The sequence below is a fragment of the Scatophagus argus genome, chromosome 18, assembly GCF_020382885.2.
Source record: "Scatophagus argus isolate fScaArg1 chromosome 18, fScaArg1.pri, whole genome shotgun sequence".
Lineage (NCBI taxonomy): Eukaryota > Metazoa > Chordata > Actinopteri > Scatophagidae > Scatophagus > Scatophagus argus.
Window position 1 is genome coordinate 17,524,067 of NC_058510.1, and position 144,179 is coordinate 17,668,245.

The following is a 144,179-nucleotide window of genomic DNA, read 5'->3' on the forward strand; positions in this document are numbered from 1 at the left end:
TCTCTCAAAAGATTCGTAAATCTAATATCCATAATATCAGTGTTGAGAAACTTTAAATTAAGTTTATTTTTTTTATACTTGTAGTACATTTGGACTTTGGGGCTAATTAAAATATACGCAATATAACATAATACGTATTATATTATCCTATGCACTAAGAAATCTAAATAATTTAATAAGTGAAAAGAGTGATTTATAGAACTGATTTTGTTGCTGACAACACATCTTTTGAAACAAAAATATGCGCGAAAACAAAAGTAATACACGGCAAATATTGAGATAAACATTTTAGACTTCATCTAGAAAATGTCAGCATTACTTTGCATTTTCTGGCTGTAAATGTTGAGTAGTCACCCGATTCCAAGGTGACTCTTAAAGTGCCCTCATTGCCTCTGACCATAAGGAGGAACTACGGGCTATCAGATGTCAACATCTGATGTCTCTGCTCAGATGACTTTGACATGACAAAAAGCTGAAGCTGACCACAGCGATGCTTTCGCTTACACACACACAGCTCACAATTCGACTAAGATTTAAAGGGGAGACTGAATAGTTTGGGGATTTTTTAAGGGCTAAAACCCCTTAAAACAGACCAAATATCATAGATAATTTATATCTTTAAAGGATATTTAATTTTATAGTTAAGGAGGACAACCAGATGTTTCTACTCCTTGAAGCTATTTGACCTAATGCTTCAATGACAATTAATTTACATAATATATTTGTAATTACTTTATGAAATAAAAATCAAACTACTGCTACTACATATTTGTACATTCAAAAGAATCAGTGAAGAGTGTTAATGTTACTTTCTGACTATGACAATCTGTGTGGATCAGTAGTCAATTATCAGTTAAGAGTAGAATAAATAATGAAACAGTTAAGGGTTTTTTTAAGGGATTACTGATTCAAACTGACTCCATAGGAATGCTTTTTGAAGATCAATATATTACCTTGTTCTATGGACCAGAATCTCTGTTGAGGGACTTGCACTGAAGAGTACTTTTGATTGCAGTATCTACAACCAGCAGTTACGAGACACATGTTTATGGTTTTTGACATCCTCAACAGGTGGAAATCTGTTTCTTGTCTCACGCGCGTTGCATCGGTGTAGCAAACGTGAAGCCATGTTTGGAAAGGCCCCAGTGTTCGTGTGCCACTGCAGCGTCCCGCCACACAGCTCTGCTGCAGCACAGATGGGGGAGAGACGCAGCCAAACACGTGCTCGCACTCAGCAGTCTCAAGGTGTAATTAGTAAAAAGCAGCTCGCTAATCAAGTGTATTCCATCTTAAAAGAGTGCTGCGGTGATGATTTATTTTTGAATGACAACACTGACAGTGCTGTTGGTACGTATTCCTACTGAAATGTGATGCTTTAGCCTGTTCAGTTCAGGTCAGTTAGGTTGATCTGAATTGAATTTGGATTCACAAGTTTACAAGTACTTTAGGATAGTTTTTTTTTCCAAGTCCTAGCTTATGATTTTGGTTCATTTTTATAAAACCTTAAGATACATAAATTTCTTGTCTTTTAACTTTCAAAATGGTACACCACTGCATTTTTGAAAAGCTTTGACCCTTTAGAAACAAACCCAATGTTTTTTTCACTGAGAAGCCAATAATGTTGTTGAGAAGAACTTAAGATTTCAAAGCAAGTCTTCAGGGGCTTTTCAAAAGTAAGTTTGCAGGGTGAGCAATTTCAGGACCATGGACAGCTGCTGCAGCAGTCTTCATCTGACCAGCACTTGAGAACTTCACGCACATTTTTCTTCCTTACAGAATATCCATGTGAGTGTTTGTGTTTTGCTGACATTTTTTTTTAATGTGTCACTGGGTGTAATTTAAACAAATCCAGCTTGTGAGTGTGTCGTGAAGCGGATGACAGCGGGGACCAGTGATTATCCAGCTGACTTTAGACCAGTCACTTTAATACCTCTGCCCACAGACACTTGAGCTGATGGAAGAGAAAAGTGCTTGTCCCAAAAGGATGATCCCTGATTGGCCTCTGAATCAATTAGGAGCAAATATTAGAAGTGGCACAATTTGTGCCCATTGCAACAAAAGGGCAAAGTGTTCTCAGTCTGCCCAGGAGACTGATAATATTCCAGCAGGATCTCTTCTATCTTAATGACTCAGGACATGCTGTGTTCGCCCTGTGCTGGGTCCACCCCCACTCCACCCGCACCCCCCAACCCTGTTTGCTCCCATCTAACGCTATAATATCGTTTTATAGCCTCTAAGACGGGAGTGTCTCCCGACTGCATAAAATTGGACACACCCACACTAAATACGCACACTTCTTATATGTTATGCAATATCTTTTTTTGTTGTGTGTGTGTGTGTGTGTGTGGGGAGGGGGCAAGTTTTCTATATGTTTATGTTGTTTTGTTAGTAAGTGTTGAGTCCCTTATTAAAACAAAGTACACGGCATATAACAAAAAGCAAAACTCCACATCATTTGGCGCTCCCCATACAGAAATTTCCAAATGAAGACCTCGCCGTCCTAAAGATGCTGAAATGTACAGCGCATTTTCAATTCAAGCGGTCAAGGTGACAGTGAGGGGCCGGATGAGGACTAGATTTTGCAGAGGTGTGGAGTGTGTGGATGCCACAGTGATCCACTAGACTGACGTCTCTCCGGTAGCGCAGACGAAGACCGCAACCCGGTTATTTCACAGACTTCAGTGCAGCCAGGCAGTCGACAGGCTCTCCTGCAGAGAGACGGAGTGGGGAATAAAAGAACTTCCGCGACGACGAGCTGTAGTTTTGCAGCATGTTCCACCTTCGGCAATCTCCGTTTAAACACACTCGCCCAGCAACTGTTTGATTTTGCTGGCGTGTCGGCTGTTATTCTCTTTTTTTTTTTTTTGGAGGGGGAGAGATTCGTTTTTACCCCCTTCGGCTGATGTAAAAAAAAAAATCAACCCCTCTGTATCAAAATGATGTGGACCTCTCATGATACTGTTGGATTTGTTTTCTTAGCCGGATTTTGTGTGCAATTCGGATTCTCCTTTGAAGGTAAGAATTGCGTGTTTTCCTCACAAACAATCGATCTCAGTGTCATCGTGTCGGGCCCATCGAGTCCCTGCATGGTGGGAGCTGCTCGGTGGGAGAAAGTGTTAAAAGTGCGCAGCCTTTCTGGAAGAGCAAAGAAGGCTGTTTGGAGGAGAGGAAAACTGGAAATATTTTAAGTGACTGCACTAAACCCAGAAAGGCAAAAGCGAGCTCACCGTGAAAGAAGAACGTTGCGTTTTGTTTTTTTAACACCGTGATGAGGAAAAAAAATGCAACTGGTGATTGTTTGAAATCAAGTGGAGAAGAGAAGGCGGATTTTTCTCTTTCTCGCACTATGTTTCATGCTAGAAATAATAGTAAAAAGATATTGTCTTTAAGAAATAAGGAACTTCTTTTAAGGGGAACCCCGCATTAAAAAAAAAAAAGTGAGCTGCAGATTTCAGCACCGCGAACAGCCGCATGCAGCAGCTGTCCGCGTCCTCGGAGCGGCCATCCAGCTGCTTCCTCTGACCGACATTCCACTTTCAAACTGCCCCTGTGCTCTTAATGCCTCCTTGCAGCTACATGCAAAACGCACGCAAGCCCATAAACATGGCTGTGGTGTCTTAATGCGGAACTGAAATGCTTTGGTATGAAAGTTTGCGTGCTCGAATATCCTCACTCTTTTTCTTTTTCCTGTATCGTCGCCACCACTCTTCCTTTAGGCTATATTCCCCTTTTAGCCTCCCTAAAACCAAACTCATCTATTATTTCTTATGCTTTCTTGTGTTTGTCCTCATTCTGGTAAAGAAGCAGTTTATTTAGTATTGAATCGTGCTCACAAAGAGTCCTACAGTGGCCACAGGATGACACAATGTGGAACGTGGACTTGGGGGGGAAATAAAATAAAAAAAACTCCCATAAAAACCTCAACCTGTTCGCAATTAAATATGTGAATAATTTAACCATAGTGCGCGACTGTGCGTTATGTAAATTCCCCGTGAAGACGCGTCAGTGTCTGTGACGAGTGTGTGTGTGTGTGTGTGTGTGTGTGTGTGGGGAGCCCCCGCCATCTCCTTCAATTAAAACTAGAACGCACCTTTATCAAGCGCTTGCTTTTAGTAACACAGCTGCCTTCACACTCATGACTGCAACCACATGCAGAACATTTAACTCATTAATTCAAGGATATTTCTTTGCGTGCAGAAATCACACAACTGTCTCCATCATATGCCCACCCACGTCCCTCACCCTTCCCTCTCTCATCTGCAGGTCGCTTCACGGATCTGCCCTCCAACATGACGGTTAAAGAGGGACAAAACATAGAAATGGCGTGCGCTTTCCAGAGTGGAACCGCGTCTGTGTATTTGGAGATCCAGTGGTGGTTCGTGAAAGCGCCGGAACCCACTGACAGCGAAGAGGACGTCAATGCTGAAGAGGTACAAGGAACCCCTTTCCCCTTTTCTTTTTATCCCCTTCCCTATCAAGAGCTGTGCGCGTTATGTTTGAAGCACGCCCACTCATCAAGGGAATAAGGGCATCCAACAAGTACCCGCGCAATTACGCACAAGCGCCTTAAGTCATCAGCGTCGTGTTTGGGCAGCAGCCCTGGAGATGTCAGCCACTCGCGGTCGAACTTTTTATTGACATATTTTCTTACAAGGAACAACGTGTTGTGACCTTCAAAAACATCTAGCTGCTACCTTGAAGAGATCAAAAACTTAAAAGTTCTTTATTTCGAACTAGATTCTCTTCAAATAATTAGGAACCACTGTTTTCATCGGCACGAGGGCTGACTCATTTAAATAAAAGAAAAATAATTCATTATTAAAGCTTTTAATATCCGTCGGTTCTCTCTTAAATGTGGATGTCCAGCGTACTTTTTTCATATTTGACCTGATATTTGTTGCTTGAATATCCCTTCTTTCCTTCAAAGAGTTAAAATGATCAGTTCACACAGTGAGCAGGGTGCAGTCTTATGAAGGACTGTTATGGGGGGGGGGGGGGGGGGGTCATTCGGGATATTAATTACATAATAAATGAAGTAAATGAGCCTGACTATTCATGAATGGATAAAAACTAGCCAAATCCATACAGTCAGAGCATACTCTTGTATATAGCCTAATCAAACAGTGCAATGGAAGTGCTTTGACATTTTGTTATGTACTGCTGTTGCATTACTGCTGGCTATGACAGCTTCTCTCGCATCCTAATAATGATCGGCTGCTGAGTGGATGAGAGCGTCTCAGTGTGTTTGCTGCATTCAAATGGATGGAAATGACTTGCTTACGTATTGTATAGCAGGTAGCTGCTTGTCAAGATTTGGAAGGGTTGGTGTATTGTCATGACAGACATCAAACGGTGCTCTTTCTATTTCTGTGACAAAAAGGAAGAAAGAGTGTGTGTGTGTGTGTATGTGTGTGTTTGACAGTATCCATGTGGCTTTAATTATTGTTCCATTGTTGCTGGGCTCTCATGGTGGCGTTGGCCAGGCTTTGATGTGGGTTTGATCCCACGTGACTCTTGGATGTTGGGCTGAAGTGGCCTATTGATGCAGACATCACATTGTTCGTCACATTTCTTATCAGGGTAGGCTGTTTGAAATGAAAGCCGCTGCGTGTGCGTTTGCCCTACAGTGTTGCAGTTTGAATGGGAACAGAGTCATGACTGTGTGAGAGAGATGCTGCTCGGGAAGCAGCTGGTCTCCTGGAAATTTAGAAGAAATGAGCAGGGCGACTTAGAATACAGATATGAATGCAAATACATATAAGCTGCATGCACGAGAAGTAAGAGCTGTCGGATCTTTGATACGATGACTTGAAAGGAGGAACAACGAGAAAACAGACGGCAGTTTCACACAAAAATAGTACAGCAGAAGGAAAGTAAGTGTCAGGTGAATGGATACTTTAGCTTCAACTAACAGCAAGCCTGGATCCGTTCTCAGCTTAACAAATGAATATTCCACTGTGTGATTTCATTTAAAGCTTTTGTGTTATATCATAAAGAATGCTACTACTAAACCCTACATCCTGACATCAACCTATGTCTACCTATGTCCACACCTAAACAGAAAACAGCAATATACAGGACAAATGGTCTGATCTTTCTCCTTTCACTTGAGTCCATTTTCTTCTCCGTCGGATGTCTTGACACAACAGCCTGTATGATGGAATTTATATGGCTAACCGGTACTCCGACAGTATTCTATGGAGTATAAACCAGATTCAGACACAACACACACAGACAACAACAACAAAAGAAAAAATTTAATTTATTTATTTACCAGATTATATGTCAGGGAACATGTATAATAAAGACAAGTCTCATGCATAGATATATAGATATAAATTGGGTGATGTGGGTCTTCCTCAAACTCGGGTCCTCTACCAGAGACCTGGGAGTTTGAGGGTTCTGCGTAGTATCTTAGCTGTTTCTTCTTGACTGCGTTCTTCTGGACAGAGACCACCGATGTTGTACCTGGAATCTGTTGTCTGCTGGAGCCATTCTGTTGTCTGCTGGAGTCATTCTTGCCATTCTTCCAGTTTGGGGATCACAGTCGCCAATTCCCCTGATTACCACCCACTGGCACCAGTGCTTTGCTTTCACTGTTGTTGTGTGTGTGTGTGTACATGTCCAATCAGACATTGTGGTGGTCAACAAACCATGGAAGAAGGCAGTGGTGATAGATGTAGCAATCCCTACATCGGTGGTCTGGTTTAGTAGGGCCCAGTCCTAGGACCAGCTTAGATACTGCACAGAACCCTCAGACACTCATGGTAGCTCTATATCTTAGTGATATAGTATGTGAATCACTTGTATTAATTAACAGAGGTGTTATATATATATATATATATCTACAGAAAAAGAAGACCCTGGTGAGCATTAGTCCAAATATCCTGGAGATTAATACGATTTTTTTTCTCAACCCTCTTTGAGATACTTTGTGGATGGAGCATTCATTAGTTGTAAGGTAATTCTTAATTTAGCAAAAAGAGTGTGTGTGTGTATTGGGGGGGGGGGGGGGGGGGGGGGCTGTATCTAAATTAATGTCTGAGAAGAGGGAATAAGGTGATAACATTATTAATATATAAATCATCGTTCATAGTTACAGTTGCTTGTTTCTTCATAATAAAATAGCATTGAACCAAAAAGTTCTTTAAGGGGCTGAAAGGTGAGAAAATCCTCTAATCCCACTCAGACAGAATCACAGATACATATATTCTGTCTCTCAGTGGTTTAAATAACAACAAAGATGCGAACAATGAATGATATTCGAAAGGATTTAGAACCATTTACTTCTACATCCTGTATGCGTATACACACTCTCACATCTGTGTGTCAGTGAAAACACACATATGTACACAGTTTGTTTGTTTTTTTATATTGGTTGTACTGTTTTTATCCCTGATCTCTTTTATGAATTTGTGTATTTCATGGCTTTAACCAGAATTCATCAACCTGAGCGAAACACCTTATGCACATCAAATCTCTTGCGTTGCATCTCCTTATGTATCTGTACTGTCCAACATATTTTTTTTTATAAACATTCCATCAAATGGAACCATTTTAGATGTCTTGTACATCATTTTATGCAAGTTTCCCCAAACTCTGCAGTTAGATGTCTACGAAGACACCGAGATCTCCATGATTAACTTGTTTATTCATTTATAAGACACATTTATCAACCTGACTTATCTAAAAGTGTTACAAAGGTGGGAAATCTTAAATCATGTGCCACCACTGTAAAAATAAGGCCGCTTTGCTCTGTCACATCAGATTTGATTAGGTTTAAGTACCACCCAGGAGTTACGTTAGAATGAAATGATGCAAACAAGGTAATGTATTTTTTTATTTTTTTGTTATTTAACTCAAACAGGAGGAAATGGTGCATTTTTGGAGGACTATTTTAAGTTGTAGATTAATCTACATTTTGTGCTCCAGTGACTTGAGAGGGATTAAGAATTCTCAGATTTCACTTAGTTTACAATACCAAACAGTTAGCTATATGATTTTCAAGTGATCAACAGAATGTATAATTTATATTATGCCAAAAAAAAAATGGGTGGTGGAGGAAAAGAACATTCATAAGATTCATGCTGCGGTGTTTGTGCTCGCTTCATGAAGTTTTATGAGAGCGTACTGGACATGGATTTGAGAAAGGATGAAACAAAAACAAATGTGTCAATAGAGAAAGCTGCTGTTTGGCTCCAGCTTCCACAAGTGGTAAATAATTCTCCTCTCAGATCATAAATGACATGCTGCCAGTTCATAATTAGGCACAAACACAGAAATACAGAAACAAAATATTCATACCTCCATGACAAAGAGGATTCATGCTGCTGACGGGATTTGCTACGCTTGTAATGTTGTTGATTCAAGTCAAAGAGTAAAGATACAAAGAGGAGGAGATTGATGGCGGACCATGAGTGTGAGCTTAACATTTGCTTTTACAGAACATGAGCAGATTGCTGTGGAAGCAACAGGTCGTCACTCGATATGACATTTTGGCTGCACTTTTTCTTTACTACAAATTGAGGCATGTGGGGAGTAATCAAAGCTTACATAAAACATCTTTGTTACATTACATTCAAATGTAACAGCAAAGTCATTTTGTTTAATTTTTAAATGCTGGTCACATGTTTAGAATCAAGTGTCCAACACGATGGTAATGAGTTTAGTGTGCCATGCTGATCAAACAGTCTTGAGTCTTGTCTCTTTAGATCCAGTATCAAGTCCACTTCTGTGGGATGCTAGAGCTCCATTTTAGGTGACTTCCCGAAAACAGCGACTGGGGTGCAGTCATGCACCACACTTCTTGTTCAGTAACCCTTTATGCATATTGCTTTGCTATTATTGTCAATTTTACCATCATGAAGCTGGTATATTAAGCTGTAGTACTGATAGGAAGATGTTGGTAGTAATATGCAACAGTATGTTCTTTCGTTGACGTGATAGTCACATAACATCATTATAGCAGAATGGAGCTTACTCAGGGTCTCAGATTGCTCTGACTGTACATTTTACAATGAAATCCAACCTTTTCCTGAGTCTGGAAGGATTGCCCCCCCGTCCCGTCCCCTCGAGGATACAACGGAGATACAGGAAATAGAGGTACAACAGAGCAGGACTACGAGCTAAGCTTCACTCTAACACCCAACCCAGCCTTCCCAATTCTCTGCCCCTATCTCACGGTCACTTACAGACCAGATTGGTGAGATAAGATTGTCGATCATTTAACACATCCTGGCCAACTGTTGGCTGATAATAACAATTCCTAGCTGCACTTAGACACTCTAAGTGCTAAGCAGGCAGGCCTGTTGAAGTCAACCCTGTCCAGATTCAACAAAAACATAAACCTTCCCACGTGATAGAAAAACACCATTGATGACATACACCAACATCACAAATGCTTACAAAGCTGACCATCTTGACCTTTCAGACCATGTAACTCACTTTCTTGCCTCTGCATATAAAATCCTAATCTGCAAACAGAAACCAACAGTTAAAACAATCCAGATGTGGACTGAGGAGGCCCACACAGCAGTGCAGGACTGCTTTAACATCATTGGTTGGAATATATTTGCTGAGGATGCAGAACTGGAGGGACACACATCAGCAGTTCTCTCATACATAAACTTTAGTGTTACAAATGTGACTGGAACAGAGACAGAAGGCTCTACTCAAAGCGTATCTAACTCCCTTTTGAGAGTTAAACAACACATAACATGGGTGCAAAGTAGCACAAGTCACAACAGGGCTGTATTTAGTCTTGGGTGTGTTCTAGGGGGCCCCTGAATTAAACCAATCACAGTGTCACCTTTCATTCTCAAAACATCGACACTCATCTTTGCTGAGGCACAGGTTATGTGGCTCTTGGCTGAAGGCCCTCTGCTTCTGCTGTCTCCCAGTTCCCTGTCCACCAACAACTGCATTTGACTGCATACGATCAAATGCGACAATATTTAAGGAGAAGTGCTGCTGCGTATCCCCGTGTGTGTTAAAGGCCTGGCGATGTAAGAGGACTGTGGTGCGTGAATCGGACGTGCCAGATCATAAAAATGATTATTGTGATTAATAGTGGATGCAGTGTGGGTGGGTGAAGAAATATATCTTTAATGAGAAAAATATTAATTACATTACCTGCAGCGATCCCTACAGCAGCAGAAAAAATAAGTGCGTCTGCTGTCACTACTATTTACGCAAGGGGTACGGCAGCTTAACTTCTTGATTATTTAAATCTCTTGACATGCTGGCAAGAACTTATGTTAATTAATTTTCTGTATTCTTGTACATATCCATAAGGTCACGCACACAATCCAGCTTCATTAAGTCAAACTGTTTGGAGCATAGCAGCCGTCCTCCTGATAAATCCTGAGGCTCTGGTAGAGATGGGAATCTGTAAAATCAGAGACAATAATTAGTTTAGGTGAATGACAACTGGATGAACATGTACGTGCAGATTCGGATGATGTCAGAACTGACCCGTGCATCGCTAGTGTGTAACAAGCAGAGTGTGCATCCATTGTGAAGCCACGTATGCAGGTGCGTCTTACCGTCTAAATAACGCACCCATTAAATAGGAGGACAAAACTGTGCCGCTGACTTCAGAGCAGATTTTCATTTGTCAGGGGGCTCAACCGCTTTCTGCTGCAATGTGCCAAGATAACAACAACAGCAGTGGACCCCACACTTCATCTTAAGACCAACACATGGGAAGCACAGATAGGTGCAAGTGCATTTGCTATTTACACAGCATAGGCGCTGTTTGGGAAAATAGCAATTGCATTGGTCAGATGCTAGTAATGACACTTGTGCTGTGCTGTGGCCCACTTTGTGTGGACCAGAATGTTCTTTTTTCAAGAACTAAGCCTTGTAAGCTTTGTTCACCCTGCACTGCCGCAAAGTCCCACACGTGCACACACAAACACACTTATTACATACAATTTTTGCACATCCCAAACTATATGCTTCTATCTAACCACAACTGTACCGTTTTGATCACCTTGTCTTGTTTTTAATGTTTGTCTTGCTTTCATTTTTACTGGATATTATTTGAATTTACTTACTAAACTTTGTTTCCATACATTGCTGAAGAGCTGCTAAACAGAGTTTAATTGTTCCGAGCACAATGAAAATAAAGATCTATTTTATCTATTCTATTCTATTTTATTCATTTATTTGTTTATTTAATTTTGTTGACTCATCTCCTCCATGACTCAATACTCATGGATAAAATCAAACAAAGTCAATTCAAGTTACAGGTGAGAATGGAACGCCAATGTAGAATACACACATTATTGATATTTAGCGTCCAGGGGCCAAAGGGACCACCAAGCACAGCAAGGATTGGTGAGTGATGAGAATGACCTCACAGTCTACAGGCAGATGCAGGGCTGGAGGTGGGGGTTATTATATTTGTTTTATATTTGTTCATGCAAATCTCATATAGAACAAAAATATTAAAATATTTAAAAATATTTAAAATTTCTATTTATATGTTGACATATTTTGTCAACTTCATTAAAATTCATTGCTACTTTTCTACATACTGAGTTATAGTAAGGTCAGAAGAAAAAGGAAAAGAACTATTGTTTTTACAAACAGACCAGTTGGGTATGTTTGACCCCCAAAACACTGAATACAAGGTCACAAAGTCGGTGTAGCAGAAACATCAAGTTAGCTGTCTGAACTAATTCTAGCAGGTTCTGTTTATTCATTAAGTTTATTCATTGTGACTGAACAAACAGATAAACAAATAAATAAATAAAAATGACTTGAAAGCCCAAGCAAAATTCTTAAAACCATATGCAAGTATTTCTACTTTTGGTTTTATTTATTTATTTTTTGCAGTTGCATCTATCTTATTGGTTATCATTAATCTTCTCTGTTGGCTGGCTTGAAGCCTGTGATGATAAACTGAGCAGTTATGACCAAAAAATTGTAAATCACATCATGCTGGACATCCATATCAACACCATCTATTCATCTAATCCTCAGGCCACTGCCTAACCACCACATATCTATCAAGATAAGATCTGTAGTTACTCTTATGATGTCATACATAAAAGTCAGAGGTGAAAACATGGTAATAAATATACAAACATGAAATAAGTACACCCCGAGGCTGTGAATTTCTGCCATGCTGCTTTAACCTCCATCATAGAATCAGAAAGCATAGAGAGAACAGAATGCAGCCTCCTGGGTAATGCTATTAGCTGAAGGCTATGACACAAATGATGGACAAAGGGTTTCGAAGGCATTTCAATTTAAAAATATATTAGTGAATTCCCTTTTTAGTTTCAAACCCTAAATCCCTCTTCTTCTGAAGAGGTGGATTCGATTCTTCTCGGGGTTTGATCTCTCTTTTTTATCCTGCTAATCCGACTGCTATTGTTTGCCATAAGATCAATTTATTGAGTAAATCTTTACAACCCTGTCCACTCGTAATTCTATTTGGTGTCGGATTATGTTTGGATATAAGGGGGAAAAAAAGGAGAAAAGCCGAGTTACATCTGTAAAGGTAACTCAGCTGATCCTTTCAGCCACTGCTCGGCGAGTTTGCAGTTAAGTATTTATATTTCTGCCTAGGATGAGAATAAATACATGAAAAATAATAACAGCTTAGAATCAATTTACTTCTCTCTGTAGCTGGGGTGGGGGTGGGGTTGGGTTGCGTTGGCGATCACTTTAAATCTGGAATATCAGAAAGCTTGACAGTATGAATTCTGAAGCTGGATCAAGCGAAGGCACAAAGAATCCGAGATGATGGAGACTCAACGCAGATGTGTGCTGTTTAAAAATTCATACTGCACTTCATTCCTCAAATACCGCCCAGAGTGCTTGAATGGCTAGACTGCTGCTTGATTCAAACCTGGATTTATCTGACCCAGGATATACTAAAAATTGCCATGATGTATCTGTAAAAGTGAGGTGAATTTAAAAAAAGATAAGCGGACATGATGCGAGGCTGCCCTCAGATGAAAAATAGGGATCAACTGATGCCTGCAGTCAGAATACAAATGTCCATTTACATAAAAATCCACCTGGGAACTTTGACCAAGATACACTTAGTCCACAACAAGCTTTACCCCTCCTAACAAGTGAGTTTATAAATCCGGTGGGTGTAACAGCAAGGAAGCATAAAATCCATTGGCTGCCGCACTCTCTGAGTGACCTTACTGTCTGCCTCTCCGCCCCTCCATCACTGCTTGACTGCAGCTCGTGCAGCTTCTTCCAGCAACACTCTTGCCGAGATAACTGCACCAGGAATCAGTACGATGCACCAGGCGTAGTCCCGGTAACCGCTCTCATCAGCCCCGACGCCTGCCTATGCACACACAAGTATGCAGTGGTTTTCCAAATGGTTTGCTGTGAATAGGAGTTCTTCACAGAAGGATGATGTTGGTGCTGCAAGCATGTACAGACACATGAAAGATCCTACTGCTTTCATTTTCAACTAGTGGTCTATAGACCACTTGCCTCAATGCTCTACTGCTGTCATCAGTCTTGGAAAGAAAAGTATCCTTTTAAAACCATAAAAGGCTGCTGCATCACCGCATTGTGCTGCTGGAAAACTGGCCTTATGTTAGTAGTGTCACATCCTTACAGCTTCTGTCGATGCTATGCTATCTAATGTTCATAATCTAAAATAAAGATAACAAATAAAGATAATAATGTAATGTACAATCATACAGCCTTTGTTTTCTTTTGGTTTCAGAGCCCCAATACAGTCAAATGGTTTAAAGTCACTAGACATATGTTAAAACTGATTTCTGTTTGATCAATCAAACTGTTTCAAAATGCAAGACCATAACAATTATGGATAAAAGTCTGGGTTTCACTTACTCTTCATTTATCTGGATGCCACTGAATTGCATGAAAACGACAAATGATTGGTTTCAGCCTCAAGTTGACTGGTTCATTCTGAGTTTGACATCCAACTGAAATTGCAATTAGTCTTCCAACTTTGTGTCAAAGTGACTTCTAAATTATTTTTTTTTTTAATACTGAAGGAAAGAAAAAGGTCTGAGTTGTGAGATTAATCAGAAGTGTCCTTCTCGCCTCTTAGTAGATGTACGTGTCTGATTGAAGCCTGACAAGGGCATGGCGCGACACTGCAGACAAACTGGTCCTGGGAACAATGAAACAGACAGTGTTTAATCAGCAGCGGTACTGAAGAATAACATTTACAAAAAATGACCTAAACTGACATTTGACAGGTTGTTATGCTGTTACAACTGACTAGCTAATTAGCTCGCCAGCCTTTAAACACAGAAGTAGTTAGTAGTTATATCTGGCTTTATACCTCACTGCTTTGTGCAAAAGCAGTTTGAAAAGAAATTATTTTATCAGCTACATGAGAATCAAGCATTCTATTCATGAAAATGTTAAAATTCCCATTTAATTTTGTTATATAATACCAGTGTCAAGGGTTGTTTTATTATGTTGAGTCAGTTTCAATAAATTAAATAGCTTGCTCTGATTAAATTAAATTAGTGCAAACATTTATACAAACCTTATGTGTTTGTTTAGTTAGTACATATAAAGTTAAGGGGGACTTCTACATGAACATGATGTGTTCATTCAAATGTTTATTATTTACATATTACATGAAAGTAAGGCATTTCAAATGGATTACTCTGTCTCCTGTAATACATCACACCCCAGTTGTTTAATTTATACACGCTGACTCAATATAAATATCATACTAACTCTGCATTAAATGCAACCCTTTACAGGGAACTTTATAAAATAATAAGCTTTGCTAAAATAAAAGAAAACAAATCTCAGTGAGGACACAAAATGTCATTTACAGAGCATAGCACACTCAAAATAAACAAGTACTTAAACTCATTTAATTGTGTTACAGATCTTTACTTTCATTTTAATAAAGGCTCAGCACATTATTAAAACAGCTGCTCAGTGTCATTTTTTAGGAAGCGTTACTCAAACAGGACAAAACAGTGCATTTCTCAGGGACTATTCTCAGCGGAGGATGAATCTACATTTTGCTCTCGAGTGAGTATTTGGGGCAGCAGGACAGTGTACGTGGGATCAAAGCAAACTACAATGTGTGTGTTCATGGTAATGAAGGAGCATGTCATCCAGTGCAATAGTGTGGATTACTCATATGTTTTTAACATTTTTTGGACAACAATGCAGCTCTATGGCACAGAGAAAGAAGATGTACCAGGCTTTTTACTAGTTACGTTTATTGTTGGTTTGTGTGTTTTTGTTATCAATATGTGACATAAATCAAATAAATAAATAAATAAAAATATAGAATATTGCCAGTCTTATGCATGCAGAATAACTGAACTGTTAAAAGTATTGCTTGGTGACTTGTGACTAATGGACAAAGGCATTGCTGGAGAAAGGTTATGCCAGAGTTTTCTTGTTAGAGGGCATTTATTCTCTCGTGATGGCAATGGAGTGTGTTATGGAAGATGATTGACTGCTCTGGTTTCACAGAAAATGACAGACGGGGCTCTGTCAGCCAACTCTGCCAATGCTATACTTCTCCATATTGATAAATCAGATTCAGATGCCTGTCCGCTTTTCTCTTCTTTGAAAATCAAAGCGCTGGAATGACTCATTGGACTGTCACGCAATACAAACATAATGTGTTTTGAAATTTGAAGGTCACAGAGAAGATTTTTTACTCTTTCAAGGATTTCATTTGTGTTTGGATTTGCACATTTTTAATTTGCTCTGCCTTTTATGGTATTACGGCACATCTCCTCCAGCCCTGCAATTTCTGTGCCATTTTTTTGGTCTGCAACACGACTTGATCTCACATGAAGATGTAATATTCACTGTTGTCAAATAGGTTAAAAAAGTAAAACATATTTGGAAAATGTGCATGTGCACACATTCAAATCAGTAAATAAGTTTAATAGATAAGGTTCCTTCTTTTCCTTTCCCTATTTCTGCAAAACAAACCAATCTTTTCCTCTGAAGTCTGCTTTCTCACATGCCAGGAAATGATGTGCAACTTTAAACGGCTCTGTTGTTGGGTGCGGGGCAGCTTCAAGCTCACTCGCTGTAGAGGAATGAGATGAGGGAGGGAGGGATGAAGGAACAGGCAGATGGAAAAAACATATGGGAGGTGTGATGCAATAAGGATACAGGAAGCCTCTGGGGAAATATCTGGAAAGGATTCATACATGCATGCAAAGCCAACCATCATTCACTGCCCCATGTGTGTCTGCACAGTTCTGTGTAGTGGCCGGACTGTATGACACAGCACAGTAGATTAACAAAGGTAGTTAGCTTAGTGACTCATTTCACACTGTTTGTAGCTTCTTTCCATCTCAACATTATTTTCTAAAAGGTTTTTATGCTTTGGGTAGAGATAAGAATTATTGGATTCTGTGATTGTATTCTTGTGTTTCAGGAATAAGTACTCTTTTCCCAATTATTATAATATATATATAATTATTTTATTCCAAGGTATTTGCACACTTAACTCTGCAGTGAGAGACAGCATGGTTTAACTGGCATTGCAGTGCTCTTTGAACATCAGCTATGAGCATTCAGCCTCATTTCATCAGCCTCCAAAAACAGTAAATGGACTGTGCACTTTGTGTTTAACATATAACTGTAATCATATCACGTTGCTTGTCTGCCTTCCGGCACTGAATCTAATGTCTGCTATCCTATATTTTAAGCCAAACACATTTCTTTTTAATACATTATTAATGAAGTACGTTCAGTTATAATAGCTTTTTAAAACAGTTTGTTTGGTTGAAATGCATCATTCAGAATAAAAACAATCCAGCAGCATCAGGCAGGAGCATTTTAAACACACAAAGTGAAAGTAAATTTCCTATTGTTTTACGTGATCCTGTCCTCGGCTCATCTGCAGAGATTCATTTCCTCGGTACAGGTTCACTATGAACAGTTTTCCTCAAAGCGAGAAAAAAACTTACATAGCACTTTCCAGTTAAAGAAGAAGTCACAGATGCATTCGAATGAATACATATAGAAAAAACAAGCAAAAATTGGTAAAGAGCAAAGAACAAATCAGCGCAAGGGAGCGTCAAGAAAATGCTTTGGGAAACAGTTTTCTGATCAGACTGTTCCATAGGAGTAGGAGCAAAAAATGCTCTGTCACCACAAGTGATTAATGATGACTGGGGCAGTAGAGACCTGGAAGAAGACCTGAAAGGGTTCACATGGCACTGTTTAAGAAATTCAAGCCTAAATAGTGTAGCAAAGCCAGCACTGGGAGAACATGAGAACCCAATTTCTTATTGCGCAGCAGAATTTGGAGCTAAATGCAGAAGTAGTTTTGCTCCTTGGCCTAAACAGTAATAAACTGCATTACTATAGTCAAGACATGAGATGTAGTTTGGCAGCATTTCTTAAATGAGCTTAACACAACTGAATATCTGACTAGACATGTCTCTCAAAGCTCAACTAGGAGTCAAAATGGTTTGTGGAAACTGTCCTTGAGTTCGCAGCCAAGGAACCTAAGTGCTGTTAAGAAATCTGTTCTGTTCTTTGCTGCAAAGGTCCCATTTGGTGCAAAGTCCTTTACAGATAAACAGAGACATTTGACATTCATTCAAGCAATTTTGTAAAATGAAACTGAGAGATGACAAAAAAATCCAGTGAAATCAGGTGAAATGTGTTCTTTCTTCCAAGTCTTAGAAACTAGAAATCAGAATAATGGGATTGACTTGCACAACTTTGTGTAACTTTTCCCCTTGGACTTTTCGCGTGGATTCAATAAACTAACACTACCATAAAAAAACACACTGATTGATCTAAGCTTGACAAGAAGCCTTGAGAAGACGTAAACTAGACTGATTTAATCCTGTCTTGACTTAGGCTTCTGTATATCTGTAGTAGTTGAGTAGCTGAGAAAAGATTACTTTATTAATCAGATCGTGACTCCTCGAATTCAGCTTTCACCACATTGAAAGAAGCTTGTTGAATGTAATGCAAATAATTGGCTGTACAGTATAGAATTTATTAGGATCCAGCTTTTGATTACCCAGTGAACACCAGTATTCACTCTCCTTTTAGCTTTTTTTTGTTTTCCATAAATTCTGAGAAAAAGATCTGGCTCTTTAACTGCTAAGTGCTCCACCATGTTCACCTTCACAAGCTAGCTGCTATCTGTATCTGCCTGCTTTGGTGCATTGTGGGCTTTGGAAACCAAGAGAATGTGCTAAAAACAACAGCTGCAGAGTTGGTGATGATTCACTGTGGGTTCATCACTACAAACGACACCTTTCAAAATACACGTGGTGATTTGATCCATTATAAAAATTAAGTTATGAATTGTTGCAGCTTTAAATATCATCAGAAAAAAAAAAATTAAGAAACTCTTTTCAATTTTTCATTTTATCTCCATACCTAGTTATAAGTACTTTTGTTTATTTTACAAAAATTATATTTTTAAAAGAACTTTTAATTTAATTTTTTTTTTTTTCCCTGAAAATGATGTGCCAGACATCAGATTAGGACATAAAATGTGAAAGCTTTCATGAGTACAAAAATACCAACATGGACATTTATTTTGGCCCAATTTGTCACGAACTTCAAACAAAAAAAACAGCCTCACTTTAAAGCAGTCGGCCACAACACATATGCTCAATTCTTAAAAATCAAACAAATGTCTATAGAGTGCACATCAATCACTGATCTCACATGTCTATATATTTAATGTAACCAATATATTTACCAACAGCTTTTCTATAATCCGCCATATTCCTTTTGGTGCTTTAATCAGCAGCAGTTAATGACCAGTGATGGCAGAAAAAGGGTTTACACACATCACAGAGGGACAGGAAATTAAAGATGGATTAGGGAGATGGTTTATCCTTGCTGTTTGATAGCAGAAGCAGATTATAATACATGCCTAATGATGGAGGTGTTAAGGTTGTGACTGTGACTTTAACACCATGGAAATCAGCTTATGTACACTATTTTCTTCACATTGATCTGAATGCGCAAGCTGCATTTTATATCCTTTATTGCTGATATGGCCATGAGGATTACACTGGAAATAGGACTTGCTTCTAATGCCTAATGTGATGCTTGTATTCATTTAAAACATCAGTGCTTCACTTGTACACTGGGTGATGGTTTATCATAGGTGGGTTTTAAACTCCACTTTGGCTCAAAAGCAATCAGTGAACCTCCTTCAGTTTCAATATTCATTAAAAGTTTTTCTATCCTGCTAGTGGGAAACCTGAGCACACTGAACATCACAGACTTCTACTCAACAAACGGCTCGTTGTTCATTTATTTGTTCTGATTAAGCATGGCATTGTACTTATTTTCCTTGTACACAAGGCTGGAGAGCCCACTGTCACAGATACATGATTGCAAACAGCAAAGTCAGTTTACTGGTTTTGATATCAGCACTGGTAACCACCAAGCATCTGATCCTCCACCAGACGGAGTGGGGTGAGGGCTGGGGGTGGGGTTGGTGGGGGGGGGGTGGTCTCATATCTGCCACTGCAGATAATTCAATCAATGGATCCTTTGCTGTCACTGTTCCTCTTGACCCCTTCGTTACACTGTCACCAAAGGGAAACAGAATCCATTTGGTGTCACAAAAGCAGTTGTCAGGCTCAAAGAAGTACTTTTCAAATTGAATCAGAGGCTTCTCTAAATGCCTACAGATGATGCCTTTGATGTCAGCTCCGTTGGAACGCTCATCCATTGTTGGAAACATTGCCAAGTTGCAGCCCTTTGCTCGCTCTGTCACTCTTTACTATGATATCTGAAGCAGGGATTTATTATTTATTTATTTACTCAGTCTTTGATGACTACGCTTTGCACTTGTACATTTTTTTAACTTTAACTTTAAGGACATTTTGGGAGGATGAAGAGGTCTACCTTACATTTCAATTACCTGTGTAATAGGTTAAGGCCTCTGTATACTTAGCGTTTTGTTTTATATGCAGTCACCTAGAGAAAAAGCTTTCAGAGCAGAGCTTGATCCTTGGGGTTCAAGCTGAAATTAGCTGAACTTTTCAGAAAGGTGCTGGGGACGTCACTGTCGCTCTTTTTCAGACAGCCAATCATATATCAAATAGAAATGGGTTCAGAGTCTGTCTATCCTGAGCTTTATCACATAGAAAATGACCATATCAGAGACAGGAAAGCTCATTTGTGGGAGCAGGTTGGGCTGAGCGTCGGACGCTGAGTGTTGCTGATGAGCTTTTATGGCCCTACGAGCTGTGAGCTTGTTGTTCTGTGTAGTCAACCCTCTGCAAACATAGAGCTGAGTTAGCAACCCAGCTCATGTCAATCAAAACCAACATGTAGAATTTTTTATTTTTTTTGTATTACCTCACATGTGCTCTCCAGTACCCTGCCAGCACTTTTAAGCAAAAAAAAAACAAAAAAACAAAACAAACAGTTCTATGTGGACATAGGACCTTACATCTTATAATAGTCCATTCTTTCCAGTGTCTCACATTTTTTTATATTATAGTTTTAATGTAAAGGTCCATTTCTCCATATAATTTATTTCATTAACATATGTAGTCCAGTCTTCATTGGAGGGTTTGGCTGTAGTCATTTGCATGTGATGGCTTTCTTGCTAACAGCCAAGAGTATTTTAAAGAGGTAGTCATCCTGAGGTATGAGTTTGTCTGGCATTATGCCCAGCTATAATGTGACAAAAGGACAATCAACTTCTATTCCAAAAAAAAGTTATTTCTTTTGCAGTTTTTTGCCAAGACCATCAATTTATGAAGTGTTTAATTGCTTCATGTAAGGTATGCATCGGACTCTTACATATCTGTAAACTCACAATGTGATGCAGATTATCCATTTCGATTCAACAGTTGTTAAATATCAGTATTTAATTTTCGTTACCACAACTTCAGGAATAATTGTCCACACACACACACACACACACACACACACTCATCAGGCCCTTAGTATTGTGTTAAAGACATCTTTCTGAACTTGGAAGGCCTCCTTTTAGATTGTTGTTCCTTCTTATCTCCAACAGATCTTGCAGTCCTCATTAAGACAGTCATTAATCTTAGCTATACACAGTACGATATACTGCCAATGTTCTTGATTAATATATTGATGCTTTGAATAAATATTGGCTTAGCTGATGTATTTATTGCCTGTAGGTGTGAATGTGAGTGTGAATGGCTGTTTGTCCATATGTCAGCCCTGTGATAAATTGGCATCCTGTCCATGGCGATCCCACCTCTCACCTAGTGTCATCTGGGATCAGCTCCAGTACCCTGCGATCCTGCAAAGGATAAGTGCTCATCGATAATGGGTGGATGGATGGACAGATGGATGGGTCATTGCTTGCATTTATGTGTGCCGGCAGAGGCAAGGAGGAAAAAGACAATGCGGGTTTCAAAACAAAGGAATGCATTCAGCACTTTTGTTACTCCTCAAGGAATTGATATCATTTTAAGCTGCATTAATGACACCCGATTAGCTCATGAAAACACGAATGTGCGTATTTGCTTTCAGATTTTCTCTCACTGCACCTAGACAAGTGAAAACAGTTGAAAGAAGCAACAATGAAATTTCTTATTCTACAGCAGCAACTCATTGATCCTCACCACATGACATTAGGTCTGGTTTCTTCATAAATGATTGAGTTATATGACACTCCACTACATTTTAGGGTAATAGTATTAATAATAATTCACGTTGTTGTAGGCAGATATAAAGACATTCTTAGGCTTTATTATATATATCTCTACAGTTAGCGACTTGTTCTTTGAAGACATATTACATGTTATTACAGCTGTGATGGGTGCTTCTGATGTAGAGTTACATTAATAAGTTGTATAAACACAACAAGACTCCTATGATCATATTTTAAACATCTTATATTCATCCTACTGGTTCAGGAAACTTCATAACAAGACCTATAAGAAATATAACAGTGAAAGTGAGCGGCAAGACCTTGGGAGTACAGCAGAGTATGCTGTCTGACCCGTTTAACAGACAGGTAGGGAGGAAGGCTAAAGCTATCCTATCTGACAGCTCCCATCCCCTATACTCTGAATTTCAGATCTTGCCCTCTGGCTCTCAGTTCAGATTCTGCCCTGTTAAGAGTAACAGGTATAAACACTCCTTGATCCCCACAGTCTTTTCTCTTCTGAATGCAGGCCAGGGGAAGAGACAGTGAGTCTTTAGGCTGCTCTCTCAGGCTGCACGTGTAGTGAAGTTGTAATTAAGAGGTTTGTTAGAATGATAACGCCTGACTATATTGCAACTATGATGATGATGATGATGTCTATTTTATGACGCTGATTGTGATATGACAGCAGGGATGCTGATTTTGTTACAAATATGCCTGGTCACAATGCATTTAAATTTATTTTTCTTGTTGTTTTATGGTTATATTCTATGACTATTTATTCAATTATGCCTAATAATTATGCCTATTATGCTGTGACTTAGTACACTATGACACCTGGACACCAGTGGACAAGACCATTGCCGTAAAACCAATTGCCCTCCTGGGGACAGAATTAAAATTAAAAATGAAGTAGAAGTCAAAATGTCCTTATTTATATCTGCTTACAAGTACATGATCATGTGCTGTAAACCATTCATTAAATATTTACTGTATGTATTCTTCTAAACACTAATCACATGATACAAGACTAAAATGGTCAATGAAATTTACAAATTATATAATTTCAGTCTGTCAAATAGCACTTCCAAATTCTATTTACAGAGACATCCTCTTCATTTTTCCACATTATTGTCAGCGAAAACAGCAACAACCTAAGAATAAGCTAAATGAAATAAATGTCTTTGTGTTCCACGTGCTCTGACTTTTCCAAGAACTTGCTGGCTCCCTTTTGTGTTTTAAGATGAATGATAAATAAACCCACTGTACAGTGCATTAAAAATTACCATATCTGAGAAAAATGTGCAAATTAAAAGAACAACTTGATGAATTAGTTATGTGTAAAACTAGAAAGATAGTTTATTCTCGAGGATATGAACCTCCAGGTGTTACTTGGAGGGCAGGACGCCCATATACAGTACAAGGGAGGCAGTATTTCTTTGAGTTTTATGCTAGGTAGAATGCTAACAGGCTATTGCCGGAGGACGAGCAAAGGATGATTTGTTTCACCCTACAGGACTCGTGGCTCATAATGTTTTCCCTGAGGAGCTTAGATCTAATGTAGTGGACTTTTATTGGCTATCATGATTAATTTCTCTAATTGCTTCCAGTCCACTTATTCACCTATCTTCACCGAGATATAGATAATTACATGCTCACTGCCAAACTTTAAATATGTGCTGTATTGTTTCCTGTTTAGTGGAACAAATGACTTTTCACCGTTTTCATTCATCCAAACATTTTGACAAGGCTTGAAGTTATACACCTAAAAGAAAATGGCTGCTGAGTCACAGTGAATGCAGGTTTAAACCATGGCAGGAAGCTCACTGTTAAAGGCTTCTGGACAAAGATTTTAAATCTTTGTCAAATACATTATTCAGATATAAAGAGATAATGGACTTTGAACATGGTCTTTGGATCTATTGGGATTTTCAGAGTATGTAGCCAAATAATACACACACTGCTATAATCAGCACAATTCAGCGTTCATCAAAAATAAACATCCATAAATTTGCTTGAAAAATAAAATGATTAAAACTTGAACAGATGTTGTCTGGTAGTCATCAGATTTATACTTTTTCTTCAACTCTGGTCCAGATTTGTCTGAAGGACAAAGAAAGCATTGCGGAAAAAAAAAAATCCAGGAATAGTGTTGTATGTTGTTTTAAGATGTATATCTGACATTTTCTTCAAAGCTTATTCTTAGATTTAACCATATTTGTTGTGCAGTGGAATATAAAACTAAGGACTGCTGCCACAGTTTTATTATTTTCACATAAGGGTCAGATATTGATGCCTGGCAGCCTGACTGAAAGTGTCAGATTTCTTTAGTTCAACCTCCATTTTTCAGATAATACAGTACAACCTAATGAGCTATTACATCACGTCATCTATCGCATCATTTTCAAAAACTTGACTGTATTTTACCATTGACTCTTTAAATGACCTTGTCCCATTACAACCACTAAATCATCCAGTCTGGCCCAATGAGCTTTTTGGGCTTACTATTTGTTTGAGACAACTGAAATGAAATATACTGAGGAAGTGTACCATGTAAGCAGAATATAACTGGTAATTAACTCAGGATCCCTCTAAGGATGGTGCATCAAGATAATGAAATAAAAGGAGCTGCTACATTTTTTTTGTTTTGTTTTTTGTTGTTTTGGTTTTAATAGCAGTGTGCAGCACATTTCAACAAGTTGCTTGCTGATTATTCAAATTGCTGTGTACTTTAGGTAACAGGAGAGATACGTCTGACTGCAAAGAGCACAAATCTCAGTTTTGGACTGATAACAGAGCGCAATTCCAGCAAATACACTCCACTTCTATTCTAGACCGACTGAGAAAAACAAGAGCAAAAATACATCTGCTAATAATCAGAACCTACAGCTACATCAGAATAAAAATGTCTAAATAAACTGAGTCTTTCTTCATGACCTTTTGTGGTATTTAAAAGGGCAGGGTTAAACTTTTCACAATCCACCAAAAACCAGAATGTTTGGCATTTAAGCATGCTCATATACATAATTGCTACTATTTGTAATAATTGTTTAGAGTACATTAGAAATAGTTTTGCCTTTATTTTGTAACTGGAGGCCACATCAGTACACACCAACTATCAACACTTTCCTTGTTGTGAAATTCAAGATTTAGTCTTTAATCAACAGCATGGACCATCATTGTGTCAGTGTGCTCCAAATGTCAAGCAGGACATGACTGGAGTCCAGCAGCATTCCCTTGCCAGCATAAACAAAGCTCCATGTCCGTTACAGACGCTTGTGTAGTAACGACCCTCATATGTGCTGTGACGCCAGCATGCTGCAGGACCTGCTACACTTCATTAAGGCAACCTACTGACAGTGAAGTGACAGAAAAACATGTACGAACTCGGCAGGAAGTGCGACTTCCTCAGGCAAGCGTCCTCATCAGTCAGCCTTGTCTGTCTCCTGGTATTAAGCTCACTAACCACCATGATGCTGATGGACTGTTTAGACAAAGCAGCACAGGTGAATGGGACGAGTGCATCTGTTCTTTCGACTGCAATTTTACAGTCAGTTCACTTTTTCTATTCAAATAGCTAGCTTTTCATTGACATGTATGTACATGTTTTATCACCAGATGTAGTCAGAGTGGATTTTCTTTTAATTTGAATGAATAAAGAGTAAACTTGCAGGGGGATTTGCAGGGATTTTCTTACATCATTTATGTAAAATGCTTCATGAAATAAATATGACAACAGATATCAAAGACTCAGTCAGGTAACTCCAGATGAAAAGACTTAGCATGCCAAATACGGCCATTTCAACAAGATTTTTTAAAAAGACTTTGAACTTTGTTTTCTTATAGTAAATATTGTAATTCAATTCTAATTCTATATATTTTGTAGTGCAACTTATGCCAAGACAGATTCCTTGTATGTGTAAACATACGTGCCAATAAAACTGATTCTGATTCTGATTCTGATAATCAGCCACTACTGGGCCCCCATTGAGCATCTGTGTGTGATTGTCGCTTCCAGCTTTGGCAGTGTGTTTGGCATTGTGTTTTGGCTGAAGTCGGCTCTTGTCAGTGGTTTAGGCAGCACCTCATGTTGAATCAGCATCAGAGGCAGCCTATGAGAGACAGCTGTCTGACTGGCTGTTCAGACAGTGACAAATTGAAGGGAAAGAAAAAAAAACCCAATAAATGAATGGAGAGACACACTGAGTGCAGATGCATCCATACCAGACAAAGGTCCCATTGAATGGTGTGATGGGTATAAAAATGCTGTGAATTGCACAGTCTGCCTCTATATTCAAACCCCTTCCAAAAGATGGTTCATCCATGCATCCAAAAGTTTTCCAAACAGCAAACAGGGAACACCAAAACTGCCTTGGAGGCTGGTGTGGACCACCACCATCTAACATCTTCTGTGTTGATATTTACTTTCATTTGCTGTCCATCTGTTCACCCATTCTGTATCTTTTCTACTTATTCTTCATTAAAAGCTTTTCTTTTTATTCCTCAAGCGAAACACCATGGATTGACAAAGCTTGTGAAAAGGCTGGTTTGCACAAAGCGTCCTAAGAATAAACAGAACAAAACTGCAAAAATGAAATTACTGGCATCATATGTATTTACATCTGCCATGACACATGACGTGACAAGACAATCTCTTTGTTATTTCAAAAAAGTTGATGCACCAGTGTGTATACAACTACTGCTTGCCATTACTGCCTTTGTGTGCCCTTTTGTGCCCTTGTGTGCCCCGTGTGATATCCTGTGTTTTTCCTTAAATCTCAACTTTTTGCCTTGACTAATCTCACATTCATCTTTGTAGGTGATCCATATCTGATATCAGTGTGAACAGATTTGTACCAGGACACACATTTACACTTGCCATCATTGCACATAAAATAGTGGTGCAGGCATTCATTTGTTGAATTGTTTGTTGTGGTAACAGTAGTGTGATGACAGTGGGCCAGCTTTACAGGGTGACGGCAAGAAGGAGTTTCATTAAAACATCTTTCCATACTGTATATCTATCAAATTTGCAACCTCCGGACTCCCAGTTGTCATGGGTATCTTCCTCCATGTTTGGCTTTGTCAACCACTGCGGACAATTCATGATGCAACTGTGATGTGAGCATGCTCAGTGGGAGAAAAACTGCATGAGTTCTGACCATTCTCACAGCTGTCACATCAGCAGGGATCAGACGTATAGCTCATTTAGGACCACATATTAAAAATCAGACATCAGACAAAACATCAGATTCTTTGAAATTTGTGCTGTTCACACTGTCATAAAAAAAAAGAAAGAAAGAAAAAGAAAACGAGAGAATCTGATTTCAGCCACTTTTTCCTACCTTGGCTCACACAAAAACAGGAACAAATACAATAAATATCCCATTTTAGATTAGCAAAATTTCACATTGTCCATTTATGTAATTAAACAATAAACTTTATTCAGGTTCTGTATTCTGAATTACATGCCATATTACATGTGGTTTTAGCTCTAATGTAGATACAATGCAAATGTTCATGCTGGTGTTTGTTGGCCACTGGCTGTAACTTGCCTTTAATTGCAAGTTTTATTAAAATATACATGTCATATAGGTTTTGTTGATGTAGAGTGGTTAATTCAAGGACATTCCTGAAACTGCATACAAACTGAAAATAAATAAAACCTGAAAAAAAAAGAAAAGAAATAAGTGTCTGAAGATTTTATTCAATATTCTTTTCAAGAAATCTCCCAGGGAAATAGTGGGAAGTTATCGACCTGTGAAACACAGCAGTGCTGTTGCACTGTACTTAATTTCCCAACATGAAGGTCTAAATGCTGTTTCATGCTCTGTCCAGGAGTTTACTTCACTTGAAGAAATCCTGTAGGAGGAATGTTGAGTTTTTAACCGGAAAATATAAACTTCCATTCCTATCTAAAATCCACCAAATCCCCAGGAGAGGAAAAAAAAGACACTTCTGAGTCCTCAATGTTAGTTACTTTTTTGGTTGGTCAACTTTGGAGAAATATACTTTTAACAGATTTATTTTAGATAATTTTAATCTTGCTGTAGCTACAGTGGTCGATGAAGCAAAGCATTATGTGTCAAAATGAACAAATGAAGGCAAAAATCATTTTCACCTGTGATACCTTAGAGGAGCGCCTGAGCACATTAAAGAGTGCGATTAGATGAAAGCACTGTCAGTGTTGATGTGCAGCTGACATTGATGAGGTGGATTTCAACGGCAAGAGACTGATGCTGACAGACAGGGAGACAGAACGAGGAGAGGCAGGTAATGAAGGAAGAAGTATAAAAAATACCAGCAGGGATTATTTCAGAGTGAGAGACAGTAAGAATGTTCTTGGAAAAAAGGGAAATAAAACGGGTGAAAATGTGAAAGGTCGGTGTATTATGTGTGTGATAGTGCGGCAGTGTATCTACTCCACTGCAGATAGTTAAAGACGGATGAGAGAGAGAGAATGTGTACGTGTCCGTGTGTGTGTGTGCGTGCCAGGCAACAGGAAGTGAGAGAAGCCGAGAAATGGGACTCCACTAGGCGTCCTATATCCAGGGATAATAGAGCTGTCACAGTGTTTTGACTCAGGGCATTGATTCTGCCTTTAATTGCTTTAGGCCTCCGCCTGCCGGATAGCAGTCTGAGGATATTAAATGTAATGTATTGTAGCACTAGAACAGTTATGACACTGATCACACACTGATATGTACTCATATGTTGTCAGTGCCAATAATCCTTTTATCGATTGGGGCCACCTCCAAACAATTACAGCGATTGTTTAGGGACATAACTCAGACAGAGCAGCGCTCTGTTTCCATCATGGGTCTTTTATTGAGCCAAACTAATGATTTCCTGCATCTCTACTTCCCTATAGTTTCGAAATGATCCTTTGTACCACAGATGATTTTCAGAGGAATAGGGCCAACATTTATCTTCAGTCACAATTCAGGATCAAATGCCTGTGGTGCATCAAGCCTTGGTCTTTCCAGTTTGACCAAGAGACATTTATTTCTGTTTTCTTTCGTTTCCACTCTTTTTTCCTCAGTGGGGCTGCTACTAACTCTTATTTTCATTACTGATTATACTGATTAATTCGTTGAGCATTTTATTAATTAATCAATTAGTTGTTTGGTCAATAAAGTATCAGAAAGGGGTAAAGGCAGTTATTTTTTTTCCCCCAAGAACAGTGACATTCTCAAATGTGAAATGTCAGCCCAAATATATTTAGTTTAGTTTCATAACGAACCAAAAGACCCAGAAAATGTTTACTTCTGAGAGGCTGAAATCAGAGAATTTGGATATTTTACATTGTAACTGACAGTAAATGATTAATCAGTTAAAATGAATCAATTCTCTAGTTGACAATCACAGCACAATAATAACTCAGATTGCAAAGGATCCATATGCACTTTTCACTTTATGTCACGACATAGTACAACTGCCTTTATATGTTTATATATCTTACATATCTTTCTAACTAGCTGACATGCTAAATAGATGCCATCAGTCACATTGTTCAAATGCATAAATATGACCTTGTTTCAATTTTGTCTGTCAGGAGACAAACATCACAACTTTAAATAAATTCAAATAATTTTTCACAGTATGTGATTTGTGACAGTCGTAACAGTTGATACAGACAAACAATGTCATCATGCTCAAAAAAATCCTCTATGGATCATTTTAGAGAAAAAACAAAACAGTAAAATTTTTGTTTTTCGTTGTACATACATACAGCAGTCTGCTGAATTCTAAAACTGGTAATCTTAAAATGAGAGCAGAATCTTTGAAATATTGTCAGTAAATAGCTCTTTTACCAAACAGTTACTAAAGATGTAACTTACTGATTTTACAAGTGTATCTCTACATGTATAGATACATGCATATCTCTACTTTTGCTTGTATATCAATAAACATGTTTGGTGCAAAAAGAACAGCTGTGGTGTTGTTTGAGGGAGTGTTTTTAAATGCAGTGGTCTCCTTGCTACCAGGTTCTGTGCTAAGCTAGGTCAAACATCTGTGGATGCACCGAGATGAAAATTATATTGATCCTCTCATCTAACTCTGGGTAAGATGGCAATCAATGTGTATTTCCCAAAATGTCAGACTGTTTATTTTAAATTCAATTTCAACAATTCAGTTTATTTATATAGCGCCAATTCACAACAAAAGTTATCTCATGACACTTTCCAATTAGAGCAGGTCTAGACCAAACTCTTTAATTAAATTGTAAAATAGAGAGAGCCCAACATTCCCCCTTGAGCAAGCACTTGGCGACAGTGGCGAGGAAAAACTGCCTTTTAGAAGGCAGAAACCTCGGAGCAGACCCCGGCTCAAGATGGGCGGCCATCTGCCTTGACCGGTTGGGTTGAGAGAGAGAGAGAGAGAGAGAGAGAGAGAGAGAGAGAGCAGGAGAGCGACAGAGAGAGCAAGGGAGAGAGGCAGCACTGGGCCCATGTCTCACTTTAGCAGTCCTAAATGGCAGCCGCAGATAGCAGCTGGTGTTTTAAAAATTTTGATGGATTTTATTACCCAGAACTGGCTGGTTATTCTATATTCTCCTCTAACATTGTGGCCAACATCAGAGTTTATTTTACATACACAGGGTGTGTATTAGGTAGTGGATAAGGACATTTTCCTCTGTTGCGGGACCCCATTATGATTTTCTGTGGTCGCAGAACCACAGTTCTGATACATCATCCCTATATATAGTGATAATAAGTGAGTAATTGACTTCTGAAATATTCAGCAGAGCAACATGAGCATACCATTGGCTACCTTCTTTAAAATGTGATACTGGCATGGTAGCATTCACTTGTACCAAAGCCTTGAAATCCACCGTCCATTTGCTCTCTTTAGCTGTGGTGCCTATAATGATTAATAAGGGATAAATGTCATCATCATCAGCAGGGTTGTCCCTGTTTCTCTCTCACGGCATGGACAAGACCTTAAAGCACAGCCGCCTCAGAACTGTGCCTGTTCTCTGCAGATGATATTGGTCTGTTGGCTTCATTAGTCCGTCATCAGTTGGGTCTGAGGCCATGATTCTCTGTGGGAAAACGGTTACAACCTTTATCTGGGTTGTTTGTGAGTTGCTGCCCCATGTGAAGGGGTTTAAGTATGACAGTCTTGATCAAGGGTGGTAGGAAAATGGAGGGTTAGAAGGACAGTTTGGTGGTGCATCAACAGTAATGCGGCCATCGTAAGGGGACCATTCAGCTAAACCAGGAGACAAAGCTGTTGATTTACCAGTTGATCTACATTCAGCACTCACCAGTGGGCATGAGCTCTGGTTAGTGACTAAAAAAAAAAAGGTCACCAATACAAGTGAAATGAGGTTCCTCCATAAGGTGTCAGGGCTCAGCTCTAGGGTGAGAACCATGGACATCCGGGGGCGCTGCTGCTTCTTCGCGTCAAAACGATCCAGCACTGCCCCCCCCCTCCCCCCCTTCTCTATTTGAGCGAACATAACATGAACAGTCCTTTATAATGTGGATTTAATCAGCTCTTATGCCTCATACCAAGGTCACCAAGATTAGACAGTATGACAAGAGCTCTCTGCATAGTGGCTTTATTTGTGTTTCATTAGCCTTGAACTCATATATTTTGCACTAAGACAGAGATCTGTTCTACCACCATATGGCTTTTTGCAGGATGCAGGTGCTTAACAAAAACTGAAAAAAACATCTACCTTCCCCCATTATCCACAACACCTTATGGTATATACAACTGTAAGTATCTATATTAAGAAAAATGAAAAAAATCATTTTCATTATAATTAAGGGGTTTTTAAAGCCTTCATCGTGCATTTACACTTGTTCATTCCAATACTAAGCTATTTAGTACTGCTTTCATCAGGCTGGAGCTCATAATTGCACTATACACTGTAATAGGCTAATTGTTGACTGTATTTAGCTAAGGTTAATGTAGCTTTCTAAATGAAGCTTAATATTGCTTGTTGCACTTTGTTTACAGTGACAGTGCCTTTTAAAGACAGGAGGTAGAGAAGACAGGGAGCTAAGGGAGGCAGGAGAAGGAACAAATGCGCAGAGGGTTTACAATGGAAAACTGACAAAAATAAGTATATGAAAAAATACTTGATTATTGGGTGTGACATGGCCACTAGCATCATTGACTTTTTCCATAAGCAAATGTGGGTAGTATATGCAAATGAGCATTGTTAAACTTTCCTGCGCCCAGTGCCACTCATTCATTGGCCAGCTTTTTACCAGCTCTACAAGGTTTTTGCCCTGCATGTTTTTATGCCAGCAAATATGGACACAAAAGTATAGAAGTTAAGATGAAGTGAGGTTCTGTTACTATGCTGCCTATTTCTTGCAAGAAATGTTCTCATAAACATATTTTAGTGTGCTATTTAGCTATAATGTGACATTTTTTGCTACTAGACAGCTGTCATGGTATATCCTATTTCAAAACAGACAAGCCAAAACCAAGCATCACCCAACTCACAGTGTGTCACCCACCAGTCAGAGCATTTACTGGTTTGGTGCAGTACATTTTGGTTGTTTTAGATTTTACCACGGCCATTTTTTTTCTGTTTTCTCTGGTCATGCATACCAATTGCAAAAATAACTCCATCTTTCTGCAGTATAGACAACCCAGTTTTACGAAAAGACCATATTTACAGCTGTGAAATACTTTGATAAAATTCTGAATACATTAATTTTGCTTTACACTGCAGATTTGGGCAGTAGTTCTGGGTATGTCACTATAAATGACCATTTTTATATTAAACAGAGATTTGGTCAATTATTAAAATCAAATAATGATTAGTGCAACTTTAAGTAATTGTGTGCCAAAGCACTAGGCCTTTTCTCCACTACTTACTATCTGTTTGTGTGCACTTTTTGGGAATTAACTCACTTGACTTGAAAATGACTTATAAAAATGAACATGACCCCGCATATAATTGGCATGGGCCAGAAACCTCAAACATTAAGCTTAAACCTGCATGGAGCTGCACAGTTGGCTGTGTTCTGTCAGTGGGTTAGTAGCAGTACCACCTTTTTTATACGATCATTTAATTTAATGTTAATATCAGAAATATTCCTTAATGGTGTTTTATTATTTGAGTGATACTTGACTCAAAGGGGCAAGGTCACCTCAAACGCAGCCTAGCACATATTTCTTTTTTTATACTGATGCAGTCATGATGTTTGCTTTTCCATTCCACCAAGCTGAGATGATCTCATTTATAACCAAAGCTATCTGCCTCATCACCTGAAACTTCAAATTAGTTCCATTCTAACTCCTTACACCTAATTTGAATGGTCACTTAAATCCTAACTAATCCTGTAGGTTTTTGTTTGAATTCTTTTCTTTCTTTCTTTTATTACGCCTCTTTGTCTGGAACAATAATGTCACCATGGCAATCGGACTGACTATTCAGGAAAACAGAGGGCGAGAACAAAAAGAAGAGGACTGCTGTTGGTGTGGAGCTGTCACAAGCTTGTACAACTGTTGGATTAACATTTAGGCAATTTTCCATAGTGTGCTTGAGGTGATGAAACAGAAGTACTTTTGCATTCAGGGGCTTGAAATCACACTCCCAGTGATGCTTTATTTATGCATTATCTGTGGTCTCCACTTGCTTAAACCGAGATGAGGTGCAACATCATTGACGTGTGCTGTCAAGGTGCTTCTGTGGCAAGAAATGTGACTGTAAATTACACAAATCACATGACATTGCTTTCTGTGTCTGTACAGGGAAAATTGAAGGAATAATTCAACACAGTCAGATAAGAAAATACAGGCATGTTCTCTAGACCTTGTTTATTCAAAACCACACTCGCAGTGAATGAGTTCTGACTGGCTTATAGAAATTGAACACTCCCACACTGTAGTCTAAGGTCAATGACAGTCTGAAGGCCAGCCTAAACTTGGAAGGCAGAAAGGAAGATATTCTCCGCAATTTCTCTCTCTCTCTTTCTCTCTTTTTCTGCGTGTGTGTGTGTATTGTGGTTGGGGAGGGGGGATGTGGGGAGGGGGTTGTAGGAATGACTGATTCAATATCCTCAGGTGGAAGCAGACACCAAGCACTTTGGGTGAGTAAAGAAAGTCATTTCAAGCTGTCAATCAAAGAGAATCACTGACATCTGCTCGAAGATGGAGGCATCAATCACCCGGAGTGCAGCTGGGTTTATACTGGTAATGCAATGACATTAGACCCAAAATGAGGACTGGTTACTGGGGATCACTCTCTGTCCATGATGGAATTACAATCACTCCAGCTATTATTTAATTTACTGAACTTTGTATTATCTATATCAGTTCTTGTGTTTGATGTGTGATGTGTTTTCATCAAAACGCCTTACCTTAAATTATATACTACATATGCATTGCCTCCACCCAGTCACACTATAGTCTAAGGCACATGCAGTTGCTCTAAAGTATAACAGCCTTGCATGTTAAGTCTTGTTTTACTTACTGGTATTTGATCATTTTAGCTTGATCATCATTTTTGAACATCAGATTTTAACAATCAAAAGATGACTAAAATGATTTTGTGACAGTGATGAGGAAAAACTTCCTTTTAGAAGGCAGAAACCACGGAGCAGACCCCGGCTCTAGGTGGGCGGCCATCTGCCTTGGCTGGTTGGGTTGAGAGAGAGGGAAGGAGCATGCAGTCATTGATGCGCAACAGCAATAATAGCAAAGTACTGGAACGATAAAAACAATGTTAACAATAATGATAGTAGTAGTTGTAGTAGTAGCAGTAGCAGTAATAATAATGTAGAAATATGAGTGGTAATAACAGTAGCCAGGTCAAGCAGGACCACAACAACAGCTCCAAACACAATCCATGGGAACCTGCAAGACAAGAAAGCAAAAAGACTTTGGTCAAGTTAGTACATAAATGGGACATGAATGTGTACAAAAGGAGAGTTAAAGGATGAGAGAGAGGCTCAGTGCATCTTGGGAGATCCCCTGGCAGCCTATGCCTACAGCAATATAACTAGGGGCCAGCCAAGGTTAGCCCTAACCATAACCTTTAGCAAAAAGGAAAGTTTGAAGTTTACTCAAAACGTAGAGAGGGTGTCTACCGCCTGGACCAAAACAGGAAGGTGACCCCATAGGAAAGGAGCTTGATAGTTGATACCCTGCTTCCTGTTCTACTTTTGGTGAGTAGCAACCACAAGTAACCCTGCGTTAAGATAAGGAAAGAGAATCTGACAGACAGAAACAGAGCAACCACAAGTAACCCTAGAACAGAGCTGTTTTTTTTAATTTGTCACTGTCACCAACAACGACATTACAACACTACTGTCAAACACGGTCACTTTTGCAACTATGTGATCCTGAGTAAATTTAATAGAGTCGAAGAAATTAGAAAGCTTCAAAGCAGTACAGGCAGTGTTCTGACAGTTTGCTTTTTTTGGTGGCACTTGAGGAAAGACTAGAGGGACATCCAAAACATTAAGATTGACGCCCTGGGGGGCCATGGAAATTCACAACACATTTAGAGGAAATGGAATGCTTTACAGGAAAGCTCAGGGCAATTCCCCAAATTTTAGGAATGATCCTAAAAAAATAAAGAAAAGAAAAGAAAGTCCTGATAACCTGGCCAGTAGTTTCTCTGGGCCAAAGTAACGCTGACTGCTGTGATCATTTACCCCATAAAATTGATTAAGACATCAATTCCTATGAGAGAGTTGGCAAATCTGTCCAGGGTTGCCCCTCATATTAAAACACTGTCCATTATGCATCAACAACATGCTATTAAACCTTACAGATAGATGGCTTTCAGTTGATGGGCTCAGAATTTGTGGGTTCAGACTGTAGAGGCTCGTTCGCTACGATAGCTGAACTGAATGAAAGCTTTAGTATCAGCAGCATATGAGTTCATGCTCTGATTTATGAAAATATCTTACAAATAATGTTTTAATGATGCAATATAAGCCTTTATCCAGGGAGTTAATTCTTGCATGAGAAATCGAGCTCAGTTTCAGCAGTGTCACAATCATTTTAGAGGAATGTGACATCTAAGTGCAATTTCTCCCCTTCCATGCCTTCATTTCTCCCTTTTAACTTTGGGAAATTTTGTGATAACTATTTCATTACCTTCTGAAGTCAGGCGTCTGAACTTCAAAGCTGATATGGATTCATGGCAAAGTATTCTGAAGAGACTCGCGCTCTCTCTCTCTCTCTGTCCCTCACAAACTTTTTATCTGCTTAAAGAGGTCTGTTGCTTATAGAATCAAAGCACCGCTGGAGCACAGCCTCTCAATAATGCAGCACACACACCTTGCCTCGCAATGCTTCACCAGAGGAAAAGCGAAAAGGTTCAACTCCATACACCAGAGCAATTGTTAAATAACATTTATTTGAAGCACCTGTGGTATTACGGCATTCATTTCAACTGCGACTGACTGCTGGTTTTCCACACCTCTGACACAACATCTCCATCTCCATAACTCCAAGCTTGTCAAGATATTAATGTGTGACCCTCCCCGTCTCCCAGTGTTAATCTTGTGATAAAATTCACTCTGTTTTGAATCATAATTAAACTTGCAATTGAATATAGCATCCATTAATACTCCTGACATGGAAATGACAAAAATGGAACTCCTGAATGCATGATTGATGTACCAATTAATTTCCACCAAATAAGATAATATCTTACTCTGTTATTATACTCTGCATAAGTAATAGCTATCTCATAATTATAGCAATTATTCAACATGAATGTGGTAAAAAAAAAAATAATAATAATACATAAAACCCTAAAAATGACTAATGAGTTTTACAGAACTGAAGGAGATGACAACAAAGGAATTACCCTCTTCTGTTTTAAATGTTTGTCATGATTATAGAGTTAGAAGGTTAGAAGTGGTGGTGTGTCTTTTTTTTAATATAATTTCTAGCACATTTTTTTCACAGTGGACAGAGATAACAACATCCATGGAAAGTGTCTTTGTGTTCACATTTGACTGAGTTTTAACTCTGAGACGGAGTGGGTTTTCTTCCGCAAATTATAGCAATCAAGCAATGAGGTCTTCATGAGCTCTGGGTCTCGGCCATTGTCCAGAAAGCCGGCCAGATCAGCTGGCCAAACCAGCTGGCTAAGTTGCAACGACTAACTTCCCGTTGTTTTTAGACCACCTGGATGCACCTTTCACCTTTACCTCACACCGCATCTCTGCTTTATATGTTGCTCTACATTCCCCCCTTAAACTAACCCACTCCATCCTGGAGAAGCATGTCTCACAGTCCAACAACATCTGCTCTACAGTCTGCTATCTGATCAGGAAATACACATCCTTGAGACACAAGTTTTGCTGCTGTCAATCATTGCTGTGCCCTCAGATTGTCAAACACGTTGCTGGCTTTTCATCTACAGGCAAGAAAACTTCATTAGGGACAGACTGCAGGCTAATCTAAGTGTGCAAGTTAAACTTCAGAGACTTTCAGGAAGAACAATTACAGACTTCAAGCAGACTACACAGAGCCTACACTGTAGAAGAGACACAATATTTTGTTGTTGTATAGCAAGTCAAGGGTCTCCACAACACTGTGTTATAGCACTGGAGAGGGTCTGGCTGCACACATTATCATTCTGGTATAGGGGGGAAATACACTCTGGCTTGATTTTAATTCTTTAACCAGTCTCTGTCCTCTTGGGGGGTGTTAAGCCCAGGATGCAGTGATGTTGCCGCCGCAAAATATTGTTGGGGGGAACTTGTTTGCACATGATGAGGTGAGCCCCAGTATTACATTGGATAAATCTCCACAAAAGAAACTGTAACAGCTTTAAGCTTGCTTAGGTACATTCCATTAGTGACCAGGTTAGGATTAGAGGAACTTGCTATTTTCGCTGTGTACCTGGCAACAGGTATTTTGAAAATACTCACACTCAAATAGGGTGGACAATGCTGCCTAAAATAAGCAGACAGTGGTAGGGTTATACCAACAGTTCTTACATCCAGTGAGTCAGACTATTTGTAGCATTACAGATGCTGCCTCATCCTTCGTCCCAGTCCTGAAGCAATGTCACCAGCCACAGGTAGCATGCCTGGCTGCAGTCCAGAAAGCCCACCACCTGATGACCACTCCTGCCAGCAGTTGACCAGGAAGGCACACACCAGTGTAACTTTAGTGTTGGCAGGTGTCAAAAACCAGTAATCCAATAACTATCATGTTCAAGGCCAAGCTATTGTGCATTAAAATCCAGAGTGTGCCACAACCAGGAATGAGTTGATGTCAAACCTCATTGCACTATAATATAGTGTTTTTATGCTGCACATATATAGCAATTTCATACCAAAAGGTTTGACCCTTGAGCCAAATAAAGGACAGACGAGTTGACCCATTAGACTGAATCATTAATGGTGAATCCAGGATCCAGCTTCCTGTAATTTATTACCAAAATGTTAATGTAAGACAAATATCCAGGCTGATGATAAATGTTGATGTTTTATATTTTCATTCACTAATAGAGTGGCTGGGGTATTTGTTGAAAACTTGACTTTTTTAGGCTTGTCCTAACATCTGCTAATTTTACTCCTTGAATCTTTGCCTTTTATCCATACTTTTGCTAGAAGTTGTGCCACCCACCTATGTTTATTTGTACCATTTAATAACATTTTATCAGCAGTAACTCATTAAAAATGACCATTGTCCATTGGCATGGTCAACAGTGAACCAACTACTAGCACCTGTACCGACACCAGAAGCTCCCTAGTGGTTGTTCTCTTGATCTAAGTATATTTGTAAGAGTTAGTTTAAAGAAATGGTTGTTGAAGAGCTCTGTAACTTGGCTTATCTGATATAAATAGTTGATTCTGCACCAGAAAAGCACATGTACATCAAATCTTAGCGTGCAAATGTTAGTTGGCAAGAGAATGTTACTTCTTGTCACACCACCATTAGGGTGGTGTGACAATGCTGTGGAAGAATTAGCACAGACTTTGAACTGTGCAGTAGATGTTAAACAGCTGTGTCTCTGTACAGATCTCACAAAGACTGGCAAAATGGGTCCAGAATTTTAGACCTCATTCAAAACAGACCCAAGCAAAACCTATCAAGTCCTGCTGTGCATAAGACCTGATCCAAAATGCAATTAATTAAGAAACCATTTATGTAAAATGACAGGACTGAAATGATTTGGACAGTCTAGAATTACAAGCAGTTGTTTTGAATCCAGAATCCTGTCCTGTTTCCTCTGAAAAATATACTGAACCCCAAATTTGAGGAGTTACAGGTTAATAAAAGATGAAATACAATAGTTGTCAAACATTGTTTGGGTGTTTCCCACAGACAGGTGCTGTTCCAGCTCTCCACTGGCTTCAGTAGTGACAACAGGGTAGCCTCTTAAAATTTAAAAGTCCATAGCCTACATGAATTATGGCTGTTGTAGTTTTTTTTAGTTGTGTACAGTACTGCTGCAGGGATACAGCCATAGAGAAGGAGTGATCTGACAGGTATCACATAGACAGATATGACATGCACCGCACTGATGAAATACTCAGAAAATGACCTCATGATCAAAAATAATTTTATTATTCAGTTTTGACTTTGATGTGGTTTACTCAGTGTTGGTCCAACATGACCACGTGTCCACGCCCATCCCAACTCTCCTGTCTTGAAGGCATATTTTTCTTTATATCACTTTCAGTCACCAACCCAAAAAACCTTTGCTTCCCAATGTTCACCCATTTTCACCTGGTTACCTGACATATAGGTATAGATGTTACTGACACACCATAGACCAGAGACCTGCAACAGTACAACAGATTGAAGACTGAACACAATTGGACCAGGTCTAACATGGATTGTGGGTTGAGTGCACAATTGAAAAATAAATAAATAAATTAAACCCACTGTCTGTGAATATCATAAAACTTGTTTCTCAAGACGGACTGGGAGTGATGTGATAAAAACAATATACTAAATTATACAAGAACATTCATATTTTAGTAGATAAACCATTCGTGCTGTTATTTTATCAAATTCACTGTAAGAAAAGATTAAAATAGTTAATATGCCCTGATCCACATGGATTAGCCTAACCACTGGCAACAGATCCTGTAAATACTGAACACCCATCAGTAATGCATGACACCCCACATTTGAGAAATGGAACACAATAAAACATGAAACCTGGTTTTGTCCTCACAAACTCACATTTTTGGAAATGACAACTGCCAGGAAACCTCCTCAGAGAACAGGAAGTATTGAAAGAACAGAACAACAGGATGTATGAAGCTACCTCAGAGGTAGATATTTTCGGGTTGTCTGGGAAATAAATAGATGATTTCAATCTCTTTTCCCTTTGCGTCCTTTTGCTATTAAGCACCACACATCAACCTGGTTGCTAAGCATGGGCATGCTCGGTATGCTATACTGCAGCTGTAAGTGGTCAATAGTAAAATATTTACCCCTATCTATGTGCTGAAACTGCATCGTGCAGCTTTAAAAGAGAAAAATATTGTGATAAAAATGTGGATTTCATCCTTGCTATTCTCCAGTGACTGTGAGATATCAGATGTTGTATCAGGAATGTTGCTGTAGGTAAGGCTACAGGACTCTGGAGACACTCTACATTATAAATAGTGACTACAGATGGATTCAGAAAATAGGATATTTAAGGATAGAATATTAGGATATTTCTGTTGTTTGAAGACAACAGAAAATTCTCACTTGTATTATAGTGTTGGGTCAAAGCAGTTTTGCTGAATAATCAGCAGTCATCCGCACATGATAGTGAAATTAACCACACTCAACCATCATCTTTTGTTGACATTTTACCCAAACAATATCCCATTCTACAAATTAAGTACATTTTTCACTAAGCCTTTAACCATTTCATAAGAGAAATGGCCACATTAGCTAATAAGAAACGGAATCTGGCAGATTCTACGTAGCCATGATGATGGCCTTGGTATGTGGAAAATTATTCTGAGTATCTTATTATGCACTATAAGATACTCAGAATACCACATCTCTCCAAGGCTTCTATGGACAATACTGAATGTAATGTTTCTCTTAACAGCAAAAGAGCACCAGAAGTCCCAGTGGAAAATTTGATCATGGCAAAGGTGTTCCTGCTGAACAAAAGCAAATATTTGCACAGATTTGAATATCACCACTGGACTATTTTTACAGTCTTTGTTTAATGTAATGTTTGTGTTTATTTGATCAAAAAAAAGCCAATGCATTGACTGCAGAGGTGGTAGCTGTGGTAGCTTGTTTAGGAAGGTATCTTTTATGTGTGTGTGTGTGTGTGTGTGTGTGTGTGATTGTTTAAGTGTAAGGTCAAACTCTGACTGATTGAAGAACTCACCAGGACCTACAGTTCAGTTTTTCCCTCTTGTTTTTGGAAGTTCATAAATTTGAGTCAATCCTGTGTGTCCATGTGTGGGTCTTTCAGGCGTCTGTGAATGTAATGAAAGTAACGACTGGATAGCTTTGAATTTTTAGGATTTTTTTTTTCTTTGCATGTTCCTGTCTCAATTTGGATGGCTGAAGTTGCATCATGTAATGTCTAGTACCAAATCTAGTACCAGGCTACTGTAACATTAAGCTCACCTCACCTCACTAAGACTACACTACTACTACTGCACTACTACTACACTACTAAGACACTACTATGATATGAGTTTGCATTGATTGTAGCAATGTAAACATAAGATTCATGGTCTACTGGTGTGCCGTGCGAAGTCATCCATGTTTGGTCTTCCTTCTTCAGATCTGCTGCATTCATTGGGAGTAGGGCAAAGCAAGTACTTGGTTGAATTGAGTATCCAGTATAGATGATATACCTTTTACTAGTATTACTGGAGTAAAATGTGTCAATATCAACACTAAGGTAAATCCTCATCAGGTAAACTGACTAAAGTTCATTTATTCTTTTTGTAAACTTGTACTATAAAAAGTTATGTTACTTTTATGATCAAAAATATTGATCTGAAGCTCAATACTGAGGTTGCTGTCCTGTAAATAGTTGTACAGCCACAAACTCCAATTAATTTCGGTCTTAAAGTAGCACCTATGTCTGTAAGGAGCTGAATCTGAATATGGTACTCAGTAAAGTATAAATAATTAATACTTATTTCATATAGTAGATATTTAAGAATATATACACACATATATTAAAAAAACATGTCAAACAGCTGGTGTTTCTATAAGCGCAGCTGGTGCTTCCCCTGCTTGTGCTGATGTGAGAGCAGGAGGAGAGAGCACAGACAGGGAAAGGAGAAGCACCGACTGACTGTAAAATTGTCACAACCCACCCACCACAAGTACCCCATCACAACACAGCCATATCCCATCCCTGCAAATCCCTCTACTACATTACCTTTCTCAGCTGCTTTTAGTGCAGAAACAGGAACAAAAACAGTATTACTACACCCATTTAAACCTTTAATTGTGTACAAATACAAAAAAAATAAATAAATAAAAAATTGTATCCACTTGTTCTTCTACATGATCTCAACCTCACAGACATCCCACGCTGCAAACTTCTAGTGCTCACCTAAGGCAACAAATGTACCTTTCTTTATCATCAGTTAGTCAAATCAAGATGTGCATATTGTTTGGACAGACAGAATCAGTGCAATGTGCTCTTTCCAGTGATTATCATTTCTTCAAGTGTAATGTCAATATATCTAAACACCCAAAAGATCTGAAGAAAATGAAGGTTTTAAGAAAATGTGCTGTTTTTGTCAGCTAGGTGGAACATTCCATGCATTATAAAAGCTGTCTGCCAAACAGTTCTTCTCATATACTGCTAATTGTCATTCAGCTTGATTCAACTCACTTCTGCGGCTGCATTTGTAATTGTGATCTGGTTATTTCAAAGCCTTTTTTCATGTGCTGCCCCTATTAAAGTATTAACCCCATGAGTCTTTTTTTTAACAGTCTCAAACTATCACTGTATGCAGACTGCAACCATCTATAGTGCTTTTGAACACAGTCTTTTGGTTTTGAATCTTTTTAAGTTTTTGAGAACTCATTATGAATCTGTTCTGTTCACCTCAATGTGTTTGGACCATATTGTGCTAAGATCATCAGTAAGGGGTTCTAAAAAGTAAAGTCATTAGCTTATTTATTTATTTATTATTATTTTTTTTGTTGTTGTTGTTGTTTCTTTTTCAACCCAGATTGCTGATATACTAGAATGTACAGTAGCACAAAAATGCTAATTGGATCCCTCAGATAAAGAGTAGAGACGTGGAGGTTGGAATGCTAGACATTAAATTGCATAGGCGAAACACGGATTTAAAGGTGACAGTAGATCTGGAAGGGATTTTCATTAATGGAGCTTCTTTATAGTTTCACCTTTTGCTAGTTTCTGTGTGGTCTGTCTGCAGGAAGCGGGAAAACTCAACTGATCCAAAGATTTCTCCTAAACAGCAGTGAGCAAATAACAGTCCAGATAAAACTGGACAGACCATTAGTTTGATGTCATATTTGAGGATTTCTTTCAGCTTAGGTTTTTTTCCACAGTTGTCAGGAAGATATACAAAATAGCTGAGTTTAGCTTTAAAAACTGGACTAATCCTGTCAGAATTCAGTGTTCCCCTCAAATGTCAGCTCTCAGCTATCATTAGGCATTCCCATTGCGGGTCGTAAGCACTTTGTCATTCTGCTAGTCGTCGCCTTGAATTGACATTTCACTCAGCGTCTCTCATTTCATTCAGTATTCTTCGGAGACTGCCTTCGCCCCTGTCCCCTCATTTCCAGCCGTGCCATTTTCTCCTTCATGTCTCCCTGGAAATGGATAAGCCAGCCAAGACAAAAAATTAAACTGCCAAATCAATTAGGGCTCCTCAAAGGTGCAGATTCATTCTCGTGCTTGTTCATCACGCCCTTTTCTGTGTTTGTCTGCTTTCATTCGTAAATTTTTCGTTGCGTTTTTGCCATGCGCCAGCTTACAAAGGTAGACGTTTAAAAGGAGAGGCTGAATGTGAACACCCTGTTCAAGTTAGTTATAGAATTTTTTTTTTATACATTTACTTTAATTTCACAGGATTCAAGTTGCACTCAACATGTGTATTGGTGAACATGATGAAGACAAGGGCTTCATTTTCAAAAACATGCTGATATTTATGATTGTACTTAGTCTTAAGATCACTTTTGACATTGTGCCAAGTTTGATTCATAAAAGATGCTGAGCATAAAACGCGTGATCCATAAATCTTGAATCAACTTAAACTGGCAGCACCCCGCCCTTTGCAATCTCCTCTTATATGAAGTCAGCACAAACGTGGATTTAGTCTGGAGTAGCCACGGGCCAAAAGAGAAGTTCAAACTTTTTGGAAGACGAGATCATAGTGATGATAGGCTGAAGGTATTGGGAACATGTATTATTGTGCAGACTAATAAACAAAGCCAAACATACAGCTTGGGAGTGTGAATGCCCCTCCATAGCAAACAGGACATCACTTACATCAAGCCTGGACTTTGCTAAAACAAAAGGCAGAAGTAAGGTTTATTAATTACTGTGATGCTTAAGTCCTACTTAAAATTAAAATTGATCATAAGTCAGTTTTATAAATTAAGCCATGGTGCACACAGCTGTGTGTTACTGTTTCAAATATCTTAGATTGATTTTTTTTTTTTTTTTTTACTAAGCTGTAATCAAATCCACCAGCTGCTCTTTTTGTTACATTTCTAACAATCTAGCTTGCAATGGCATTTCCAGAAACATTGTGACTAGTGGGCCTTGTAGATAAATGGGTGTCAAAATAAAAACTAACATCTAAGGGCCATCACCCATAATACAAATAAAGTCATCCTATTATTGAATGGTTTTACGGTGCAAGGCATCAAGGCTTGGCCTTCAGGAGTACAAGAATGTCATCTCAGATCTGTCTTTTAAATGAAAATAGTGATATATAGTTGAGGCAAAATGTAAACCTGAATCTCCTTTTTTTTTCTTATCCCATTCATGGTGGAGGAGAAAGTTACTCCTGCGCTGCACATGGTCAGTTTGAAGACTTCTTATGTAAGCAGATGATGTGCAGTTGGCTTAACTCTTCATTAGGTGAGAAACATTTTCCAGACTTATCAGTCTCTGATTGTTTAGTCTGGAATGACCTCAATTTAGGCTGACAGGATGGTGCATTTACCATCTGGAGCTTGTTTATAGGGCTAACACCTCCGTCCTTGGTTGCAGTGGCGTTGGGGACTTCACAGATGAGTCTGGCTCAGCTCACTGTGAGTGCTTCTCAGGAGAGCTTTCTCCTGCAGTGTTGCCTGGTTTGTCAACTCGGACTCCAGTAACTGGTTGGCTGCATCTCCTTTTCTTGCAGTTTTTCCATAGGTGCATGAAGGTTTGGACTTTTCCATATTTGACTATGCAAGTAAACAAGCTACATCACGGACAATGTCGTGGTTTTGATTTGTTATCAACTGTTCTGATGCATTTTTTGAGGTAATGCTGGTGAGTCTTATTCATATGTTTCATTTTGGATGGCCGTGACATATTGGAAGACTTGCTAGTGTGTGTGTGTGTGTGTCTATGTGTTTAAACTTGCTCATGACACTTCATCTGACCACTAATATGAGCTCTCAAACTGGATTCTTTCGGATTCTTTCTCTGAAAGTAAAAGATTATGCTTCCCCACATTAATGAATATTTATTTGTTTATGAATTGCAATTACATGTGGTAGAAACACCAAGTCACAACAACCCAACTTTGCCACATTGACCATTAACAGCATTGGCACCTTCTGCCTTATTTTCGCCCTTCTCTTTCTACGTTATATTAGGAAAGAGCTATATTTGTGTCATACAAAATAGAAACCTTTGAAATCATACATAAAAAAAGCATGCATCTGTAGAGAAATATCTTACTCATGAATGATGGTGGAATCCAAAAATCACACAATACAAAATGTTGCTTAATTATAGTAATGAGTAATTGCAGCTGCAGGCAGCAGAGTGGCCAGGCTCCAGTCTCTGTATTTTAGAAGAAGAAACATAGCAGTATGTTAGCGTGTGGACTGTCATGTTATGCAGGTTTCTTTTTTCTTTTGTTTAAAAACAAAGCTGTGCTATTAAAGAGTTTTAAACTTGAAAAAAATATATAAGAAATGAAGTTTGTGAATCTCACATATCTCAAAATAAATCTTTGAAAAATCCTGGGCCTTAAAAATATTTCTGTTTAATATTTTTAAAGTGATACTAAAGTGTATATTTTTAAGATAAATTGTTGAAAGTTTACTGCACAAGTGAATTTAGGCCAAATTGTCTAAATTTAAAAAAAAAAAAAGAACCATACACAGACATTTTTGCATACTAAGCTTTAATTCTGATACAAGTGTGAGACTGAAGAATTGTTTGTCTAAGTGCACCGATTCTGATGAAAACTAAACAGATGATGGCCGAGATGAAAGCACTCTAGCTTGACTAATTCTAATTGGCTGAGGCTAACACTGTGGGGTTCTGATGCTCCGACATGAAAAGAATCATATGTGTGTCTGAGGATGTTTGCGCTGCTATTTGCAAGAACAGCAGCTGAAAAGAGGACCAACCTCTGAGTTCTGACCTCGGCATTGCACACTGGGACTGATGTGTCCTCATTCCAGCGCCGATGTCGCTACCAAAGTTTGTCATGAATAGAACTGTGGTGTTAATAGTGATGTGGTGCATGGAGCTTTATGGCATTTTTGGTGTCTTGTACCTCCAGTTGTGCTTTGAGACTATCTCACAGTTTAATAGCGGAGCTTTGGTCTTTAATTCCTGGCTTGTCAAAGGATCATTTCCCCTTCACTGGATAAAGTAATGGAGTAATTGTACACAATTCAAGCACTTTCATGTTTTCTACACGCACAATTGCAGGCTTTACATGTAATTAACATAGCTCTTGTCATAAACCAATGGGGTGTGAAGGAGATTAGTGTTTGCATGTGAATGGGACCTCTGTCAGCTGTGGGATGTAATTAGGGTTAACAACTAAGCTTAGACCCAAAACATTTTCAAGCGGCAGTAAGAGAGTATTGTAATTAAGAAACACTTTACAGGGTGCACCACTGTGCTTTATGCACTGTAACCTTACACCCACGATGGCCTCACAATTTTCTAAAAGAGGGGGGACACTGCTACTCAGGGACACAGCTGGGGGAGAGTTTGAATTTTAATCGGATGCAATGTTTAGAATTCATTTTTGGATACGATTAAGTTGGCACCAAACATATCCATCACAACTGTATATGTGTCACTGGGTGTCAATATGCTGTGAATTTGTAGGTGCCTAACCCATGCAGTGTGCCCCTGTGTGTTTCATTGCACTGGAGGTTTGATGATATGTCTGTGGTTAAACTAAGTAAGCTAACTAGCAAGTGCTGTGCATATAGGACTTGGATGAGTTTGTAGAGTGCAGCTGTGGTTTAGAGTTGAAGAAAGAGCACATCAAATTCAACTTTGTACAGTTTACAGGATTTTACACAGAAGATTTTCCAGTTATTTTGAGGAAGTAGAGAAGTTCAGTTTTGCAATGGCAGAACAAGTGTAGCAAACTTAAACCTTTACACATTCAGAAGCGGAAACGGCGAGGTTCTCTTTGGTGTACTGCTTCTGTGATGCGGAAAAAGCAGCCTATGGCACGGACACACTGGATTTTTTCAGGGTTGTCTTAATACAACCCTCACTTGCCACATGTAAGTTGAAAGAGTTATTGATCCCTGCTTCAACTACACTGTAGAAAGGAGGAACAAAATACTTTGCTGCAAGAATGTATTCTAAAATTCACATGAAGCAAATAGCTTCATCCATCTGTCCAATCAAGTGGGTATTTTCATCCTGGTTACGTGTTGTAGGTTATGATATTATCTTGCATGATAACAATGGTATGAAACTGTGATAAGAATTACTATTAATCCAGTTTCCTGAGGTGTATGTCCATATTGTGCGATTCGAAACTCACAATTTACATCCAATGACAAGATTCAGTACCAACACAGGAAGAAGTGTTTTTAAGTACTTTTGGTTTCAGACGTCCATCACCACAACCTCTTCCATGTGTAGACCCCCCCCCCCCCCCCCCCCACTCTTTGAAAAGCTTAATGGGGATGGCATTCAAAGCAAAAAATGCATTGTGATAGCACATCAAACGATTTAAGACATTGGTATGTTTGGTGAGACTGGGCTGCAAAGCCACATTTTCTTTCACAAAACATTCATACTCAAGACTATAGCCATAGGAGATACATTTGATACAAATATGGCTAACTTAAATTGAATTTTGGAGCAATTTAAATAAATAAAATCAATAAGGACTGTGGAATTTGTTCCTAATTTCTGTCATTCGTGTCATGTTAGGAAGGAAATGCTTCGCGGCCAGAATGGTCAGAATTATGTGTACCAATATTGTATATTCTGTTTTCAGATGAAAACAGTCTGGCCTTCAAAGTAACAACTCACGTCTTGTGCACTGTATTATCGTATAATGCGTTATTAAGCTATTGATCAATTGTGCTTTCTCTTTTTGGATGATGACGTCTTGTATTTCAAGTTGGAGACTGTATATTTTAAAAGATGATGTAAGGATTCGTGTCAGTACTTTTTTGTTTAGTTTTCTCTGTATTGTTAGCTTAACGAGTCAGACTGCTTGTCTGATGCTTGACTGCTGTGATCGAAATTTTCATTGTGGCAGCTGTCCTTTTATGATATTCATCAAATAAAATCAAACTACCTCTTTTATTCTATCTCCCATGCTGACCTTTGCAGATTTTCTTTTGAAAAAAGAAAAAAAAAGCAAGAAAGAAACCCAAGAAATCCACAGATGCCCTTACATTGTTAAGCATCAATAGTTTGTGATGTGTCAGAGGTTGCCTCATCTACCTTGACTTCAGCACATGATGTTCTACATCTCCTATCAACATTTCTCAAAGTACGGCAATGAACTCATTGCTTTCAATCAAAGTGAGTGCTGCAGGCACATATAATTAACTCCAAAGAGGGAACACTTTGTTGTGGGCTATATATGTCTAACACAACACATATTGTCATGTAGCAACATCAGATGCTGGTCTCTTTCCCACTACAGTGAGTGGAGATACTGTTATCTCAGCCTCTTTCACGATGGTTCTCTCCTTGTATCATTATTGAGTATCAGTGCAAATGGCGGCTCTACAAAGAAAGCTTTGCTCTTTGATTCTGAGAGGCTGACACCAAGACATGGTGTTTCAGATCTCTAAAACATTTTCTGCTATCAAACCCCATTGATGCTGCCCTGGAAATATCCTGACAGTATGTCATATTGTGCACATTTAGCCACTTATACTACAAGAGAGACACACGAGCTAATAAAAAAAATAGATCAAGATGTGCAGGGAACCAACAGCTGTTCATATGAGAGTTTAACACTCATTATCAAACATGTTTAACAGGCAAGAACTACAGAGTGGGGCACCCAAGACTAATCTGCTTAAAGAAACAGCAATTGTGATCATGACAAAATGTTAACATTTTTCTCAGAAAACAGAGCAAACTCCCTCAAACCCTTCTCCATGCATACCCCTCCTACTCACCCTCATGAATGGCTACATTTGTGCCTTTTCCCCACACTCCCAGCGTATCCTGATCATGCTTTGAATGCATGTCAGTGACAGGCGAGACTCACTCTATTAGTCTTATCTTCTATAGAACATAAACATTTAAGTTGACATTCATTTTATCATGAAACCATGTATTGTGGTTAATACTGTGAACCCATGGCAAATCTGAAGTCAGTAAATGTAAAAAAAAACCCCAAAAAACAAAGAATTCCATCAGCAGAATTCAGTACGTGTGTGTGTGTGTGTGTGTGTGTGTGTGTGTGTGTGTGTTTATGTGTATACACATATACATGTCAAGACCTGAAAGCAAAGTTCCAGCAAGCAGTTTCACCATGTTTAACCCAACAGTTTGATTTTGCTCAAGACTGATAGATAATCATTATGCTGTATCTGAGGAGTGAGACTGGGCTTTCAGAAAATGCCACATACATCACTGAATGACAACCAAAGGCTAAGAGGCTAAGAGAAAGAAAGACGTATTAATACAATTAGCTGTGTAATGTCACATATATGTGTAGGTGACAAATACAGGATCGCTGCCAATACATAATTTATGTGAATAAAACAAATCACCTGTAGAGTAGCTGCCACGCTACCTCCTGAAGCGAGCTGTTTACCAGCTCAGGTTATGTTATATCCAGTTCTGACAGAAAGTCCCGCTGCACAAATCTCCTCTTTCCTTCTGAATTGGATAAAACTTCATGGAATGTTTTATAGAAAAGAATCACCTAAAGGTATAGTGTGTGTTATTTGTAATAATACGTGCATGTTTTAACACTTCACAGAAGTTAGGGAGTCATCTGCTCTCTAATTAAGCCCAATAACTGCCAATGACTCAGACTGTAAAGGCAACAACGAGGAAAGAGCAGCATTCATTATTTGGACCACTTTCTGGATGATAAAACACACGATAAAATTTTATTTAAAAAGAACTTTAATTGGCAAGATTTCTAAAAGCTGACACCATTCCGCAACCACGGAGTCAACATTGGTTACAGCGCCCCCCAGCAAGCAAAACACGTACATTAAAAATCTATAAATTGATCATTAGCATTGCATTACAATCGTAGTGAATGGTTGCTTCACATAGCATAGATATTTTCATTTATGTTATTACTGCCTTGCTTAACATTTAATAACTATTTGTTTACAAATTCACTTTCCTGATTGTCTCGTATAATCCTGAAATGAACTCTGTAGTTCATAGTTACTCTGCATGCACTTATTCACAGTATACACAAGATATTTATGTATTTAAATTCATATATCTAGATTTTGATGCATATCACATCGCAGAGGCACTTAAGTTAAATATCATTGCCGCTTTTCATTCTTACAGGACAATTTAATGTGTTTTTCAACACTATTACTAATCTGGCTTCATTTTACTCAGACTGGTGATGATAAGCTTTCACTACAGAATATTATGACACATTTCCTCCACCATCAGAGTTTAAGATTACACTGTTCAATGTGTCATATGAAGTCCACAGGCTGAGTTTAACCTCCACTGAATATTTGTAAAAATGATGATTGTTGGATAAACTCGTGTAAATATTTGGTTGGTGTGTTTTCATTGGCCGTGCATGCCTGTCATCTAAGGTCAGGGCTCTTACACGAGATCCCATCCTGTCACAGTAAGAGCTGTAAAACAACCACAGCAGCACGGGGTGGTCTGGTCCGTACTTGAGTTTAAATGATGACCATTTTTCTTTATGTGATGTTAATTTCATCTCAGCAACTCAATAAAGCTCTTTTTGATGCACAATAATTGCCAAGCACATTTTACAAGAAGTCAATTTGCGATTTGCATGAAGAATGGCAGCGTGTCATGGTGGAAGGGTTTTGCAATAAAGAAGCAAGCGATTGAAATTGAGATACTTGTGAGCAGCCGCAGCTTTGGCTCAGAAGGCACTCATGTGATAGAAATGAAATATAAATGGAAAAATAATGGAGGTTTATTCCAACAGTGCCAGTGGAAACTTTTACATTGCTGTCACAGGCTCAAAACTTATTTCTGGGAACAGGTGCAGAGTTCATAAGAAAGCATCATCCCTGACAGGCTGAAGCCGCTAAATGCAGGAGTTTGATTACGCTCTCTAAAAGACTGACCGCTGATATTTATATCTGTACTTTGTAAGGGCACTGCAGCAACATCCCTGTGGCAAATAAATGCCTTTTACCGTGGATGATAAATGCTGTAATTCTGAATTAATATTGGATATTCATTATGTCACATTATGTTACAATTTTCCATAACTGCATTTGGACAGTGCTGGGTTTCTAATGGGTTCACACTCATTAAAAAAAAAGACTATTTCTCCTTTTTTCTAAAAAAAAAAAAAAAAATAATAGTACTTGCAAATTTGAAGAGTCAATTTGGATAAAATATTATAAAATGTTTGAAAAGTAGGGGTGAAGCCCAGATATTAATTTATTCTCAACAAATTTATCCTGAACAAGGCAAGCACAGTAAGCTGAACTGGAGACAGAGCAGAGAGATACTGCAATGATTTAAAAAAACCCCCAAAAAAAACCTCACATTTAAGAAGCTGAAACTAGAAAATCAAAAAACAAGATAAAAATGAAACAATATATTGATTATTAAAATAGTTGACAACACATTTTCTTTGGATGGATTAATCGGCTAAGCGTTGCAGTTTTAAAATGTGTGGAATGTCAACCATGCATGCAGCTCTGTAACTCTGTAATATGGATTTGATATGGACCCTTTGCTAATTTCCCAGATGTGTTTGAGCTCATTAAAGAAATACATAAAGATGTGTGCCACTGGACGCATGTTATAGTCTAGGTCAGCTTGTGTTATTAGCCCATGGACAAAGTGATTTAGTAGGTTCCATATTCAGAGCCATTCATTGTTCCCATAAAGATTTTTTAAAACATGTTCAATATTTGTGACTGGTGTTTGTGAGTTTTACCTCCTCTGCACCCTCTACAGTCCTACATGCCTCTCCATTCGGGATTTCAGCAAATCTTGGCACACGTTTCATCTGTTTTTACCTTTTTCTTGTTATAAACAGCTTGAGCTGTTGTTTATCTTCCATGTTTGTCTGTTTCAGCAAGTATTCAGGTTTGTCCCAAGCTTCCATCACCCTTGCTCTGAGTGACAACTTTTGGTCAACAATATGGTTATGTGTGCACCTTTTGGACACCTGCTGAGTTTACTGTAGGCTTTGGAAATGAAGTAAAAACACCAGCACCACGATCAGGAAACAATCAAGTTGTGTTTTTGTCGCTTATGAAACACAGTATAACATTGACGTATCTTGTGCTTTTCTGTGGTGTGTGCATGGAGAGAAAAGAGACGTGCATAGGCGCAGTTGCGAGGATTTTGTGTGTTTTAAAAACGTCAAGAACACATCCAGTCATTGGATAGTCGCATCTGAGCTGAACTAGGCTAACCTTGCTGTGCAATACCCAGCACCTTCAAACACACTGATATATCACCCCTGCATTCATGTGTTTTTATATGGTTACTCCTACAATATCTGCACATAGCCACTGCAGTTATTAACGAATAAAAAGGTCAGCTCATGCTAGTTTGAGACAGGACACTGGACCTGGCTGCATTGAAGGCAAATGTTTATTCATCCATTTACCGTGTGGACTCTCATAGCCTCCTTTTCACTGCAACATGTGAACACCTGAACACCAGTCCTTTGAGTCTCATCTTACAGATTCACTCTATTTTCAGGAAGCCTACAGAGCGGCACAGATTGCAGTCAAGTGCTCCCTGCCCAGTGTGTCGGGGATGTGCCAAATGCATTTTTGTAGCCAACCACTCCTGCCTCAACATGAGATCAGAAAAAATACATTATCCCACATTACAGGTGGTACAGGTGGCTGTGCATACAACCAAAGACCGACGTGAAAGAATGCCGGAAACCTTAATATGTTCAGTTGGCACAAAATACACATAAATAAAGTCACAGCAAACACAAATAGACTTGGACTGGCATTTACTTTGGATTATATTCTCAGTTGGCATCAAAAGCATTGAAAAAGAAATCAAAGTGACAAAACCATTAGGGGAGGAATATGTTTCCAGTACAGTACTTATTCATGAGCAGTTAAAGAATTTATTAAAGTAGGTCTTTGATCAGTCAGAACAGAATACAGCAAACAACTGCATGCTTATTTTCAAGGTATATTAGGAGTATATCACCACATCATTAGGGTCATTTGCACAGACTTGAAAAGGCTCCTCTAAAGCCAGGAGAAACTTTATACAACTAATTTTAACAGGCAAAGAACAATTCAAAGTCCGACAAGTGAGCTGATCTTGATGGGCATTTCCACTTGAACCGATTCCATTCATTTTATCGACAGATCTTAGCAGGTTATCCACTCACCATCCCTAACTGACTAATCAATGGAGCAATGACCACAAATAGATGGTTTTTGGCTTGAAAAAAAAAAACACATTCATTTCAATTCAAACAATTGAATTCGTTTATATTATATTGCAAAAAATTGCAGTAATTGATTAAACTCTTCAAAATAATTCCGTTGTGTTATGATGAAAAGTCATTTTAATAGCCCCATAGGATTCTCCACAGTGAAAGTTTCAGGAGCAATTAAATTGTTTTCCTCCCCCCTATTTGTCACTGTGACCATGTTTTCCCCAACGCAGCAGCCACAATGTGTATGCAGAGTGGAGCATCTGTCCTCCACTGGAACTTTATCCTCCTCAGGTGACATATATAGACTACACACCCAGCCCATATAACTACTCTGAAGTTTGTAAAAGAGAAGGCTGAAATTGATGACTTGAAACAGTCCAGGACAATGCCAGGACTGAGGACAATTAATCCTGCCTCGCCATTAAAGACGTCTCCTTGATACAATAGAGGGTGCCAGGTCCATCTGTGAAGTCAAGATGTAAGAGTCATGCATACATGCAGACAGAGAAAGCTATGGCTCCTAATTCTGCTCATTAATCACCTGTCTGCCAAACATCCTCCAGAGAAAAGTGCCCGGCTCCTCCGAGGTAATTAAGCACTTGAATGAAGGCTCTCTGCTACAAATGCTCATAAGTAGTCATCTTATCCCTCTCATGCCCTTCGTTTTTTTTTTTTTCGTTTTTTTTTTGTTTTTTTTTGGTGGTGTCTGCCGAGGAGCCAATAGCTTCCATGTCCTCTGGAGAAACTTCCTTTTTTGCTGCACCACTAGTGCTCCTCTTCAGCTTTGTAGTCAGCAGACTTTTTTTTCCGGGCACACATCCATTTGGCATCCAACGTGGGATAAATAAATTATAGCCTCTAAAATCAATGCCCAGTCCACGTGTAAGGCTGTAGGCTTAGTGCTTACCACCATGCTAGAATTATGTCACCAAGGGCTCAAACAGAGCATTTCTTGAGCCCCACAGCTATGCTGCTGCTTAGTCTTTCTTATGTTTTCATTTATTTTATTTTATTTTTTACTGAAAAGCAATTCCAGACATTCTGACTGTTATTATTGTCATAAGTTTTCATGGGTAATATTACTTTTACTGCAGAGGCTGATGGAGGTTTCGAGGCAAAATTTGTCCCAGGAAGCCTGTTTGTCACACAGTATCCTGGTCTGAACCAGTTCTTTCCACTTGATTCGCTGCAACGTTTAATTTCTCTGCAGAACCACTCAAAGAATCTAAAAATAAATCAAAAACAGTCGCAAAAGTGACATCTTTGTGCATTTATTTTTAAAGGCAGAACAGTAGCAATGCAGTCACTCAGTCTGTAAACTGCGTGTTGATGTCGGAATGAAAGATTTATAACCATCAGTGGACAGCTGATGCTTTTTTTGAAGTTGTTGTAGTAATTTTATAGTTGCTTTTAGAGACCTGACTTGCATAAAATAGATCTTTGAACATGTCTGCAGAGTGATTCTTTGAGAGCTACACAGCGGTTTTCTGTCGCGTTGCTGATGCTTTCTCTCTCTTTCTGTCGCTTTGTGTGTTCCCAGATGGAGATGATACCAGAGCCTGATCCTGATGACGAGGGGACAAAAATAAGTGTAAGTTGAAGAACACGCCGTGTATTCCTGGTTGTAGCCCAGCGCTTCTCAAACGTCACAACCCAAGCTGGCAGCGGTTCATTCCGAGCAAACACAACAGCAGCTGATTTCCCCGAATAATACACCTTCAGGCAGAGAAAGGAGCTAATCAGTGAAATCAGTGGCAGTGTATTATTACTGTCAGAGTGGTTCCCTTCCTGCGCTCATGCCCCGGGAGCTGTTCCGCCCCTTTTTTCCCTGCCACTCTGCATGTGCTTTTTGTGCCAAGTGCGCCATAGAGCCCACCTCTGAATGACCTCACTAGGGTCCTCAGACAGACGTGTACAGTAAATGCCACGTTTTGTAAAGATAAATTGTGGTTTCTCACAAATGGAGTTAATATTTCCTGTGAGTTAAGATAACATTGTTCTCGCTAAAGTAATAGCATAGATCTTGAAATGTGTTTCTTTTTTCCATTTTTAAGCAATGAAGCTGCATTCCTGGATTTCCTGTAGTAATTCACTTGGTACACTGTTGTTATTACTACAGGTTGTTTGAAAACATAATTTTTCTTCAGAACACAGCAGAACCATACAAATTTGGATGCCTTTTGTTCACTCTGACTGATGGCTGCCACTGTTCAAGCTCAGTGTCCGTTGTTCCAGCTGACCAAACCAAGTCATTTTAGTGACTGTTGGGATATTTTGCAGCTATGTTTGTCGTGAAAAACCAGGTTTTGTAAGCTAGAACATGGTCTTTCCTAAACATAACCAAGTGGGTTTTTAATGCCTAAACTAAATCAGACCTGAACCACAGCATTGTCCTAACATAAAATTGGAAACTGAAAAGTACAGACAGGCAAAGTTGAAATGTAAAGTTGTTTTTTTTTTACTTCCAGCGACCTCTGAGAAGAACAAGAACTAAGTTTCCTTCAAATGTGTTTGATAACAACATATCTTCACCCGTGCGGGTTTTTATTTTTCATCATTTAGTCTAATTCCAGGCAATATTGTACATTTTTTACACCAAAAAAAATGTTTTATAAAAGTTAGTGGTTAAATGCATAATAGTTTTTGACTGTGAAACATTTTAAAAATAAATTTCACTTTGATAATTGCCTATTATGTCAAGAATACTTAATGGTATGACGCCAAATTAGGTTTTCAGGGACTCTTCAGTCAGGTGTTTTGACCAAAAGTATATAAATTAACCTATCTCCAAAAATGCCAAAATTAAACATGCTTTTATGTGTTATGTGTTCATATATATATGCATATATACATATACAGTAAAAAGATAGAAATGCGTGAAATTTGTCTTTACCATATCCAGGAGGCAGTTTGAGGGCTTGATGGGCGAGGATGAGGAGTGCCCCGTTCTTTGTTAACATGCCATCCCTCTCCATCCCTCTTCAAAACCACTCATATCCAGATTGTGTTCTGGGTCCAGACCCGAAGCTATAACCGATAAATTATTGAGAATTATTAAATTTTACAAGCATTTCTATTTTAACCAGGGCAGCATTTCTAACCTTTATGGAATTGAGGAAACTCACAGGCCAATTTTGTAAATCATTTCACGTGATGTTACTTGTCCAATCAAATCTGTGCTTTCCAATAAGCACTGCCACTCAAATTATTTGTGAGGTAGACACACACACACACACACACACACACACACACAGGTGAGAGACATGAGAGGCAATAGTCGGAGAAGTAAGTGAGTCAGACATATATAATTTGCCATGGTGTTAAAAATAGAAAGGTAGACAGTGAAAACAGAACTTTTAATCAAGAATGGACCAAATAGACATGTTGATTCTCCCCACATACAGATCAAACATTATCTCTCATAGTGTAACAAGTTATTAAAAGCAATAATGCCAAGCTCCACTGTTAGACAAAGGATAGAGCAAACATAACCACTCAAATCCAAACTGAACACACAGGCGAACAAAGCATTTTATATGAAAATGAATCATACCATAAGTGAAGACATTTTCTCTTCGAATGTACCTTTTTGTGTATTTACCACCTTGGTAAATACGCCTGGATGTATTGAGCCACTGTAAGCAATATTGTAAATCGGGACTGATTTATTAACACTGTATTGCTGCATTTCTGTGATTAGGCATCATAATGTCAGCCAAATATGTATATTACCATTTTGGTATTTTATCAATAACCACTTTTGCAGATGACATTCTGGAAACTTGATTTTATAATGATATATATAGAAGTTTCAAAATAAATATGTATCTGCTCTGACAGAAAATTTTGTTTCAGACCATCTCAAGTATATATTTGTGTTCAAGTTAGTAAGCAAAGCATATTGGCTCTAATGCCCCTGATATAGAAATGTAGTCCAAAAGGTTCTTGTATATGCTTATATGTGCTCATAGATCCTTATTTTAATTCTGACATGTTTAGCCATGATATCGGTGCTCCTAGTAATATATTTTACACCTGCAATCATTGCCACTTTTGTAAATCTGAATACGTAAGCATTCAGATTTCACAGTGTAACAGTTATGCAGCATGGTGGAAAATAAATTGGCACGATGTGTCATGAAACCTTACTGTATTCCATCGTACCATCCAATGTTATGACACTGTGGCCTCTTCTAATTATTCTAACAGACAGTGAAAGTCCAGGGCAATGACATCTCACACAAGCTGCAGATCTCCAGAGTCAGCAAGAGTGACGAAGGACTGTATGAGTGCCGGGTGACACGAGCTAACTATGGAGAGATTGTGGAGTACAAAGCCCAAGCCTGGTTGAAGGTCAATGCTACAGCCAGGCCACGACGACCACTGCCGCCACCCAAGAAAAGCTCCCCTCTGCACCTGACAGACAAGAAGCCGAGAAAGTCCAGCTCACCTCTGGGCCAGGATAACATGAGTTCAGACCAGAGGGTGGCCTCCACCTCCACCTCTCACACATCCTCCAATACAGCTAAACACAACCCCGGCTCAGGTAAGGCCCTGGGGAAGGGTCACATAATGAGGGCACTGTGGAACACAATAACAAATCATGTAGCCAGAGTTTTTACTGCCAGCATAAAGTCTGGACTGCAACCTTCCTCGTGTGTTTGATGTGTTTGTGTGTTGCCTACTCTGATTGCAAAATGTTGTTTGGTTGCAATTCAGAACAACCAACACTCCCTCCCCCAGAAAAAAAAGGTTTCTAGGCAAACCGCTTCATATAAGTTATCTATAGTATGGTAGTATAGTACAGTATAGTATAGTAGAGTATCTGGTCTTACTACATTGTCAAGACTTAATATAGGTGTTGCAGGACAAGAGTACAAGCCAGAAACAAGCAGAATCTGGAGAAGCTGGCCAAGTAATCTGGCTGGCTCTTTGTTATTGATTAACTAACCTATCAGCTTTCCTGAGAGGCAGTGTAGCGCAAATTTTTTGTCTAAACTTGGACCAGGTACAGAGAATGCAGCATTTTTTTACTATCTGCCTTTTCACAAGACCTGCTAGCTCCATCTTCCTGTTTACATTCTGCCATGATAAAGACTTCCTGCAAAGAACGTCATATGTCTTTTAACATGGCAGCGAACTGTAGAAAACATAGGCTTTTTCTGTCATGCATGGCCGTCAGGTAACACCACAGTAAGCTGTCATCTGAACGGTTGCACATTACGGTAAATGTCAAAGGTGAATCTGATTAACTATTGAGTGCAGCTGTGAGGCATAAAATCACAGTAGCAAGCGTCTGGCTCATACTTTCCCAAGTCATGCTCATGTCCTGGCATTGCTCTCCAAAACTGTAGTGTGTACTGTGAACATATCTGCTGTGGCACAAAGCAGGGTTGCTGCTGAAGAACAAAGGAAAAAGCAGCATGTGATGTTTCTTTGGCTGTAACTAAATGTCTGGGGTGTGATGTCATCCGTATTTGCAGACTCAAGGATATAACGGGTGCATTCCAGGGAAGTCCGGAAGTGCCAAGAGCTGTCTAAATCCACAATTCATCGAATTTGCAAGGGCTTTCGAGCATACTTTCTGCTGACTGCCAGAGAGTTTGCTTTGGGTATAGACTTCATCATACTTCTAGGAAATTATCCACATGGTTTTATGAATCTATATATAATAATAATTAAAATAATATATATCAGGGATTATATACCTACAAAATACAGAAAAAGAAAGACCTTGCTGTATATTCTGACCTTATTTGTTATACGCAGATCTGTATATATGATACATAGATTGTAAATATTAATAATATTCAGATGTTGTCATTGCATAGCATGTATGTTGATCCCTTTGTGATAGGATCAGAGGTACCAGAGACCAAACTGCCAATCAGTATCAAGTACCCCCAGAACACAAACCACAATGTTTAATGTCTTGACAGACAAGCTAAAGGTCCATGCATCTCTGCAATTACATAACTGCAGTGACAATAAGCATGCATATTTGCAAAATTCAGCTGGAGAATCATGCAGCGAGCCTTGAGAGTGGAATGTCACTGTGTTACCACATCAATGATTTGTAATTTGAGACCCAACGATTAAGTTCTGATTGTTCCTTTTGCTTTCAACTGTTTAGACAACTGCCTACATCAATAGTAATAATAATCATTGATAACCAAGTGGGTTACGCAGATTGTTTCCGTCAGTTCAGGATAATAGCCAAAATGTAGTTTTTTTTATCTCGGATATTGAAGAAGCCTGTGGTTTTAATCAGTAATCAGCTACAAGTCAATTGCCTGCCTCCATTATATCTAAAATATTTCTGCTCAGCTCTTAACTAATTCTAGGAGATGAGAACACACTCCACCCTTTCATGCATCTCTTCACTGGCTGCCAGCGAGTTTTAACATTGACTTTCAGACTTTACTGTCGGTGTTTAAGGCACTACATGGCCAGGCTCCCAGCTACATTTTAGAAATTTTCATCCCCAGTGAGCAGCTCTTGAGATCCTCAGGCAGGCCTCCTCTGGTGCATCTTAAAACTCACCTTATTACTGAGGGCCTTCTTGCTGCAGGCTCCTCAGCTTTGGGACTCCATGCCTGAGCAAGCTAGAGCAAATCAGTAGCATCTTTTTATGTTATTTTTCACAGTCATTTAGTTCAAATGTCATTGCTCACTAGTTATTATCCCCATTTTCTTAACATTTTGCTGCTGCTAGAATTAGCTTTATTTGTGCCTTTATGTTGTGTATCAATATGACCAAGGGGCCCTGAAAATAAAGGGTTGAAAGCAACACATACATAGATTTTCTCCAATATTGTCTAATTTTTCTACACAAAAAAGTAACAGCATTATAATAGTTTGACAGACTATAATCACATAAAATTGCTACCCATACAATACTTAAGTTGTGATTTTTATTGAACTTGAACAAATGCATTTCACGAGGATTACTGCATGTCTCCATCATGGGATTCTGATACCCAGTCTGTAATTACACTCAGCAGATTGCAGAGAATATCAATGTTGCTTTTGTCCTTCATCAAGCTCAGAAAAGCTGAAATCCTGTGTGCAGTGTGCAAGATGTGTGCAGTGTAATATCTACTGAGTTGTCTTGGTGAGTGCAAACATCATCAACCTTTGCAAGGAATGGAAAATGTGCAGACCAAACTGACGGATGGTATAACCTTTTCATGACTGTTGAGGTTAGCTGTGTTTCTTTGAATGAGGGCAATCACAGAGCAACCATACAATTAGTCATTTACATTTTATAATAAAATAACGAACAGTAGAGCTTGAGAGCAGAGTGCAAAGAGTGGTCCTAGACTGTATGGCCATACAGCCATCCTGACCACCTCCCTAAGAGGTTTTTCAGTATAACAATATCACACTACTTTTGCATTTATTTCAAATCTATTATTTTTATGACCAGAAGAAGTTGGTCATGAACAGATGATCGCTGCTGTCATTTTTCTGGTGAGGACGTTCTACAACAAGTAACAACAGTATAGATCTCTAAGTAGGAACCTAATTATTCCCCTCATGAGTTTTCTCTCATTAACCCTTCATATTATTTTCAGTTCTCTGACTATCAAACCACATAATAATTGTTCCGCTCCTTCTCATCTATGAATGCCAATCATCCACCTGGTCAGACAGTTCAAACAGAAAGTCGGCCCTGCTCTGGGCTCAGATAGCCCTCAGCACCCTGAAGCAAACACAGAAAGATATTACTTGCCACTGAATAGAGGTAAAAAGTTTAATAATCCCCAGGGCTGCAGAGTCGGAGATTATGAGGCAGCCAAATTATGCTGACAACTGTGTTGTAGTGAGTCCTCTGTGCAGTGTGTCTGACACTGATAAATGCCTCTCCGTGGCTGCTCCGGCAGCCTTACCCACCTTCTCTGAGCAGCAGAGAGGTGTTACGGCTGAGGGCGACGGAGTTCTATTACTGCCGCTCTCAGGTTGGAGGCAGATGAGCAACAATAGGTAAATGGGCTGAGATGAAATTAAACCTGGGAGAGTGCAGATATTTTCCTTTTCCGCATTGCTGCATCTGTAAACAATGAGGCACTTTCCAGATGGGGGGAATGTGACTGTGGCTGGTGGAGCGCAGCGGCAGCAGAGTGGTTTGTTCACAGCTACTCCCTACCAGTGTGTCAGCTGTTGTTAGATCACAGCTCGGCCTCCATCGTTCTTGGCAGTGTTGTTTTCTCAAAGCTCAGAGGTGACCAGAGCTGAATGCAAAGAAAAATAAAAATCGGAAATAAAAATGTCCCCTAAGCCAGACTTGTCCCCCAACCTCTGAGGCCAGTCTGATTCCCGCATGAAAGAAAAACAAATATGGACTCAGCTTGATTGCATAAGCATTCACCCAAACAAAAAAATCACTGACCTTGTTTTTTTTTTTTTTTTTAGAGCCACCATATTTTTTTAAACTGCCTTGACTGCATATGTCTAAGGATAGAACACCAATGACTCATCGCTCCAGTAGGTGGTTGGGAACAGTAAGAGTGCCGTTCATTGTTGCATTTGTATTGCTCAAGCATTCGCATGCAATGTCAGTGTGTCATTTCAGGTTCATGTGGATGCTTCAGTGCGTCCTTCCTCACTCACACTTTTGTCTTTTGGGTCCATGTGAATCTGGCTAACGTCTGCAAGTGCTCAGTGGGGAGAAAGCCCGCTTCTGAGCTGTGGCCGGATGTATTCATGTCAAATGCATCAGTGGCAGTTTGTGTCCAACAGACACAGGGATTACAGCGCCTGTTACAAAGAAACAACACAGAACAGTGCTAATATGGAGTCAAAAAGTAGTTCAAACAATCTACATCATAAAATATGTGTTCAAATTAACATAATAAACTACAAATTTGCCTTCAAAAGGTAATTTCTGTCTGATTTCAGATTTTAATTCGTGGTAAGTGATATTTTGTGTATAAAGCTTGAAATTTGATTGCATACACCAGGGTGGAGCAGATATTGAGGGCTAATGCTAATGTCTTTTACAAATAAACACTCAACCTGTTTGTCAATTTTGGATTGCATGAGTTTCTAGCCAGCAGGAATCAAGTAGAAGTAGCAGAATCATTTTGAAGTAGTCAAAATGCTAAGGAGCTCCAAAGGTGTCTGGGGTCTTTATTTATTTTTATGATTTGTGTACAAAATGTATTAATTTGTTTCTGCATTGCTCTCAGTTACCATAAGTGGAGTTCTTGGGCCTCTTTTATCATACATACACAGTATGAAGTGAAGTCAAAGGTTGCTGGGATAATACCTGTGTTTTGGTAAAAAATAAATAAATAAATAAATAAAAATGCAGACAAATACTAAATTAATTTACTTTTATTACCATTGTGAGGTTATTGCACTCATTGCATTTGTCTTGCTACAAGCTACACGCAACACTATAGTTAGAAATGAAATGCCAATCTCAATTACCCACACATCTTTACAGTGTCTGCTTTTAAACCTAACCATCAAAATCAGTCATGAAGCAGGGAGCACGGACATGAACAAATGTTCATTTTTTCCACCAAAAAGCAATTTATAATAACTTAAAAAATACTTATTATACCAAATAGTTGCCTTAATTTTCTGTTAATCGATATACATTATTACTTCAGCTCTACTTGTCTTTGGTAGTTTGCTATACAACCAGTGGTTTACTGGCCATCTGGCGTACTGGGACAAACCCTGGTGGGCAGGGGCCAGTGGATGTCAAAAACCCTGGCCCTGTCTGTCTCTTTACCAGCCCACTCTGTGTCTCTGTCATTCAGGATCCGCATGAGCAGCCTGGCTCATGCAGGTTTTGTAGCTGCTCTAACAGCCTAACTGTGAACTGTTAACACTGAGAGCTGTTTAGGTCGACTGGGCTCACTGGCTAATCGCAACAAAGTGAGCACCCACCCTCCCACTCTCCACCCTGTATATAACAAAGCATCATGAATGATGAGCATGTAATTTATAATAATGTAGTAGAATCCAAATTTAGGGTGTCTTCAAAAAGAAATCTTCAGACAAAGTGGTACCTTGAACGTGGACAGTACTTGAATAAATGTATTTAGTTACATTCCACCACTGTAATTTCCTGTGGCAACAGGTACAAAAGCTGACATTGTTGTTGGATGATGTAAACAGTGACAAATGGTGGGCTCTAACATTAATCCCTGATCAGCTGCATGTTCCTCAGGTCAGTAATGGTTATACGGTTTCGAAAATGGTAGCACTAATGTCGACTTAAAACACACGATACTGCTAGGGTGATGCTTTCAAATATGTGGATGCTCATTTTGGAGCTTGTGTATGACACATCAGACTGTTTTCCCATTTACCCTCACCCATAGACGAACAGTCAAGCTACAAGGTAATGACATCCAGTTGTATTTAACCAGTCAGTCAGCCAACAATCCAGCCATGGCTTGGGCAGCCAGACTGTCAGGTGAAGACTGTTTCAGTCAACAAGCAAATCAGACGAGTTTTATAACAGAGCCACCAGGCAAGTAAGCAAGCGAGTCAAAGAGACAGTCAGCCAGCCAGGGATCAGCAGGAATAGACGGAACTGGCACTAAGCCAGTCTGAGCTCCCAGCGGAGGTGCTGTGGTGATTCACCTCCCTGCCTCACTGAACCTGACTGCCTCGCTGGCCAGGAACTGATATTCCACATCACCATTCCGCCAAGCCAAAAACATTTTGGCAAAACGCAGTGTTGTGTGAGGTTAAGTAGGACAAAATGAAGAGTATTCATTGTGGGTCTATTCTATCTCAGCATGCACTGAGGAAGCCTGAAAACATCTCTACTGGCTCAGACAGATACTCTTACTCATTATACCGACAGATAAATCATTCCCACAGAATGTGGAGGACTATATATGTATATATAGTCAGACATCTCAAAATTATATCTGCCATATAAACGTTTTCACCTATTCTTCGAACTTCTTCAGCTGAATAAACATGTAACATGCTTTTAGGCACAGTGATGAATAAATAAATTAATGCAAATGTTGCCCATGTAAAATGCATTTATGTGTGTGTGTTGCGCAGTCACACTGTGAGGATGCTGATGAAGAGTTGCTTTAAGGTTACGTTGAGATTAGGGTTAGGTTAAGGTAAGGGTTAGCATTAGGTCGGTAATGTTTATTGTTATGTCCCCAAAAGAGACGGAAATCTGACTGTGTGTGCACGCACGCACGCACACATCCATGTGTGCTAAGCTGTATTGCTGGAGTGCTTTTGTACTTTTTTTCTTTGCTCAGCAATTAAAATGCATGGTGGTGTACAAAAACAGCAATAATTCACAAATGTTCTTCCTTTGCTGTTTTCTAAAAACAGCACAGAAGCACAAAAGGTACTTTTACCTTTAGATTGCCTGCTGGCAAGGATAGTTTCGAAGTGAAAAACAGCTCACACACTAAAAAATTTAAGTATTAGTAAGTAGTAATTTTAGTATCATAGAATCAAATTGTGTTTCAGTGTGGCTGGCACTGATGGAAAAGTGTCAAATGACACATGTAGTTTGATTAAAGGTCAACTCTTAATTTTTCCACATTGAACCTTATTTATTTGTATGGAGCAGAGGTTTTAAAACTGTGAGGTGTCACGCAAATTCAGCATTTGGAGCAGCAGTGGCTATGACACATAGCTGAAGGAGGCAATTAAGGTTCTTTAAAACATTTAGTGGCAATTTGGCAGAAATGGCATCGCCAGTTGTGCTCCTTCTCTGAGTTATACTGAGTTATAGAGACACGATGCACATAATTTGTATGTGTTTTATGTGATTCTGTATGACTTGCAGTGATATCATTGTCTCCTATGTCCACCACAAATAAATGTCCATAAATGTGCATGTAAATTAAAAATAAATGACTCTCCCTATAAATCCAGGACTTTTCACAGTATCAAAGTAATCCATTAAGAGCTGTCTGTACATTTGCATGTATACTGCAAACAGGAACTGCTAATAGCTAATTTTGTTATGGGCTCTGGTGTGGCAGTTCTGCACCACCCGCAGAGCAACAGAGATCTTAAAGGTACTCATGGGCACATTCAGTGCAAGACCCATGCTTTCATTACATGTGGTCATAGGACACTGGTGCTCTCAATCCATTCATATACAGATATTTGTCATGTGTGAAAAACCTGTTAATATGACAGAAAAACAATGTAATATTTGGAAGGTTAGTGGTTGGCAAAGTTTGGGTTGTGTTGGGTGATGCACTCTTGATTTTGTCTGTAGGTTGGCCCACAGTGTCAGACTTTTAAAACCACTGCCGTAGTTCATTCTTATCAGTAATAATGAGTACTGACCACTGATTTATTTGGAAGTTAAAATGAGCTGACATCAAAATGAACCATCAATAACAGCTTACAGCCAGAATTCCTGCTTCCACCTTGACCTAAAATACTTGACACAGTTGTGCATGTACAACTGTCCTGTGCAATGAGGAATTATTACTCATTCATTCACATCATTAATTATTATTATCAACATTATTACTGACCCTCAAAGGGTCATAAGATTAGAAGCCGCAAGAAAAATTTCTCCATTATTTTTAATTACTTTTCTCAAATCTTTGCTTGTGAATTCTCTTGTGAAATTCTGTTATACCTTATAGAAAATAACATACCAGCCTCCTATCAGGAAAAGAGGGATAAAGTCTGGACTTATTCGTCATTGTCCCTGGTGTTGAATAAAACATCTGACCAAAGTACTGAAAGCTAGCCTTTTAACATCTGCCTTGAAGGGTTGTCACCTCCTTAGTTAAAAAAAAAAAAAATCCTAAAATAGGAATAGAAATAATAGCCAAAATATGGAATTAGACCCAAATAAAATTCTAACACACATGACATACTGTGTGAGTCTAAGAACATTTTTGTCTAAGAACATTAGAAGACAAAAACACCATGTTATTGGGGATGGTGTGGAAATGACTGAACTGCACAGCTACAGCTACACATCCTCCAGATATTCTTTACCTGATAAAATCATATCTACATGCACCTTCCTTTGCTGTTTGTGTTCTCTCAGACAGCCAAACTGAAAAATTGCCCTCCAAAACGATAGAAACCACTACAACAGCAAATCAATAATGTATGAATAACAATCTCCCCACTGGTCGGTGGAAGTGTGGCTTGATCACAACATTCTAGAGGGAGTGTAGCACTACTTAGATTTGCTTCAGTGAATGTTAAAAGAACATCTGAAAGGTGTCAAACCTGACACCAAAAAAAAAAAAAAAATGCAGTGACATATCATGTTGGATTGCATGTCGGGCAGAGGTCATTAAGAGTACCTGGCTGCAGCCCGCAGGAAGGGCAGGGGTGAAACATTGAACGTTTAAAGAGAAATTCCAGTATTTTTAAACATGGGCCCTAATTTTACATTGTAAGATGATCTACCAAACCAATGGTTTTGCTAAAAGTTCTGAAATTAGTCGGGATCACCTACGCTGTCAGCTGAGACATGACGGCTGCGACGTAATCCTTGACGCAACTCTGACAGTTAAATTTACATCCACTAAAAATGTTAATCTAAGTGTATGATAACATTACAGAAAGGATTCCGACAGAGATTGTATTGTTGAAGAGTAAAATCCTTTTTGTTTAACCAGAGTTAGACTTGAGAAGTCTTCAGAGAGAAGACGCGCCGTGAAATCTTATGAGAGATGAAAATTACCTTTTAACAAAAAGGCTGTATATGTGAAGAGATCTGTAGGGACCCTTTTTGTTATCTTGTCAGATACTTGGAGTAACAGTCTAAGCCTGTGAGTGTCAAAAAAGGCAATTTTAATGGACAGTCAGATTTACCCCAAAGGATTAATGTGCACCCATTGCAGCCACGTCACAACTGCCAGCCGAGGTGATCTGCCGGACCAATTGCAAGACTTTTGGGAAGTATGAATCATCTACACAGCTAAATATGTATATGTAGAGCCCAGGTTTTCAAATAACAGAATTTCTTTTTAACCTTATACAGAGGGAATGTGGCATCATCAGTCTTGCAGTGCAGGATAAAGCTTAACTTATGCTGCACTGGTTTTATTTTTACCTTGTCATCAGATATTGAAACCTTTAAAAATTATGGAAGACTTGCCAGCTCTTCATTATTATTGGCTGTTAAAATTTAGACACTGCAGGTTTGTGAACTGAACCTTTACATGTATGGTATGAGCAGTAATAATGACAGTGATAACGACCAATATAAGCCCATACTCGAACATATGATTTTTATTATTTTTTTTTTAAAACACAGACACTGAATGTAATCTCCAGTTCCAACCTCATTACATGGACATCTTCAAAATGGTGGAAGATGTTCAGAATGGTTTACTCGGCATGTGCTCAGGGATCTTGGACAATTAAGTGGTTTTCAGTTGGTTTGTTTTCAGTAATTTCACTGTCTCTCAGTAGATTATTGTAAAAAGCTTAATATTAGCGAATTAGTGCATGTTTTTTCCGTGTACATTTGGATGTCTCTCTGCGTCTGTGTCTAGCTCCGACTCCTAGCTGGAGGCTGATTAATTATTCTCTGTGTGAAGGGTGTTTTGGCCCAGAGTGATTGCTGCTCCTCTGTGGCACCGCTGTTCTCTAGATCACCTCAAGCCAAATGAGATGTGGTGGGGAGGAATAAAGGGTCAAAGCCCTCGATCCCTGTCTCCTCCCCCCACCGCCAAACACTTCCCTTCCTCCCTCCATTCCTCAATCCCCAGCAGCCCAGGCAATCCAGAACTGGGCTGCAAGGAACAAAGCGTCCCCCTGGACGATTTCCTTCTTAAAACCGTCAGCTGGACTGACACGGGATTCTAGTCAATGTCAGTATGATTTTGTGAATATTTCATTTTGTATTTCCCAAATCCTGCCTTGTTTCACAGGATTACAACTTCTTACATCTCTTATTGCTCATTTCTCCCTCCTTTCAACCTCTGTCTTTCTTTCTTACATCCTTTTTTGGCCGCAGAATTCTGCTGAATATATAGTTGTTGTATAGTTGTCTTCTTTAACTTGGCTCCTGTCAGTTGAGGTTCGATGTCACCAAGACCCAATAGAATTCAGTAGTAGGCTGAAGAGGCTGTGTTCTACTTTACAGTTGTTAGTCATGTCAGATGCTCAGTAAACAGTCAGAGCTGTTTGCAGTGGTGACAGCAGTTTGTCAGAGCCAAGGCGACAGTAGCTGCCCATGTAAATCTTTTTCATAACAGCTCAAAGACTGTTTGCTTTAAGGGGGTCACACTTGTAGTTTTCTGTGGTTGTTTGTTAAAGAAAGTGGAATTCATGTGAGAATGTAAGCTTCTTTTCAAAGGGCCAGTTTCAGACCTGGACAGGTTTTATGAATTCTGTTCAGGTTTTACGCTGAGTTGCCTCAGCATGTTCAGCATGATGTATATGTCTTAATCGAGATTCAAGCTCTTCACACAATTTTTGTTACAAACAAGAAACTTGAATATTCTGGTTGTTTTTTTTTTGTTGTTTTTTTTTCCCAACAGCAAACAAATAAATAAATAAGTTAACCTCACAACATGGATCAATGTGAGCAATGAATGTTTGATGGTCTCAGTGTTTGCCATAGTTTGTCAAGAAATGCTATGTTTGTACATGGATCCATACATTTGGGTGGAAACAAAAAGAAACACATCATGAAACAAACGCTATAGACACATTTTGTAAGACTTCTCAAAGTAGTTTGCATTTCATGTCGAGAGAGAAAGTAGGTAAGGGCGTGAAGGTTAAAACAAGTCCTCCAGTAATATATTTTATACTTTCTTTGTCCATCCACTCTTGAATTACACATAAACAGATCTGATGACATCATTTGTCTGTTCCTTAAGAAAAAGTTACAAATGCCTGTTGGAAAATATATGCATTGTATGATCTCAAGAGTAAGGGCTTTGTTAGGTTAAGTCAAAAAATCAATTTAGGATTAAGGAGAGATCTGCATTCTAGTTAGATTATTAAAGTTAGGGAACCTTTGTTATTATAGTTACAATAATTAACACTGGGTTAAGGTTAGGGAATGACTGTGGTTATGAAGGGTTGGTTGGTGGTTCAAAGAAAGTTAAAATAGTTATCTTTTTGGGGGTAAAATTGTAATGGATAAAACATCCAGAGAAGAATTTCTCACATTCATACATATTATATACTTATATACGTAAGTCATACTCACTGATTTTAATGAGTTTTGTATTTGTTTTTACAAATACATGTTTTATTTCTTTTGCTTCTCCTCTGGCTTCATGCATGAATAAGCATGAATTATTCGGGTTTCTCTTGAAAAATGAGCTCATCCTGACTGCAAGATTAAATAAGGTTTAACATTTATGTAATTATTAAATATAACACACACACACACACACAGAAATATATATTATTATTATTATTATTATCTATAGGTAGATAATTTAAATTTTAAAAACTTGCTTTCTTACAGAATTGTACTGGATTGCATTGGTCCACCTGTTCATCGAGCTAGAGAAATCTGTAAGGTGGTTGTATCAGAATACGTAATGTTTATTGTATGTATTTTTTAATCATTCATTTTGTCTCTTCTCAGGTACAAGAATATCATCCAGCTATGGACTGGCTGTCCTCCTTCTGGCATGTGGTTTGGTGAGGGATGCCTTGATATAATTTGAAGAACTGACATGGTTTGCACCCTGATCTCGCTCTCTGTTTGCTCTCAAAGTGAACAATAAAATTGCCTGTTTCATTTTTTTTCCCCCTACTCACCACGCGGACTGCACAGTTGCCCCTCATTTCCCATCAACTACTGCTCTTGTACCCAGCACATTGTTATTAGCCACTTTAAACACCAGTCACCTTTAAATCATTTGGATTACCTTTTGCACAGACGTCAAACACCACCTGAGGTGCAATGCTCCGGGGTGAAAACGGACTCTGTATCTTGTTGGAAAACTCTCATGGAAGAATGACTTTCTTATGTTTTTGCTGTTCCTCTTCATGTGTTCATTGCTCAAAAGTGAACAAGAAAAAATGAGAATCTACATTTGTGTAATATATATGATTCTAGATATATATCTGTTTTCTTTGAAACACCTAGAATTAATGTATGTGCTGTATACATAGCTGACACTCACCATATTGTCCATGGAACTTTGTTGTGAATAGGCACTCTGGTCCTCTCAAAGAAGCAAAAGAAATTCAAGTACATGTTAATTTAGACTGTTAACATTAAGCGGCAGGTTCAAATTTCTCATTTTCCTTCAGATGCATTGGCCATCTAAATTATCTAATGTGCGTAATTTTACATCTTGTTAGTGACACGTATATCGGTGTGCATGCTTATTAGTCTGAAGGCTTAAAAGAGGGGAACATACGTAATTCGAGCTATGTAAGTCAACACGAGTTCAGTGTTACAGTTAGCTTTATTTTAATGTGCTAGCTTTGATGTGAAAAAAAAAATTGTCCCTTGTCAATTAAATTTGTATTGCATCCTCAGTAGGAATAAAAAGGATGTCACAATTTATGAGTCATTCAAAATCCTGATATGTGACCACTGGATGATTAACTTTAATTGACTTGCACTGTTTTAAAATGGCATGCTTCAATTGCTGTGCCTCTCCCTGCTTTGTGTCATTATTGCAGAAAAGGTGAATAAGTATTCACCCACTTTGATGAAGCATATTGCTAGTGTGTGTTATGTTGACGCCAGCACACAGACACACACATTCAGACATTTGCAGATGTTGAGATGTTTGAGTGTCCAGATCGTGATGAGATGCAGTGCAACGCGGAGAGCAGGCTTGCTTGTCATCAACATTGTAACTGACCCATGTTTTTGAGAAATAGGATAATTTTGTTGAAATCTCCTCTCTTATATCTCACAGTAATATCTATTTTAGCATTATTTTCAGATTTATCACAGAGATTTTTATCTGCGCAGAGCATTTATAAGCAAAACGCTTTGACAATCTGACACAAACACAGACAGAGGTGTTTTTGGTGTCATAGTGCAACACTTTCAGATCATTACCGTGATACAGTGTACCCTCTAAAATAAATGGGATTCTGTTATTGTTGTTGTTAACTTTTGAGCTTAAAAGAAAACTGTGTGCCACCCATCAGAAATGCAGATGTTACAATTTAAATTGAAATATTTATGAATAATAGAGTAGATGATTTATGTCTGAAGAATTGTACTGAATGTTATTCACCTTGAGTATCATGCTGCCAGAGTGCAGCAGTTGCCCTGCAATGAGATCAATATTTTATTTTGGTAGACATTAAGCCACAAGTACGTACTATTTTGCTCAGTTGATGCCCTAAATTCACACCATCCTAAGGTAACATGAAGCATGATTATGTAGTTCCTCATGTGCTGTATGGTATAATCTAACATTCATACATGACATACAGATGTAATTACCAGTCATTACTGTGTCGTGTTTTTTCAAAAGGCTAAATGCTCATCTCCCTTCAAGCTTTTATTCCGCTTTGCAGACAAAGCAAAAATTCCCCTTGTATAGTTATACTGCATTCCCAAAGAACTACGGAGGGAAACATGTTGATTCAGCGCCAAGGTTCAAAGGCTGACAGGGTGTGTCATACTGTGGAATCGAACCAGAGAAGAGGCATTTACTGAGCAGCAGCTGCCGGCCAGGGTACAAGATGTGTGGGCGATAGAGAGCAACGCTGTCCAGTCCCTAAAGTTCCAAATAGCTTCAGGTTGCATTTGGACAGTTAATGTAGTATCACCATCATATATATGCCACTCTGCTGTGACTGAGAATTGATTTGCTGTGTTTTGAAATGAGACAAGTTATGTAATATGATTCAGATTGTTTAGTTTGCAGTAAAGATACAGCTTATTGTAAAGTACTGAGAAAGGGATTTGGATGTTGATTCTATTGAAAATGTGCTGCAGCACTTTGGAGAGAGTGTGCACAGTTTGAGTGGACAGTTTGTCTAACCCTCATGTAAAAAGTTACAGACCTGTACAACTTGTAAATGAAATACTCAGCATGTTAACATTTTTTTTTTAATCCATTTAAAAAGGCAGAGGCCAGTGATGTTCTGTACTTGTAACAATGGTGTCATGTACTCATATCAAGTGTTAACCAGTCCAAAGTGGGTTTTCATCTCTTCAAAATGAAATGGGTAAATGTATTTGACAAAAAAAAATATATCTATATATATTAGAAACATCTCTTTTATGAAACTTTCATCCTAATCTATAGGATTCACTTGACTTTGGGTCCTTGCAACATATTGTATAACAAAGAAGGATAGACTGGAGTAAGGACTGATTGGATACTGTGATTGGAGTGATAAAAAATGGAGATTGTTTAAAAAAAACATTGGATATGACGGAGGCTGAATTGTTTACAAGCAACAAGGTCTCTGTCACCGAAAAGAAAGGTTCACAATGACGGCTTGAGCAGCAGTTCCTTCAGGGATGTTATTTCAGAAACATCACACAACCATTTTTCTGTTCTGTTTTATATGCCACGCTATTCATCCTCTCTAGATGTATTTGTTTCTTCTAATGTATTTCATTTCAATGCGGTCCTGTCTGTTTGTTGAGCTGTCGAAAATTCTGATGGATTCTAGTTCTCTTTTCTTTGGTATTGTGTGAGGCTTCTGTACTGGAACATTGCAGCAGTTTGTATTATAATGACGATACCAGAATAATATTTAAATAAACCATTTTCACAGATGAAATTCAAACACTGAGGGATTCCATCTGTTTGGTTTGTAACATATTGAGCTTTGTTGCGAGCGAACTGGAGAGAGTGCTGACAATGCTAAAAACTGGCCCAATTTCTAACTTGGAAAAGAGTTTCGTTTTTTTGGGTTTTTTTTAGAGCTACATTACTTTTCATTTGACAGTACTGCTAAATGTTACTCAAAATTAATTAATTATACCAGCTACCAAGAGATGGATAATTGGAAAACCAGACGACAGTAATGTAAAACAAGAGAAGCATTTCCCTGAAGAAAGTGTGTGTGATTGTTGTGTATTCAGCTGCTGATTGATATGGATGACTTTATAATCATACAAAATCTGACCTAATGTATTGGCTGCTGTGTAGAAACTATAGGAAAAAAAATAGAGCTTTAAAGCACGTCTCCTCAATGAGACTGTATGGACCTCCATAGACTATGATGCAATTTATAACTTAAATGCAATGATATTAGAATTATATGCAGTTGATCAGTGTGCAAGAGTTATAAAAATTTAAAAACAGGCTCTGGTTTACAGTATAGGTGCTGAGTTAAAGTGCAGTGGGACTGAATAGGCAATATATAACTTATACAAGCTCATAAAGACTAGATATCACCATAATGACTTAATGTACGGGTAATTAGTGTGCAAAAAACTGAAAAGACAGGTGTGTAGCCGCATACAGTAGATTCAACTGAACTGGCTTCCTTAGACTTGAATGCAATACTGACTGATCAGAAATTTGAATGCTGGCATAGTAAAAATTGTATATAAATATGTATATATATTGATGTATATGGGGATGGTACTAAAATGTTCCTAATACATAAAGTATAACAGTCAGCAACAAGAAAACTCACGTCACCCATGTACAAAGAATTGAACACAGTTTGAAACATGAAACATCTTGGTAAAAACCTTAGGACAAGATAAGGGGCAAAGGTGTTTTTGAAACAGACTGTTTCAGGAATTACAGATAGAATGTGCATGTCTGCCCCTTTTTCTGAAAAGCAGGACTTTATGTGAAGTTATTTATTTATTTATGGATATTTATATGTAAACACTGTGAAAAATGTATGAGCTACAGTTGAGCAGAAAATTAAAAAAAAACCAAACAAAAAACAATCAACTGCAGTGCGTAACTGCTTTATGTCTGATTTTGACTTAGTTTCCAAAGGAATCCAGACCTCTCACAAATGATTTTAGTGAGGTTTGCAGCAAGTAGCATTTTACAGGTCATATTGCAAATTGGTCTTACAGCAGGTCTCTTGGTTTTAGCAGTCAGCCTTCATCAGTACAAACCTTTGAAACAGGACACTATCTCTCTGTTGGTAGAAATGGGTTTGTCGAAACTCATCATCCATTCATCTGTCTGAAAGACAAGGTAGAGGAATGGAAAATGAAGAGAGAGAAAAAAAATTCCCTTTTTCAAATGAGGAGTGAATTTGGCAGCAGCGGCTCAGTTAATCAGGTTTACTTAATCAGTGAATTCAGAATGCAAAGCAGGCAAAGTAGCAAAAGAGAGCAAGGGCAGGAGAGATAGATGAACAACAACACAAAATTAACCCTCTGCCCATGTTTGTTAATTCAGCAAGCAGTGACACAGTTATTTATGTGAAGGCAACGAGAGGGCAAAACACCAGCCTTCCTCTGGCACTCTAATCAGGCCACTGGTCCAATTGCAGCACCAAGAACCAGAAATGGTGGAAATGATTATATTGTATGACTAAATTTCTCTAGAACTTGCATATTCAGATATGTTGTGTTGTGGCAGAGTCGATGAATCACAGATGGCCAAGATCTGTTTGTCTTTTTATATGTTTCCATCGAGGAAAAAATAACACAGTGAAATAACTGAAGTTTACATTTTCAAACGCTCATGAAATATACATGCATGCATTGTAGAGACAGGATCCATGCTGAGTGAAAGAGCCGCTGTGATTCCAGACTTAATGCAAAGCACCCTACTGGCAGCACTGCATGGTGTAGACAATGTGTTCTCAAGTGCTTCCTCGCACCTCAAGGATGACATTGTACATAAGATAAAATAGGGAAGATCTAACCATAACAACACTGTGGGGATGCAGTGGCCTAAAGGTTGGAGAAGTGGATTTGCATGTATGCTGGCAAGACAAATAGCAAACAAAAAGTGAACGACTCTTCAAAGGTGCTGTTGAGCAACAGCTTTATCTGGCAAAAAGTCTTAAATAGCCCCTAAGGGCTATGCTTTTGTACTTTTGTACTTGTACTTACTCAAGTCTGAAGTGTGTTTCAGGGTAAAATTTGATCAGGAAGGTTCTTCATGATCAGCAAATGCCAAAAGCCAGCCTCCTAAAAATTTAAAAATGGCTTCAGTGCAAGTGGTGGTAATTTGACACAAGAGCTGCTGGATCCTGAAAAATAACCTCATAACCTGAAGGCCAAAACTTGTCATTTGGTATAGCCTTTCAAAGGAGAAATGCAAGGTTTTTGAAATAAAAAAACTTGTCCTGCACATCAAACAAAACTTCAACTTTCAGTATATCCTCATTCCCAACCCTTGTACATCTCATCCAGATGTGGCTGAAACATAAAGCCTTGCACAACATGCAAAGCTTTGACGTGTGCTTGACATGAAACATCGATTTGGGTAAGAACAGCCACAAAAACCACATGGTTAGGTTTAGGAAAATACATATTACCTGTATTTACTTTCAAGTAAACGCTGATCTACCAGGTGCGGGTTGTGTGTGACTTACCATTGTACCCCTACCTCCACCCCTCTTGAGACTTGCATTGCCCAGTTGCTCTGATCATCTGATACTGACACATATGTGATTGCATTTTAGGTACACTAAACCCCGGCATGTCTCATACAGATGCAGAAGGTATGTGTGAGATAGGGCTGTGTCAAAAAGGCGGTATTTGACAGGAGTGAAATCTGGCTAGCCATTATGCAATGTATGAAAGAGTTATATTATATATTCTGGCTAATTTGGATATTGTAGGAATGAATACAAATCTCCCATATGCTTTCACAAATGCTGACCGGTACATCTGACTTAACAGGATGAAGGATCCTCTGACACCGTCTTATTGGTGCAATTGGGATCTGGTGGCAGGCAAAGTGCTAACGAGCAATACTGCTCAAAGACATTTTGACAAAGGGAAAGCAATTGAAGGGCATTAAACTAAAGTTTCAGTTGCTTGCCAGTGTGTGAGTGTGAGAAAGTATGCGTGTGAACAGTCCTGCATTATTTATTTGCACTCATTAAAAGTAATCAATTGAAACTGGCATTGATGTAAGGGTCTTTATTAGGCTTTCAGGAATCTGTCAGTGTAATGTACCCTGTGACTTTCTAACCCTGCTTGATTGTTTTGTTCCATGAAACGCCCAAAGGAAAGAAAATGCATTTGTGCGAACCCATCAATGCTAAGCATCTCTCAATGCTATGGGATTTACCAATCCCAAAGGTTTTAGAAGAAAGACATATTGGCATATGAGTCAAAAATGTGCTTCGATGGGCTTAGGATGGCTGTCAATATGGAAAACAACGACCATGTCAACTTAAAATGTGTGAATAAAAAGCACTGAGTTTAACCCAACATGAGACAAAGATGAATCATTTTGAAGGCAGTAATGGGAATGTGCTGCTGTAAGTGAGTGGGTGTGTTGATTAAAAAAGAGAACCCAAGAGAATTGAGTGTTGAATATGTGTTGACAGAATGTGAAGCCTGCCTCATTAAACTATAGAACTGGGGACAGACATGAACAGTTCTCCTGAGCACTTCCCTTACACGTAAACAAACAAATTAGTTCCAATTCACTATCAATCATAACAATTAAAAGATGTGTGTATGTGTTGGAGTCTACAGTACATTGCTGTGTCTTTAGTCTCAAGCATTCAGAAGCGATGCCATGCTGCCGTACCAAATACCAAAGTGCCATGCAATATGGAAGACCCCTCCAGCAAAGTGCTACTTTCTCCATCAAATCCTTACACACTGCCATCGGGGCATGAGTAAAGGAAGTGAACTGCATACACACAGGACGTGGAAGTGACACCCTGCTGTCAAATCAATTCAAGGTTGTTTTATGGGGCATCTCAGGTACTGCAAACAAATCAGTGTCATAAATGTAAAAGTAGAAAACAGGTCCCTTTCCTTATTACTGTGTGATTGTCGAGTGAACCTCAGTATATTGTTACACTTAAATACACTTAAATGACAACAATAAAAGCAAACAATTCATGTATCATCAATGATAGCCAGCATTAAAAGAGTTGCCTACACCACATTGACACCTTTGGACACCTTTGGACTAAAGACAGACAGTTTCATGTTTTTTTGTTTTTGTTTTAAGGATCAAAATCAGCATCAGAACAATTAGAGATATTCAACATTCCACACATTCTACTTCCTTGTCAATACCCAACACCCACATTACCCACAGTGCAACAAGATTTGCAACTGTTTGGTCAGAGATCCAGGTGTGCTATGCTTGTTGTGGCTAATGTAGCCTTGAGCCTCTAGTCTGCAGCGGAGATGAGGAGTATGCTAAATAGATCTGGTAGGTTCACTTCTTTCTAACTCCACACACCCAGATTTTATTCATTTTCAAACTTGTAGCGACCAACGAACCACCAACACAAAGCAGTGGTATTAGACAGCATGAAATGAGACCACTAAATCAGCTACCTTTCATCAGAATCACTGATGTCCATAAATTTCCCTAATGCAACTACATAATAAGTAAATACATGCCCATATATTACCTCTTTTGATTGAATGTCAAGCAATAACATCAACAGTTCAAATATCTCCCTGTTATGTGGAGGGATTGACATCCTACTGGTGTTTGATAAACCAATCTGCAGCTTTTTGAAACTCTCAGCTAACTCACTGACAGACAGTGGATTATCTAACAAGACAAGGAGAATCACATATAACCAGGTCCAAAAGAACAAGCATGACAGTGTGCACAACTTTTGTTTCAGCCCTCCCTCCATTTGCTTCTTAGATAATTCAGAATTGATTTCAAGATTTAACACATGATCTACAAGTCAGCCAATAGTCTGATTCAGCATAGGGAGAATTTATTTTCCATTAACACCTCTTAGGTCTTTCGTCAGCCAGTGAGCCTCTTGTTTGGACAGAAATCCCTCTACAACTTAAGTAACATCTGCAGGGGTAACATCACCTACCAATAGGCCTGACCTGCTCTGGAACCGCTTTTACACAGCTTGTTAAAGACAGAGCACAAAATGGGATGACAATGTTGTTCAGTTACTCCAGAGGTTGTAATGGAGCCAAATAGACACTTGTGTAAAAAGGGTGAGCTGGCGTGCATTTTAGCGACACCACTGACAAGTAGCCAACTTCATGAGTCACAAACAGTAGCAAAGTCACAGGCAGATTCAACACTCTTTTGTGTCCTCTAGAATCAGATCTGTTTCTGTAGTCTGCAGACTATTTGCAGGGCGTTCTGCACTTGATTGTGTTGTGAATGTTTGTCTTTTAGCTGTATTGTGTGTGTTTGTAGTAATTACAAAAGGTCTTTTGCTCATGTTTTGTCTGTTTGCATGTGTGTTCTTCACATGTTTAATGAATATGTTTTGAGCACCATACGGTTGCCACACTAGATGCCAATGCTGTGTGTTACTCGTCACACCCGCTGTGCTTCTGAAATGCCTGCATGTTACCTGATATCACATATTTGGCAGCATTATGCCTGCATTGCTAGGTTCAATATGAAAAAGTAATATTAAAAGTAGGAGAAAAGAACAAAGTAAGAAGAGCATTTGTCAGAGACACATAGACACGCATCTCTTTGGAACCGTAGTTCAGTTTCTTAATATATTCCACATGTTAACATAGTTCATGTATGAAATTTCACTCTAAACATTAGCCATTCAACAACATATTTCTACATTATATTATATATTATAGAAATACATGGATCTATACATTTTTGAAGATGTTTATGCTGTGATATCCTTGAAATTGTTTTGGTTTTTATTTATTATATAATAATTCAGACTATAAATTCATTTCATTTTTTTATTATTTCGTGTCATTGCATATCATTTCTAAAGTGTGATGTCGTGCTGTATAGAAATAATTAAAAAGTCTAAAAAATAAAGTGTTGATTAATAACGTACATCACAGCTGTTAGAGCCCATACATGGTTAATTTGTTCATGGCTGATGATAAGAAATGACAAAGCAAAGCCAAACATGTTTACTGCTAAATGAGAATGAAAACAGATCATATTGTAAATATAGCCTGCAGGATAATCACTTTGTTATACAGACGAGGTTCTATTATGATAAACAGCAAAAACATAAATAGCCTAAAATGAAAATTAAACTTCAGCCTTGGGCTAAAAGTAATTTACCTCAGATTCTTCGTCTGTACCTGATTGTGAGCATGGATGCATGTTAAAGAGGAAAAAAGAAATAAGAGAATTAAAAGAAGCGTTTTACTGAAGAAACATTAGAGGAGTGTGAAAAGGGTTTTACAGTTCTCAAATTCAACATTTAGCACAGACCACATCATTTTAATTAGATGAAGAGCACAACTAACGTGCAAAATCTGGTATAACTACATCTTAGCTGGTGCTGTTGTCTGTCTATCTATGCTTATAGTTTGACTTGTCATACTGTAATTTCAATGCAGCCTGATGTGTCAGATCAGCTGCGGTATCCAAAAACAGATTTACAAAGAGAGGTGGGACATGTCCAGTGAAATGAATCCCCATATGGTGCTTTAATGGATCCTAGTTGTAATATGTAGGCTTTTTATTTCCAGCCAGGTCCAGCAGTGGGTACTGCTATATAATAAGAGAACAGCATAATGTAAGACTGTAAAAAATGAGCGAAGGTTATGATTGAAAGCATGCTTGCCAAAAATAATAAAATAAAGGAGGGAAAGTACATGCTCCCACCACCATGAAGATAGGAGTCGGGGTCTCAAAGTCCAAGAAAAGAGTGAAAAGAGTCCTGCTGGTCGTAGCTGTAGGTATAGCTATGTGCTTCCATTCATCTCTGCTGCATTTAACACACCTCCTACAGCCCTTATGGCACAGAAATACAAGAAATTTATAATAGTTACACATTGTTATGTATTGCAATGGACTTTGTAATGAAGTTATTTAATAACACCATTTCAAAAGGAAATACAAGAAAGCCTTTTAAACCTATTTGAAGGTGTAGGAGAGTCTTTCTGTCAGGCACTGCAAGTAAATATGATTCATTTGTCTGGAGGTCAATGACATCCATAGTGACTTTAAACTTTACAGAATTCATATAAACTTTTCTTAACTCTAAGTTGTTATGTGGAATATGCACACAGGTCTACTAGTAATAATAACAATAACGATGCATGAATACATTTTATCAGAGGTAGAATATAATAATATTCAAAAATATAATATATATTCCACTCGATGTAAGTCAAGCAAGTTTTGATGGTCAGACAATTCTATGGCATGGATGATATTTACATGAGCTGCAAGGTATGATGAGGTGGCAAATGAAACTGTGACAGGAATATCAATGTGACAATCAATGTGTATCAGTGTGTACAGTCTGGACATATAACCAGTTCATCATAGGCCTGACATATGGAGACAAACAACCACTTAAGCTCACATTCACACCTACAGAAAATTTAGACGCACCGATTTACCTAACCTGCATGTGAACTGTGGGAGGAAACCAGAGCAGACGGAGGGAATCTACTACAATTCAGGGGCAAAAACTACATTTACTATACAACTTTAGTTATTAGTTCCTTTGCAGATCTGGAGGCAACAATATTTGCATTTTTACTTTAGGCAAAAATCAGTTTACTTAAGCAGCTTAATCTATAATGAAAAAAAAAATAGCTGCAGTCCTGTACAAAACTGTTCCAATGTAGCTGCACCTTAACCAATTAAAACAGTAAAATCTGCCTACAAATTAATATATCATAATTCAACATATAACATATAAAACTGAGGAATCAACAATAGTTAATGCCTTTAAATGCATCAGAGACTTCAGTGTATCATCTCCACCTCCACCTGCTGCACTCAGAGCTGCTGGACCTGCCCACTAGCAGAAGTTGCAGTTCAGGAGCTGACTGAGGAATCAGCTGCTTGGTAAATACACTGCATGCTGCGGCTGCTAATTAACTGAAAACTGCATTGCACTTTGGTGCCAATGTCTTATTGTAAATCTGACCCAGAATTCTTGGAAAGAATTCTTGGAAAGAATTCTAGGCGGTGGGTTGCAAAAAGACGAGAATTTGATGGCAGGCTTTGAACGCCGACTTAACTGAGACCATTCAAAACAGGTATAAACCCTTTTAGCCTTTAGAATTGGTGGTACAAAACACTGTGGAACCTGTTTCCAACTTGCCCTTTTTAAACATTTATAAGATGGTGATTCTGCTGTGAATAGAGTGGAGATAAAATGCCAAAAAAGGGGAATATTTTCAAATGGAAATGAGGGCTGTGTCATTATTATAAAGTGAACAGCTATGAGAAGCAGCCTTTACAGATGAACCCAGTAATGCATGTGAGAGCTATTCAAGATCTATTATTTTGTTTGTAATACTTAATTACAACCGTGTGACTAGGGTTCATTTTTCTCTTGCTTTGCTTAGCTGCCTCTGTGCACACAGACTGCTAAGATATAATTGGGGCCGTCATTTAGTGCTTGTGCAGCAAAGGGCTACATGAAGGACTCCCTCTCACTTTCCAGCCGCCTGTCCATCACCTCGAGTATGGCCTATTGCACTATTCCTTTTAATCGCTGACTGCATTTCAAAGAGAGGAAAGCTGACATTGGGAGAACCTTTCATTGCCATTTTGTGAATCCCATTGACTAGTACTGTAATAGATGTCATGAGGTAGGATGGAGGACAGGCTGAGTAGTGGTGCCTAAAAAGGACACTAATATGTTTCTGTCCCTGCGCATAGGATGAGTTATAATATGTATTATGAAGCCATTTATCCTGACACATATTAGCTGTACATGACTCCAGTGGAATGGTTTCAGTGATGAAAGTAACAGTTTCATCGCACAGAGTAAATTAACGAGAATTTATAAGTATCTGTGTGAGTCTAACTATGATTGACTGTCTTGATATAATGTATGGATGGTGCCTGGGACATGAGGCTGGTAATTTAGCAAAACAGAAGGATGACGCCATGGGAACATAATTAATGATAATTCTGGTGTGATTTAAGTGTTTGCTCATTTTTTAAATTTTACATCAACTCAGTTCCCAGCACGTACCACAATTAAGCATAATGTGTTTTTAAAAATGTGTTTTTCTGTTATGTTTTCACTCCCATTCTGACCAGTACAAAAACTTGAGAGATGTCAGATGATGATGAAATGCGGTTGTTTTTATCTGACAGAAATTCAACTAATCTTATTCAGGGTGTAGACCTTCACATATTCCATATATTCCATATCCATAAAGTGGGTGTCTTCTTTTCACAATCTTCTAGTTTTCGAAATGTTTAGTGCATCTACAAATGGCATTTAAAGGATATGACAGCATATTACCAAAGTAATCACCAAAAAAATCACTTAGAGTACTCCATTTGGGAAAATAGTAACAATATGAGAGAATTTTGGACTAAAGCAGGGGTTCCCACTCTTTTTTGGCTTGCGAGCTATTTTTAAAATGGCCAAGTCAAAATGATCTACCCAAAATAAAAATGCTAAACATATATTCATTTATATATATAGAGAGAGAGAGTATACCTTATATATTTGTAATATATGTTGGTGAACCTTGCATAACTGCATGAACCCGTATGGCACAATACAATTCTGTACATTTTTGGCCACTACTTTACTCTGATGACTTGCACTGCATGGAATCAGCCAGGACTGCATAGTCCGGACAGTAGCTGCTGATAGCCAACCTCAAACAGACTTCCAAATGATCAGTCATGGTGGAACAGTATTTGGACTTAAGAATCTTCATGTGGGAAAACACTGACTCACATAAATAAGTTGACCCACTCATTATTAGACCCTTTCTTTAGTAGAAATAAATTAGAAGTTGCTAACTTGGTAATTAGTTCGCTAGAGTTTGACAGCAGCTTGCGCATTTTAGCCGCGCATGCGCAGTGGCCCCGTGTGTTAACAAAGATAAGATCTCAGACTCGCTGCACTGTATGTCAATCAAATGGCAAACGCCTTAGTGAGGATGGATGACAGGCTAACAGCTATTTTTTTTAATGCCATATGATCTACTCACACTACCTATGCAATCAACCAGTCAATCGCGATCGACTTATTGGGCACCACTGAACTAAAGGCACCGCAATTTTATTCCATAAGGAAGGGCTCTCATAAAGCCCAGCTAGAACGGGAGGAATGATTACAGCTAACTTGTGTGAATGTTCGTATGGGCCCCTGACAAGGATTTACAGACAGATTTGAAGTGAAAGTGGGGGGCATGGTAGTGTAGTGGTTAGCACTGTCACCTCAGAGCAAGAAAGTTCTGGGTTCGAACCCAATCCCGAAGGCTACATGTTCTCCCTGTGTCTGCTTGATTCCCTTTGGGTACTCTGGCTTCACAGTCCATAGACGTAGAGGTGAGGTTAACTGGCAACTATTAATTGCCCGTAGGTATGAATATGAACATAAATGTTGTTTGTTTTTGCATGACAGCAACATGATGATCCACGATGTACCATCCACCCCTCATCCAATCTCAGGTGAGCCTCCTGCCCCTACATGTTTGCACATGCACATTACTTCCTATGAAAATATAGCATGAAAAAATGGATGAAATTCTCTTCCAATGAACAGAATTTACCTTAACTATAGCAAGCCACACGTGTCTATGTTTCTGTTTAACTGCTGCATCTCTTTGATGACATTTGTGGTGTCCAAGGGAAGTTAAATGGAGTGACCTGAAAAAAAGAGCACTGCGACTCTGGGTCTGGCTACAGGGATGGTCTAATTAACATTTTAATTAACACAAAATATTGTTAACTCCAGGCCATTCTCGGAGCCATGTCTGGGACAGACTCATTACATTCTGCGTTAGCCTCTCTACTGCTGCCTTCTGACGTGATACCTGCAAAAATGTCATCTACCAGAAGAATGAAAAGGTTGCGAGGAACTAAATCACTGCCTTAAACTGAAATATGTTGGATAATTCCAGTCAAGAGCAGTTTTGAGTTCTCCCATCATCAAACAGGTTGAATTTACATTTAAAAAAAGGTTTATTTAAGTCACATAAAGTAAACTCATTTGCTACAGGACTGTCTAGTGCAGTCATTTAGAATAAGAGCATTCAAGTAATTTCATATAAAAGGGCTTTAAGACTGCAGCAGAAAAATGCACTTAAGAAAGAAAGCATTTCGCAGAGACAATGGAATCTACCAACAGGCTTTCTTCTTCCGCATCACTATTTGATATATGGTGCTTATAGTGTTTTTTTCCCCTCAGTATTAGCTTTAATTGTCATGGAAGGAGCAGTTCACCGTTAAACACAACAAATGTTATTTTTGCTTTGTCTATCCTTCAAGACAGGGATGCTTTGTCTCAGCCTGATACAACTAAATCAGTACATAAACAGAAAAAATAGGCAGACAGATAATCAGTTCACCACTAACTAATTAGCTTATGTTATCCTTAATAATTAGTTAATAAATTATTAATTGTAACCTTACACATGGATAATCCATCCATCTACACCTGCCTATTTTGTGGCTGACCCTGGACAGGTCACTAGTCTATCATCAACTAACCACCACACTCAGTTTTGCATTAAAATACCTGGTTGTATTGCTATAAGCATATCTGGAAAACCTGCCAGGATGCCATTCAAAATATCCACTTTTGGTGTCCCAAAAGCTGTTACAAAACGTCCCAACAGACGCTAAAATGACAATGTTCATTGACTGGTTGAAGTGTTCTCTCGTGAAAGACCCAGGCTCGATGCCATTAACGACCCCTCCACCTGCCAAAATGAAAATCACCAAATACAGAAAGTCTATTCTTAAATACAGAGAGGGTAGTTGCCTCCCACAACCAGACTACTTTTGGAGACTAACTGGATTCATACTAGTCTGCTAATACGTCAGCATTTAACATCCACAGCAGTTCACCAACTAACCTGTGAATATACGTCACCAAGACTCTAGAACTAATTATTAATAAATTAAAACTTTAATGCAAATCTAACAAACAAAATTTAGTATGTCATTCAATGAAAAATAGGACTATCAACTCACATTCAGTTCAAAACTGACTGTTTACCTCAAGGATTGCCTTGGTTTGTGCAAGTGTTTTCTTTATTCACCGGACACTCTCTGTGTGTAATCCTTTAGGCATATACCTCATACACTGTGAAGTATGCAAACACAGCTGTACGCCTTTGTTTATGCATTTGTAAGAAGTAAATATGACAGAAGCCTAATATGCCATACTCAACTCTACAGTGTGCTAACACAACATAAAAGGCAGAAAGAAACTAATAATAACTAACACAAGAAAGGAACTAGAATTAGATGATTTGAAGGTGGCAAATAGAGGTCAAACTAAATGTTGTTTTCATTACTGATTAACCCACCGATTGACTTTCAGTTGATCAATTCATTGTTTAATCTATAAATAACTAACTAAAAAAAATAGTTTGTAAATTGTGAGAATCCATAGAATTTCAGAGATTCAATGATGATGTCTTCAGGTTGTTTGTTTTGTCCGCCCGACAGTCCACAAGACATTATATGTATTTACACTGATGTAAACAAGGAAGAGCAACAGTCTTCGTGTTGGAGACATGGTGCCTAGAGAATGGTTGGCATTTATGCTTGACTAACTTAACTTGCTTGATTCATAGATGATTAATTTTCAGCCAACTGATTGATGAACTGATTAATCATTTTCTGCACACAGCAACAGATCTTTTAATAAGGTTAAATATGTTGTAGCAGCTATTACAATATGTCAGTGCATGAAACCTTTCAAATATATACTACATTTAATTTTATATTGCCCTATTGTATTCTTTTCATTAGGTTTTAATTAGGCCCTATTCATAAATACATTTTTTGGTTTATTTTCAAGTATTCTTTTTTTAGATTTTCCATTTCTGACATATGATGCCGTGTTTCTTCTCTGTTCTTAAATCTGTCCTCTGCTCATTCCTGTCTTATAATCTGCTCTGGGTGCTCTCTTTATATGACAGTCTTTGATCAATCTTAAAATATGCAAATGATGTGCACCTGACATTCCTGTGCTGTTTAGAATGGGCTTTACTGTCATGATCACTGAGGAAAGTGTTGGCTGAAGTCTGTGAAAGTTCCGCAATGCAAAAGATTAAGATAAAGAAAATGTGATCTTCAGAAGACATTTTAGATTCTGCTCCAATTAAAAAAGTAGTATTACTTCTGATTTGTTCCTCGAATCATCCACCATCATCCAACCTTGAGCAGGACCCGGCTCACAAGGGAGAACTATCCTGCTGATAGTCGGCTGGGTGAAGGGAGGGGAAGAAGAGGTAGACAGGACAGGGAGGATGAAAGAGAGAGAGAGAGAGAAAGAAACATACATGCAATAAACATCATAAATTACAAAAGACGAACATTACAGGTTGTTATAATTGGAATTCTGAGGACTATTTATTGTATGTATTTGTTTTTTAGCTGATATGTTGTTCAAGTTAGTTATAATAGCAGTAAAAGTAGGAAATACAATAAAAAGATGAATAAAAATGTTATCATTGTGTGTCACTGAAAGGGTCAGAGGCGTCATCTGTGGGTAAATACAGCACTGCCACATGTGGAAACATCATCAGATCTAGTGGAAATGTCAATTCTGTGGATACAGAATCTGGTAGAAATGTCACTTCCACGGTAGGAAACGTTATCTCCCTCGATCACCAACACTATCTATTCAGGTCAGTCCAAACACTTGAGTTGAAAAGATGACCCCCTCGTGTTCTACCAGTGCTGGGCTTTCACCAGCAGCCAGGCAGCACAGTGATGGTCTGAGGGAGCAGGGACAGTGGCTGGAGTGATAATACCCAATCCTGGTTTTGGTCCAAGCGGCAGCAACCCAGAACAAACAATAAAAACACAGTCAGAGACCTGATAACAATTCAAGGGAGAGAATGAGGTCACTGCACAAAACTGTACATCAGTAATTAAAGTTAAACTGAAATTTACATTCTCCTCAATTTTGTGTAAGGAAATGAGGGTGATATTGTGTATTTTTGGCCATTTTTCAAAGGACAGTTTTTGACTTTTTCCATGGCGAGGGCTGACATCAGCCAACAAAACATCTATTAGGTATTTTTTACTTTCTGTGAACAATCCAACATAACATTCACAGCATGGGGGAATGAGAACAGGTTGGCATAGTTTTGGCTGTCCCATGTTCACAGTCACCAGTTTTGTGTGATGTGCAGTCCACTTATAACAAGTGGAAGCTAGTTAACCTAGCTTACTTTGTGCCATTGTCAATCCACTGCACACATTCAGTGTTGGATAATATCATATTTCTTTGTATTGTGTTAGAAAAACAAGTAGTGTTGGGTATAACCCTAAATCCAAAAATGTGATGACGCTATGTGACACATCAATAAAACAGAATATGATCATTTGCGTGAGACTGACAGGCAGTAATGCAGTTGTTGTATTGATCCGTCGTGGTAAAGAGGGAGCTGAGCCATAAGGTGAAAGTCTCAATTTACCAGTCAATCTACGCTCCTACCCTCACCTATGGTCATGAATTGTGAGTCATGACCAAAAGAACGAGATCTACAAGCGGCTGAAATGAGCTTCCTCCGCAGGGTGGCGGGGCGCTCCCTTAGGAATAGGGTGAGAAACTCTGTCACCCGGGAGGAGCTCGGAGTAGAGCCACTGCTCCTCTACATCGAAGGGAGCCAGTTGAGGTGGCTCGGGCATCTGTTTTGGATGCCTCCTGGATGCCTTCCTGGGGAGGTGCTCCGGGCATACCCCACCGGGCGGAGGCACCGAGGAAGACCCAGGACACGCTGGAGGGACTATGTCACTCTGGCTGGCCTGGGAACGCCTTGGGGTCCACCCGGAAGAGCTGGAGGAAGTGTCTGGGGAGAGGGAAGTCTGGGCATCCCTGCTCAAGCTGCTGTCCCCACCCGGTTCCGGATGAAATGGAAGAAGATGGATGGATGGATGGATGGATGGATGATCATTTGCTAATCCTCTGTGACATACACTCAGCTGGAAACAGTATGAAAACTATACATTTAATGTTAATTGTGAATTTGATTCCACCAACAGGTTTCAAACAAGTTGGGACAGGTGCAATAAAACACTGAAATTTGTGTACTGTTCACAAAGCATCTGTTTAAAAGTTAACAATGTCATTGGTTAACAAGTGATAGTATCACAATTGGATAAGAAAGGGACATCCTTGAAAGGCTGAGTCATTCACTAGTAAGAATGGGCCGAAGTCAGTATCCCTAAGCTTCAAACTATGTTGCTTTAGTTACCCCTCTAGTTATTATTCCATTCCTAAATGAAAACAGTGAACAGTGAATGAGCTGAATGTTAAACTTACTGTGTTTAGTTCTTCAAACATTAGTCACGAATTGTGACTGTTGCAATTATTTCCTTTGTTAGAAAGCATTTTCATTGCAACTTGAAAAATGAAATTAATTGCATGCCCACTCTGTGGTCTCTTAAAAGAAGCCTTTAAATAAGATGAAAAGCAATGTGCAACAAATAACTGCACAGTTTGAAGTCCCAGTTTTTTTTTTGTTTTGTGGATTGAATAAAAAAATGCTTTCCAAAATGGCCACAGTCCTCTGGTGGGGTAATTATTTCAAAAACAGACGTTTCCTCTGCAAAATGTAGTTATTTGTTTCTCTGTTCTTTTTGAGATGTCATTTTCAAATATTCAGATATCAGATAAGAACCACAGTGAAAAGTGATGATAATACAGCACCTAAACAAACTCCTCCGACTACAGCCTCCTCCTCTGACATTCACAATGAACAGATCACCTCCCAGTTCAGAGAAAAAGAATGTAATCTGCACAATAAAGATGGGTTTACAATGGCAGAGCGAGACAACATGCTATTTTCTCTACTTCATATGACTCTTATTCATTCTGTCCTACATTCTTTAACTGTGACGAGAAGTGCTGAAAACAAGCTGGTGTCATTTCCCCATCCTGCTCGCCTGAGGCACTGACGTCAGGGACACTTTGCAACTACTATTATGTGCAAAATTTGGAACATATATTGTAACTGCTCATTAGTATTCTCTTCAGTTGTTGGCGAATTCAGCACTCAACTGTTCATTTCCTGTGGTTTAAAAGACAAAACTTGAAAAGGGTTTTGGCTGATATCTAATCAATAGAAAAGTAAGTGCTGCATTTTATCCTTTTTATATTCTTATTTATCTATCTTTATTCTGTCTGCAGCTTGGCTTGGTCTGTTTTCTTTTGCTATAGCAAATAGAATTAGTTATATAAAAGAGGTAGGCAGAGGTCTCACAGGATAAAAAGGAGAGGGTCATGGAAAAACTCAGGACCACATTAAAAAGCCCCACTAAGGCCTCCATCCATATGCGCAGGGATCCCAGGGGGCAGTGGCAGCAGCGCCACTGGGGAAGTGTCCTGTACTCTGCTCTGGTTATGAAAAAGAAAGTAAGAAAGCACTCAGAGCCATGGAAACTCAGTGGATTTTTTTGTCCGGTATGTAGTACATATTCAACCAACAGGCATGGTTGGCTAAAAGCTACTGAAGCACTTTGTAGCTCGTTAACAATCATTGTGTTTGTTCCCATTTCAGATGGTTTGCTGCTTTTAAAGAATCACCCACCATCTCAGTGTACTGTCAACACAACATGTGTGTATACACATGTAGCTCAATGTAAAATTGAATTTGTGGGCAGAAATAAAGCCACAAATAAATGAGGATACATCACATTTCAAAATGTTATGTAGAAAACTTTTTTTGTTTGTTTATTTTGTTTTTGGTTTTTTTTACATACTTAAAAACAAGAGTAATTTGAATTAGATTAATGATGTACCTTTGCAGTTTGACATCCACTCACAGACTTCACTCTTCATCCCCTGCCCATTCTGCATCTTTCCTTTGCCCATGCTCAGATTCAGGAGTTTTACAGTTTGCTTGCACTTGTAAGCAATACAGCTATTTGTTTTTGGTCGGTACTCTTTCAAGTCAAAAAGGAGGGAGGATTTTTTTTTCTTCCGAAAGACACTAATTTTATTTCAACTTCAGAGGGGCCCAGTTTTGGAATTGGTGAGTTTTCACAGTTTATTCTCTTAGGACCATTAATGTCTGCACAAAATGCTCCCTATCATGCAGAAGTTGAGAATTCAACTTAAAGGCACCTTGAATACATGTAAAAATCTAATATCAATCCAAGTGTATATATCAAGTCAGTCAGTCAGTCATTCAGTGATGGTCATGTCAGAGTGGCGTTGCCATCCCTGTTAGGCTACTAGGCCTGAGGATACTCATTATCTTGAGTATCCAGGTCATCATTTTTCAAAAGACACGTTGCTGTGCGCCAAAGTGCCACCTATTTCTATTGTATTACAGAGGAAGCAGACATCTCTGCAGCCAATCTCCAAAACTCTTCAACAAACACCAAAATAAAATCTAAATGGATGAACTGTACTACAGGTAAGAGGGAAAATGTGTGTTTTTTTATTTGGGAGTGAACTTTTCCTTTTAGCCACGAGTGAGATGCTACAATATGGTTTAAGTACTGCATATACTGTTTGTATTAGGTTCTGTTTTCCCTGGTCTTGTTTTCTTCAACAACTAACCCAGTACATCCGTCAGCACGAAACACATTTGCAGCTTCACATTTAAACTGGGACTGCCAGACACTCAGTTCATGGCATCATCCTCACAGATTCGATAGGTGACTCTGGCAGGCTCAGACTAGAATTTTCAAGTCCTCCGGAGAACTGGCTTCAAAATTGCTTTCTGTTTATGACATCCTTCAGCTAGACCTTTTATCATCACCTGTGAAGACAAATCAGAGAGACGAATGAGCCAAATTAGATCTTTTGTGACTGTTACCTTAGTATATCTGGTGTCTGAAAGCACTGTGAGATTTATTTACCCTCTGGGTTTTTAACAGCTTTCTATCTGAGGATATCATTCCTAAGAATCTGTTGGTACGTGCAGATGAGAGGACACAGCAGCTCCTCTGCAGATATATGATCATCATTCATGCAGTGCTGTTTACCACTTTTCACAGAATGATGAAATAATAAAATGTGGCAAGGCTCCACTAGAGAAGCCGGATAATCAAGTGTTCGCATGAAGAAATACACGTCTACAAGTAGGTGGAAGCAAAGAAAGACAAGCCCACGCTTCTGCTGCTGTCAAAAACAACAAGGATAATTACTGTTGCAGAGAATGCCTAATTATCTTTCAATTCAGGACCTAACCTTTTCCCTCTCATTTTATATTTCCTTTTGAAAACGAGGTCTCTTATGTCTTAAAATAACCAGAACCTGAGAAACAAGCTGTATCTCTTCTCCTAAGTTGGACTCCAGCTGTGTTGCTCAAAGGATTAGCATAGTGTGTTAATATAATGCTCAGTCACTGACTGTGTGTGTCAGTGCTCCACCTCCTGCCTTCGCTTCCTTTCAAATCAAAGTTCTGCTTAACATTTATGCTGAGATGCGAGAATCACACACACTTCTGTGCTGCACTGAAACCCACTTTAACTGTCCGGTAAATACCAGGTTATTGATCTGAAGAAGAGCTAAAATGAAGAGTAGTAAGGGATGTTTGAGACTTTAAGACCTTCATTACCAGATGGGATTATGAGTAGAGACTGAAAAAACAGCAAAATCTGGTATCTGCACTTTTACACTGCATGTGGAGATAAAGCTTTGGCCAGTATTGGCTTGAACTTATGTACCCTAATCACACCTTTGTATACAAGAGATAATGTGAGTTGATTTGCTAACGGTAAGCAAACCATGCAGTATGAAGAAAATGAGGACAGAGCAGATAGCTGACACTGCACTGTCTTAATTCAATTACTTTCAGGTAAAATTATTCACAAACGTATGGAAAGTCAAATGTGAAACATTTATTTTACTTCCGAGTATAAAGTCAGAATTCTTCAGTCATGTAAAACAACAACAGTAACACTCTTATTTATTGGAATGTTTTGTCTGTAAAGCTAATTATATATGGAATATAAGGTAAGATAAGATAGGCCTTTATTAGTCCCGCACTGGGGAAATTCACAAAATATACATGTACAGACTGAAGATGTGTTAGTTCAAAGTCCCTCAGATGTGTTTTTTTTTCCATATAATTACATTTTTTCAAAGCATTAATGTGCAGAATTTGAAAAAGCTCCCTGATGCTGTCAAAGAAGAAACTGTGGCAGAAGTTGAAACCATTTCACCGAGGTCTATTGGCTATTAATAATTTATTAAACCGGTTTATTGTATAGTCTTGATTTAAAAGATGTCAGATAGAGTTTATCTGCTCAATTTATTCAAAGCCTTCTTTTGACTGGTATTACACAGTACACAGAATTGTTTTAAAGCTTTGATGTTTGATGAATTCTGACACAACACCATCTGAATTTCCACACTGCTACTTTCCACTTCACTTAACTTAAAGTTCATTCCTACATTAGCACTGAACATTACATTATTCATAATTCTTAGGGATGCTGTTCGTGGGATGCATGTGGTATCTCAGATGTTTTATTACTTTATAATATTTGATGTGGTTTTTAAAATGTTGACATGATAAACAAGTCCTGTCTAATGTTAAATCACCATAATTCAGGATTTAACCAAGAACAAGATATTTCACATTCGTCACTGCGTTTTCACCTGAAAATTTCCAACTGATCTTTGAGCAACTTTTGGAGTCTCAGCAGTGTTAGTCTTTCACATTTGTCATGCAGATTTCCATAGGCATAGCAAAGACTCAAACCTCCCCAACCTGTCTCTGTTCACCTTTAACCTCGAACAATCACAACATCACTGTTCAGCTGGCGGGGAAACAAGGTGAGGCAACAGTGAGAGCAAAAAAATAGCATAATTGCATCTCAGCAGATACAATGAGCCCCATTCATGTTGAAAGCCATATTCACAAGGTCTAAGTATGAGGTCATTTGTCTCTCTTCATGTCTTTTCTTTCAAACAGGCACAGGAGGAAAGGGAGAGTAGAGTGGATGGGAAGAAATCTGGTGCAAACAACCGTGACCCCGTTGACAATGTGGACTGTTTTGTATTACTGCCATTTCAGAACAAAAGTGGGTAATTGCAAATGATGACTTTATGCATCTCACAGTTATTCACAGGAAATGAATGGAATTTGATAAATCTGAGCACATAAGGTGAAGACAGGAGGTACACACACACCCTCTCACTCACACTTACACACAGACATTGTCCTCATGGGGGGCACTGCTATTGCAAAAGGCCTGTCAAGCTCGGGGACTGTGGAATATCCATTGTGTGCTTTGTTTTGGCAAGATCCATCTGAGGTAATAGTAGCATGTGTTCCGTCTTTTCCTCCACACGCGTCTGTCTGAGGAGGTGCGCTGATATGATGTATGAAGCTGTTTGCCGAGACTGAGCTAAGACGAATGGAGCCCTGCATCACTTAACATCCCATTGCCAGACACGGACCCGCCATTACACCTCCCAGAAGTATCAGGCACACCCTTGCTTGAGTAATTTTGCCATCTGTTGACAATGTTTACACGGCGGGTGATTTGTCATCACAAACAGCAGGGCAAAAATTAACAAGCTTATTTATGATCCGAGTTGCATTTGCACAATGAAAATGCCATTGGTCACGTAAAACAGTCAGAATACCATTATGGGTCTGGGTGAGGCAGCAGTGAAGATGCATTATATCGCTCAAAACTTAATGTTGTGTATGTGAGCATCTAATACCTGTAAATAATAGTTATATTTCCAAGGCATCACAAAATATATCACTATTGATAAGATATATTAGTTTGAAGAATTGAGATGGACTTTTCCTTCAGCAAAGCTCAGCTCCTAGAATTAAAGTCTTGGGAGCACAATGCTATTTGCACTTTCCCAAGGAATGTAGCTGAGAAAAGGTCAAACAACAAATTGAAATCTTGGCCCAATATTAGATGTAGAGTGAGAGCTGAAGTGTGGAATGACTATGAAAAAACAGCGAGACAGAAGAATGGGGAGAGAAAAAAAAAAAAGAAATCATACACAGTACATCTCAATGGGCATTTGAAAATCCTTGCAGCGCTAGAAAGTGTCTTCTAAGTTATGGGATCCGTCTCAAATGGTACATTCCTGAAGGGAAAGAATCTCATTTTGTATGTATAACTTTGAAAAGGTCACAAGAAGAGCGGGCAGGCATGAGAGAAGAACCATCAAGAGACAGGAGGTCTGCAGAGAAGATCAGAAAGAGAAGAGGCAGAGCGAGCGAGCTGTTCTGATGCCCTGATATTCTCTTAACACCTAAAGTGCCTGGAGACACAATTTTATCATGTGCATCAATATGTGCATATGGATTTGCTTGTGTACCTGCAAACACATAGTATTTATCTGTCATGCATGAGGAAGAAAAGCACAACGGGATCTAAGTGAACAAAGCGAAAAATGTGCTGTTATGCTTTATGGATTTTCTCACTGATCTACCATTTAATGTGACATTTTATAACATGATGAGATAAATATGCCTATATTTAATAATGTTTTATATTCATCTACGCTGAAAATTTAATCTCCATATAATTATTAAAATCATTTTAAAATGACTTTTTCATAAAAAGTCCAACAGTACCATCTACAAGACGGTACGCCTTCCAGTTTACAGGTTTATGATTTCCAGCCTCAGCAAACAGCTTTTTCTCAGTGAGACTGTTGAACTTCAGTGACACTGATGAACTCGTTTTCACGCTACATGCTCAGCACCAAACAGCAGACTGGCAGTTGGAAACGTGGGAACGTTTGGAAGCTAAAGAGCCATATACTTCATTGAGGAGTTGGTGCCCCAATCTTCGCTCCACTACTTACCCGCTCGAGTGTCGGCGTCTTCCTTTGTTCAGTCTGCTGTTTCCCTTACCACGAGCACTCACCTGCCGTCCAGCCATGGGACACCAGCGTCTGCGTACATTCACTGTACCGTTTGGATTGAAGTCTTGAGAACGCTGTGTTAGAGATAGCAAGAAGATCTTGAATTGGCTCTTTGAATATTTTTTGGGTAAAAACTTTTGCGTTTTTTGGATCCAAATTTAACCCATAACAAGACCAGAGCTTAAAATAAGTGTCTCTTTCTTTTTTGACACTGATAAGTCACCAGAAGTTTTGTTTCTCAGCCATGTTATTTCATTCATTATTACTGAAAATAGTTTGACAGAAAAATATATATTATTCATAAATATTATTTGGAAATTATTGGGTAAATGTGTTTTGTTGTGATTTTAGTTAAAAGGTACAAATTTGACAACTTCAGAGCGCACAAAACTTCAATCCCAGCCTGGAAACCACTTAGAATAATTTTATGAAGGTAATGACTTGTCAGTGTAATGTTCATGGCTTGGTCCATTGGCCCCAAATATCTGAAAACATATATTAATACGTCGTAATCTGGTTTATGTACGGTTTGGTTTTCACATACAAAGGAATTTGCCTTGGTTTTTTGGTACATATCAACAAACACGGTGAAGAGATATAAGCAAGTATTGCAAGCCAAGAAGAATAAATATTAACAATGCCCTGATGACCTGTTCAGAGTATACCTTGCTTCTTTCCCCAATGTCAGCTGGGATCCCATGCTTGGACCAATATATTCGGCATTAACAAAAGGTTGTCAAACATAAATCAGAATACTGTATAGTGGAGCTGTATCCATAGTTTTATGATTGCACACGCATTGATTTTGTATGGCTGGCCAAGCAGAATGAGTTTCTTGCGCAGCAAGCTTAGAGGCATTAGTTACAGTTTGGGCGTCATTTGGTCTCGGATGCAAGATGAACCACATTCTTGTTGTGAATACTCATCTAAAGAAAGGTATAAAAAACAAAAACAACTGAAAACTTGATGGGTCAGCTGAGTCCTTCTTTAGGAATTAAGAGCAGCACTGTGTTTGTTTTCAACAATAAAATGGGGCTCACTGTTATCTCCCTCTCACTAATATGCAACTATCTAGTGTGCACACCATCTACAAAGGACTGCTGAATGTTATTCCATCACAGGATTTGGTCTGCTTGTCGTTACAGTTGTAAAATGTATTTCTGTCACATCGTGCATATCTGCTGGCAGATAAACCCTAGCAAATAGGAGTCAGTCTGATGAAAGCAAAGCACATCTGCCAGCGAGGTTCTGCCTTTCATAATTTAGAATCTTACTGAAAAGATAAGTCTTCCTTTCTGTAGCTGGGATAAGCTATGAAGTGGGCTTTTTATCATTCAAAAAAAAAAAAAAAAACTCCCGAACAGAGCAGCAGCAGGGACTCTGTATTCCAAAAGCCAAAGTTTGTCATTAAGACTGCAGCACGTGTTCCGGTTGTTTCTGTGTGGTGCTTCTCAGGAGAGATACTGGTTCAAAGTGAGTGCTATTACAACATGAGAAAGCCTTCTTCACACAGAACAACCAACCTTTCCTCACCCCGATGAGTTGTAGAAACTGAAAAAAAACCCGGTGATTATAATCCTGCATAAATCTGCCATCTGTAATGTGTAAATTAAAAATGTCATTCTGTTTTACACAAAGGTAGCTGATAATGCTATAATCCCATTCTAATTAAACCTTTCTCTGAGATGCTTATTTAACTCTTCTAGTTATGACACATGAAAACAACATAGACTTGTATTTGGGGCACTGGTGATTTCACTGCATGTCACTGTCCTGCCTAAAGGCACAGCCTCAGAGGCTGAGGGAAATGACTCGTAGTTTCCTCAACATCATGTTGCAGTATTTGTATTTTTTTTGATGATTCATTGATCCAGGGCTATAGCTACACCTCTGACAGCTCACACACAAAATGGCTGACAAACAAGTATGGACAAAAGGGCCAGAATTTACAGTCTTTTTCTCATGCAGGATCTTGTACTTGCTTTTGCAATTCATTTGGTGTTGTGTTTTCTTCAAGTGACTAAGTGGGGGCTTGATGCACAACACAGTGAGAATTACCATAAGTATATAGAATAGTTTATTTCCTTGAACAACACAGTGGTGGTCCTTCTGTGTGGAGTTTGCATGTTCTCCCTGTGCCTGCTCAGAAATGTCTCAAGGACCACAGCAACAGACTCCCCAGATCCCAACCAGATCGAAAATCTGTGGGATGCACCGGAATAAGCCAAATCCACCCTCCCATCTGGAGGCCCACCCTCAATGAACAGGACCCAAAGGATCCGACATTCCAGTGCTGGTGACCACAAAATACCCTCTGATTTCCTGTGTCCCTTCCCCTGTCAGGTCAGAGCTGTTTTGGCAGCACAAGTGGCACCTACAAAATATCCATCAGGTGGTTTTAATCTTGCATCTGACCAATGTAATTGTGTTCCTGATTTGTGGAAATTATTCGTTAAAATATAGCCCTGTGATTGACCTTCAACCAGTCCAGAGTGCACCTCACCTCTCACCCATGGTCAGCTGGGATAGGCTCCTGGCAGTTATTAATTGAGAAGCTTCCTGTCCAAGTGCACTTCTTTGAATACAGGAGTCTTTTATCTAACCACAAGGCATTTGAAGAGAGCGGAGATGGTGACTGTCCCTCTTCTTCCACATTTTTCATCTCACCGAAGTTAGCTGGTTGACTGAGGTAAACAAATGTGTTTTGTTTTCACCTGAAAACTGTTCCTCACTTTATATGTTAAGGTTTGCTACATGACTGTCTTTTCTAGATTAGGGTGGGCTGGCAGAAATAATAGTTGGGCAATTTAGGCAGCAGGTAGCCCAGAGGTCTGTCAATGGGAGGGTTGCCAGGGTTAAGTTCAGTTACAAGCTGCTGCCACTGTGCCCTCAGAGCTCTACAGCTTATGGCTGTGGTTGTTTGTGTATGTTTTGATGTCTGGGTTAAATGGGGGTTAACAAAGTAGTAACATTTAAGAAGATAAATACGAAATAACATTTTATATAGATAAGTTTGCTTCTCAAATAAAATGTAATCCAGTGAAATAAATTTCTGTCTATAGCCAACAAACTTGGCTATAGACATTCTTATTCAAACTCAAACTAAAAAGTGAAAGAAAACAATTAAATCAATTGATCAAGCCTTCACTCAAACTGCAATGTGACTTTACACCTTGCAAAAAGTATTTAAATCTCAGTCACTGAGGTCAACCTTTTAACAGCTTATTTTAATAGAGTTGTGTAGTGTTAGTAAGAAAAGATATAAAAGTCCTTTTATAACAGATTTCAGTCTTGTGCTTTGACTTCTTTTTGTGTGGGTCATACAATTTTTTTGTTAATATATATATACATATATACATATTTTGGCCATTGTGTTCTATCAGGTATGGCATTTTTATTACAGATGCCTGAAAGTGCATGGACTCACACTAAAAACACACAAAAAGTGCTTGTAGTCCAGTGCTGATGTGTTGATCAGTTGTTAAATTTTTCTTTAGAACTCTGTGTGCTCCTCTGTTAGAGGATTGAGGTTGTCCTGTGGTTTGTTGGACAACATGGGGAACATCTAATAAAAGAACTCAGTGTAGGAGAACTGAATTTGCATTAACCTATAATGCAAGGGCTATATGTCCTTGCTGTTGGGAAGTAAATTAATACAGATGTGTGTCCATTTTTTTATACATCTTTACATGATTGACAAAGACCCCCTTTATTAAATGCACACTGTCTGGTTTATACCATGACAAAACTGATCACAATTTCATGTTGCAGGAAAGGGTCTCATTTCATTTAAAATTACTCAGTAACTAAGACTGTTTCATTTAAATAACATTGCTTGTAATCTGTTTTTGTAATCTGCTTTAATTTTATTGAATAGATATAGTGTATCTTTTCTTGTACAGTGTAGAGAACATAAGATGACATCCAATCTGAACTCAGAGTAAAAGCATTGGATATTTCAGCAGTGTTAAATACATGGCATTGAAAAAAAGTATTAGAAATGTTGTCTTTGGACTGCTTTCAGTGTTTGTGGATTCTGAAAAACCACACAAAACCAACTACCTGCAAGACTTTTTATTCTTATTATCCTTGCATAGTTTTCTCCTTTTCATAAATGCACTGTTGTCAAACAGTGGAATGTTAAAGTGCTAGAAGCAAAAGAAACCGGATTTCTATTAGGTTGCTGAAGATGATTAACCTCTTCGGGCTTCAGGCTTCTTCAGTTCTAAAAATTGATAGCCAGCCCCAGGTATTTAATCTCTAGTGGGGTTGTCACCTTGGGGATGGTCCTGAGGGTCGTTGACACCTCCTGCCATCATGTGAGTCCTTAGAGTCACATGAGCCACAGTGTGACTCATTAGTGAGTCGTTGTCCCACTCCATCATATGAGTTGTTGGGGTTACATGAATGAATGTGTGAATGGGGTTAAACCATCTGGGAAGGGGTCTCAAGGCTGCACTATAGGCGGTTGATACTTGGTGTCGTAAGCACTAATTTTCTCAAAGCATCCTGATGCACTTAAGACCTAACAACACCCCAAGACAAAGACTGATTCATCCCAACTAAGCAACATGGTGTATGCTGTAAAATGCAGTGAGGAGTGCTCAGACCTATACGTAGGGGAAACCAAACAACCACTCCAAAGACACATGGCACAGCACAGAAGAGACAGCTCATCAGTACAAGACTTGGCTGTATATCTGCATCTAAAGAAAAAGGGACACGACTTTGAGGACCCAAACAATCATATTCTGGACAAAGACAGATGGTTTGAAAGAGAACTAAAAGAGGCCTATATGTCCAGATAGAATGACCATCGTTGAACAGAGGTGGGGGCTTACGGCATCAACTATCAGCCACCTATAGAGCAGCCTTGAGATCCCTTCCCAGATGGTTTAACTCTCATTCACAACTTCACTCATCTGACCTCAATGACTCACATGATGGAGTGGGACAATGACTCACTAATGAGCCACACCTTGGCTCATGTGACCCTGACAACTCACATGATGGAATGAGGTGTCAAAGACCCTCAGGACCACCTTCGAGGTTACAACCCCACCAGAGGTTAAATACCTGGGACTCCCCATCAGTTTTTAGAACTGAAGTAGCCTTGGTGAAATGAAAAGTGAAATGTCTTCAACAACCTAAAGAAATCCGGTTGCCTTTGCTTCTAGCACTTTAACTACCGTGACCCAGATGACTGAGAACCTACATGGACAAACAGTGGAATGTTTCAAGCAGAGCTGTATAGCAGAACACCTGGGGTCATGAGTCAGGGTCTCTGCCAACAGAAAGGTTCTGAGGATAGCAACTCAGTGTCCTGAAAGCAACAGTCTTCCTTAAAAAGATAAAGATAAGACAAGTTAAACCTTTATTAGTCAATGGGGAAATTCTAAAAAAAAAAAGAGGTTTTAAAGAAGATGTCAGTTTCTCTAGTGGTTGTAGGGATGGCAATGTATAAAATGTCATGGATTGGTGTGGAGGCATTCATGGTACACAGAGGATGACTCCTCACAACTTTGGTTATCACCTGACTTTTTGTGTAGCAGTACAGCAAGTGAAATTTGAGTCATCCACTGACATTTCCATTTGCCTAATTAGTATTTTGAGGTACATATAGAATATATACATGAATAGCATGCTGTCTCTCTTTCTGATATTAAGAAATAATTAGTTCATGAATGAATGATAGTGTAATGATCAAATATGTTGATGACAGAACAGTTGAAGTCTCTTTGTACAGTAAAAAAAATAACAGCGTGATTTCACAAAAGATCTATGTTTATCTTGACTGATGTTCATTCTGTCTTTGTTTACCCAGGCAGAACACTTAAGAATTTGTTATTTTTAATGATGTCCAGGGAATTGTCATAAAAGGCTGGAGAATGTGTGAGAAAAATAAATGAATCAATTTCAAATAATTAACAGACAAACATAAACATTGCGAGATGAAAAGAAAGATCAAAACATGAACAGGACACTGCTGACAAGAAAGACTTTCTACCTCTCATTGAGCTTCTATATATAGTGCTTGCTTATGTAACTGGCAGGCTTGGTATAAACTTCACCACTGATATCAGCTTATGGATTTATTTCTGTGTCAAAATGTGCAGTGAATAACATCATGACATATACAGACATTTCCAAGGTAAAGCTGATAGATTTAAGGTCCTGGAGGGTTATCTTCGATGTATTGGTGCTTTATTTTCCTCCATGACTTGGATTTAATTTTTAATGATCTCAAAATCAAACACACAGAAGTAGAGGTGTGAGACAAGTTTACTGATTTCCATTTTGCAGGTTTTACCTATTCAAATCTGGACCACTATAGGGCTTGAAAATGTGACGTAACAAAGTGGGAAAACCACAATGTATTGTGGGCAACTGAAAAGTTTGCTTAAGCCGGCTGCATACTTGACACTGCTCTTGTGTTCTGTTGTTTTGTTTTAACAAGTTAAAACCTGCTGTGTCGTTAACTACCACAATCGTTTACATGATTGCTTTGGTAAAAAAATCGATGGGGTGAGATTTTTCTCATTTCCAATGTGGAAGCAAAGCATAGGACCTCGGATCTGTGAGCTAACGAGGAGACGCCGAATGGCCTGGGAAGCAGCCGTGAGACGACCAAACATCACTTTCTACACAATCACCCTACACATGTTGGTGTGTTCACGACATTTTCAGACTGGTGTTGGTGGTGTTTTTCTGAAAATAAAATGAATGGCTGCTAATCTTCCTCTGCTTATTTCTATTTATCCTTAACATGTCATTGATATGTCAGGCGCAGGAAAATCTCCTCACTCATATGGCGACAAACACCAGGCCTACACTTTACAAAGAAAGTTAATAAAACTATGCCTGATGGTGATAATAAATATTGTAGTTCAGTGGGAATATATGAAACTATATTCCAACTACTTTAATTGAGCCATAAGAAGTCCTCTGTGAGACCATGCCATTTACTCAAGTAATAATGTCTGAACACTTCTTGTTTTAAAGTCTCTTCAGTTATTACAAACATTCTTGTGCAGTGCAGTGACTCTGTTAAAGTTCCAGTAACAGTGCAAATAAGGTGCCAACAGCTAAAAGACTGTGCAAACTCAGATAAATATCAATGCACATGCTCATAGAGATCGATTCCACCAATTTTACCAGTTTTTTTAATGTACCGAGCCTTTGGAACAGGGTGCAGGGTGCTCTCTCTCGCAGCACTGTAGGGATGTAAACAGAACTTTTGCCCGTAAAAATGGCAACAGCGGCACACAATACATTGCGAGATCACGTGCCTTTTCCAGCCCTATTGTATGGTGTTGGAATACAACAAACTATGTGATGTATGTGCAATGTATGTAAAATTCAGTGTATGTAAAACATATACTGCTAATGACGCTGCTTCTTGACTGGACTTTAAGCTTTATCAAAAAGGAAAGTTTTTAGTTAGGGTTTGCCTCACCCCTAATGTCAGGATTGTGCATCTGCTGGTATTTTTCCACTGTTCTCCCCCTTGCCCTGTTCCTGTATGTGTGTGTGTGTTTTGTCACCAATCCAGAGTGAAGCTGGGTGGTCTTACCTGCTCTGTACTTGTCCTGAGTTCCCTGCAATCAACTCCAACCTGAGCTCAGCCTTCTTAAAATTGGCTTTCACCTGCCGTCATCTCCAAATTGTTCCTGTGCTCGTGTGGTACTGTCTGTCTCATGATTTTGGAAAACTTACCTTTTGACTTTTGTGCTCCAGTCTTCAGATCCAGAGGAAAATCCCTTTTGTCCATGGAGACCACATGCACTCACCTGCTGTGCCATCGATTAGGACTGAAATGGATGAACTCTTGTTTGTTAGTCTGAAGGTAGTCTGAAGAAGTTTATATTTAACTTTGACCATGTTGTTGAGTGTCTGCCTTTGGGGTCTCAACTTTGGGGAAAAAAAAAAAAGCTCACAACACCTAGTTATGCTGCTATCAGCTTAGACTGCTGGGGGACCTCATATGATGCACTGAGCTTCTCTCTTCTCCTCTAATTCTCCTTTCATACAGATTCATGTCCCATTATTGCATGTCACTAACTTGACTTCTTCCGCAGAGTCTTTCACTTGGATTGTGTTTGGACCCCCTGCGGTGGTCCTGCTGTTATTGTCACCTGTCATATTTCTACATTATTATGATTACTATTGCTACTACTACTCTCATTATTACTATTGTTAATATTGTTTTTTTTATAGTTACAATACTGGAGTGAAAGCTCATTTCAGCCGCTTGTATCCGAGATCTCGTTCTTTCGGTCATGACCCAAAGTTCATGGCCATAGGTGAGGGTAGGAACGTAGATTGACTGGTAAATTGAGAGCTTCACCTTGCGGCTCAGCTCTCTCTTCACCACGACGGGCCGGTATAACGACCGCAGTACTGCTGTCGCTGCACCAATCCGCCTGTCAATCTCACGCTCCCATCTTCCCTCACTCGTGAACAAGACCCCGAGATACTTAAACTCCTCCACTTGAGGCAGGAACTCTCCTCCAACCTGAAGGGGACAGACCACCTTTTTCTGGTCGAGAAACATGGAATCATGGCCTCGGATTTAGAGGATTCTCATCCCAGCTGCTTCGCACTCGGCTGCGAACCTCCCCAGCGCACGCTGAAGGTCCTGGCCTGAAGAAGCCAACAGGACAACATCATCCGCAAAAAGCAGAGATGAAATCCTGTGGTTCCCAAACCAGACACCCTCCGGCCCTTGGCTGCGCCTAGAAATCCTGTCCGCAAAAATAATGAACAGGACCGGTGACAAAGGGCAGCCCTGCCGGAGGCCAACATGCACTGGGAACAGGTCCAACTTACTGCCGGCAATGCGGACCATGCTCCTGCTCCGAGAGTACAGAGACCGCACAGCCCTTAGCAAAGAACCCCGGACCCCATACTCCCAGAGCACCTCCCACAGGATGCCACGGGGAACACGGTCGAATGCCTTCTCCAAGTCCACAAAACACATGTGGACCGGTTGGGCAAACTCCCATGAACCCTCAAGCACCCTGCGGAGGGTGTAGACCTGGTCCAGTGTTCCACGCCCAGGACGAAAACCGCATTGTTCCTCTTGGATCCGAGGTTCGACTATCGGCCGGATTCTCCTCTCCAGTACCCTGGCATAGACTTTCCTGGGGAGGCTGAGGAGTGTGATCCCTCTGTAATTGGAGCACACCCTCCGGTCCCCCTTCTTAAAAAGAGGGACCACTACCCCGGTCTGCCAGTCCAAGGGCACTGTCCCCGACTGCCATGCGATGCTGCAGAGTCGTGTCAACCAAGACAGCCCCACAACATCCAGAGCCTTAAGGTACCCAGGACGAATCTCATCCACACCCGATGCTCTGCCACCAAGGAGCTTCCCAACTACCTCAGTGACTTCAGCTTGGGCAATGTATGGACCCGCCTCAAGGTCCTCAGCCTCTGCTTTCATAACGGAAGACACGTCAGCAGGATTGAGGAGATCCTCGAAGTATTCCTTCCACCTTCCGACAATATCCCCAGTCGAAGTCAGCAGCTCCCCACTTCCACTGTAAACAGTATTAGCAGGGCACTGCTTCCCCCTCCTGAGGTGCCGGGTGGTTTGCCAGAATTTCCTCGAGGCCGACCAATAGTCCTCCATGGCCTCCCCAAACTCTTCCCAGACCCGAGTTTTTGCCTCCGCAACCGCCCGGGCTGCCGCACGCTTGGCCCTCCGATACCCGTCAGCTGTCTCGGGAGTCCCACAAGCCAACCATGCTCGATAGGACTCCTTCTTCAGCTTGACGGCATCCCTTACTTCCGGTGTCCACCACCGGGTTCGGGGATTGCCGCCACGACAGGCACCAGAGACCTTACGGGCGAGGAGGAGAGTGAGGAGCTCTGTCACCCGGGAGGAGCTCGGAGTAGAGCCGCTGCTCCTCCACATCGAAAGGAGCCAGTTGAGGTGGCTCGGGCATTTGTTCCGAATGCACCCTGGACGCCTTCCTGGGGAGGTGTCCCGGGCATGCCCCACCGGGAGGAGGCCCTGAGGAAGACCCAGGACATGCTGGAGGGACTATGTCACTCAGCTGGCCTGGGAACGCCTTGGGGTCCACCCGGAAGAGCTGGAGGAAGTGTCTGGGGAGAGGAAAGTCTGGGTATCCCTGCTCAAGCTGCTGCCCCCGCGACCCGGTCCTGGATAAAGCGGAAGAAGATGGATGGATGGATGGATACTGGAGTGCTGAAGAATTCCACATGGCCCCTTAAACTAAATTCATTGCGGAATCAAATACATCTACAACATTCACTCACAGATGACATACAAAACCTTAAATTCACATCAGGTTACTGCTCTGTGTACTGTTGAAGTGTGAGTACGACTAAGACTTCTATGGTATTTTGCAGTAATTACTCTTTAAAGGTAATTACATTATACTGTACAGCTATAAATAAAATCAGATGTAAAGAATAAAAACAAACTTTAGACTTTATTCATTGGCTACAACTGTTCAATCATGACAGCCCTGGATCTTTTTTTATTTATTTTATCTTTACTTTTGCAGTGCAGAATGAATACTTGACATTGAAGTCACTTTCATTTATATTATGTTAATATACCTTCTGAAATAATATAGCAAATACCCTTTTTTTTCTTAAGTAAAAATAATTGATAACTGATTAATAACTTGAATGAACACAGCTATCCCTGGTTTCTGAGGGGTAACTCAAGAGTGATTTATAACTTCTAAAAACATCTGCCTTGAACACTGTTAACAGTTTGAAATCAGGAGAAATACATGATCAAGGTCAAAAGTAATATTAAAAACATGTTTCATTAATTAACAAACGTCTTCATGATGTTTTATTCATCAAAGACCACCAGCACTAAGTGGTAAGCTAGTGTGATCAAGCACCAACTACTGATGTCAAAGCACTGCCTGCAACTATTGCACATACATGGTATCACACTCAAGAAAGTGGCACTCCTCTCTCATGTGGAAGATGAGCGTCTCCTCCTTCATGAAAATTTCACCAACATTTGGTGGAGAGAAGCAGCGAGTGAGCGCTGTGTGCTTCATCGATTCTGTCAGAAGTGTCTGTATGCAAATGAATCTGTCAAATAATCTCCCAAGTCAACTCCTGATATTTAAGCCTCCTGACAGAATGTCACCCTTTATTGTAGACACTTTTAATACCCTCTGTTTTACTATGTACACAATGCTGCGCTGAACAACAGAAAAAAAAGAATTGTTTCTTTTTTTCATTGCTCATATTCAGTTATTTTACTTTGGACGTATGCAGAGCTTTGTGTAAAAGTTTTCCCAAAGTTGGCAAGGAGTAAGACTGACATGTTCACACCTCTTTATAAGGTTTGTAACATGCTGCTTTGTTATAACAGGCTTTTACATTTTCCCTAAAACTGCAGGATTTTATTTTTTCTAAAGAATAAAAGTCACATTTTTTTTTAAGAAATCTATGCATTTTTTTTTCTTTTTAAGAAGAATGGAATGTGAAGTGTGACATTTAATAATACTAATAATAATAATAATTTTATTTAACAACACTTTTGACACTTTTAAAACAGAGTGATAAAGTGCTTTGGCAGACAAAACAGAATCAAGACACTAAGAAAGACAGTGTAACACCAGACATCCAAGCAGTCGGGCCAAATAGAGACAAAACCAGATAAGAGGAAGGTTAAGATAAGATTAAATTAAAACAAGAAGACATAACTGACAAAATGCAAAAGATAAAAATATCAATTTAGTAAGTACAAGCAAATAAAGAATGAAAGCAAAAAAAAAGTGTAAAAAGACAACATCTGATAAAAGCAAGTCTATAAAGATAGGGTTTCAGAAATGATTTAAAGGAAGACACTGATTCTGCGATCCTTATTTCCTCAGGCAGGTCCTTCCAAAACCGAAAGTTGACAAATGATCAACTTTAGATTTAGATTCGAACCCTAACCCCAGTCTAAAGGGAAAGATATTTTTAATCTTTTACTGGTGCCCTCAATTTTGCAATATTTAAATAAAACAACAAAATCCTTATCTGCAAATGAATAGGAAGTTTGACTCATAGGAGAAATATGCAACACTATGATGCTTTTTCTTTCTCCTGAGGGATTGCATTGTATTGAATTGAAACAACAATGAGAACTGGATATTTTTATCTTATGTTTTCAAATTTTTATGACAACCAACAAGAAAAACAAGAAATGTGCAGTGTAACCCAGTGTGAAAAGAAATCACCAGAAGAAGAGTCTGCCTGGCCACCTAACGATAAATCACTGTAGCAGTCAATAACTGGAAAACCCATATGGGCTTATGCCTGAAGCATAAACAGAACAGAGACATTAATGATACATAAAGTTTCGCTGAATCAAAGTTAACTGGTAACATCACACAACTGAAGAAAATAGAATTAATGTACAAGGGCAATGCACAGTTCAACCATGACAGTAAGCACACTGAAGAGCCACTCTGAAACACTGACATATTTCCAGTTCACCAACCTAAAACATCAACAGTCAGCTGCATGGTAAGTTTTGGGGTCATGTTTTCATGAATCACTGGTCACCAACAGCAGAAAAAGACACAGCAGAAGCATACAAGTGGCATATGGTTTTCAGTAATTTTCATTGTGAATGGAAACTGAGTCAAGGGAATAGGATGCCATCAGAGAAAGTGAAAGGGAGTCTTGACATCAAATATATCATATCACAAATTTAGTTGTTGTCATGTTGTAGTAGTGAAAAAGTAGGAGCTAAAAAGAAAGTCTTGCTCCAGGACAAAGACATTCCCCAGTCTTTGACATGGGTGTGCAGTTCCTGCACAAACCTTACTTAAAGTATGAACACAATTAAAGACTTCTGTCTGCTTGTCATCACTGCAACCATTAATACATACATCCTGTCATACCTGTCTGCTGACAGGGGTTGCCCCTGCAGTCAGCCACCTCACACGGAATATAAATATAGATAAGTACAGCACTGATACTTGACATCTCTGACCTTGTCGCTGCCCAAAAGGAGGCACCAAGCTCAACGAAGCAGGAAATGGAAGTGGTGAGTACACCACGGTCATTAAGAGAGTGCAATGGACATACAAACTTGATCCCAAAAAAATTGAGATACTGTGCAAAATGTGAGTACGACAGAAAGCAATCATTTGCACAGTGACCAAGCCTTGGCTACACTACAATCAAACAAACAAGTTATCATAGGACTCATTAAAAAGGCTTGTCCAGGACGGGTAGATGTTTTTTTGTCTGGCAGGTAGAAATCTACTTGACCAGTTAAAATTTTTAAAGTTAAAATTCATAAGAGAGTGTAAAGTGTGTTCATGTCACATGCGGGGCGGCACGGTGGTGCAGTGGTTAGCACTGTCGCCTCATAGCAAGAGGGTTCCAGGTTCGAATCCCGGTCTGGGCCCTTCTATGTGGAGTTTGCATGTTCTCCCTGTGCCTGCGTGGGTTGTCTCCAGGTACTCCGGCTTCCAAAAACATGGATTGCCCCTTGGTGTGAGTGTGAGAGTGTGTGGTTGTCTGTCTTTGTGTGTTGGCCCTGCGATTGACTGGCGACCAGTCCAGGGTGTACCCCTGGAGTCAGCTGGGATAGGCTCCAGCTCCCCCGCGACCCTGACGGATAAGCGGTATAGAAAATGGATGGATGTCACATGCCACAGTGTGTTGTAGAGACATCTACTGAGGTTAGTATGCAAACCATTAGCCGTCTTGTAATAGTACCTCTTGAGGTGATTGTCCCATAGCTTCGTAAGAAGGATAATCAGGGGTTAATCTATAAAGTTTATAGAGAAACAGACTTTACAAAGTGCTGGTACAAATTAAAAAATGAAGAAGAAAAGGTAGTCACTCATACAATTTAAAATTAAGTCCGTAAATGCACCTCTGAGTGACAGTTTATAAACTGCAAACTGCAAACTGCAAAACTGACCTGAGGAGGACTACGGCTCCAGTGACCCCTATCAACATCAAAGGGGACACTGTGGAGGTGGTGGAGGAGTACAAATACCTGGGGGTGTACATAGACCACAAACTGCACTGGTAAGAACTATACTGGACTTTCCCTCTCACCCTCTCCACAATGTGCTGATCAGCTACAGGAGCTCGTTCAGCAACAGCCTCTCACTCCCACAATGCACCACAGAGCGACACAGGAAATCATTCCTGCCTGTCGCCATCAAACTGTTAAACTCAGCACTATGACGGACACACTCACTTATATATACAATGTACATATTGGCTTTTTTACACATGTACATACCTGTATTTTAAATTTTCTGAAAAAATTTGAATACAGTTTTTGTAAATACCTTTCCTTGTTTATCCTATTTTTTATACTCTGCACTTTTCTCCTTTCTTGGTCGGGAATACTGCATGTGCAATGTCTGTAAAAACAAGAATTTCCCTCCAAGGATAAATAAAGGAATTCTGATTCTGATTCTGATTCTGAAAATACTAACATGACTGTTGGTTGTCAAACAACCAACAACAACATATCAGTCTGTCATTCACAGGCTTTAATTTACAGGCAAGGGTTTGGTACACAGATGAGCAGTCTGACGAAGCAAGGAATGGGTTTTTATGGAGTGGGGTCTTAAAAAGACACAAAATAAAATAGGATAAATAAGGAACTTGTTTGATCTGTAAATCATTCAAAGCTGCTCTAGTGAAGTCCCAGAATAAAACTATTGAGCTGGAAATGAGCATAATAGGTCACCTATAAATACCACTTTGCCAGCACAAAACGAAGAGCTTTGTGCTACAGTCGTAGTCTTGTGCCGAGATACCAATTTGACACAGAGTAAAGCTTCAATACAACATTCTGGAATGCAGCCAAAGGACATAAAGAGCTGGACATGGCAGTTGCACTCTCTTCCCCATGTATGTACAGCATTTTGTATGTGTGCCCTTTAGCCTCATCTACAAGTCCTGCCTGTGCAGAAATACAAAGAGTGGCTGGCTCAAGACAACAGAAAGCCAAACTTGAAGATTTTTTATTATTATTATTACAATAAAACAGGCTGTAGCAATATGCTAAAAGTTGTTTAAATGTTTAAAATCATGACTAGAAAGGTTGTGAGCAGAATGTCACTCGTGTGATGATGTGAAAAACAGTTATTACTTAAATCTACATTTTTGCTCTGACTTATACAGACATATAAACTGTCAAGCCCACAAAAAACAAATGTCCACAGTTATCATAACACACATCTGATTGTGCTTGCTCAGATCTTTAGGGGAAATTTGAAGAAAAACCAAGATAGTGGTTGGCCAGCTTTGATTGCTGGCTTGTTGACTTGCTTCAACCTTTTCCTCATCCTTGGAATCCCCAGAATCCTCTATTTGGTCATCATCATCATCATTCAGATCAGCATCAGAATCTTGAGGAAACTCAAAATTACTCAAAATACTGTTAAAATGCTAGTACCTATACAAAAACAGTATGCACAGATCAGTGGGATGTTACACTTTGTAAGACCAAAACAGTTGGGAAAGTACCTATCAAAAAAAAAGTAAAAGGGAATAATTTTCAACTGGAGAATTGAATTTGTTCAGAAATCAGCCACACGTCAGTCCTTTTGTTTCTTCTGCAGTAGAGCATCTTGTCACGCTGCAGAGAGCCTCCCATCTCCACCGTGCCTGTGATTTTTATTTCCACACCAGACTGATATACTGTTGAGAACAAATGGACATCAAGGAGATGTGAAATAACCTCAGCAATACCTGATCCTATTTGTATTCTCAGGGATGATGGAAGGAGATTCTCTTGTCATGAGACGAATGCACATGCCTGTTTTTTTATTAACTTTAATGGAGCCAGACATACTCAAACACATAGATAGAAAATAGACTTTCACTACGTATGCACTTTATCTCCGGCTTTCTTCTTAAGTTGAGTTGAGTTTTATTTATGTACAGGATATTGAAACATGCTTACATTAAGGTCTAGTGGAGCACAAGCAAGCACAATCAGTTTGATGATCACACATGTTGTAAATAAGCCAACAGTTTGCCAGATAAGCATCCACTGTATTTGTAGACAAACCAAAAGCAAAGACCTGTGATGTTGCCAAGAATCTCTCGCTACACAGGAAAACCACTGGTGCACACAACAAGGGTAAGCACAATAGGTCAAAGTGAAATAGGAAGCTGGTCTGTAAGCTGTGATGGATGATTACGGGCCAGACAGGTTGAGTAATAATTTTAACAATGACTTTGTTCTCTCTTTCAAATCAATCCCTCTAACCCCAACTTGTTGCTCATTGGACCTATTTTTGTTGCTTTGTTGAGCAATTGCATCAAATACTTTTGCTGGGTAAAATGTCATGTCTGATAGAAATAATGGTCAGAACTATGAAACCATAATAGCCATTTACTGTAGTTTTCCTTTCAATGAGACTTTTTCCATTCCCTAAGACCCAGGCCAATTAATAACCTTTTCAATAATGAGGAAAAAAAAATAAACTCTTCAAACCAAGCTCTTTTTGTAGTCTCTAAAAATCAATATTTTGTATGCCATGGCTCAAGGGATGTCAGTGTTGGTCTGTTGGCTGGATGATCGCCATCATCCACCACTTTGTCCAGAAGACTTCCAGAGGACAAACTATTAAATGAACTGTAATGAAATTTGGTAGGTTTTTAATCGAGTGCCACTATGAGGTTTAGAAATACCTAATTAACCATTGGAGAGCTGAACATGATATTTGTAAAAACATTCATCTGCCCCTCTAAATAATTGTTGAACCTCTGACTTTTCATCCAACACCATGAGCAGGTCAACAATTCAGTGTCAACAGTACATACAAGACTGGTACAACTCTTGCAAGAAATCAACATGTTAGCATTGACATTGTGAGTATGTTAGCATGTCAGTTTTAGCTTTTAGCTCAAATCCAGTTCACATGCTTGGCAAGTGCTCAAGAAAGGGTCATCAACTACATTTGTTCTGTGGTCAGAACTTCTGAAAACAGACCCAGACTTTTGCATAAATAAATAAATAAATATGACCTTTTTTTAGGCCTAATTAACAATAATTATCTAATATTTACCTTGCCAGATCAATGTTATTTTTATTAACTTGAATCAGTATTAGCACACTTAAAAATCCATATTGATAACTAAATACTTCCTGTATCTAACACGCAAAAATGATAAATCTCTGACAATTCCGCAGACAACTCCTGCAGTTCGGCCAGTGCACTGCTGTCAGGGCACATCAGAATCAGAATCAGAATCAGAATTCCTTTATTTATCCCCGAAGGGAAATTCTTGTTCTTACAGAGATTGCACATGCAGTATTCCCGACCAAAAAGGAGAAAAGTGCGGAGTATAAAAATAGGATAAACAAACAGGAAATGGTCAGCCAGGTCCACTAAGGATGTATTCTGAGAATAATCTGATTTTAGAACAGGCCATCTATGATTTTCTGACTATTTATTGCCAGGGCTTGTGAATCTAACTGACAAACACTCTCAGGATGGACTGTGCTTCTTCCACTGGTGAGTAATATTAGATGCTTGCATTTTGCTGGCTGAATAGAAAGCTTCGGTGCACCAAATATGAGCCCTAGGCTACCAGTGCTTCCTTCAGTGCAGCTTTATTAGGCCTCAGAGACTGCCTTTGTCTGGACCCCAGCTGTGTGAGGAAAACTGTATGTATCATACCTAAAAGACCACGATCAACAGGGATTTATTTCCATTTAGTAAGACCTCATGAAACACTTATTGATGCACCTAGTGTTCCAAGGCAATGCTGTTTATTTATTACCATCTCTAACTCTGTTACCTGTGTTACATAACACGGGAGGTTGCAGTGCCCAAACTTAAAATTAAAATAAAAAGTATATGTTCGTCTCCAGTGAATACTAAAACAGTTTTTTTAAGTGGACTTGAAATTCCATTCCATTTACCTGAAATCTATCAAAGCTATTCGTAGTCAAAATGCATTTGAGTGGTTATGAAGGTTATCTGCCTGTAAATATGCTGACATCACTCTCCGTCTGTAAGAGGTTAGACACTCCACTGTGTTGCAGCCATTTCTTTGAAAAGAATCTTCACAGTATGCCTCTGCGCTGCTACCCACATACAACAAGTTGTGTGGACAGTATTAATTAACCTCTTAGATTTGAAATTAAAAAATCCTTTTTATCCCCTTTATATTCATCCTTTTTCAATTTTTATGTCCTCTATTCAAGTTTGCGGAACTTGTAACTTCTCAGTAAGTGCAATTTTGTCTAGTTTTTAAAGCAGCAAGGCCACTAAGGCCTCAAGTGCAATGGAATACTATTTAATAACCCTTCTGTTCCCTAAATTCTCTTGGTCATTTACTTAAAAAAAGAGTTGACTGAGACAAACATGTTTTGGCAAAATATGGAGGGTGTTTTTTGTTTTCCTTTTTTGTTCTGATTGTGCCAAATTAACAGCTCCTCCAGTACAATCAGGTGGACTCCACAACCCACAGCCTGGCAAAAGACAGCTTGACAACTGGGACTGACTGAGCAAACTAATTGGTGTTGGTTTAAATGTAGTGGGTCATTCCTGTAATGGTTGGTTTAAATGTCAGAATCATAGTCAGAAATGGTTTATTGTCCGGTTGAATAATTAGCCCACACAGATGAATAATTCAATAATGAGATGATACCACACTTCAAAATCAAAAAAATCAAATTAAAGAGTTTGGTCTAGACCTGCTCTAATTGGAAAGTGTCATGAGACAACTTTTATTATGATTTGGCGCTATATAAATAAGTTGAACTGAACTGACATTTTTGAGAATTGGCATCCATTATTAATTTGCACCCAGTAATTGCTTAGTTTGTGTACATAATTGTGCACATAATTATATCTACACAGGTGTGCCATTTATACCAGTTGTACAAGGCCTACTTTTTATGATGTCCTAAAGAAACACAATATTTAAAAAAATGTTTTTGGTATTTATTTATTTATTGTCCTCTTGAAAAGCTTCATTTTTATGTTTTCATATCACAAACTAACCTTAGCACAATGTGTTGCTAATTAGAAAGGTCTGATTCTCCAAAGACAAATACAGTATTCTGAGTAAAGTCAGTGAAAATCATGACAGCACCAATACGGAAAAATCATCTTTAACTTTTAACAATTAGCCCGATGGACACTTTAAACTTTGAAATACAGCAAGAAAATTACCTATCACTGAGAGTTTAACTCAGCTGTTAAAGCACAGGTTTGCCAGAGCAGCAGGGGACCGGACTGCATGGAGAGGAGTGATTTTGGGGGTCAGATGATTGTCAGTTCAGCTACACTGAAAAAAGGTTTCTCTTTTCCCTCTCTTTTTGAACAGCTGTACTACACTGGGCTGACACACATTGTAGGTGCATGTGGTCACAACTGATCTCTCGGAAATGTTACAGCAGTGTCTTTTTTTTTTTTTTTCCTTAATTTCATACGAAACTGACAGTGACAGACTTCAGGTGCCTGTCAAAGATCATAATTGTCACTGCACATTATAAACAGGGGAGCTGGGCTGAAAGGCTTACAGAGGTGTAATCATATACAGTATATAACATGTGCACACTATAATCAGAATACTTTATATATCCATCCATCCATCCATCCATCCATCTTCTTCCGCTTCATCCAGAACTGGGTCGCGGGGACAGCAGCTTGAGCAGGGACCTCCCTCCCCCAGACACCTCCAGCTCTTCCGGGTGGACCACAAGGCAACTCTGGCCAGCCAGAGTGACATAGTCCCTCCAGCGTGTCCTGGGTCTTCCTCGGGGCCTCCTCCCGGTGGGGTATGCCCGGAACACCTCCCCAGGTAGGCGTCCAGGGGGCATCCGAAACAGATGCCCAAGCCACCTCAACTGGCTCCTTTCGATGTGGAGGAGCAGCGGCTCTACTCCGAGCAGACCTAGAGAATCCTAAATCAATAAATAAAGGACACCAAGGTACTGAAAAGCAGACATTGTATGAACTGGCTGCAAGTGCAAAATCTGTGTTTCACAGGCATAAGACAACTCTCAAGGGCACCATAGTCTCATGTGGTCTTATGTCAAGTGGACTCTGCAGACAAATTCTGGTTGGGATGCAGACCTCACTAGACCATTCAAAAATTACTCATAATTGACTCTGCCGTAGAGGTTAAGGTTTGTCCATTTGTCTGCAAGATTACAGAAGAGGGCCGTGGTGCAGTGGTTAGCACTGTCGCCTCATAGCAAGAGGGTTCCAGGTTTGAATCACGGTCTGGGCCCTTCTATGTGGAGTTTGCATGTTCTCCCTGTGCCTGTGTGGGTTTTCTCCGGGTTCTCCGGCTTCCTCCCACAATACCAAAAACATGCACATTAGGTTAATTGGCTACTCTAAATTGCCCCTAGGTGTGAGTGTGAGAGTGTGTGGTTGTTTGTCTTTGTGTGTTGGCCCTGCGATTGACTGGCGACCAGTCCAGGGTGTACCCCGCCTCTCGCCCGTAGTCAGCTGGGATAGGCTCCAGCTCCCCCGCGACCCTGACGGATAAGCGGTATAGAAAATGGATGGATGGATGGATTACAGAAGAACTGCTGGCCCCATTTTTATCAAACTTGGTGGAAAAGTGTAACATTCAATTTTGGAGTGGATCTGAGTCACTGGGTAGTTACACAAATTATTATTTTTACTTTCTAATGTTTGGCCTCAGTTGCTGCTCAGCGACAGACTCTATATCAGCGAGCTGTAGTACACCACACACCCACTGAGTCCAACAGTGAGTGAGAGCACCAGCAGCAATGGCAGAGAGGCAGTGGGGAATAACAGCAAGTTGAGCCCATGAAGGCATTTTCCTTCCTGAGGCTTAAGGTAATATGACACAGTCTGGCTGGTCAGTGTAGCTTCTCTGATAAGGCTGGACTCTCGGTGGAGAAACTGAGGCTGAAGATATGTTGTGCTCTGGCTGGCCACATTTCAGAATGCACTACGTGTGAGCTGTTAATTACAGTGTTGCTTGTGTATGCATAATCTTAGAAGGCCATTATCCAATGCAATGCTTACACATACACTATATAGACAAAAGTCTTGGCATGGGGCAGTTTTTCAAGGGTTGGGCTTGACCCCTTATTTCTAGTGAAGGGAAATGTTAATGGTTTAGCATACCAAGACATTTTGGACAATGCTATGCTTCCAACTTTGTGGCAACAGTTTGTTGAAGGCCCTTTTCTATTCCACCATGACTGTGCCCCAGTGCACAAAGCAAAGTCCATAAAGACACGGTCGGATGAGTCTCACATGGACTAACTTGATTGGCCCACACAGAGCCCTGACTTCAACCCCATCCAACACCTTTGGGATGAACTGGAATGAAGATTGCAAGCCAGACCATTTCCTTCAACATCAGTGTCTGACCTCCCAAATGCTCTGCCGCATGAATGGGCAAAACTTCCCACAGAAACACTCCAAAATCTTTTGGAAATCCTTGCCAGCAGAGTGAAAACTGTTATAGCTGCAAAGGAGGGATTCCGTATTAATGTCTATGTATTTAGAATGTGGTGTTAGTGTCTCAATATTTTTGTCAATATAGTGTATTTACAGATGAGGAATAATCTTAAATGAGGCATGTGGTGGACCAGAGCCCTTCATGCTTGACTTGGCAGTACAGTGTGTCCTCACTTCTATTGTTGTGTTCTCCTCAGTCAAGCTTCATTTAAGGCTTCTGCACAAGACATACAAGTCTCCTAGACCTTCAGAGCCAAAATATTTTCACATCTAACTCAGTGAATTAAGGGTTTATTTCAACCAAATCAGAGTTGTGATTGTTGGGAAAATGTTTAAATATTAAGGTAATAAAGCCTACTGGTTTCTACAGTCATTTCTTTTTTTCTATGCACAATTTTAAATTTGACTCTGGCAAGCGTTTCTTCCTAGTAAACACACAGTTTTTTTGTAACAACTGCTTCATAAGCTGCTATGTTCAGGTTGTTTATGTCTAAACATCTTATATTTTTACATACATGTAAATGATAATAAGGTGTGTTCTGCTTTTCAGCTGTACATTAAGTATGTGGCAATATGAGATGCTTCAGATTTAGAAGAACATAATAAATGCATAGCAAAGATGATGAAGCTTTACATAAGCAATTGTGATAGTGTACTAGTATTACAGTACAATGACAAAACATACGGTATAGTGGTTGTGCTTGCAGATTTGAACAAAAGAGTGGCCTTTGTGGAGGTCTGTGTTTTCGTAATGCCCTTCTATATCATTTTAATATGCATATGATCAAACAAATGATGATTTTTTTTTAACCTCTTAGTGCAACTTTATCAAAATTATGAGGTTTAATATTTTACATCTGCAATAATTTGGATTTGTTATTTATGATCTGTGCAGTTAGACAGGCAAATTGTAGTCCAATTAAGGACAAAAAAAAAAACCAAAAAACAAAAAGCCAATATTTTGAGGATGCAGAGATGAGGATCTGACAATAACATAATGTCATCAGCTCATGGAATGTTGTCAATGCTGTTGTGAAAGATAAAATTTATGACAACCATTGTCAACTAGGGGACTGTGGTTGGAGCCCAGTCTCACTCCCAGGGCATCTGAAAACTGCAGTTTCGTCACATCTATTAGCATCTCATCCGGATGCTAAATGGTATCTCCAGTGCAAACACAACAGCATCAGCACGAGATAAATACAGCAACAGCACAACATGGACGTTGTGTGGTGGGTCATACATACAACCTTCACGCGATTTAGTTTCAAATTAAACACGTATTCAAAAGACTTTGTGGCAGGAAGGCTGATGAGATGTGACCTGGGATAGCAACAGGTTGGTCACAAGACAGTAGACCCTGTACATATCTTGCATGAACTGCCTGTGTCAAAGGGAACTCCAGTGATTTCACACATCAAAGCGTTTCCAGGTGCTGGGCAGAATTACTGCTTATGCTCAATAACACAAAGGGGTACAAGGCCCATCATTGCCTTCAAAGTTATGGATACAGTATTTAAAGTTAATTCAAAATGCAATCGGATGCCAATATTTCAGTGGATGAAGTATGTTGGTCAAATCCAAGAAGTTTTCAATGAGCTGTAGACATGAGAGTGATTTTTTACTAATGCCTCTAAAGGGCATTATAATATTCAAAACATGAAGTGATGAATGCATGAATGACAGGTGGTTTGTTTTTTTCAGGCTGCTGTGAAAGAAAACATCAAGATCCCTGCAGTGGCTGGTTACAAAGGAGGATTGAGAACCATGACTATCTGAGATTTGGCTTTTCACTCCATCCAGAGCAATAATCAGGATGTCTCTTAATAAATATTTTTTCATTCCTAAATGAAATTTGAAAAGTGAAGATTACATGCAGATATTAAGGAATCCTTGTCAACATTTGACTGTAAAAAACATGTTTTGTATGACACAAATATGGCATTACATACACATAATCTATGTATATAATAGAGAGAAAATTATATCTATGTTAAATATTAAACTGACATGAAATCAAGGCCAGCCTCAAGGCCATGATAAGTTACACAATGTCATCTAATCTTGAGTAAAGTGTATGTAAAGCAACATTCAGTATCTCAGAGGATTATCAGGACACCTTGATGCCTGATAATTAATTATTAAATGAATACATATAAAATAGGATTGCTCCCCTGTGTAGCCATATCTGTGTGTGTGTGTGTGTGTTTGTCCTTGAGAAATATCATGAAATCCAAACAGATATCAGGGGTGAAAAGACGGTTGCCCCTCTGAGAGATGAAGAATGTTTATCACAATCAAAACAAACAAAAATATTAGAATAAACAAATGGCACTGAAAGATTTTTTTAACATATATATTTATATATATATATACACACACGAAGATTAATACAACGTCCTAGGGCTGTTGATGGTAAACGACACATTGTTAGACTATTAGCCTGAAGCAATTCTGCTGCACGGACACATAACTGTACACGAGTGACCCCAAAGGCCACATTTCATTAGCAGCATTCCCCTTCAGAACACTTTATCTGTGTCGTAATTGTTGTGGGATTTGGTGAAGCAGGGGCAAAGGAGCGCTGAAAATGAAATTGATGTTCAAACAAGGGAGCAGCTGTCAGGAGCAGCTACCTGGGGGGTATTCCACTGAGGAGGCTCAGGGAAAGCAGGACTTCTATTGATGAAAGTCTCACTTCATTAAGCGTGACTTGGTCCTTCGCTTTAGTTCGGTTTTCACGAAACTAACTGGTGACTCCTCCAGATAGGATTAATGAAGTCATGACAGGGTTGTTGGGTGTTGTGCATGCTATGTTAAAGCGAGCTGAGCAGAGCAATGCATTAGTCCCACTTCAAAAGAACACACTGTGTCCTTCAGAGCCATCTGCAGAGCAGTGTGATGATTATAAGCATCTAATGACCAAAAACAGGCAACAGCACTGCTGCAGGTTTAAGAAAAACAGGTGATTCACGCTGGCAGTGGAATGGTGAACACATTAATTTGTCTAATCAGTCTAAATTTACTTTAATTAAAAAGTCGCCCCCCGTTCCACAGCTTTATTTAAGCTGAATCTCTCAATATAACATCAACTCAGTGAAGTGAGCAGAAGAGTCATGTTTTCACCAACATTTTGCGATGTAAAATTAATCTGTATCTTTACGCACTTGAAATACTGGGTCCTACAGTCTGTGTTCATGAGACTGAGCCATAACACACAGAGTGAGATTTTAGAATTCTGAGCATCACGCACATGTACATGATGTGACTAAAAGTCATTACACCTCTCCCGTTCTAAATCCACGGGCATTAATAGGGAGCTTATCCCCCCCTTGCCACTTCAACTGCCATCACTCTTCTCGGAAGACTTTCTGTGGTAATATGCGCCTATTCGGCCAAAAGAGAATTTGTGAGATCAGGTACTGATGCAGGACAAGAAGGTCTGACCTGCAATCAGCATTCTGATTCCTGCCCAAAGGTATTCAGTGGGGTTGAGGTGTTGGCCAGTAGAGTTCCTTCACACTCATCTCCTCTAACCATATCTTTGTGGGCAGGGGCACAAGTCATGATAGAACAACAAATGACCTTCCCTAAACTGTTTCAACAGAACTGAAAACAACCACTTGGCTAAGCTGTCTTTGTACCCTGTTGCTTAAAGAAGACCCCTCACTGTCCCTAAGGGACCTTAGCCCAAACCCTGGAGAACAGCCCCGGACCATTAGCCCTCCTCCACCAAACTTTACAGTGGGATCTATTCATTCTGGCAGGTAGTTTTCTTCTGGCATCCGACAAGTGAGATTCATCCATCAGCCTGCCAGAGTGTGACTCATCATGCCAAACAAGACGTTTCCACTGCTCCACAGCTCAGGTGTGGCAGCGATGTGAAGCTTTTGTGCAGCTGCTCATCCATGAAAACTTTCCTGAAGCTCCTGCTGCACAGTTCATGTGCTGATGTTCCTTTTAGAGGCATCTCACATCTGTTGCATCCCACAGACAAATCTGTGGGATGCAACAGATGTGAGATGCGACAGATGATAGGCAATTTTTAGACACTACATGTTTCAGCACTTGTTGGCCCAGCTCTGTGAGTTGGATGGTCTTCCACTTAAAAGCTTTGTTGCTTGCCCTTGACTTCTCTACTTCTCAATAGCACTATGACAGTGTCATCCTGAGCTTTTTACAATATCATAATGAATTATCAAGCACATATTTAATAATTACTATTACATATTGTTACTGGGTAATGAGAAAGAATAGCTGGGGACAACTGCAAAGCAAACATGAGGGACTGAGCTGAGTTAATAGCCATTACTTCTCTGTGACAGTAACCTGCTATCAAAGCAAAACATTGGTCATGTTAAAACCCCCCTTTTTACTGGATATTTCTGGGTATCTTTAAAACACAATCTTACCTCTTTATTCCAAGTACTACCTCCTGTCTGGTATAGTCACTGAAAACCTCAGTGATGCCCCAAATAAAAATATACATTATGTCTAAAGCTTCAACGGCTAGATTTGGAGGACAAATAATAAAACTGTCATCATCTTGTAATAAAAGTAAAAATGAACAAAAACAGTTTTCTTTTTCTTTTTTTTTTTTACACCAAAAAGATTAAACACAAAGCTTGCTATATTTTAGAAAATGTCACCAACTACCATTCTGATTGAATTGCTGCTTTCATGCCTTATGTTGCTCTTTGGAAACAAAGGTTTAATTCCCAGTGGAACTGGAATACGGACATGAAAAAGTACTTTAATTTAAATTAAATTTTTATTCATTACTCTCATGGTGCAGTGAGACAGTGGAGTTGAAGAGGTAAAGGAAGCAGAATTTACCACAACAGAACTTAATGAAATAGCTGCATAATCTCATTTTATGAAACATCCTCTTGTGTCAAGCACAGCCCTCACCTTTTTTATTTTTCCCGCACTGCCAATTCCCTCTTCCCTACCCTCTCAGTCTGCCTCACATCCTCGACCACTGGCTGTCTGTTAGGATTGACTTATGACTCCAGCTTAACTCTTGGCCACAGTAAATGTCCTGCTGATAGTTTTGCCGTAATATCGCAATTTGTCTTGCTGGTCACAGTGGGCACGTTTGGAAGACAAGTGCATGTGAAGAAGGCCCAAAGGAGCGCAAGTGCCAGGCAGGTGAAAGATGACAGGCAGCATGTCTCTTTCATTCAGGCGAGCAGCTCTGCTCGCCTTGCTGAGCCGAACAGCAGGTAAGGACACAGTGGCACTTCACCTAAATTAATAGTTGACCTGTTCGCCACGTTCGCAGAGTGAAGAGTTATGGCTGGAGTGCCGCAGCAGGACAGGCAGCAAACATGGCTAACAATAGGGCAGTGGGATGTTTGATGAGGGGAATCAAAGCAGAGGCCAGAAGGCTAAGATGGATGGATTAGCTTTGTTATCAAAAAGGCCACTGAAGCCCTGCACTGGCCGTCCTCACTGACTTATCATCACATCCAACTGGCTAATCCAATTTTTGGCCTCTCCCTTGTCCCCCTCCTCCTTATTCAGCAAGCTGACTGAAGTGTCATGTTTAAGGATTTTACAGTTTATAGACGGCAGAATTTTCCTCAGCCCTGATACTTTACGCTTTATTTGCTCAGTTCATTTCAATATTACATGCACAGGTCATTGGAGTCTACGCTCTTCCATAAATAGATCAAAAATGATTCACAATCATTTTTGTTTATGTGTTTTCTTTCTTTATAATTTTGCAGTGTTTATTTGAATTCTACAGCAATTACTGAAGATTTTTGTTTATCATAATCAGACCCTTCTAAGACCTTTCAGCTGTATTTCTAGCAGCCATATCAACACTACATATTAACAAATACAAAATAAGAAAATGTTAAAAATGTTGATATCTATCAATATTTAATAAAAATAGACAAATATGATAGTAAGTCTATCATTAAGCTAGATAGCTAAGTTACAAAGTTGCTTTGTTATGTCAGTAAATCCACAACTAGTGTACTATTGTATGGTGATGTTACTTATCTATTAATAATTAACAGCAGACTCCTTAATTTAACTGAAATTGATTATTATATGTAATGTTAAATAATGTAGCTGAGTTGTGATGTGAAGGGTAAGTCATCATACAATCATTTTATCCACTTATGGAACGTTGTCGTAATGTCCAAGGGTTAATTTCTAACAAACATCTGTACTGACATGTTTAGACACAAATGTATTGCAGCCAGTCTTCTCTCATTTCAAGCAGATTAATATATCTTTCATGAACAATACTCAGTCTTTCCAAACTTTGCCTCATTATTTTGCTCCTCTCTGTATCTCTGAGGATCGGCGCAGATTTATTACATTTGATTTGCTCTCAAAAGAGCTTTTAAAAGCATATTTGGGATTGCCATAGACATGAAAAGAACAGTGTAGAATGTTTCAAATCCCTGAGAGGATAATTAATTTTGAAGAACTGTTATTTTTTTTCATTTTTATTGAGCCAGGTTGGTCATGCGAGCATGAAATCGATATGACATGTAAATCAAAAATAAATTAGATTTTCTTTTGTTCTCTATGAACAATCATTTCAAATTAATTGTGGAGTAGACTCTATGCTTTAAAGTAATGGTCTAGCTCAGATCCAGGACTGTTCTACATAATGCATATAGCACAGCATGGATTTAAAACAATTTACTTCTGGGGGTTAACCAGGCTAATGGCGTATTCATTTTCTGTGAGGGAAGGCTACATGGTGCATAGAAGTAAATGAGCTTTCCATTGTCCACTGGCACCCCTCCACCACTCTGTGCGCTTTGCTTTGCTACAACAAAGGCTGCGTAGGCTCAGATTTAAATGATAATGAGATTGATCCTTCATTTCTGAAACTATGGTGTGAAGCTCTAATTGATAGCTAGTGCCATCTGGACGATGTTCTTTGAAGGGCATGATGAAGTAAAAAACAAATATAGTCATGTAGACTTCTCAACACAGAACAAATCAAAGGGATGTTTAGTCTGCTACAGCCCTGAAACTGACTTCAGATTTTATATTGTCTTGTTCCTGGAGGGGGAATTCATTCCTTTCTTGCCCTTTTGTTGAGAAGGTCAAGTCAGTGGTCAGGGTCACCTACAGAGCAGCTCCCCTTGAGCTCGTCTGGGTTCACTGCATTAAGCGTAGGAAAACAACCCGGTTGTGTCAGTCATGGGATTCTGAATAAAGCTTGAATGGTCTGCTGCCATCTGTGTCAGCCACTGGAACCAAGAAATTCAAACATGGTCATACTTCTCTGTGAACCTTGATAAATGTTTCGTGAAACATTTCTTAAATATCAGGCACATTACACAAAGTGAATCTTGTGATCCTGATATTCCTTTTCTTTCTCGCAGGTTCCCACGGATCATGGTTGGACCTCCTGCTGCGGTCCTGCTTGAAACCTACTGCAAGTATTACTGTTCAGTCATGATTTATTTTAATTCTATTACTGCTGTGACTGCAGCTACTACCATTATTATTGTTGCCACTATTGTTATCATAATTACCAGTGTACCACCTGTATACTTCATCATTATCATTATCTATAGTTCCAGTACTTCTGGTATTATTGCTGTTGCTATGCATCTCTGTTTGTGTGCTCCTTCTCTTGCCCACCACTCCTTTCTCTCTCTCTCTCTCTCTCTCTCTCTCTCTCTCTCTCTCTCTCTCTTAATCCAACTGGTAAAGGCAGATGGCCGCCCACCAAGAGCCGGGGTCTGCTCTGAGGTTTCTGCCTTTTAAAAGGCAGTTTTTTTCTCACCACTGTCCTGCTTGTTCATGGGGGAATGTTGGGTTCTCTATATTACAAAATTTAATTAAAGACTTTGGTCTAGACCTGCTCTAATTGGAAAGTGTCATGAAATAACCTTTGTTGTGAATTGGCACTATATAAATAAACTAAATATAATGTATATTTTTTTTAAAAAAGGAACATCCAGCCTGACTTTCAGAATGGTGGTTCTGAATGGTAACCCTAGAAGATGGCTCCTCCAAGAGTAGCCTCATACTGCCTCCCCAAACTTGTCTTTTTTGCTGATCTTTGTAGTCTTGACTGTGTAAAGAAATGAAATGACATTTGAACACTGCCTACTTTTACACTTTGTACATCTGTCCAGTCACTGTGTGAAGTGGTTGTAAATACTGGATTGTGGATTTTAGAAAGTCAGACAGATAATAGACACCCCCCCACACCCCTAATAACGAGGTCCACAAACTTCAGAGGAGGGAAGATGGAAGGATGAAAGAAGTGCATGATGAGGGAATTAATAGTAAGACAAATTATAAATGCCTCTGATGTTAAAAAAAAACAAAACAAAACATCAGCCCCCTATCTTTTTTCCTCCAAGCTTTTATTCTTAAAAGTTCGAAGGTGTCAGAACGGGAGATGTCTTAATGCCACAAAGTGTATCAGAGAGTCAAGGCAGCAAGATTTGTGTGCATGACAGCGTGTTTCCCTGGAAAGTTTATCTGTCCAGTCCCATGGCTCCCCCTGATTCTTGTTGCCACATCTAATTTAGACTCTGTCTAGGAAGACTGCAGGGATGGCATAATCACTCTGAGCTCCGTGCTATGTGATCTGACACAGGGACTGCAGCCCAAGACGTTCACCTTCACTAGTGTGGCCCACACATACACAACACTTAACAGAGTCGTAGCAGTACTTTTTTTTTTTTTAAAATCTGGGGCCTTCAGTTTAACATTATCATCAGATATTCATGACTTTTGCAGTGGGATATTTTGGATAGCTCATATTGTTTCATATTAAATGTATCATTTTAAATGTTTCATGGATGAAAAAAGTGTGTGCCAGTTCACACACCTTTATTAGAATCAGCTTTATCAGCAGTATAGTTTTACATACACAGATTTTCTCATCTGTGTTTAACCTATCCTTTGTTGAACACGCATGCAACACCCAGCAAATTACATGCAGTGAACAAACACACACAGGAGCGGTGGGCTCCCATGTCAGGCACCCAGGGAGCAGTTAGAGGGTGAGGTGCCACACTCAAGGGCGCGTCAGCCCTTACAATTGGAGGGAGGAGAGCACTAATTATTAATCAATTATTGATTGATTATAAGCGCTGAGACAAGTTTCACTTTTTCTCAGGCTTTCAACTTTATGTTCCACACTCAGTGAGTGGAACGTGCTCAGTTGTCACAGGCGGTTGTATATATTCAGGCTGACTCCTGACTCCTCTCTTATTGTCAAGTGACCTGGGATGTGGGACAAAAACTCAGACCAGAAAGTGAGGTTCACAAGGTCACTCAGTGACTGAAGTAACATTTGTGTATTTACTGGGAAGTTTTATAACCTATTGGATAGCTTCACTATGTTCATATTCCATTCAAGAAGAAATGCAAGTACTTTGGCAACTTTTCCTCTAGCAGCATCAGGTTAAAACTACAATTTATCAGATTCTTTGGTTTGTGATCAAATATTTGCAAGACATTCCTTTCCTCTTCAACAAAGTAAATCTCAAGGTTTACCTACTTAACTACATAACGATTTTACTGATTAATTTACTTTCCCAAGGCACAAAATTACTTTTTATATTGATTTTTATTTAAAGTCTCAACTCATGCACACTTTGAGTAGATTTAGAATAAATCAAGCAGTCTTGCATTTTTCTGGTGACAAAGGGTTCAGATTTGTCAACTAATCCATCACTGTGAATCGTCGAAATTCCTCTACCAGACTATACGCTTGTAGGTTTTTAAATGAGACAGAAACAGATGTTTTACTCCCAGCATCATTGATTCATTGATAGCTCAATAGTTAATGTTCTCTGAAGTTGTGATAGGATTTGTCTTGTCTTGGTCACAACCCAGTGAAGCCAACAGATGTCTCTGCTAGATACCGGCTAAAAAAGCCAGAACTGCACAGAGCTTGTACTGACTAACGTTGAAATGTCAGTCTTGTGTTGTAATGCACAACATGTTGACAGTTTGTCTAATAAAAACAGAAAAGCAAGAAAATACACGTAACAACATAAATTTAACACATCTGGGAAACATTCAGCAGTTACGCACTATCACCAACTATGTACTACTAAAAATAAAACCCTCTTGTTTATGTCATTCAGATTTTGCTTTAGTGTCAACAGTGAAATTGAACAATCAGCTCTAACCTAACCCAGTATCTTCTTTCACTCAGTAGCCTCCCGGCTGAGCCTCTGGACCAGCTGCCAATCAGAGCAGCAGCTCATTAGTAGAGAAACCGTTGATGTGAACACCCCAACATCCAACGACCCAAACAGACTGCTCACTGGTAGGAGGGGGAGAAAAACAGGAAAGTGACTCATTGGATTTGTACTTGGACAAAAGTGCCAGAACGCATTCTACCAATATGTTAATGATGCCACTCCAGTGGCAATCCATATGACAAATACCAACTTACACTTTCCTGTAATGATCAGTTCTTATAATGTAACAACAGTTAAGCTGAGCGAAGAAGTTCCTCACCCTAAAGGACTGACTACAAACTGAATACTGTCTTCTACCACCCACCATTCTTACTCCCTAAAAAAGGTGTAAATAGTCTCAGATGGTGAAAAATTATTCATTTTCCTCATACATTTTCTTCAAATATTTCTTTACTATAGGTTTTCATTCAAAGTGGTCAAAGCTCTGTAAGGGGAAAATCTGAAAATTAATGATTATAAAAATGTTAGGCAGTAGCTTCTTGGGATAGATCTAAACAAAAGTGTCAAACATTTTTTAAGGTAGCATGGGTTCCATTGTCAGAATACCTGTGCTTTAATCCATGTTTGACACTGTTTTAGATACTATTTTTTTTTTTTTTTGGTATAACAATACATACTTCAATTCATGAAAACATACTTTAAGCTGTCTACTTAAGTATAACAGCTGCTACCAATCTCTTAAGCCCCAGTGTACCTCACCATCAAAAAGTACAATATAAACAAACTCAACAAAGTGATTGAAATCTGCTCATATCTGATCAAAAAAAAAGTCTAAAAATTTGACCAGTTGTACAATGAGTACTCAGAGGTATTTTAACTTAAATAAAAGTAGCAAAATGCCCTCCTGCATTAGAAATTTAGTAAAAATACAAAATCGTCCTCACTTTGATGTTTCAGCTGATAAAGGTGGAGCTAACAACTTGATGCACTGTAGGATATCTTAATCATAATAATACATCATAATTTATTAGCTGAGTTTTGTTTTGTATTAATAATCTGACTCTGGAAAGTAACTAAAGCTGCCTAAAAAGTACAATATATAAGTGCAGTACTTAGAAATGAATTTATGTACTTTCCACCAGCAAAGCAGTCGATGCTATCTTACCTTCCAAGACAAGTTTTGTTGTTTTTCTAAATATTCTACCACAATAGAGCTGCTCATGTGACAGGGTGGACAATGACATACACATACCATACTGTGCAAAAGTTTTAGATGTGAAAAAATTAATTAACAAAATGCAGTGAATGAACAGAAGAGAAATCTTAAATCAAATCAATATTTGGTTTGACCACTCTTTTCTTCAAATCAGCATTGATTCTTCTAGGTACACTTCACAGTTTCCGAAGGAACTTGGCTGGTAGGTTGTTCCAAACATCTTAATCATAACCACAGATCTTCTGTGGATGTAGACTTCCTCAGATCTTTCTGTCTCTTCCTGTAATCCCAGGCAGACTCGATGATGTTGAGATCGGGGCTCTGTGGGGGCCATACCATCACTTCCAGGACTTCTCGTTCTTCTTTACGCTGAAGATCATTCTTAATGACACTGGCTGTATGTTTGGGGTCGTTGTCCTGCTGCACAATAAATCTGGTGCTAATCATACGCCTCCCTGATGGTACAGCATGATGGCTAAGTATCTGCCTGTATTTCTCAGCATTGAGGACACCATTAATCCTGACCAAATCTCAAACTACATTTGCAGAAATGCAGCCCCAAACTTGCAAGGAACCTCCACCATGCTTCACTGTTGCCTGCAGACACTCGTTATTGTACTGCCCTCCAGCTCCTCGGCAAACAAACTGCCTTCTGCTACAGCCAAATATTTCAAATTTTGACTCATCAGTCCAGAGCACCTGCTGCTATTTTTCTGCAACACAGTTAAGATGTTTCCACATTGGACGTATGGCTTTGTGGCTGCAACTCTTCCATGAAGACCACTTGTGGCCAGACTTCTCCAGACAGTAGGTGGGTGTACCTAAGTTCCACTGGTTTCTGCCAGTTCCGAGCTGATTGCACTGCTGGACATTTTTCAATTTCGAAGGGAAATAAGTTTGATGTGTTTTTCATCTGCTGCACTAAGTTTCCTTGGTCAACAACTGCATCTATGACCCTCAACGTTGCCCGTTTCTTTGTGCTTCTTCAAAGGAGCTTGAACAGCACATCTTGAAACCCCAGTCTGCTTTGAAATCTTTATCTGGGAGAGACCTTGCTGATGCAGTATAACTACCTTGTATCTTGTTGCTGTGCCCAGAGTTGCCATGGTGTATGACCTATGATATCTTCCACAGCCTCACCTTGGTGACAGTTTGACTGTTCCTCACCCAGTTTTAAGCCTCCTACACAGCTGTTTCTGTTTCATTAAATGACTGTGTTTCTACCTACATGTGAAATTGATGATTATTAGCACCAGTTTGGTATGACTGGTTGATCATATGCCTGAAAATAATCCTACAAAATCCCTGACTTTGTGCAAGTATTCCTATAAGAATTGATGCTGATTTGAAGGCAAAGGGCAGTAACACAAAATATAGATTTAATTTTGATTTTTCTTTTGTTTGCTCACTTTTCATTTTGTAAATTGATAAAAATTGATAAAAAAATATATATTTTTGATGGCATTCTTAGTTTACAGCATTTTTTCACACTTTCAAACTTTTGCACAGTACTGTACCTACATAGTCATACATATACAATGACATTGTTAACAATACAAACACTGTGACTTATAAATACCTTTCATTGTTCTCTTCTCACACATTTCAATATCTGTCTCTCTTTCCAGTGGTCACTTCTGGCATGGCCTTAATGTTTGGGATTGTGCTCCCATCTGTGTTTGTGTATTTGATGTGCCTCCACTTTTCGAACACTTCTTCCTGTTTACTTGAACCGCTGCTCTTCAAGTGTGATTGTCCTTGGGGGATGGACAGCAGAGAGGATAGGGAGAAGAGTAGCAATGACAAAAAGGGGGCTTGCTTAAAAATAAAAAAGGTTGATGCTGTTCAAAGATGACAGTTTCTCTGACACCATTTTGTCAAGGTTTAAAATACTGGCAGCACATTTCTCTCACTGAATGAGGGGAATAAAGAGAGGCAGAGGGAAAGATCAGAGAGACTTTGTTGAAGCCCCAATATGCATATGTGGCACTGGAGGATAGGAGCTTTTTCATATTTGTATAAAGCGGCCGACCTGTTTTTGCTGTTAATGGATCTAATTTTTCTTGAAAATATTCACTCCAGTTGTTAGCAATGTTAATGACTGGATGTCTGCCTCAACAGAGAACCAGACATGATGCAATCTGTTCTTATTTTTCAAAACCAGAAACATTTTTATTTTTTAGACAACATAACTACAATTTAAAACTACACTTTCTCACATAGTAACTGTAAAATTAGTCTCTGATGAACTCAATTATATTTCTTTTAAGCTATTAATCATAATAACATTTCTGATATCTTTCCATACTTTAATTGACAGGAAACAAGGACAGGACTTCTTTCTGGATATGATTAGACATGGTCCTCCAGAGTCTATGACCAGATCTGTGTTCATAGCAAAGCTCTAATACATTATTATCTATTATTCTAGTCTATTTTCTTCCTCCTCTGTGTCATACACCTCTTTTGTTGTCCAAACTATTACGAACACGTGTTCCTTCATGACCATTAAAACGCACCCTAAAACTGTCTTGCAGCCAGAAATGCTCACCACAGCACCCAATGTGTGTTGTGATTAGCAAAGGGAAAGGTCAGAGAGATCATCCTTCTGTATGATATTTGCTAAAACCTACAGTGGCTGGCTATTTTAGGAACTGATTGAATCTTTTTTTAAAAAAAAGAAACTATATGGAGACTTTCACCTCCTTGTTTCGAAAGGTTTATGTCTTTAGTAGGAATCCGTGGGATTGGAGCTGAGTGTGACAGAGCAGGCAGGAAAGTCATTTAGCATGCTGTCTTTTATCTTTTTTGTGGGATAATATATATATATAGCTTTCACCAAATCACCGGTTCTTAGCAGCAGATGGTGCTTGTGCAGTTGTCATGGAGAAAGGAGGATCAGTTGTTATTTATTATTATTATTTAGTTATTTATTTTGTCAAACTGCTATTTCAAAGAAGAATATTATTGTGTGTCATTGTGTATACGTACATTAATCCTCACACCAACTCAATTGATTACAGCTCCTTCTTTTTCCTAATTAAAAGTTACTAAAATGAGTAATGATTTTCTTTCCTTCATGCAGTACTGTGTTGAATGATTAATGAATGACCTTGGCACACTTGGCTAAGCCTTCTTTTATAAATGAAAAAAGTATCAACACTGACAAATTTGTTCCAAGCAAGACAGCCATTTTATTTAGTATTTAGTCTGTTTTTGCTTCTACTTTTTACCATGGATATATTCTGTTTTGTATGAAGAAAAACCCAGAGAAATACCAACATTGAATGAATATATGGTAGCACTCTAAAATTTCACTTTATGGATTGAAATTACTGAATATTTACCACCTCTTTCCTCCTTTTTTCCACAAGCTGTGGGTGCATTTATGTCTATCAGTATCCTGTTTTAAATCACTGACTGAAATCAAATTTTGTGGTATGGGAGACATTTAAATTACAGGTACAATTCTTTTGTTGAGAGGCTTGCCACATGAAGAAAGTAAATAAAAAAAATGTCTGTTTTAAAACCACAAAGAAACTAAAATCCCTTTGTTCTTGTTCAGGTGCATCCACTCTGTATGTCACTGATGGACAAGGATGTCTCCTCAATTTGACATCACTGCTGTGGAGGCACAAAGCTCTCAGGCGGGAGGCATGAGGCAGTGGACAGTGGCAGGACGCAAAAACAGAAAAAATGAAAATTGCAGCAAAACCTGTGGTATCCTCAAGTGACAGCGGGGCATCGCAGTTTGAACTTCTGAAAGTTGAAATATCTCTTTCAAAAAGTGCACATCCTGTAAGTAATGTATGAGGTTTACTTAGAAAGAGATCATTGTAGTACCTTATTTTCCTCATGGTCATGGTTTTGTCATGTCCTTGACAGTGATAGGACAAAGCCACAGAAGAGATTTCTCCAGAAATCTCGCAAGTAGGGTAGAAGACTTTTAGTAGGCACATTATAAACAACCTGAGTAAGAGAAGGAGACCTTCTGCTGAACGACTCTTGCGTTGTCATTTATCAGCAAGTTCACTATTATAATGTTAGGGCCTGTTCGGACCTGGTGTTAACATCCATTCTGGGTGATCGAGTCCCAAGTGGACAGCTTTAAATCCAGCAGTTCACATCTGGCATTATAATGCATCTCCACACATGTCTGGAGTGACTAGTTTACTTCCCCACTGTATATGCAAAGAAACACAGACCTCTCTGGGACAAATAAACACAATATTTTTTCCACAAAGAGAGAAATACCCAAAAATATAACATTTGTTGAATTTACAAGAAGGGGCCAAAAGAATTAGAGAGCATCTCACAAAGTTTGTACTGTTCCTTTCAACTCCAACAAAACTGTAAAGTTTAATATGTTTATGTCAATAAAATGTTATCCTCTTTAATAATTTCTGCACAAAATTTCATTATGCTTGCATAATGACAATAAAGACTCTTCAATCTTGAATCTTGAATCTTGAATTTTTGTTTGGTGTAAATAGTGAAATCAGCTGAAGCAGTGTGTTCAACAGCTGCTAAATGTTGGCAGGTAAGATACACTTTAGACACAGGGCAGACAGGCTGGTCAGTGATACCGTGACACTTTGTATAAGGAAACAAACCACCAAGGCCTAAGATAGGACACCTTTTGTTGTTGGATGATGGATGCGAAGGCAGTGTCAGTCCTCAGGTGACACGGGTGATGGTCTTTTTCTTCTTATGGCACTAATGGGAGAGAAAGCTGTGAAAAGGCATCATTTGTTACCCACTGCAACCTGCAAGGTCACTGAGGTCACAAATTAGCCAGCCTCTCTTTCTTCTCTGCTCTCTTTTCTTTCTTTCTTTGCATTTCACTCTATCTTAGTTTCCAGCATATTTATATGTTTCAGTGCAGTGTTTTCTTTGTTTATTGTGTGTACCCAACAACTAAGAGAACTGGCCAAGGTTTTAGGATTCAGTATGTCTGCTATTTAGTCACTTTGTATAGCAGCAGAAATGCTAAGTGCTCTCCGCCAGTGTCTGAGTGTTCCTATATGAAAATGAGATCTTCTGTATAAAGTTTAATTTTATTTATAATACATACATGGTGATATTTAAAAACTTCCAGTGCCATTTCATTGGCACTTCTCCATTCAGACTCTTTGCTTTCCATTTCCATTCCATTAATTACTTGCACCTTCGTGTTATCCTATCTGCTTCATGATTCTTTCCTTCACCATCAGCATGGTGCTTTCAGGACTCCTCAGTTGGGGGACTGGGAAGCATTTGGAATTGAATACTTCCAGCCACACAGCAGTAAAGTGGCTGAGATGGGAACAATGGGTTTAAAGCTTAGATCTTTTTAGACTGTCAGCTCAAATCCATTTTTTGGCATTTGGCATATTGTATTCAGATTGATTTTAGAAGGTCTGGACAGCAGAAAAACACATGAAGTGATTTTTGCAAATAGGATCCAAAGCACAACTGGAAGTGGTTTGAAATGCGATTCTATACATTCTATAGATGCATTCCAGTCTGGGCGCTCTGGATGATCAAATCAGATCTCAAAGTGTTTTTTATGTCACTTACAACATAACACAGAACAACAAGGTCAAAGTGATGGAAGCCTGGCAGACCGGTTGAGCGGAGTCCATGTTGCTGAAAGCAGAGTATGCAAGTATGCAGGACAACACAGAGAAAGATGTGGACAGACACTGAAATAAATTGTCTGTTCAGTGACTTGACAGTATGATTCTTTGAAGGGCAAGATGATGGATCTATTTCTTATCCTTATTGCAAAGGCGCACCACAACATATGTAATTACTGACACATACATCATTAATACAGCAACCCACACCGATAGGTGGGTGAAATCTGGACAAATCAATTCGATCTGATCACTTGCTTATTGCCATTGAATCAACATGATATGAGGGCTACGTTTTTAACATTTAATCAGTACTGTATCATTGTGTCTACTGCCAGCTTCCCCACTAAAATACTTTAAATGTTTTATACTTAATACTTCGTGAACAACCATTTAAGGGGGGTGTGGGACACATTTACTTTCAATAAATCAAATACTTACTGTGTTGCATGGGACTCATTTAACATTAGATGACAAAGAAAATTAAATAAATTAGGCCCATAATGAGGAAAATATCAAAAAGCTGTTTTTGGAGGGAAATGTAGGAAGCAGAGTCTTTTAATTAACCGAATTTTTAACAGGGATTCTACCATTATCTTGCTATCTTCACATCTTACCTGTATAATAATTTTTGAAGGCATTAATATTTTTTAATTGCATTTTTATTACAGTGTATTATTTTGACAAGTCAGTCCAGTACAACTGCATTTTAGGCGTATTACATATTGGACACATTTTACATCCTGTCCACCTCCTCAATGACTGTAACAATCAGTTCTCCCTCTCTCTGATATGTCAAGGTTGGTCTTTTAAGGTGATCTCCAAAAAATTTCCAGAAAGCTTCCGCCTGAAGAGGCCCTTCAAGAAGAAAAAAGTGAAAGAAGCTATATGAGTTTATATCACAATTAACTATGTAGATAATGCAGATTTAATGAATCTTAGTTCATATATGATTAGTATAAAAATGTTTTCACACAAAAAATGTTAGCTTATCCCCCTGGAGTTGCTAGTTTCATTAATATCATGCTGTGATATTATACATCACTTTATATATCTATGTTGATGTTATGTTATTATTTGTTAGCAGTCATTATGTAAATTTAAATTTACCCTATTGCTATTTACCCGTGGGAAGTGGTTATGTGTTTTGTTTTGTTTTTGTTTTAAATGAAAGCAAAATTTTTAACTTCATGTATATTGCATAAATGAGGAAATACCAGAAAAATAGCTAGTTCTTCAAGTTTATTAGTGTAACATTTTTTCAATACATCAAAATCAACCAAAAGTCAATCACAACTCATTGCATAAAAGATGAATCAGTATAGATTTAATGTCATTCGTGACTGAAAATCTGACCATCTGTTTAACATCAAGGTATTAACATAGTTTATTTGAGCAACAAAGGGTTGGACAGTGAAATTAAAGGTTGTAGTCCCATTAATGCCACATACAGAGAACATTAAATATGCATTAAACACACACACACATATATATATATATATATATATATATATATATTAATATCAGGTATAAATGTATTTTTAATATTATATTCAATATTTCTACCTGAGAATTTTTCACCCTTGTTTAATTATATTTTACTCTCTTTGACGTTTGTTGCTCTGTGTGGCCAACTATCTGTTAACATAGTAAGCTAACTAACTAACTGTCAATAACAACCAATGTGTAGTGAACAAGTGCTTCATCTCAGTGCTCCACAGTGCCCTGCCAGCTCTTCTCTCCCAGAAGAAATGCTATGAGCACCGTGTTTATTAAAGAATCTGAACGCAGCTGGAACAAAAGACCTTCTGAGTCATGCACTAGAACACTTAGGCATCACTAGTCATTCACTGAATGAGCTTATGACTGTTAAAAACACTATGTAATGGATGGCTTTCAGTATAGCTCTAATCATATAGTAGATAAGTGATACGTGAGCATGAATTCAAAAGGGAAGCTATTTGGAAAAGAAAAGGGCCAACAGGAGTAATCGACCAGTTCAAAAAGCACGTTTAGGAACAGGATGAGGCACCTGGATATTGTGAAGAAGCTCAGAGAAAAACTGCTCTGCCTTCATGTTGCAAGGAGTCAGTTAGGGTGCTGCAGGTGTCTGTTACCTCACTCTGGAGGTTTTCTTAGAAGGAGGGGATCCAGAACACAGTGACGGGAACATATCCTATCTGGCCTGGGAATTCTTTGGCATCCTCAGTCAGGAGTTGGAGGATGTGATTAGGGAGAGGAAAATATGGATTACCTTGCTTGCTCTGCCTTAGACATCAATATAAAGAGTAAAATGGATGGGTGCATGGTAACAGGTGGGAACAGTGAGAACGTTGCCAGAGAGTGACTTATACAGGTCTGCTGTTCAAAGGGAATCCTTAAGGTCTACTCAAGAATATTTGTCAAATCAAGAAGCAATAAGTTCCTTCCAAACACTCCCTTCTTGTTGTAAAGTATCAGTATTCATTTCCTCTCGGTAATCTGAGCGTAAGATAAAAGCTGTCCTTTAGCTCTTTGAAGCCTTGATTGATTCTTTGACACTCCCAGGATAATGAGAAACGGCTGCAGAAGAATATCAATGCCGAGGATCTCAGAGGTGGGCGAGGAAGCATTTGTGCTCAAGTCTTTTAAGTCTTTGAACAAAGGACGTCGTTGCTGTATGTTAACATTATTCCTTTCACTTCTTGATATGTGTTACATAGCATTACATCAGGGACACTGCATCACACCACAGAATATATATATATGTATATATACACACATAGTGCCCCAAATGGTAGATTTCTCTGCTAATTTCTCTTTTGGATGACCATATGGTCAGTAAGACATGATAACGTTTTTTAGTAATGTTTCATCATACATGCATTTCATCATACGTGCTCCATCATATGCAGCTGGTGTCCTTCCTTTTTTTTAATGGCCCTACCACTCATACAGGATCAAAGATGAGATTAACAGGTTCCCTGATAATAGCCCTGTTTTGACCAAAAAGCTCACAGGAAGTTTGTGTTTTTATAACATCTGAAGAATTAAGTTCAATTCAATTCATTTCACTTTTATAGCGCCAAATCACAACAAAAGTTATCTTATGATGCCTTCCAATTAGAGCAGGTCTCAAAAAAATACTCTTGATTTGATTTTTAGTACAGAGAGACCCAACAAAAACCCCATGATCAATGACAGAGATGCATAACAACAGTAGAGTATTGGAATGAAAATGACGGTGTTAACAATAATTATTTTGATAGTAGAAGTAGCAATAGTAATAGTAGTAATAATAATAATACAGTAATATAACAGGTGGTAATAACAGTCGCTGATGTCAAGCAGCACCACAGCGGGAAGTCCAAACATGATCCATGGGAACCTGAGAGACAAGAAGCACAGAGACTCCAAGTTAGTGACATGCATTGATGGGACAAGAATATGTGTGGAAGGGAAAGTTTTGAGTCTACTCCTGAATGTAGAAGCATAAAGGTTTGGGAAATTTGTCCAGTAAAAGATTAAAAAAAACATCTTTCGCATTTAAAATGCATTTTCACACGTGAAAAAGACAATCACAGAATCATTTGGTCTGTATCTTTGCATATCAGTTACAGAAGGTACCAAGGTGTTTGAAATAGGGGTTCAAAGGGGGGTGCGGGGTTTTGGGTTTTTTTTTATGTGTGTGTGTGTGTGTGTGTGTGTGTTCTTTGTGTGACATTTGCCTTGGCCCTCCGTTTCTGTGTATTGGTCTCATTGCCTGCTGTGTCTGGCCTATTTTCACTTGGATCCACCTGTTAGCTCCCTCGCTCTCTCCCCAATGCCTCTCTCTGGTTTCATTTAATCGCGACTTGTGATAGTTAGTGATAGGGTCATAGCTATAGCTGACTAATCATTATCGGTCCATAAGTGAACATTTCGTTTCCACCTGGTATCAACATGATCTTTATCTTGATAGGGTGGAATTAGATCAAACACTGTACCTTTGAGTTTGAAAATGAAAAAAGGGTTATATGGTTGAAACTAGAATATAACTGCAAGGTCAGTGTAGTCAGGTTCCCTCACAGCTGCTGCTGTTTCTTTCTATTCTGCCTCTCGCTTTGCACTTTCCAAGTCACCCTTTGTATTTACACCCACAAGTCCTTTACATACACAAAGCGGTTACTTAGCAGGTTCCTCAGGCGGAATCCAGTGTTCACCTTCACAGCTGTTGTCAGCTTGTTATCTTGTTACCCAGGTGTGTTCAGCTTGTGGTTGTGGCGATTCTCAGTGTTTCTTTGACCTTGTTTTTGTGACTCTTTGTCCCTCTGCTCTCCAGTGAGTGACCCTGAAACCAATCAGTGACAGATGATACAGCTGATGTTGCTTCACAATGGCACAATGAAAGGATATCTAATTTGGCAAATGTGTGCCATAAAAAAAAAATCAAATTTGCTGGAAATCTCCTGTCCTGAAAATTGTTCACTTCAGTCTGAAGCAGTGTTTAGCTGTTTGAAGTACAGCCTTTGTTTGAATTTTATATCAGTCTCCAGCTTGTTACCTGCTTTTAGTTGCAGGATCTGTCTGTATTGCTACTTTCCATGTCAGCATCTGGCAGTGCCAACCTTCACATGAAGCATTTTGCTGTTCAGCCACAGAAAACAGAAAACTGGTTTCACTGCTTTGTTTGATTCAATAGTTCTTCTCTGTCCAGGGATGGTCTTACTCATTCTAATTACTCAGAGGGAGAGAGTGTCAGCAACTACTTGTTTCAGGATGTGTTTGGTCGAACCTCAAGTGCAAAGGAAGAATCTGGTATACTGGTCATGTGTGTATGTTTTTTGGGGAGGCTTGTTTAAAGCAGTAGTAGTACATTGGTAGTACATTATGTCTTCCAGGTGAGAAAGTGGTCACAAAGCCTGCTGTTCTGCCCACACTCATTGCAGAGATTTCACAATACCAGTCAGTGTACTGATGTACTGTTACTGACTACAGATTCTCCTCAACCTCCTCTTACATTTATTTCCATTGTATGTACTCTGTTTGCTTCATTTATTCTCACATTTTCTGTAACTTTCTAGCTTCATAAAATATGCTTGTGTTATTGTCAGTGTGAGAACGGAGGGAGGAGTATGGAGAGAAGGAGGACACGGAGAAAGAGAGAGTGAGTAGGAAGAACAGGATGAGAGAGTGGAAAGAAAGTGAAGTCAAGACTGTTACAGTGACCAAACAGGAACTGTTTAACTGAGAACATTAACATTAACATTAACAATAGAATTTTACATCCATGTGTGGTGAACCCCCATAAAGCTTGACCCAAGGATCATCACTGCGCTTTGTTTCTTATTGTACCGGCAACTTTGCAAGTTGTGGCAGATGATCACCTGCACCATACCACATTTGGCATGTGTTGATATTCATTTCAAGCTATGACATTCTCACATAAAATTGTAGTCATAACAAAAAATATATCAATACTGTATATTCCATGAAAAAAAAACAGACATTTTGCTTTATATGTAAATTTGTTGCAAATGCCTTGTGATCGCTGCACACTTGCTGTGACTTTGAAGGCTGCATATAGATCCCATCTCCACCTGCCTTTGTTTCTGCCTCCTGATGTAGCTGCTGAGAGCCATGAGGGATATTATACAAATTATTTACATGTTCAATACAAAATCTATTGCTTTTTTATAATAAACTCTCAGTGTAGTTTTGTCTACAGCATAAAAAACATACTACTCACTGTTATATTTTTTTTCTTCTTTCCTTCTAACCCTTTAAAAAAATGATGATATACGCAAAACATACTCTATAATGCATGTACATGCAGGCTGTTCTATTCTGGGCTTGACAAGGGTCAAGTGCACCCACTGGTATTAAAATGCAGCAGTGGAACAGCTGGAAGCAGAATAACTGCACTTCTCAAAGCAGTATAGACATCAGTTAATCTATTATGAAGCCCCTCAGTCTGTTTGTTTTCCATACAATCCTGAAGGCACACTGAAGTAATATGACACTGACTTTTCAGTATTAACTATAGTATAAATATAAATTCTTTTTCCATTGTTGGGCAAGGATGCATTTTTGTTTTTCTAAATATTTCATACCTCAGTGTATTCAGTGTGTTCTCCTATATTTTTGTTATAGTTTCACATTTATTTTTCTCTGTAAATGATAGGTACTTACTGTATATATTTAAAATTTGTAATATGTGTAATTTGTAATAATTTGTAATATGTGTGTGTACAAAAAAAAAAACAAAAAACAAACGTTTAATAACACTAATGTGTGCACCAGCACACATTAACGTTATAACAAGGTTATAACATTGATTATGCTTCACCAAGTTTGTTGTGCTGCCTGACTTCCTTGCCACCACTTTGTAGCATTGTTACAGCATTGTACAGCCTTATTGACATCCTTTCCCTGGTCGTTTGCCTGTGTGGCTGCCTGTGTGTGGCGTTGCCGTGTGAAGTTGCGTGTCTACTGGAGGAGACAAAGACTTCACTGTTGGTATCGAATCTTTTTGCAAATGATCTGATACTAATTTTTAGTATTAATTAGTATCTGCTAATTAATTTTTTGACAACCCATAATTTGTGGGTATTTTTTCCCTGTCCTTGTTTATTTGGAAACTTGCCTGTAATTAACAGGAGGTAGCCTATAGTTAAATAAAATAAGAAATCATCCTGTTGCAATTATCCATATCACTATTCATTATTTTACCCACTCTGTGCCCCGGACAACTAATCCAGTCACTTTTGCCTGTTTAAATACCTTTAAGTAAATGTTAATCAGTTTTGGCAGACAATCAATTTTTGGCATCTTTTTCCGGTATGCTCTATTTCACCTCCCTCTTCCTCATCGCACAGTCCTCCTTCCTGATCCATAGCAGTAGAGGGGTCTCCTACCTGCTCTGTGATGCTACACTAACCCGATTTGACAAACTGCAAAGAGCAGATTTGATTTGTTCTAAACTGCAGTGCACTGATGAAAGCTATCACAGGAAATCTCTATGACTTCCCTGGCCCAATATTATTCATGGCAGTGGTGCAAATATATAATAATACATTTTTAAAAAAATTAAACTGACGTGTTGTGAGGTCCCTGGGATACCTGGGGCCCAGGACTTAAGCCCTGATAAGCCTGTGCATTAAGGTGCAATTTGCTGAGTTTCTTCAACCTCTCCAATATTTGGTGCCATGCTTGAGATTATTTCTTTTTTTACCTAAGCCCCAGTACGATCACCAACTGTATGACTGCGGGTTAGAGAGAAAACAAAAAAAATTCATCCCCTCCATTTTGTCACAACTTCCACCTCTCTTCAGCATCAGTATATCATCGCATGTGCAACTTGGGGGGTCAGCACATCTGGGGTCAAAGCCAAGTTGAATTGATCTTTGAGCTGGTGTAAAGCTAGAGCAGCAAATGTCCCTATTTTTCACAATGTGGAGCTTGGGCTTCGTGTGTGAGTCATATGGCTAAGTTTTTATTTATTTGACAGTCAAAACCTCAGCTAATGTGTTTCATCAGGATTTGTGGGCATGGTTTATGATTGACAGTGGCCTGGCCTGGCAAGCAAAGCTAGAACAACTGTCATTGTACTTGTTTAACTGATTGGTGCATGTAAATATGTGACATATCCTTTTTCTGAGTCAACCCTGCCTGCTTCAAACTAGCAAGAGGAACACAGACAAATACAGAAATAAAGAAATGCATGATGTGAAATAATCAGAGCTTTCTGAGATAATTTTTTTACATTTTTACATTCATGAGCCTTCCATTCATCTTAACAAACTGATTATGAAAATATGTTTTTCAAGGCCTTCATAGCATGACAAAACCTTGAGCACATCAGCCACCAATCAGCGTCACCAACAATGCATCTTTAAAATTTCAACTATTGTTATTGCCTGGATTAGACCTAAATGAAACAGAACCAAGATGATTTAATCCACTAATTCAATTAAGGCCAAGAAGCCAAACAGTCAGTAATCCACTCCTGTAAGCCACTATCTGGAACTGGGTCCCTGCTCTTTAATGAGAGATAGAGTCAGTGAAGGCATGACCACTGTGGAATCATATACAGGCCTGATAAACTGCAACAGCTCAGAATCTATTACAGTATCACATGTGAAAAGCAGGCATGGAAGACTGTGACATTAACTACTTAATATAGATAGATAGATAGATAGATAGATAGATAGATAGATAGATACTTCATTGTCCTCCTGGAGCTCAATACCGCCAGACCCTTCAACCACATACACACATATACACAGAAAAAAAAATATTCTGTCTGTGTATAAAGAGTAAATATGCTTGTACAGAGTGAAAGAACATGGCACTGGCAACTCCTTTCAAAATAATATAACCAAAGTTTTACTTAAGTGTACAGAACTAAGTTGCTTATGAAAAGTGCTGTGTCATTTCAGGCATGTCAGATGATGCCCAAAGCACACACCCGATTCAGACAGAAGGTACAGAAGCCGGAATGTGTTGATCCAGGGAAAGAATGTAAAAAGTACATACACAAATTGCTGCCTCTGTGGGCATTTGACATGCGTCAATGCTGAGAAAAAGGACAGATTAATCCTGGGGCATCAATTTGTGTCAACTGACAATGATGCGTGTCAACACTGGTGTGTGTTTTGGGAAGTGTCTTACAGCGTCGGTGTGAGCCTTATCAGTAAACTGACTTGACAGTGTGGCAATACAGAACATGGCATGACATGACCAAATTTAACAAGGCTCTCTCTGGGGGACTTGGAATTCGCTCTGCAAATGCAATCATTGGGTTGTATCTGTTTTGAGAATAAGGCTGGTGTTGTTATGCATTTTTCTTATTGTCAACAAATCCCATCGAAAGTCCAAAAGCAATAGCATCAATACTCAGTTCTGTTTGTGGCACTCAGCTGCATGCCCACTGCTTCCGACTGAAGACAAAAACTCATACGCAAGGCTGAATATTTTCCCGAAATAGCCGATAAATATAGTTTATACAAACTTTACTCAAAAAGTAATAGAACAGAAATAGTGCAGTTGTTGGGGACTATTAAGATAGCAGATTAAGATACTTGTAGTGCTCTGTTTTAGTGATGTCAAAATCTTTTCACTGTTATCCTTTGGCTTCTGACAAGATAAGCTTATAACTTAAACAAACTAATAAAGAATTGTTCTGTCTAGTCTCCTCTTCCGCTAATCATCTCACAACCCTGCGTATTTACCTTCCTAACTCCCAAGCTGAAAATTTAGTACTTGGAGCAGCAGGACTGTGCATGTGTGATAAATAAACAATAAACCGCAATGTGTGTGTTCGTGGTAATGAAGGAAAATGTCGCTCAGTGCAACAGTGTGGCTCACTTCTGTGTTTTTAATAGTTTTTGGACATCACTGGAGCTCTATGGCACAGAGGAAGTGAACTCGTAAACACTAACAACTCATAAAAATATTAAACCCAAATAACCTAGTTTTAGCAAAATGATGATGAAAACAGTGTTGTGTCCACAGTTCTTTTCAAATAATTAGATGCAAAATTTGAATTTCAAAGAATATCATTAAAATTGACAGTCCTAAAACTGACTGATGCTGCCAGTGTCTAAAATGCGTGTGTGTGATATTTAACAACGTTAAATAAATAGATTTTCAAACATTAAATGCTTTGCAGTGACCGAGAGTTGCCTGGGCCTGCTACAGTGAAAAACAGGGGATGTTGTTGCATCAGTATGCTCAGTGCAGAGAGTGCATCATTTAAACAGTGACCATAAACGCTGTCTGGCAGGAGAGGACTGTGTGTGATGAAGGCAAACCAGAGAGGGGGAAATGACAACACACTCACTCTCTTAAACCCTCCATTATCTGTCTCAAGAGGAGAGCGAGCACTGACTGTGTGGGTGTGTGCCTGAAAGGGAGGGGGGGTGGGGGAGGTGTATACTTAGATCCTGCCTGCTTCTGTTTTTAATTTGGACTACTGTTCTCTTCACCTTTTTTTTATCTGGCTTGTTAAATGTAATTTTTGTAAAACATGAATAAGTTGACAGTCTGGCAACAGGCATCGACTTCATGGTTGCCCTAATTAACTTTGTTTCTACTTTATATCACAACAAAATAAGGAGGATAAAATCTTCTTTCACAGTAACCAAAACTTCAATTTGTCAAATGTTATCTTTTATGTCCAAATATTTGCAAGATTGTGAAGTCTCGGTTGTACAGTATTAATTAATTAGTATTAATAGTTGGAAGATGTGGCCAGAATTTTAAAACACTGGGAAAAAAAGTGAACTCATATTATCTTGGTATTTTTTTAGCAGAGATATCCGAATTTAGCATGCTAACCAGCTAACCCCAACCTATCCAATCTCATAATACCACTTTGTATCTCTAGAAGTGAAAACCCAACATATGTGCAAAGCGTTTGCTAAGTTTCAGAAGCTTTCATATCTTTTAGTCTAATAAGGCCTGAAGTCCAGGAAAACTCCAGTGAGCTATAGGATTGCCACATCTACAGCTA

At 39.0% G+C, this 144,179-nt stretch overlaps 1 protein-coding gene across 1 annotated transcript; it reads left to right on the forward strand.

The window, feature by feature from the left end:
• Positions 1-2,394: 2,394 nt before the first annotated feature.
• vstm2a (V-set and transmembrane domain containing 2A) lies at positions 2,395-73,574 on the forward strand. Its single transcript, XM_046371647.1, has 5 exons — positions 2,395-3,015; positions 4,264-4,430; positions 55,067-55,117; positions 57,736-58,072; positions 70,070-73,574. The coding sequence occupies exons 1-5, from the start codon at positions 2,937-2,939 to the stop codon at positions 70,144-70,146; spliced, it is 711 nt and encodes a 236-aa protein (XP_046227603.1). The 5' UTR covers positions 2,395-2,936; the 3' UTR covers positions 70,147-73,574.
• The last annotated feature ends 70,605 nt before the right edge of the window (positions 73,575-144,179 follow it).

What these genes read in the sequence shown, in the direction of transcription:
- vstm2a (XM_046371647.1), top strand. Translation starts at nt 2,937, where the DNA reads ATGATGTGGACCTCTCATGATACTGTTGGATTTGTTTTCTTAGCCGGA. An exon ending in AGGACGTCAATGCTGAAGAG is followed by an intron (nt 4,431 to 55,066) that starts GTACAAGGAACC and finishes GTGTGTTCCCAG; the next exon opens with ATGGAGATGATACCAGAGCC. An exon ending in TAAACACAACCCCGGCTCAG is followed by an intron (nt 58,073 to 70,069) that starts GTAAGGCCCTGG and finishes GTCTCTTCTCAG; the next exon opens with GTACAAGAATATCATCCAGC.